The sequence below is a fragment of the Microcaecilia unicolor genome, chromosome 1 (assembly GCF_901765095.1).
Source record: "Microcaecilia unicolor chromosome 1, aMicUni1.1, whole genome shotgun sequence".
NCBI lineage: Eukaryota > Metazoa > Chordata > Amphibia > Gymnophiona > Siphonopidae > Microcaecilia > Microcaecilia unicolor.
In genome coordinates, this window is record NC_044031.1 from 377956417 (window position 1) to 378100595 (window position 144179).

At 44.2% G+C, this 144179-nt stretch overlaps 1 protein-coding gene across 1 annotated transcript; it reads right to left on the bottom strand.

Annotated features, from left to right (window-relative positions):
- Window positions 1–23004: 23004 nt before the first annotated feature.
- On the bottom strand, window positions 23005–72381 carry PVALB (parvalbumin). Its single transcript, XM_030210070.1, has 5 exons — window positions 72273–72381; window positions 57868–57935; window positions 44491–44623; window positions 25417–25526; window positions 23005–23220 (listed from the first exon to the last, which is right to left on the bottom strand). Exons 2-5 carry the CDS (start codon window positions 57926–57928, stop codon window positions 23192–23194), a joined length of 333 nt encoding a protein of 110 aa, XP_030065930.1. The 5' UTR covers window positions 57929–57935; window positions 72273–72381; the 3' UTR covers window positions 23005–23191.
- Between the last annotated feature and the right edge of the window lie 71798 nt (window positions 72382–144179).

Here is a 144179-nt window from a genome sequence, read left to right on the forward strand (position 1 = left end):
TCTGGTTATCGGACTGAATATCTCCACTAATCAAATAACTCGCAGTACAGCCCTAGAGCTATCATAGTAACAGTAAATGATGGCAAATAAAGACCTGTATGGTCCATCCAGTCTGCTCAACAAGGTAAACTCATTTTACATGGTATGCAATACTTTATATGTAAAATACAAGTTTGATTTGTCCTTGCCATTCTCAGGGCACAGACTGTAGAAGTCTTCCCAGCACGCTTCTTGTACTAAAACTTATGAAGCTAACGTCGAAGCCCCTTAAAATTTACACTCCAGCCCATCCATATCTATTCAGTCTCAATCAGATCGTAGACCGTAGAAGTCTGCCCAACACCAGTTTTGCTTCCCAATTATTGGCATCGCCACACAATCTTTGCTAAGATTCCATGGATCCATTCCTTCTAAACAGGATTCCTTTGTGTTTATCCTGCATGTTTGAATTCCATTACCGTTTTCATCACCACCTCCCGCGGGAGGGCATTCCATGTATCCACCACCCTCTCCGTGACAAAATACTTCCTGAGTCTGCCCCCCTTCAACCTCAATTCATGACCTCTAGTTCTACCACCTTCCCGTCTCCGGAAAAGGTTTGTTTATGGATCAATACCTTTCAAATATTTGAACGTCTGTATCTTGTCACCCCAGTTTCTCCTATTCTCCAAAGTATACGTGTTCAGGTTGGCAAGTCTCTCCTTGTACGCTTTGCAATGCAAATCCCATACCATTTTTATAGCTTTTCTTTACACTGCTTCCAGTTTTTTTTTTTGTTTTTTTTTACTTTAGCAGGATATGGCCTCCAAAATTGAATACAATACTCCAAGTGGGACCTGACCAATGACTTGTACAGGGGCATCAACATCTCCTTTCTTCTGCTGGTTATACCCCTCTCCATGCAGCCTAGCATCCTTCTGGCCATGGCCGCCGCCTTGTCACATTGTTTCTTCACCTTCAGATCCTTGGATACCATCACCCCAGGGTCTCTCTCCTGAGTTGAGCTTACTAATCTATCCAGTATCTCTCTTTTGGGTTTCTGCACTCTAAGTGCCTCACTGTGTACTGCTTGACATTAAATTTTAACTTCATCAAATACAGCACAATAAACAGTTTTAATTTGAAATCCATTAAAATTTATATGAAATAAACACTCTTCATTTAAACCACATTTCTTTGGTGGACTAAAATCATATTTCAATAGATAACACAGTGATTGGTATACACTACTTCCCCCCTCCCCCCCACACTAACAGATTATACCTACAGACTGACAAATAGTTCATAACTTCAGTCTTGCATCCATGTACCAAATGGTTCTCTTCTCTTAATCCTGTAGTATGAATGTTTTCATGAAAGTCCTCATTCAAGATGGAGACCAAACAAATGGTAAATAAATGTGACCAGTGCTGAAATTGTCACTAGTTCCTCCTTGGCAGTTGGAAACTTTCACCTCCAGGTTACTTAAATAAGCAACCAAAGAATTCTGTTCCCGATCAATGATACAGGTGCACTCATGTAGTCAATACAATTATCTCTCCATGGTGTAACCTTACATTTACATAGTCAAAGGTTTTATATTTTCTTTTAAGACCGCAAAATGAAATGTGGTTTAAATTTTATTTATTTATTTGTAGCATTTGTATCCCACATTTTCCCACCAATTTGCAGGCTCAATGTGGCTTACATTTGCCGTAATGGCGGTTGCTATTTCTGGGTAACAGAATTACAAATGGTATTGCGTAAAGGTGCATACATACATGGTAACATACATGGAACATAGCATATATGGAACGAATCATGGTATATATATATATATATATATATATATATATATATATATACAGTGGGGGAAATAAGTATTTGATCCCTTGCTGATTTTGTAAGTGTGCCCACTGACAAAGACATGAGCAGCCCATAATTGAAGGGTAGGTTATTGGTAACAGTGAGAGATAGCACATCACAAATTAAATCCGGAAAATCACATTGTGGAAAGTATATGAATTTATTTGCATTCTGCAGAGGGAAATAAGTATTTGATCCCCCACCAACCAGTAAGAGATCTGGCCCCTACAGACCAGGTAGATGCTCCAAATCAACTCGTTACCTGCATGACAGACAGCTGTCGGCAATGGTCACCTGTATGAAAGACACCTGTCCACAGACTCAGTGAATCAGTCAGACTCTAACCTCTACAAAATGGCCAAGAGCAAGGAGCTGTCTAAGGATGTCAGGGACAAGATCATACACCTGCACAAGGCTGGAATGGGCTACAAAACCATCAGTAAGACGCTGGGCGAGAAGGAGACAACTGTTGGTGCCATAGTAAGAAAATGGAAGAAGTACAAAATGACTGTCAATCGACAAAGATCTGGGGCTCCACGCAAAATCTCACCTCGTGGGGTATCCTTGATCATGAGGAAGGTTAGAAATCAGCCTACAACTACAAGGGGGGAACTTGTCAATGATCTCAAGGCAGCTGGGACCACTGTCACCACGAAAACCATTGGTAACACATTACGACATAACGGATTGCAATCCTGCAGTGCCCGCAAGGTCCCCCTGCTCCGGAAGGCACATGTGACGGCCCGTCTGAAGTTTGCCAGTGAACACCTGGATGATGCCGAGAGTGATTGGGAGAAGGTGCTGTGGTCAGATGAGACAAAAATTGAGCTCTTTGGCATGAACTCAACTCGCCGTGTTTGGAGGAAGAGAAATGCTGCCTATGACCCAAAGAACACCGTCCCCACTGTCAAGCATGGAGGTGGAAATGTTATGTTTTGGGGGTGTTTCTCTGCTAAGGGCACAGGACTACTTCACCGCATCAATGGGAGAATGGATGGGGCCATGTACCGTACAATTCTGAGTGACAACCTCCTTCCCTCCGCCAGGGCCTTAAAAATGGGTCGTGGCTGGGTCTTCCAGCACGACAATGACCCAAAACATACAGCCAAGGCAACAAAGGAGTGGCTCAGGAAGAAGCACATTAGGGTCATGGAGTGGCCTAGCCAGTCACCAGACCTTAATCCCATTGAAAACTTATGGAGGGAGCTGAAGCTGCGAGTTGCCAAGCGACAGCCCAGAACTCTTAATGATTTAGAGATGATCTGCAAAGAGGAGTGGACCAAAATTCCTCCTGACATGTGTGCAAACCTCATCATCAACTACAGAAGACGTCTGACCGCTGTGCTTGCCAACAAGGGTTTTGCCACCAAGTATTAGGTCTTGTTTGCCAGAGGGATCAAATACTTATTTCCCTCTGCAGAATGCAAATAAATTCATATACTTTCCACAATGTGATTTTCCGGATTTAATTTGTGATGTGCTATCTCTCACTGTTACCAATAACCTACCCTTCAATTATGGGCTGCTCATGTCTTTGTCAGTGGGCACACTTACAAAATCAGCAAGGGATCAAATACTTATTTCCCCCACTGTATATATACATACCATGTGCATACATACATGGTAAAGAAGAATAAATTATGGTATTGCATGAAGGTTCCTGAGTAATAAATTGAATTGTAACATATATTCTCCAAGGACAAGCAGGCTGGAGCTCACCACACGTGGGTCGTCGTCCGCGACGGCCCAGGAGCTCCGGAAAAATCAAAACGTTCTAGAAGGTGCGCGACGGGTGCGAGGACAACGCACCGCGCATGCGCGAGTGACTTCCCGCCCGCGACACCCGCGCGCTTCCCTCAGTTTCCTTTTCTCTGCGTTAGCGAAGAGAGGTGACTTTCAACTTCTCTGCGTGTTTTTTGGCCCAGGAGGTAGGTTTCGTTTTTTGACCTCGAGTTTACGCGCTCCGTTTTTCTTTTTGTGCTTTGTAAAAAAAAAAGAAGAAGAATTTTTCCTTTATTTCTAGTTTTTCGCTTTTAAGTTTTCTTTCGTTTTCGTTCGCGACCGCTTAGGTCGCTCGGCGAATTCTTTTTTCGTGCCTTTCAATTGGCACCATCGAGCCCTTTGATTTTTCGGCCGCTATTTTTCCTCTGATGTCAACGAAGACTCCCAGCTGCTTCAAACGCTGTTCCCGCTGCAATCGGACCATCTCATCGACCGATCCTCATGCTTGGTGTATTCAGTGTCTGAGTCCTGATCATTTACCAGCTGCTTGCAAGTTGTGTAAATTGATGAAAAAACGGACCCAGGTGTCTCGAGAAGCTCGGCGTGAGAGACTTTTTTTCGGATCGGTCCGAACCTTCGACGTCGGCATCGGTACCGAGGTCGACTGCACCGGCATCGGCGTCGAAGGAAGCAGCATCGAGAGTCCAGGTAATGGCTGCTGATAGTCCTGTTACAGCTGGGAGCAGCGAGGTATCGAGCGGGTCTCCACCTGTCTCGAGGCCTACTGCTATGCAGGCCCCCCGGGACCGCTCTGAGTTGGACCCGGCCCCAAAGAGGCGCGAGGATTCCGCGTCCTCTTCATCGGTAACGAGGAGTGTCGATGACAGGCGTCGAGCGAAGGCAAAGAAGCGCCGTCATCGGTCTCCTTCCCGTTACGGTACCGGGAGCTCCGGGGAGCCGAGGGAGTCGGCGCCCGGGAAGCGTCGGCACCGGGAGGATCGCTCACCCTCCATTCAGGAGGTGCCGATGCATCGGCCGTCTGGCAGCCAGGTACCGGCTCTCGAACCCCTGCAGACTCTAGCACCGGCTCCTGCACCGGCCCCACCGCTTGTTCCGATGGCAGCCCTCGATGAGTGTCTCCGGGCCATACTTCCAAGCCTTCTGGAAGGGATGATGCGTCCATCGGCATCGGTACCGCAGGTGCTTGCGCCTTTGGTACCCACTGTTGAGACTGCGTCTGGTCAATCTCCTGTGTGGACATCTCCGCTCTCAGTACTGCGTGCGGTGCCTGAGTCGGCTGACACCCGGGTGGACTCTCCCTCGACATCGGTGGAGGAAGCTTCACCGGAGTCCAGGCCTCGGTCCACTTCTCGGGCCCCCCCCCCCCCCCACGAGGACATTAGGCCTCGAAGTCGAGACAGGATCGGGTTCGGGCTGCTCTTCGGGAGCTATTGTCCGACACCGAGCAGGAGCACTCATGGAGTGAAGAAGAAGACCCCCGGTATTTTTCGGAGGAAGATTCTCAGGGGCTTCCATCTGATCCCACTCCTCCTATTGAGGTTAGACAATCTCCACCGGAGAGTCTCTCCTTTTCATCTTTTGTGCGGGAAATGTCTCGTGACATTCCTTTTCCCATAGAGGCTGTGGATGAGCCCAGGGCCGAGATGTTCGAGGTCCTGGACTATCCTTCTCCAGCAAAAGAGGTTGCAATGGCCCCCCTGCACAATACACTCCGGGAAGTGATGTTGCAGAATTGGTCTTGTCCTCTCTCTAATCCAGTGGTCAGCAAGAAGTCCGAATCCCAGTACAGAGTCCATGGTGAACCTGTGATGGTGAAGGCCTAGCTTCCTCATGACTCCATGGTGGTGGACTCTGCTCTCAGAAGATCCAGGAGTACTAGAGACTATGCCTCGGCGCCCCCAGGCAGAGAGTCTAGAACCTTGGATTCTTTTGGGAAGCGTATGTATCAGGCCGGAATGCTCGCGGCCAAAATCCAGACATACCCAGCTGTACACCAGCATCCACTTACGGAATTCGATAAAGCAACTGTCCAGCTTGGTTGAAGCTCTTCCCCCTGAGCTTGCTGAGCCTTTTCACCAGGTGGTCAGGCAGCAGAAGGCGGGCAGAAAATTCCTGGCCAGGGGAGCTTTTGATTCTTTTGATGTTGCATCCCGGGCGGCTGCTCAGGGTATCGTGATGCGCAGACTCTCATGGCTGCGTGTTTCGGACCTGGATCAGAAGACCCAGCACCGTATGGCGGATGTTCCTTGCCGAGGGGACAGTCTTTTTGGAAAGAAGGTTGAGGACATGGTTGATTCCCTCAAAAAGCATCATGATGCTATGGATTCTCTCACCCGCCGGATGCCTTCTGCTACTACCTCCTCATCTAGGAGGTTTTTTGGAGGAAGACGGAGTGCTCCCTACTCCTCTAGTAGGCGTAGGTACACTCCTGCTTCTCGGCAGCTGGTTCAGGCTCGGCCCCAGCATGCTCGCTCTCGTCAGCGGCGTGCGCCTCAGGGGACAATTGACTGGCTCCGGAGCAGCATACCCGATATCAAAGTGTCTGTGCCGGACGATCTTCCTGTCGGGGGGAGGCTTACATTTTTTCACCAAAGGTGGCCTCTTGTAACCTCTGACAGGTGGGTTTTGCAAATAGTCCGGTCCCGATACGCCCTCAATCTGGAATCCTTGCCTCCAAATTGTCCACCGGGAGTTCAATCCTTCAGCTCCCATCACAAGCAAGTACTTGCAGAGGAACTCTCCGCCCTTCTTAGCGCCAATGCGGTCGAGCCCATTCCACCAGGGCAGGAAGGGCTGGGATTCTATTCCAGGTACTTTCTTGTGGAAAAGAAAACAGGGGGGATGCGTCCCATCCTAGACCTAAGGGGCCTGAACAAATATCTGGTTCGCGAAAAGTTCAGGATGCTTTCCCTGGGCACTCTTCTTCCCATGATTCAGGAAAACGATTGGCAATGCTCTCTGGACTTAAAGGATGCTTATACTCACATCTCGGTGCTCCAAAGTCACAGGCAGTACCTTCGATTTCGTCTGGGAACTCAGCACTTTCAGTATTGCGTTCTGCAGTTTGGTCTCGCCTCTGCGTCCAGAGTGTTCACAAAATGTTTGGCAGTGGTCGCAGCATCGCTACGCAAACTGGGAGTACATGTGTTCCTTTATCTCGACGATTGGCTGGTGAAGAACACCTCGGAGGCAGGAGCTCTGAAATCCATGCGGATTACTATCCAGCTGCTCGAGCTACTGGGGTTTGTAATCAATTATCCCAAGTCCCATCTAGTTCCTGCTCAAAAATTGGACTTCATAGGAGCTCTGTTGAACACACAGACGTCTCGAGCCTACTTACCCCAGGCCAGGGCAGACAACCTTCTGTCTCTCGTCTCCTTGACTCGAACGTCTCAACAGATCACAGCTCGGCAGATGTTGAGACTTCTCAGTCATATGGCCTCCACAGTCCATGTGACTCCCATGGCACGTCTACACATGAGATCAGCTCAATGGACCTTAGCTTCCCAGTGGTGTCAGGCTACGGGGGATCTGGAGGATGTCATCCGTCTCTCCACCGAATTTCGCAATTCCCTTCATTGGTGGACCATTCGATCCAATCTGGTCTTGGGACGCCCATTTCAAATTCCTCAGCCACAGAAAATGTTGACGACGGATGCATCCCTTCTGGGGTGGGGGGCTCATGTGGATGGGCTCCACACTCAAGGAGTTTGGTCCGTCCAGGAAACACATCTTCAGATCAACCTCTTGGAATTACGAGCGATCTGGAATGCACTAAAGGCTTTCAGAGACTGGCTGTCCAATCACATTGTTCTAATTCAGACAGACAATCAGGTTGCCATGTATTACACGAACAAGCAGGGGGGCACCGGATCACGCCCTCTGTGTCAGGAAGCCGTCAGGATGTGGCTTTGGGCTCATCAGTATGGAATGATTCTCCAGGCCACATATCTGGCAGGTGTAAACAACAGTCTGGCCGACAGATTGAGCAGGATAATGCAACCTCATGAGTGGTCCCTGAACTTGGACGTTGTCCACAAGATCTTCCGAGCATGGGGCACCCCCTCGGTGGATCTTTTTGCCACTCAATACAATCACAAAGTGCCTCAGTTCTGTTCCAGACTTCAGGCTCACAACAGACTAGCGTCAGATGCTTTTCTCCTACATTGGGGGCCAGGCCTTCTGTATGCGTATCCTCCCATACCTCTAGTAGGGAAGACTTTGCTGAAACTCCAGCAAGACCGAGGAACCATGATCCTGATAGTACCCTTCTGACCTCGTCAGATTTGGTTCCCTCTTCTTCTGGACTTGTCTTCAGAAGAACCATGGAGATTGGAGTGCTTTCCGACCCTCATCACTCAGAATCAGGGGTCACTTCTGCATCCCAACCTCCGGTCTCTGGCTCTCACGGCCTGGATTTTGAGAGCTTAGAAGTTGCCTCCTTGGGTCTCTCTGAGGGTGTCTCCGTGGTCTTGCTTGCTTCCAGGAAAGATTCCATGAAAAAGAGTTACAGTTTTAAATGGAGGAGGTTTGCCGTCTGGTGTGACAGCAAGGCCCTAGATCCTTTCTCTTGTCCTACATGGACCCTGCTTGAATACCTTCTACACTTGTCAGAGTCTGGTCTTAAGACCAACTCCATAAGAGTTCACCTTAGTGCGATTAGTGCTTACTATCAACGTGTAGAAGGTCAGCCTATCTCTGGACAGCCTTTAGTTGTTCGATTCATGAGCGGTTTGCTTTTGTCAAAGCCCCCTGTCAAACCTCCTACAGTGTCATGGGATCTCAATGTCGTCCTCACCCAGCTAATGAAACCTCCTTTTGAGCCACTGAATTCCTGTCATCTGAAGTTCTTGACCTGGAAAGTCATTTTCTTGGTGACTGTTACTTCAGCTCGTAGGGTCAGTGAACTCCAAGCCCTGGTGGTTCATGCTCCTTTTCTCAAATTTCATCATAAAAGGGTAGTCCTCCACACTCATCCTAAGTTTTTGCCAAAGGTGGTGTCGGAGTTCCATCTGAACCAGTCAATTGTCTTGCCAACATTTTTTCCCCGACCACATTCCCGCCCTGGTGAGGACAAGTTGCATACCTTGGACTGTAAGAGAGCATTGGCCTTTTACGTGGAGCGGGCAAAGCCCTATCGACAGTCCGCCCAGTTGTTTGTTTCTTTTGATCCCAACAGGATGGGGGTTGCCATCGGAAAACGCACCATCTCAAATTGGCTAGCAGATTGCATTTCCTTCACTTATGCCCAAGCTGGGCTGACTTTGGAGGGTCATGTCCCGGCTCATAATGTCAGGGCCATGGCTGCGTCAGTGGCCCACTTGAAGTCAGCCTTCATTGAAGAGATTTGCAAAGCTGCGACGTGGTCATCAGTCCACACATTCACATCTCACTACTGCCTTCAGCGACAGTCGGTTTGGGCAGTCGGTGCTTCAAAATCTGTTTGGGGTTTAGAATCCAACTCCACCCGCCTAGGCCCATTTCTGTTCTGTTCCAGGCTGCACCCTCACTTATAGTGTTTGTTGTTAGGTCAATCTCAGTTATGTCCTCGCTGTTGCGAGGCCCAATTGACCAAAGTTTGTTGTTTTGAGTGAGCCTGGGTGCTAGGGATACCTCACGTGTGGTGAGCTCCAGCCTGCTTGTCCTCGGAGAAAGTGAAGATACATACCTGTGGCAGGTGTTCTCCGAGGACAGCAGGCTGGACATCACCACAACCCTCCCTCCTTCCCTTTGGCGTTGTAGTTTTTTCTTGTTTGCTTGTTAACTAAGTGAGGGAAGTGCGCGGGCGTCGCGGGCGGGAAGTCACTCGCGCATGCGTTGTCCCCGCGCCCATCACGCACCTTCTAGAACTTTTTGATTTTTCCAGAGCTCCTGGGCCGTCGCGGACGACGACCCACGTGTGGTGATGTCCAGCCTGCTGTCCTCGGAGAACACCTGCTACAGGTATGTATCTTCACTTTAGGTCAACGACTATAGAGAGACCCTATTCAACATAAGGTTAAAGTGGTAGTGCTTGATCATTATATCAAAGAGGTTAATCAGTCATGTGGTAAGAGTTCGGTTATGTATAGATCGTGTATAGTGTTATTATTTAGTATTTAAGATGGATGTTTATAGTATGCCTTCTTGAAAAGATCTGTTTTCAGTAGTCTACGGAAGATGGTTAGGTCTTGCGTTGTTTTTATGGCCTTCGGTAGTGCATTCCATAGCTGCGTGCAGATGTATCAGAAACTGGTCGCATATGTGGATTTATATTTTAGCCCTTTACAATTAGGATAATGGAGATTGATGAAGAGTGTTTATTTCATATAAGTTTTGATGGATTTCAAATTAAAACTGTGATTATTGTTCTGTATTTGATGAAGTTCACACATAGAGCACAAATAGGAGTGGCCTAATGGTTAGTGCAGCAGACTTTGATCCTAGCATCCTGCGTTCAATTCCCGCTGCAGCTCCTTGTGACCCTGGGCAAGTCACCTAACCCTCCATTGCCTCAGGTACAAAAATCAAGATTATGAGCTCTCTAGGGACAGAGATAGTACCTGCTTATAATTGGATTGTAAGCCACATTGAACCTAAACTCTGTTTGGAATAATGCAGGATACAAATGTCATAATAAAATAAATTATGTAATCTGGTTTCCAGTAGTAGTGTTCAGTTAATTAAATTTTAACTGTCAGACCCTTATTATTATTATTTCATCATATAAAGATTGATTATAGAGAGTTTCAGACGTTATTCATTATGAATAGTGCTACTAGCTTTTTTCAACAGTGGTTTTTTTTTCTCCGCTAGTGCTTTTGGAGTTATTTTTCCACCGTTGTTTTTGCTATAGTGCTGAAACCAATGATAGCAGCCTGTTTTGAGGTTTTTGTAACTAGCCATTTTGGGCTTCCCTTGGGGCTGTTGAGGCTTCCTTTAATTGTTTTATGCTCTTTGGTAGCAACAGTGGTTTTTGGGAACTCTCTGTTTCAATCTTTTGAGCAAAAAAATTTAATTTTATATTTAGACTATCAGCCCTAACAAATTGAAAACTGGCTATTTTGTGGGTGGTTCAGGGGCAGAGTCAGCACTTAAGCAATTAAGTGCAGATATTTAGCACTTGACTGGCTAAGTTAACCAGACAAATTGGAACGCATGAAACACAGTCGATCTGGTTTCACTTTAGGTAGTTGTTGAATATCTTGGTTAACTGGGCAAGAGATAGCCAGCCACATAAACCTGGATAGTCAATGCTGGTGCCTGGACATGCCCTGGCATTGAATCTAGTCATAAGGCTGGCATCAGACAAAAAACGCTGATTGCCCTGCTGAATATTTACCCCACTGTTTTTATGTTCACCAATTGGAGGAAATTGGATTTGTCTAATATGGAAAACCTTGAGATTCCATGGTCAGATATTAATCTATTGACAATTAAAATAATGGTGCTCATCAGGTCAGAGACTCATGGCTTGCTCATAGATTTTTTTTTAATGTGAGAAAAAGTTAAGCTAATGGACTTTTGTCTCTCAGTGTCAAATGGTAAAAGATGATTTTAAACTTTCTGATCCAACTGCCATGGTAGATCTCCTTCCCCATGTTTAAACTTGTACAGCGCTGTGTAACCCTGGCAGCGCTATAGAAATGCTAAGTAGTAGTAGTAGTAACTCCTTGTTGAGGGAGACGTTAGGTAACATTGCTCTAGTAGGAGAAGTTAGGGAATACATTCAGAGAGTCAGCTGCTTTGCATTCTTCAGATTTAGTGCAGGCTGAAAGGAAAGTAATAAGGGCAGTGTGCTAATGGAGAAAAAAATAATCTATTGCAATGAACAAGATGTATTGTAATTAATTGATTCACTATAGTATTACAGTTCATATAAAGATGAGTGTTTGCTTTGTTTTTTCCTACTAAAATTAGAATGCCTTATTAATTGTCCTAAAGCAGCAGTTCTCAACCGGTGCGTTGTAACACGCTAGTGTGTCATGGGGCTGGCCAGCAGAAACAACCATGGCTGGGACAGGAGAGCGCAGGCAACAGGAAATAGCCTGGCAGAGGAGACCTGGCTACACTAATTCTAGTACCCGCGGATCCTGCGCTTATAAGCTTTCGCTTCCATTGTAACATAAGCGTATTAGCTGACTGCACAGCCCAGGAAGGAGGCGCGACACTAGGATAAGTGTAGCCATGTCTCCTCTGCTGGGCAATTTCCTGCTGCCTGCTCTCTCCTCTCCCATCCACTGCCCTAAGAGCTGAGGCTGCACTTTTTTGGGGGGCGGGGGGAGGAATGGCACGGAGCTGCTGGGCTATAAGAGTTTGAGTGAGAGGGAAAAGTGAGTTGCTGGATATTAAGGGTGGAAGGGGAGTTTCTGGAGCATAAGGTGGCAGAAAGAGGGGACGGAAAGAGAGGGCAGGGAGTTGCTGGACTATAGGGGTGATGGGGAGGGGGGTATGAAGCTGCTGTACTATAGGGGTTTGGGGGATAGGGGACACAATTGCTGGATCATAAGTGGGAAAGGGGAGTTGCTGGGTCATAAGGTAGATGAGGGGAGAGGACAAGAAGTTGGTGTACTAAAGGGATGGTAGGGGGAGGGGGACATGGAGCTACTAGACTATAGGGGTGTGATGGAAGGGAGGTAGGTAGAGGGGGACATGAAACTGTAAGACAAGGGAGAGAGAGCAGGGAGTGTGTGTGTGTGTGTGTGTGGGGGGGGGGGGGTTGAAATGCATTTTGTCTCCAACAGATTTTGGTCAGTTTTGATCTCTGTGGTTCTGAGCATCCCAAACTATTAATGCTATTTTATTTTTAGGTCTTCTTTCCTGCATAGTCCAAGTTTATAGAAGGCTCAGAATACTATTGCCCAACTTTTATTTGGGTGTAGTATTAGGATCATATGACCGTGGTGCTTGAGACACTATATTGGCTTCCATTAAACAGTAGATTAAATTTAAAGTTTTCTATTTAGTTCTTAGGACTTCAGAGAAGTTCTTGTGCCATAGAGACTCTCTCAGGCTCAGTTGCCTTAACAGAAACATAAAATGATGGCAAATAAAGATCATATGGCTATTCAATCTGCCTATCCACATCAACTGATTTGTAATCAGCAAAATTACTTTGTCAGAATTAAGTTTAATGGTGTTGGAGAGGTCTCTATCAAAAAGGACACCAAGATACTTTATAGAAAATGGTAACCATTTACAAGGCAGCTCCGGAGTGGTGAAGGGAGTACAGATGTCATTTAAAGGCATCATTTCTGTTTTATACCAATTAACCTTATATCCGGAAATTTTTGAGAATCGAGATATGAGGTTACAGAGGGCTTTCAGAGATGACTGTGGGTTAGTGAGATATAACATGATATCATCCGCATATGCGGAGTGTTTGAACTCCTCCGAGCCTAGGCGGATACCAACAATATCATCTGATTTACGGATTGCCTCTAGGAGAGGTTCAAGAGCCATATTGAATAACAAGGGGGAGATGGGACAACCTTGCCTAGTGCCCCTGTGTAAATCAAATGAGTTAGAAATTTCCCCATTAGCTACTAAACGGGCCGAGGGCTGGGAGTATAGCAGCTGCACCATACGGATAAATGGATCAGGGAAACCAAATTGCTTAAGCACAAAAAACAAATATTTCCACTCAACCCGGTCAAAGGCTTTTTCCGCATCAAGGGAAACAGACAAGATGGGATAGCCCCTTGACCGAGCAAAGTGTATAACATGACAAAGCAATCTGTTGTTGTCACCACCAGTTCTGGACTTAACAAATCCAGCTTGATCCCTGTGTACGAGAAACTGCATAATGTTCTCAATCCTGCGGCACAAAATCTTTGCATATATTTTATAGTCAGTATTTAAGAGCGAAATGTGTCTGTAATTCTGTACAATGTCTCTGTTGGGCTTGGGCAGCACTATTATGTTGGCATCCAGAAAGTTCCCCAAAGAAGCAGACCCTAGCAGCTCGTGAAAATACTTCAGCAAGCGAACCGATATAATGGACAAGAAGGTCTTATAAAATTCTGCTGGTATGCCATCTGGACCTGGCGCTTTACCCAATGGCAGCTTATTGATTGCATAAATTATTTCATCAAGGGAAATAGGGTTGCTGAGCTGCCTGATGTGACTGTCCGAAACACGTGGTAATTGCAGTGGTGATAGAAAACGATGAACCTCAGTGTCTTGCAGGGGCGTATCTGAACTTCAACGGTAGGGGGGGCCAGAGCTGAGGTGAGGGGGCACATTTTAGCCCCCCCCCCCGGCGCCGCTGAAGACGACGACGACACCACTACCACCCGCCGCTGCCGCCAACACCTCCAACTACTTTAACCCCCCCCCCCCTCTCGCCGAAGATGACGACACCACCACCCGCCCGCCCAACGACGACACCACCACCACCTGGCTCCAACTACTTTGAACACCCCCCTCCCACCATCTGCCGTCGCGCCTCACCACCCTTTGCTAGAGGGGGACCCCAACCCCTGCCAGCCGAAGTCTCCTTCCTTCCTTCGTTTGGGTTTGGTTTCTGATGTTCTGTACGCACGTACAACATGCAGGATGTAAGACTGCGTGCAGGACGTCAGAAACCAAACCCAAACGAAGGAAGGAGACTTCGGCTGGCGGGGGTTGGGGTCCCCCGCCAGCAAAGGGAGGTTAGGCGCGACGGCGGAGTGACGGCAGGAGGAGTGGGGGGGGTTGGTCGTCGGTAGGGAGGTCCAGGGGCAAATCTACGGGGGCCAGGCCCCTGTGGCCCCGTAGCAGATACGCCCCTGGTATCTTGTATTACAGAGTCTTAAGAGTACAGTGACCTATAGAAGGATTCAAAAGCCGCCAGAATTTGAGGAGAGGAGGTTAAAGATACCCCCGAAGGGGACTTGACCAATGCAATCCTTTGACTTGTTCTCCTGCCCTTAAGATAGTTTGCCAGAAGTTTACCAGCTTTATTTGCTTGCAAATAATATACGGCACTCTGTTTAAAGGTGATCACAGTAGAAATTTTTGACAGCAGCGAGTTGTACTGCAGTTTAAGCGACTGAAGCTGTTGTAAAGAAAACTTGGAAGACGAGGTGTATTACGCTTCAAGTGTATGAATACTCTCTTCCAGATCAGCAAGTTTAGCACTATTAACTTTTTCGGGCATGAGATGAATAGCTGATTACTTCCCCCCTAAGCCAGGCTTTGTACGCCTCCCAAACTACAATAAAAGAGGGTACAGAGTTATTATTGTCAGCAAAAAATTCAGCTGTCTTCTGAGAGATATGCTGTTGAAATTGAGCCTCCGACAACAGAGTGACATTGAGCCTCCAGAGAAAGGAGCTAGGCTTGCTGGCTGCCCAAGAAAAGTCACAAGATATGGCCGCATGATCGGAAACTGAGATTTCATGTATTTTTGCAGCTGTCAGCATAGGAATCAAGTCCTTAGATCCCAAAAGGTAGTCTATTCTGGAGTAAGTGCAATGAGGTGCTGAGAAAAAAGTATAGTCCCTGGACTTTGCGTACAACAACCTCCAAAGATCGGCCCATCCATTAGCTTGCATGAGGGTATTGAGTGCGCCTCTAATCCTGAGCTTGGCAGGCCTGCAAGTGGAAGATCTATCCAAAAAAGGATCAAGTGGAAAGTTGAAGTCTCCCCCTATTATGGTGTAACAGGTAATTGCTTGTTGCCCTGATGTATTAATGGCATGGAAAAACTTGGGGTCATCAGCATTTGGGGCATAGACATTTACCAAAACAATGGGGACGCCCTCCAGAATGCCTTCTAGACGGAACCATCTACCATCACTATCGCTGGTATGAGAAAGTAGCTGAAAAGATAAGAATGTTTTGAGGAGAGTGAGGACATATTGCTTATGTTTGACTATTCTTATTGTACACCGCCTTAAGTAAATTCCTTGAAAAAGGCAGTAATAAATAAGTAATGTATGTATGTATGAAAGATGTTGAGGAATCATTTGCTTTGTCTTCAAAGCCTATCCTCAACAATGTCACTCTACCATCTGTTTTCCAATCTAACCCTGTCCAGTTTCTCTGTTTCCTGCTAGGTACAATTCCTGTAAGGAGTAACAGGGGTTACCTTCACTTCAGGTTAAAGCTGCATCCATGAAATAGCTACAGTTGGCATTGGCTATGTACATAAAAGTAGAGACATTGTTACAGAATGGGGATGGGGGAGGGGGAGAAGAAGAGGGTGTATGTTTATTTTGTTGGTTTAGTACCATCACATTTTATTGTTAGGAGATTGAATATTTTTATTGTCTTATGTGATGGCAATTTTGGGTTTGTATCTTTGATTCTCCAAGGACAAGCAGGCCGGGTTATTCCCACATGTGGGTGAAGTCATCCGACAGCGCCGTTGTGCAGACGCTGAATAGCTAGTACTATTGAAAGTCCTAGCAGTGTCTCACCGTGCATGCGTTGGTGCCTTTCCATCTGATGGTTGAGCGCGGGGTCCCTCGGTCTCTTTTTTTTCCACGGAGCTGAGAGGACCTGGTCTCTTCTCATGTTGTATTTTTTTGCTTTCACAAGTGCCTTCCTGTGCAGGTAATTCTTTTTTTAAATTTATATTTTTACTTTTCCTCGTAGTTCCTTAGTTTTTCTGCATTTCTTTGCTGTTTCCTTTATTTTTTTGCGGGTGCCTGTGCTGTTAGCCCACAGCCTTGACCTCAATTTGAACGTTTCCCCTTTTTGTTTAAGATTGAGCAGTTTGATTTAGCTGTGATTCTTTTTTTGATGTCTCAGATGACCCCCAGTGGCTTCAAATGGTGCACCAAATGTCACCGTGTTATTTCACTTACGGACCAGCACAACTGGTGCATTGGATGCCTTTGGCTAGATCATGATCCCTCCCTTTGTGATCTTTGTCTTAATATGCAGGCTAGAACACAGAGAGTGTGACTGGCTCAACAGGAGCAACTTTTTGGTTCTTCAAATTGTCTTTGGCACTGGCAGCATTGACCTCCATAGCTGCTCCAACTTTGGCATCCAGTGGAAGTGCACCGGCATTGAGTGGGTCTCAACCTGCCTTGACACTGGGCGCTGTTAGCAGGCCCCGGGAGCTGTCAGCATCGGACCGGACACCGAGACAGTGCTTGGATTTGGTGTCATCCTCTTCAGCACCAGGGGATCAAGACTCTTTGCATTGGGGGAAGCCCAAGAAGTATAAGCAATGGTCCTCCTGAACGCACGGTGCTGGGAGTACCGGGGTATCAGATACTCCGATACCTGAGAAGTGCCAGCATTGAGAGGAACGCTCTCCCTCTGTAGAACTGGTGCCAGTGCATCAGTCATCGAGTGACCAGGTCCCTGCCACTGGTTCAACACTGATGACTTTGCAGATTGCCTCTTCTCTGGCTCCTGTGCCTTTGCCAGTGCCCACCCTCAATGAGCAGTTCTGGAGCATGCTTCAAGAAGAGCTGGTGCAGTTGCAGGTTACCAGAGCTGAGGTCTGAGCAGGCAGTAACCCCGCTGACCTCAGGAGAGGAAGCTTCCCCGGAGTCTGAGGGAATGGCTGCACCTTGACGGTCCTCGGAGCATGGAAGCTGTTCCACTAAATCAAGGTCAGTGCAGACCCATTCTCCTGATCCTCAGGAGGAACAGGAGTCTGACTGAGACCTTCTTGAAGGAGGAATCATATGGAATACCACCTGATCCCTCACCTCCTCAAGAGAGATGAAAATCTCCTCCAGTGGCAACCTCTTTCACTGGTTTTGTCAGAGAGATGGCTGCAGCCATCCCATTTAAGTTGGAGATGGAGTAGGAGCCTAGGGCAGAGATGTTCTCTGTCTTGGGCTATAAGTCTCCTCCTAAGGAAGGGGGTCACTTTACCATTGCATCCTATCCTTAAGGATGCATTGATTAGGAATTGGGAGTCTCCCCTCTCAGTGCAGGTAGCGCCTAAGAAGGTAGATACACAGTACTGTATCCAGAAAGCTCTCAGCTTCGAGAGGGTCCAGCTGCCTCACCACTATTTGGTAGTTGAATCTGCTCTCAAACAAGCCAAGAGTTCTAAGTCTCATGCCTCGGCACCCCGGGGGCAAGAAGCCAAAACTTTGAACTCATTTGGAAGGAAACTTGTCAGGTCTTGATGCTTGTTGCCCACATCCAGTCCAACCAGCTCTACATGAGACTGTACTTGGAGTCTTTGGTTAATAGTACACTCAGTCTGGTGGATTCTCTTCCTGCTTAGCTGGCTGCTGAGCTTCGCCAGCTGGCCAACAAGCAGATGGAGTGTAGGCATTATTTGGCCAGAGGTGCTTATGACACCTTTGGTGTTGTATCCAGACTCTCTGGTATGGGTATAGGGATGTGCAGACTCTCGTGGCTGAATGTATTTGACCTTGAGCAAGCTGTTCAAGAGGGGTTAGTGGACATGCCATGCCAAGGGGACAACATATTTGGAGTGAAAGTGGAAGAGGTCGCTGACCTCATTAAGAAACATATGGACATGATCCATACTCTCTCTTGGCAACCTCCATCTGCATCTCCTGCCACAAGAAGATTTTCGACTGGGCAGTGATGCAGGTCCTACTACTCTCAAAGGCATGAGTACCAACCCTCAGCCCGGTCCACTCAGGCAACTCAGGGCAAGGGTTCCAGGCCTTGCCAGCCCCAACCTCAGAAGTCCTAGTCGGCTTCCCACTGAAAGCAGGGCATGGGCTTTTGATTGGCTCCAGCAGAGCAGAGCTGCCCAAAGAGTATCCATTCCGGTCGGTCTGCCAGTCAGAGGGAGGCTAACATTTTACCAACACAGATAGCCCTTTATAACCTCTGACCAGTGGGCTCTTCAAATAGTCTGTCGCAGGTACGCCCTGAATTGGCGTCACCGCTCTTCAAATTGCCTACCAATAGCAACTTACATCAGCTCTCAGCACAAACAACTACTTATGAAGGAAATCTCCACCCTTCTACAGTCCTGAGAAGTCGAATCTGTACCACCAGTGGAAGAAGGGTGAGGGTTCTATTCCAGGTACTAACTTGTGACCAAGAAAATGGGAGGGAGGGGGGATTCTGGCCCATCCTAGACCTAAGGCCCTGAACAAATTTCTGATAAAAAAAAGTTCAGGGTAGTTTCCCTAGGCACCCTACTTCCTCTCATTCAGAAAAATGATTGTATATGCTCTCTGAACATTCCAATACTTCCCAGTCACAGGAGGTATCTCAGATTTCGAGTAGAGAAATGCCACTTTCAGTACCACGTTCTGCCATTTGACCTAGCATCTGCCCCCAGAGTTTTCACCATGTGCCTGGTAGTAGTTACAGTGTATCTATGCAGACTGGCAGCGTATGTGTTTTCTTACCTGGACGATTGGCTGGTCAAGAACATAACTCAGGAGGGGGTAAATGAGTCAATGAGGATGACAGGGGCGTAGCTGCTATGGGGCCTGGACCCCCCTACCAATGACCCTCTCAATCCCCCCTCCCGCCGTCAACCCGCCATCACCGTCTGCTACCTTTGCTGGCGGGGGACCCCAACCCCTGCAGCCGAAGTCTTCTTCCTTCGTTTGGTTTTTGAGTCTGATGTCCTGCACGTTGTACGAAGGAAGAAGAAGACTTCAGCTGGCGGGGGTTGGGGTCCCCCGCCAGCAAAGGTAGGCGATGGCAGGTGGGGGGTCGAGAGGGTCATTGGCGGGGGGGGGTCAAAGTTGTTGGAGGTGGTGCTGGTGGCAGCAGGGGGGGGTCGGCAGTGCCGGGGGGGGGGGGGGGCTAAAATGTGCCCCCTCACCTCGGCTCTGGCCCCCCCTACCGCTGAAGTCTGGCTACGCCCATGGCTAGAACTATTGGGGTTTCTTATAAATTATCCCAAATTCCATCGTCACCCAGTCAAACATTTGGAGTACATAAGAGCTTTGCTAAGCATGGCATAGCCTCAGGCTTTCCTTCCTCTAGTGAGAGTGGATACTTTGATAGCTCTTGCCTCACAGGTCTGCAGCAGCCTGCAGGTTTCAACTCAGCAAATCTTAAGACTGATGGGCCACATGACCTCCACAATGCATGTCACTCCCATGGCATGGCTCCATTTGACAGCAGCCCAGTGGACCTTAGCTTCCCAGTGGTCTCAAGCCATGAATGTCATTTGCATCCCACCGGAGTTGGCCCACGCCCTTCTCTGGTGGACATTTTGGTCCAGTTTGACTCTTGGACTCCCATTTCAAATTCCACCACATCAAAAGGTGTTGCCAATGGATGCATCCAACCTGGGTTGGGGAGCTCATGTAGATGGGTAACCAGACAGATAACCAGGTTGCGATGTTCTGTGTCAATAAGCAGGGGGTATGGGCTTCTACCTCTTGTATCAGGAAGCGATAGGTATGTGGCAATGGGCTTTCCTTCATGGGATGAGCCTCCAAGCCATATACCTTCCTGACAACAATTGCCTGGCGGACAGACTATCACAACCACACAAGTGGTCTCTCAACAACAGTGTAGCCAAAAAGATCTTCCGAGAGTGGGACACCCCCTCATTGGATCTTTTCACCACTCACCTCAACAACAAGGTCCCTAAGTTGTGCTCCAGGCTTAGGTCACACAGCAGACTAGCATCAGATGCCTTTCTTCTGCCTTGGGGGAGAGGACTTCTGTATGCATATCATCCCATACTTCTCATAGAGAAAACCTTGCTGAACCTCAGACAAGATTGAGGCACCATGATTCTGATTGCTCCTTATTGGCCATGGCAGATGTAGTTCCCTCTTCTTCTTGAGATTGGACTGTTTTCCAACACTCACACAGAACGAGGGATCCCTTATGCATCCCAACCTCAAATAGTTTTAGGTTGATTGCAGTTTTAGTCTCAGGGCCAGCGTAACCCGGTAAGCACGGCAGGGAGCGCCAACCTCTGGAGGGTGCCACAAGCCATGCTTACCACCGCCACTGGGAGACTCACAGTTCCTGCAGTCAGCTCTCGGTCCTCACCTGCCCACCCTCAGCTTCCCACAGCAGTCCTCCTTTCCTTCCTGCCGCCCTGCGTTTAAAACTTTTATTTTACCTCAAGTCGCAGGGGCGGTGGTGGCAGTGAAAGCAGCAGGCTTGCCTCCAACTTTTCCTTCCCTCTCAGTGTCCCACCCTCGCAGAAACAGGAAATTACATCAGAGGAGGGCGGGACACTGAGAGGGAAGGGAAGATTGGAGGCGAGCCTACTGCTTTCACTGCCACCGCTGCAACTTGAGGTAAACATTTTAAATGCAGGGGAGCAGGAAGGAAAGGAGGACTGTTGTGGGAGAAGAGGGTGGGCCGGTGAGGGCTGGGGGTGGAACTGTAACTCAGGGGTTGAAAAGGGGGGCAGGTGGGGCTGGGGCGAGTCACTGGATATGGATAGGAGGGGAAGGCAGAGGAGAATCGCTGGTCATGAATGGGAAAGGAGGGGAGAGCGGAGAATTGCTGGATATGGATGGAAGAGAGGGCAGGGAAGAGAGGAGAGTTGCTGAACATGGATGGATGGAGGGGAGGGCAGGAGAAATGCTGGGCATGGATGGAGGAGAGGGAAGACAGGAAGGAGATGCACATGGATGGAGAGGAGGGGAGAGAGGAGAAATGCTGGACATAGATGGAGTGGAGGGCAGGGAAGAGAGGAGAAATGTTGGACAGGGATGGAGGGAAGGAAAGACAGAGAAAGGAGATGCATACGGATGAAGGGGAAGGGAGAGAGGAGAAATGCTGGACATGGAAGGAGGGGAGGGAAGACAAAGGAAGTAGATGCACATGGATGGAGGAGAGAGGAGAAATGCTGGACTTGGATTGAGGGGATAGAAGACAGAGGAGATGATGCACATGGGTGGTAGGGAGAGAGCAGAAATTGGACATGGAGGGGAGGCAAGACAAAGGAAGTAGATGCACATGGATGGAGGGGAGAGGAGAGAGGAGAAATGCTGGACATGGATGGAGGGGAGTGAAACAGAGGAGGAGATGCACATGTATGGAGGGGGGAAAGGAAAAATGCTGGACATAGATGAATGAGAGGGAAGAGAGGAAGGAGATGCATACTGAACGGAGATGAAGGAAAGGGAAAAGAGGAGAAAAACTACACGTGGATGGAGAAAATAGGCAAAAGTTGGATCCACTCTATACCTCCTCCAGTCAAGTCCGTGGAGGACCCAGCTTTTATCTATGGATGCAGGGCAGGAAATGAAGAAGGAAGGAAAGTAAAGAAATAAATGGAAAGGAAGCCCTGGAAACGGAGTTAAGAGAACAGATAGAGAGCATCAGAATCAGAGACTAGGACCAACATGATCAGAAAAACAGTCACCAGACAACAACGGTAGAAAAAATCATTTTATTTTCATGTTAGTGTTTGGAATATGTCCAATCTGAGAATTTACATCTGCTGTCTTATTTTGCAATGTATAGCAATGTGTTTCTTTCTGTTTTTCTGGTATTGTGCTGCATGCAGAGTCTAGCTTCTTAGGATTTTAGGTTAAAATTTGAAGAGGGGCTATCTCTGTTCTGCATGTGTGACTACAAGGTCAAGTGTCTGAATAGGGATCTGTTTGTTAGGTTCTGAGATTTTGATAACATATTGTTTCAGGTTTGGCAAGACTGTTCTCCTAATTCCTGGACTGTATGCTAATTTGGTTTGTGCCATTTTAGGTATACTGTAGCTGTAACAGTTTACAGAAATTATTTATAATGAAAAAAACAAGTTATTTTCCTTCTATACTGGTGTAATATTTTCAATGATGCCTGTTTATATTCGCCATGGCTGGTAAAATGGGTGTGGCTACTGTAGGGTGTGGCTACTGTTGGGATGGAGCCATAGTGACCCCACCCCTGGATGGGTAAGTGGCGCCGACAGATAGACTGCACCGACCCTGTTTAGTCTTGACGTTTCAGAACTCCTTTATCCTAGCTTTCTTGTTTTCGGTAAGCCTAGTAGCTAGGGATTCCCACATGTGGGAATAACACAGCCTGCTTGTCCTTGGAGAAAGCAAAAATACTTACCTGTAGCTGGTGTTCTCCGAGGACAGCATGCCGCTTATTCACACATACCTTCCCAACTCCCCCAGGACTTGTTTTTAGTTAAATTTTTTATGCTTTTCATCTGACTGAGGGACCCACGCTCAGCCGTCAGGCAGGAAAGCACAAATGCATGTGCGGTGGCACGCTGCTAGACCTTTCTAAAGTACTAGCTATTCAGCATCTGTACCAGGGCTCCGTTGGATGACGTCACCCACATGTGTGAATAAGTGTCCTGCTGTCCTCAGAGAACACCAGCTACATGTAAGTATCTTTGCTTTATTCATTGGATATGATTGGTTGGAATCTTTCAAAAATTCCAATAAAAATTTAATGTTTAAAAAAACCCTTAGTTCTCATCTATGTCTATATCCCTGGTCATAATTCTCATTTTGCAAGTGGAAGGAAGGTTATTGGGTTTGGGTGGGGTGAAGACCCTACATAACAAAATGAAACTGAGGAAGTGAGAGACCCTTAGACAATAAGAGCCCAGTTTGATTTGATCTTTATTGTTTGACTTTAGAGCATCTTCCAGCATGGAATTCCAGGGCCGTGGAGATCAGAGGTGGAGTATAAAACAGAATAAATAGAACACAAACCAAATAGGTCAGCAGGATGGAGATTGGAATAAAATGTAGAGGGAAGACTATAGAAGGTCCAGGGTGGTTACAGCCTTTCATGATTCGGCGACCATGGATGCAAATTCTGCCAAATAGAAGAAGAGGAGAGGTAAGTTAAGCTGTTGATGATTTTGCTTTTATATAATAATGTCTACAGTGTATTCTTTCAACAGCATTTATTTTCCTCCGCTATTTAATTTTATAAATGTTAACATCTGAAAGTGTGTCTCCTCTTTCTTGCTTCTGGTTAAAAACAAAAATCTGGATAAATGAAGACCTTTAAATTAATAGACAATATAGAGATCTTTTATAAAAGTTTACCAATGAAGTGGATAATTCTTCTATGCTTATAAGGGAACAGAAAACTGAGCAATAATTTTCTTATCTCTGGCTTTTTTTTCCATGACAGGTTGTTCAGAGCAAAATTAATGTTGACTTTTATGTGGCACTTTAAAGCACAAAGGTTATGTTTGGCATCAAAATGTCAGATTAGATATATAATACATTTTCATTTTCGCTTTATGGCATATAGGATTGTCATGTTCTTTTCATTTGCTGGCTCTAAACCACACCATTCAGAAATTACAGTAGTCATGAATTTGATTATTTGCGTTTCTTAACTGACCTCAAGGCAAGTTACGTTCTCATACACTTGATATTTCTCTGCCCAAGAAGGATTACAATCTGAGTAGCCTTTTTACTAAAGTGTGCAAAACAGTTAAGACTAGATTCTATATAGTGCACGGATAAAAACCACTCTTAGCACTATTCTATAACCTGCACCTAATGTTAGGCACAGTTTATAGAATACATGTAGCACCCGGTCCCGTGACTAAATTTAGGTGTGGCCATTTATGCCAACTAAAACCTAGTGTAAATGCCCACGCCTAACTTAGGCATGGATCAGCATATTCTATAACAGTGCACATAATTTTTAGGAATGCCCTTGACCCACCCATGCCCCTCCCGTGGCCACGCCCCCTTGTGAGATCCATGCTTTAGAATTTGGGTGCACCACTTTACAGAATACGCTTAGAAAGCTGTGTCTGTAAATTCCAATTAGTGCCAAATAGTGCTCATTGCTTGTTTTTGGCCAATTATAAGCGTTGATTGGCTTGTTAAACAATTAAGTTGTGTGTGCAATTTGGTCACACTGCCAAATTTGTGTGCACAACTTTAGTCGCCATGTATAGAATCTGGGGATTAGTGTATAAATTAGTGTGCATTAATTGTTATACATATGTGCTCGTTAACTCTTACCATGCTGGCATGACAGATGACGCATGCTAATTCATGCATTAAGGAGGTAATTCTGTAAGGAACCTGACTAGTTTTAAGCAGCAGGAAGATGTGTAAATATCCTCACATAGAGTGCCAACAGCAGAAATGTACACATCATGATTTGATAGCGCATACAATCATAGTAGGTGTGTGCGTGGGCTGAGTATAGGTGAAATTCTATCACTTATGTGCCTACATTGTAATGTCTACCTGTGGGCATTTATATACACCAGCTATAGGCCTGGTGTAAGTGGTCACTCCTAGGGTTGGCCCTGATTATAATATACTTTTTGCAATGAGAACAGTTCTTCCATTTATTTTTATTGTGAGGTAGTTGTGAAGTAAATTTGAGACTAGAATTCATTTTCAAAGCACTTAGACTTACAAAGTTCCATAGGTTGTTATATAACTTTGTAAGTCTTAAGTGCTTTGAAAATAAGCCTCATTGTGTCAACCTACGAATGTCCACATTGATATCTATTATCTGTAAACCGGTTCTCCTCCGTTGTTTGGATGCACCCAGCTGATCAAATTTTTAGATAACTGTAATGAACATATGCAGTGCCTCCACTGTATGGAAATCTATCTCATGCATATTCATTGTGGATATCCATGAAAATCTGAATGTAAATGGGTATGTCAGGATGATTGAGTATACCTAGGCACAGGCATCTGAATTCTGTCTCTCATCACCTTTTGTAACTAATGTCATGTTTTAAACATATCATTTCCCTTCGTTAGCAAATCTGATTCCTTTGCAAACTTAGGTTTGGCAAAGAAGCTTCTTCCGGCCTTTCAGAAGTATTTATATAGATCAGATGATGCATCAGCTTTTCCATTTTCTTCCCAACCTGAACATATCCTCTCTGTAGCATACCTACGATCCTGCAGACTACTAGCATCCATGGAGCCAGCCCATAGTATCTGTCTGTTGCATAGGATGTAAATTCTGACATGAATATGATTACTCAAGTCTTAATGATTACCCAAGGGCACCTACCTTCAATGCTAATTTTGCCATCACCATCCTTATCTCCAGCATCCATGAAATGCTTGGTTTCCTTGTCAGAGAGTGCTCTGCAATTAGGTTGAAATCCCGTCAGTATCAACCTATAGTGAAAGGGAGAAAGAGTGAGATGATGCTATTCAATACATGCAAAGACATTCTAGCATTACTCATGATATAGGCTACATCGGTTTGCAATGGTAATCCAGAGTATAAAGTTAACTTAGGGGCCCTTTTACTAAATGCCACGTAGTTCCACCCCCAGCTCGTGCCATTTCCAGCACTAGCGGAAATATTTTCACAGGGGGTTACCCAGCAGTAATCAGGCAGTGTCGCATGCTGCCTGGTTACTGCTGGGTTAGTGCGGGAGCCCTTATCACCACCTCAACGAGCAGCAGTAAGTGCTCCCCCTGAAATGGCCACGCCTCAAGTGTGACTTACCACACAGCCATTTCATTTTTGGTTATTTTCACCCGCTGCGGTAAAAGGGGCCCTGGCGTGTGGCAAAAACAGTTGCCACTATTAGTGCAGGGCCCTTTTTACTGCAGTTTAGTAAAAGGGCACCTTAGTTTTCAATTTATGCCTTCCCTCTGTATACTATAGCAAACATTCTCTGTTTGCACAATAAATTTTTATGCATGTCCTGCTACTCTGCACACTTGGTAGAAGAATCCAATGAAAAATCAAGTCACAATAAAAAAAAATTTTAAAGTCCCCCCCCCCCCGAAAAAAAAGGGGGGGGGGGTTAAGTTTAGGCTTAGGTTTATTCACCTTTAATCACAAATTAAATCAAGGCGATTCACAATATAAAATAAAACATACAGAAAAGAACTCCAGTGTAGTATAGAACAGAAATTATTCATCCAGAGAAACATACAAAAAAAACCCCAAATGGCTACAATACTATTCAGTGCTATCTGTGGAAGCAGTATTACTATGACTGTCTTAAAAAAAAAAACACCTGACTTTTGAAGACCAGTGTTCTGCAGTTTAAAGATTTCACAGTATTAGCATGAGTTAAACCAATATTGATGCATTTTTATTCTGATTTAGTGCATGTTAAGGCTGCAATAATGTTGACACAGAGTTAATGTGAAAAATTACCCTAGTCAAGAGAGTGAAAATATAGCCTTAAAGCCTTGTGAGGTGACCAACAGTAGGGGGTTTTCCTTCAAGAAGCACATACAGCATCTATATCTGCTAAATTAAAAGACAAATTTTAAACTAATAATGCAATGATGCATGACTCCTCCTAAGTTGCATAAAGTTAATAACCCGTACTCAGATTTTTGTTGTCGGGGCTGTGGTGGAATTGTGGAAAAGTGGAGGCGTTATGGAAAGAGGTGGAAGGTGAACTTTAAAGAGTCATGGGATAGGAGGCAAGGTTCTGGTGTGGATTAGGAACTGGTTATTAGATAGAAAACAGAGGGTAGGATTGAAAGGTCATTTCTCTCAATGGAAGAGGGTGAATAGTGGAGTTGCACAGGGGTCAGTACTGAGATTGGTGCTATTTAACATATTTATAAATAATATGGAAATTGGAATGATGAGTGAAATGATAAAATTTTCAGATGATACAAAACTTCAAGGTTGTTAAAACATGTGCGGACTGTGAAATATTACAGGAAGACCTTAGGAAATTGGAAGACTGGGCATCCAAATGACAGATGAAATTTTAATGTGGACAAATGCAAGGTGATGCACACTGGAAAAAATAATCCGACTAGGGTCCACCTTTGGGGTTAGCACTGAAGAAAAAGATCTAGGTGTTGTTGTAGGTAGTATGCTGAAATCTTCTGCTCAGTGTGCAGTAGCGGCCAAAAAAGCAAACAGGGTGGTAGGAATTATTAGGAAAGGGATGGTGAATAAGACCGAAAATACTATAATGCCTCTCTATCACTTAATGATGCAACCGCACCTTGAGTATTGCGTTCAGTTCTGGTCGCCGTATCTCAAAATAAGATATAGAATTAGAAAAGGTTCAACGAAGAGCAACCAAAATGATAAAGGGGATGGAACTCCTTCCGTATGAGGAAAGGCTAAAGAGGTTAGGGCTCTTCAGCTTGGAAAAGAGACGGATAAGGGGAGATATGATAGAGGTCTAGGAAATCCTGAGTTGTGTAGAATGAGTAGAAGTAAATTGATTTTTTACTCGTTCCAAAAGTACAAAGACTAGGGGACACTCAAGGAAATTACATGTAAATACTTTTAAAACAAATGGAAATATTTTTTCACTCAACGGATAATTAAGCTCTGGAACACTTTGCTGGAGGATGTAGTAACAGCAGTTAGCGTATCTGGGTTTTAAAAAGTTTTGGACAAGTTCCTGGAAGAAAATTCCATAGTTTGCTCTCTGAATTAGATAGAAAGGGACTCGTCTTTCCTGACACAGCAAGTATAACTTTCCTCGATCCTATATGGATTGCTATCCAACTTTATAGAAAAGAAGTTTTGATCTCTGAATATATCAGACCCCTGACGCAGGCGCTAGGCGCTGAAACACGGCCCGTGTCAGGTCTATTTTGGAATATCAACAGTTGTGAATAAAGAATTGTGTCCCATTTTCCTTAGGCTCTTGGTGAGGAGGAGGAGTGGCCTAGTGGTTAGTGCAGTGGACTTTGATCCTAGGTAACTGAGTTCAATTCCCACTGCAGCTCCCTGTGACCCTGGGCAAGTCACTTAACCCTCCATTGCCCCTGGTACAAAATAAGTACCTGAATATATGTAAACTGCCTTGAATGTAGTTGCAAAAACCTCTGAAAGGCAGTATATCAAGTCCCATTTCCCTTCTGTGACTTTTCATAGTTTGCTATTGACACAGACATGGGGAAGCAACTGCCAGGACTGGTAGCATGGAATGTTGCTACCAATTGGGTTTCTGCCAGGTAGTTGTGACCTAGCTTGCCCACTGTTTGGAAACAGGACACTGGGCTAGATGGACCATTGTTCTGACCCAGTATGGCTACTGTTACATTCATTTTAGGGACTCTATTATATTGTCTTCAGAATTGGGTCTATTGATTTTTGGTCTGCAGGAGTGGCTGTGAATCAAGAAGAGGAGTATGGCCTATTGTTTAATGGCTACATTATACCTCAAGTCCAAGACTGTCCCTAATATAAAATAATTAGAGAAATACTGAGCTATGTTTTGTTAACAGAAAAGCTGACAGCTTTTTTTTATTGGCTCTTTATTTTTGGTATCTGTTCTCTAGGATACACTTCTGTGTATATATAGAGGGGTGGTCTTTCTGTTTCACTCTATAGTATTTCAGTTTCTTTATCCATCTGTGTGTGTGGGGGGGGGGGGGGGGGGGGAGGAAAGGGGGTAAGTTGACATATAGGTGTAACCAGAAATTGCATCAGTTCAAAGATGATATGACAAAACAGTATATAAAGTATATAGAGTATATAGTATACAGTATATAGAGTTTATAACTTGCAATCTGCACGTATTGTACCAGGTTTGTTTTCTTGTTCTGTTTGTTATAAATTCCTGATCTTTAATAAACATAAAGTTGAAAAAATATTCAGGTCAATTTTCAAAATGATTTATGTGGATACTGGCTGCTGGCATTCGTATAAATCCTCTAGTTATAAATTTTCAAGAGTTATATGAATTGTATGAAGCTGAACATCTGACCAACCAGCCCCATTCTATCTGTGGAAAATGGTCTAGGGTGTAATGAGGACAGGAATAAAAAGTATCTAAATGTCAGACCTAAAGTAAAATCCATAGGTCATATGAATCGTAGCTGAACATCACGCTGTCCCCAGCAGTAAATATATCTATTCAGCACTGGTGAATATACATGTTTTAGAAGCTGCAGCTGTCATTTAAAAACATATGCTGACTTTACTGAAAATTGAACCAATCAATGTATTTATTTCATGTAAATTCATGTCAAACAGCTTGCTCTTGCTGCACATCTTGCTATATAGCAAGATACATAAACTCTCATAAATGTAGATAGCTTCATTTCTTCACTTCCAAATATTTATTACAAGACAAAAGCATAAACAGAGAACTTATTGTAAGATGAAAATTGAAACAGGAATACTGTACATTCTCTGGATTGTTAAGAGTTTTGGTTTGAATACTTTTAATTGAAGGTAATATACAAAGACAGTGCTTCTTTCTGGAGTCTCACAGAGAGAGAGAGAATGGGAGTCTTTTATTAAAGCATGCTATGTTTTTGCACTTAGTGCAGGTTAAAAGCAAAAATTAAAGTACACTAGAATCAAAGGGTTGGCGCTAGGCGTAAGAGTCCAAATGAAAATTCATCAGTGTCAGGTTCAGAGCCCGCGGGGCCAGGCTCTGAAGCAAACCTGAGCCCTTGGGCTGCTGCCAAGGAGCGACAGCAGCAGGCAAAACCCACCAACCAACACTGGGCAAGCACACCGGCAGGAACTGCAAGCACTGCCCAGTGAACTGGAACACATGGACTGGAATCCCCCGGACTGGAGGACACAGGAGTGGAACACTGGACTGCAATCCCCTGGACTGGAGGACACAGGACTGGAACACACACCGGACCGGAACACACTGGACTGGAGCGCACCAGACTGGACACACACCGGACCGGAATACACTGGACTGGAGCACACTGGACTGGTCCGTACAGCTTCACCTGCACTTGGCCACTACCCCCCCAAGGGTTGAGCCCTTGGGTTCGAGTGGCCGGCAGGACTTACCAGATACCGGATGACACAAGGACCAGGACTGGAAACAGAAGAGACAGCAGTGCTCCAAGGAACTGAACTAACCAGGGCACTTCTAGGCCTACACTAACAAAAGGACTTCTTAAGCCCTATACTAACAAGCTAAACACAAAACTAACAAGCTTCCTAAGCACTACTCTAGCAAGCTAGATACAAAACTAACAAGGTGCTTCCTAAGCACTACCCTAGCAAGCTAGACACAAAACTAACAAGGTGCTTCCTAAGCACTACCCTAGCAAGCTAGACACAAAACTAACAAGGTGCTTCCTAAGCCCTACTCTAGCAAGCTAGATACAAAACTAACAAGGTGCTTCCTAAGCCCTACTCTAGCAAGCTAGATACAAAACTAAGAAGGTGCTTCCTAAGCACTACTCTAGCAAGCTAGACACAAACTATCAAGGTGCTTCGTAAGCACTACCCTAGCAAGCTAGACACAAAACTATCAAGGTGCTTCCTAAGCACTACTCTAGCAAGCTAGATACAAAACTAACAAGGTGCTTCCAAACCCAAGAGGGAAAAGCAGGGGAACCACAAAGAAAAAGCAGGAAAGCTGTGCACACTGCACTACACTAACCTGGACCTTAGCAAAAGCAAGCAGGGAAACTAGACACAAAGTCAGAAGTGCACACTGCACCACCCTACCTAAAGCAAACACCACCATTGCAAAGGCTCTGAAGGAAAGAACACCACTTCCTTATCAAGGCCCTCCCTGATGATGTCACACTCCCTAGACCCAGGCAACAGCACACTGACCCAGAGAGCACACTGAAACCATGGCATGCACAACTGGGATAAGAATTTCCTTCTCGATGTAAGGAGAGAGGCAGCGTAGTTGTCGAAAATAATAGAAGCAGCTCTTGAAAGTTGTTTGGATTTGTGGAATCAGAGTAAGTGTTGACTCTAACTGTATTCCAAGGTTCCTGACTTGTGATTTGAGGGGGAGTTCATACTTCCCAACTGAGTGTCCATTGACCTAATCAACTTGGCTAGTGGCTTAAGGTAGATATTGAACAGAATAGGTGATTGACATGGATCTAGCCAATTTCTCTCATACCAATCATTGAGTTGAATACAGACTATTTGTTCTATAAGTTTCCCTTGAAATGGGATGTTGGATACTGGCTGGTAACTTTCAAGTTTTGTCATGGTCAAGGTTGTTTTTCTTTAGCAAAGGGTGAACCACTGTCCTTTTCAATGCTGTTGGTAGTTGCCCATTAGAAAGAAAGGAGTTCACAATTTTAGTGGCACCTTCTATGATGCCCATACTTGCCTTCACTATCTTTGATGGGCAGGGGTCAAGGGAGCAGGTAGTTGGCCGAAGGTGTCTTAGAATTTTGTGAAGGCCATTCTCTGTTATTGCGTTAAATGAGTCCCATATGTCTGTGTCAGGAGGGGGTGAGTATGTGCACTCTTGGTTAGCTGATTGGAGACTGGGTAGGACTGCCTGTAAATCCTGGCAGAGACTTTAATTTTGTTGGCAAAGTATGCAGCAAAATCATTGCAGTTCAGTTTTGACTGGACAGGATGGTTATGTTGTTGGAAATGCACAAAAGTTTGGTTTTCTTGTACTTTGTACTGTATCAATAATCACTCTGTTTACACTGCATTTAATCCACTGTTTGCACAGTATTCACATTGATAAATATTAGACATACTCATTTGGTTCCACAACCTACACTGTAGTAGTTTTCATTAAGGATTTGAGTACAATGTCACTTATCTAAGCAGATCATAAATTTAATATACAGTTCCACACTTTCTCACTCATATTATCTAGTGTCTCATTTATGTCACAAAGATTGTTTAACACAGCATTTCTGATATGTTTATAACAGTCTTTCTTTTTTCATTGCTATTTTTAGTTCCTATTGAACTTGTCTGTTTAAATACCCTTCAACAAGAAAATAAGCAGCCTAAACATTTCAGGTGCTCACCACAGATTCCCTTTACATTATATCGGGATTTATAGCCTGCTAACACCTCAACAGTTCTACAAGATAAAAGTTCGTACTGGACATAACCTAACCCTTCTTCCTTACAACTCCCAATATGCCTATCACACTTGATCATTACTCTTCCATAACCTCAATTTGTACTTGTTCATATGGTATTGGCGATCGCCTCTACGGTACTATGTAAGCCACAATGAGCCTGCAAATAGGTGGGAAAATGTGGGATACAAATGTAACAAATAAATAAATAAATGGGTTCCAATCAAAGAAGCCAGAACACACTTCTGGGAAACAGTTTAAATTAAGAACAATATCAGCCCTCTCCTGAAATCACTTCACTGGCTCCCTATCTGTTTCCGTATACAATTCAAGCTCCTCTTGTGGACCTATAAGTGCATTCACTCTGCAGCCCCTCACTACCTCTCCACCCTCATCTCTCCCTACACTCCTTCCCTAGAACTCCGTTCACTAGGCAAATCTCTCCTAATTGCACCCATCTCCTCCATCGCTAACTCCAGACTCCGCTCCTTCTATCTCGCCGCACCTTATGCCTGGAATAGGCTTCCTGAGCCATTACATCTAGCTCCATCCCTGGCTGCCTTCAAATCCAGGCTAAAGGCCTTCCTGTTTGATGCTGCTTTCGACTCCTGACTTGTAACTTTTATCTTATCCTTATGTGTCCGTCTGTCTGTCCTTCCCTTCTCCTTTTTGGTCCTGTCTGTTTGTCCTGATTTAGATTGTAAGCTCTTTTGAGCAGGGACTGTCTTCTTCATGTTCAATTGTAAAGCGCAGCGTACGACTGGTAGCGCTATAGAAGTGATTTATAGTAGTAGTAGTTTTAAAGACAAATACTGTTAGCATGAATTTTCTATGTAGCATTCTGTAGTAATTTGGCTTGTTTGGTTTTCTCAGTAGTGGAGGGGATATTTGTGAGGGGGAAGAGAGACGGGTTTCTTTCTTTTGTTTTGTTTTTTTTTATCCTTGTTCTGTATTGGTTGTGATTTATAAAATGACAGTTGTACAGAATATTGTTTCTTTTTATACTTGAACAAAATGATTTAAGTGTAAAATCCTAACTGTCTGAGGCTTCTGTGGATGGGATCAGACAGAGCTTGTGGGGACAGAGTCCACGGGGTCAGGGCAGGGATGGGGACAAAGTCTGTGAGGATTGGGCAGGGATAGGGACAGAGCTCACGGGGATAGGGACAAACTTTGTCCCTGCATTATTCTCTAGTGCCACTGATGAATTTTTTTATTTTACAGTTACTTATGCTTATTTATTTGTGTTTTATATGCCTGGTTGTTTATGTTCTATTATGTTTATGTTTTTATAAATTACCAGGGGTAGGAATTTTCCCTTAGTTTGACAGGATATAAATAAGTGTCAAATAAATAAATAAGAGATCAATTAGTGAAATTAGTGTAGAGCCAGTGGAGAAGGAGGAGGGGGAGATATGGAAAACACAGCCAGGGTGAAGCAAAGTGACTAGAGGTTGGAATCCCATGGTCTGTATGCAACTTCTGTTGGGAGGATTTTGGGAAGGAAGAAGGGGCTCCAGGGGGAAGACATGATTGGACAGAGGGAAAGTTGAAAGATTCTAGAGGACTTTGGGGGATGAAGAGGGGCTCCATGTGGCAAAGCCTCCTGCTGGGGAGAAATGTCTTTATATGGGCTTTTTCTTTGGGGGAAGGATTCTGGGAGCACATATTTACAAAAGTGGAAAAAGAGAAAACGGCAGCCAGCATGGTTAAAAGGTAAAGAGAAAGAGGCTATTAGAGCGAAAAGAATGCCCTTCAAAAATGGAAAATGGATCCAAATTAAGAAAATAAGAAGCAAAATAAGCACTGCCAAGCTAGATGCAAAGCATTGATAAGGAAGGCTAAAGAGAATATGAAGAGAAACTTGCCGCAGAGGCAAAAACCCACAGTAACAACTTTTTCAGGTATATCAGAAGCAGAAAGCTTGCGAGGGAATCCATCAGACTGTTAGATCATGAAGGAGCAAAAGGGGCACCTAGGGAGGACAAGGCCATAGTGGAAAAACTGAATGAATTCTTTGCTTCAGACTTTAAGGGAGAAGATGTAAGAGCTTTACCTGTACCGGAAATGGTTTTCAAGGGTGATGATGTGGAGGAACTGAAATAAATCTCGCTGAACCTGGAAGATGTACTGAGCCAAATCGACAAATTAAAGAGTAGTAAATCACCTGGGCCAGATGGCATACATTCAAGGATACTGAAAGAACTGAAATATGAAATTGCTGATCTGCTGTTAGTAATCTGTAACATATTGTTAAAGTGATAGTACCTGAAGATTGGAGGGTGGCCAATGTGATGCTGATTTTTAAAAAGGGTTCCAGGGGTGATCCGGGAAATTACAGATTGGTAAGCCTGACTTCAGTGTCAGGTAAAGTAGTGGAAACTATTATAAAGAATAAAATTACAGAACATATAAATAAACATGGTTTAATGGGACAGTGTCAGTATGGTTTCACCCAAGGGAAGTCTTGTCTCACCAATTTACTTCATTTCTTTGAAGAAGTGAATAAACGTGGATAAAGGTGAGCCGGTTGATGTAGTGTATCTAGATTTTCTGAAAGCTTTTAACAAGGTTCCTCATGAGAGACTCCTAAGAAAATTAAAGAATCATGGGATAGGAGACAATGTTCTGTTGTGGATTAGGAATTGGTTATTGGACACAAAGCAGAGGGTAGGGTTAAATTGTCAATTCTCTCAATGGAGAAGGATGAATAGTGGAGTGCCACAGGGATCTGCACTGGGACTGGTGCTTTTTAACATATTTTAAAAACCTGAAAATTGGACCAATGAGCGAGGTGATTAAATTTGCAGATAATACAAAACTATTCAAGGTTGCTAAAACACACGAGGACTATGAAAAATTGCAGGAAGACCTTAGGAAATTGGAAGACTGGGCATCCATATAGCAGATGAAATTTAATGTGGACAAATGCAAAGTGATGCACATTGGGAAGAATAATCTGAATCATAATCACCTGATGCTAGGGTCCACCTTGGGGGTTAGCACCCAAGAAAAAGCTCTAGGTGTTCTTGTAGACAGTATGCTGAAATCTTCTGCCCAGGGTGAGGGAGCGGCCAAAAAAGCTAACAGGATGCTAGGAATTATTAGTAAAGGGATGCAAAATAAGACCAAGAATATAATAATGTCTCTGTATTGTTTCATAGTACAGACTGACCTTGAGTATTCGTTCAATTGTGGTCACTGTATCTCAAAAAAGATATAGCGGAATTAGAAAAGGTTCATAGAAGATCGACCAAAATGGTAAAAGGGATGGAACTCCTCTCATATGCTAAAGAGGTTAGGGCTCTTCAGCTTGGAAAAGAGATGGCTGAGGGGAGATATGATTGAGGGCTACAAAATCCTGAGTGGTGTAGAACGAGTAGAAGTGAATCGATTTTTTACTCTTTCAAAAAGTACAAAGGCTATGGGACACACAATGAAGTTATATGGAAACACTTTTAAAACAAATAGGAGGAAATACGAATAGTTAAGCTCTGGAACTCTTTGTCGAATGACGTAGTAACAGCGGTTAGCGTATCTGGGTTTTAAAAAGGTTTGGATAAGTTCCTAGGGGAAAAGTCCATAGTCTGAAATTGAGACAGACGTGGGGAAGCCACTGCTTGCTCTGTGATTGGTAGTATGGAATGTTGCTATTTGGATTTCTGCCAGGTATTTGTGACCTGGATTGGTCTCCGTTGGAAGCAGGATACTGGGCTAGATGGACAATTTGATCTGACCCTGTATGGCTATTCTTATGTTCTTATAGTTTTAGGGATCAGAGCTTTCTTTTCAAAGGTGGTGTAAGGAATAGTGCTGGGATGGGGCTTCTTCCTTGGTTTAGAAGGAGGTGGGAGAGAGATTCTGAAGGGGTGGGGTTTTCAACCTTCAGGGGAAAGGAGTGAGGTGTTCTGATGGGGGTCCAGAGGCATTGTGGTCCATATCTGGCTTTGTATTAGTCCTTGCAAGCTAACATAGGTACTTTATTGGAGATGACTGTTCAGTGCATGATCACATTATCTCCCACATTTTTCTGGACTAATGCCCTTTAGTACATGTAGGGATGTAGTTATCAATGCAGATTATGGTTAAGACATGTTATTTTGGCACTAACTCGTGCTGTTTTAACATAGAGGGGCATAATCGAAAAGGATGCCCAAGTTTTCCTGGGGCCATCCTCACAGGATGGCTCCGTGAAGGGGCGGGGAAACCCGTATTATCGAAACAAGATGGGCGTCCATCTTTCATTTCGATAATACGGTCGGGGACGTCCAAATCAGCAAATTTAGGTAGACCTTAGAGATGGTCGTCCCCAGGACTTGGTCGTTTCTGATTTTCAGGGATAATGGAAAGCAAAGACGCCCATCTCAGAAACGGCCAAATCCAAGCCATTTGGTCGTGGGAGGAGCCAGCATTCGTAGTGCACTGGTCCCACTAACTGAACAGAAAAAGCCCTTCCCTTACTGATCCCTTAGCGATTCGGATAGGAATGGGCATGCATGAAGGAAATCGCATGCTAATGAGCTGCTCGCTGTTAGCTCATTTGCACATGATTTCCTTCCTAAGGAGGGGATACCAGTGCAGAGCAGCCACACATTATGCGTGGCTGCTCTGCGCATGCCAAAGACGGCTTCATACATGCAGACAAGCTGCATGTATAATAGCCGTCTACAACCTTAGAAAAACACAAGTCCAGGTGAAAACGTCCAAGTGCTTGTCAGGGACATCTTTTTTTTTTTCCAAAGAGTATGGATGAAGGACGTCCTTGTCCAAAATGTGGATGTTTCTGTGAGAAGGATGTCCATGCATTTGCTATGCCTCTGACACCCCCTTTATTTATTTGGATTTTGGATCACAAGTAGTGGTAGTGTGATTTGAACTGGCCACCTCTGGATTGCAAAACCAGTGCTCTAACCACTAGGCCACTCTGCCACTCCTCCATTTCACTCCACTCCCTTGAAATTTGGCAGTCCCTGTGGGGGGGGGGGCAGTTGAGGATGTCCAAAATGTTTGAAAGAAGGACGTCCACGCCTTCGTTATGCCTCCACTGACACACACACCTCCCCCCCCCCAGGGACCTGCATACTGCCCCCCCACCCCCCCCAGGGATGGCTAAATTTCAAGGAAGTGGAGTGGAGGAGTTGCAGAGTGGCCTAGTGGTTAGAGCACTGGTCTTGCAATCCAGAGATGGCCAGTCCAAATCCCACTGCTGCTACTTATAATCCAAATAAATAAAGGGGGTGTCAGAGGCATAGCAAAGGCATGGATGTCCTTCTCACAGAAACATCCACATTTTAGACGTCCTTAACTGCCGTTGCAGGGACGGAGGCATGGGAAGGACGTCCTTCACCCATACTCTTAAAAAAAAAAGACAAAAGTTTTTAAAGTTGTTTTTTTCGGGGTGGGAGGTGATTAGTGACCACTGGGGGAGTCAGGGGCGGTCATCTGGTCATTTAGGGCACATTTTTGTGTCTTGGTCGTAAAAAAAAGGGACCAAGTAAAGTCGGCCAAGTGTTCATCAGGGACGCCCTTCTTTTTTCCATTATCGCTCGAGGACACCCATCTGTTAGGCACACCCCAGTCGCTATGTCTCCAACACCCCCCCCCCCCCCCCCAGGAACTTTGGTCGTCCCCACGACGGGAAGCAGTTGGGGATGCCCAAAATCGGCTTTCGATTATGCCTATTTGGGCGACCCTGAGAGAAGGATGCCCATCTCCTGATTTGTGTCGAAAGATGGGTGCCCTTCTCTTTCGAAAATAAGCCTGATGGGCTCCATTTTATGCAATGAGATGTAATTACTAATAACTGGATTTCATAGTAAAGAGTCGTATTTTCAAAGCACTTAGATTTACAAAGTTACGTAGGGGCTCATTTTCAAAAGAGAAAAACATCTAAAAAAAAGACATAAAGTAACATTTGGACATATTTCTTCTCAAAACATTCAAATCACTATCTTTGAAACCAATTTTGCGGATGTTTATCTATGTAACATAGTAACATGGTAGATGACGGCAGAAAAAGACCTGCAAGGTCCATCCAGTCTGCCCAACAAGATAATTTCACGTGTGCTACTTTTTATGTATACCTTACCTTGATTTGTATCTGCCATTGTCAGGGCACAGACCGTATAAGTCTGCCCAGCACTAGCTCCGCCTCCCAACCACCAGCCCTGCCTCCCACCACCGGCTCTGGCACAGACCGTATAAGTCTGCCCAGCACTATCCCCGCCTCCCAACCACCAGCCCTGCCTCCCACCACCGGTTCTGGCACAGACCGTATAAGTCTGCTCAGCACTATCCCCGCCTCCCAACCACCAGCCCCGCCTCCCACCACCGGCTCTGCCACCCAATCTGCAGTGCATCCAAATCACAAGGGGGTGTATCGGGACGGGATTAGGGCATTCCTAACACCTGGACATTTTTCTGCTGTAATGGAACAAAACAAAAATGTCCAGAGATATAATTTCAACATTTTGGTCAAGACCTGTTTTTAGCATGACTGAGTCAGAAAAAGGTGCCCCAAATGACCAGATGACTACTGGGGGGATTTAGGCATGACCCCCCTTTACTCCCCCAGTGGTAACTGACTCTCCCTCCCACTCCCCAAAAATGTGAAAGAGAAAGTACATACTAGCCTCTGTGACAGCCTCAGATGTTATAGTCAATCCTATTGAAGCAGCAAGCTGGTCCCTGGAGTTGCCAACTGGTCGTTGCAGTGCACTCTAGAGAAGGGGACCCAGGCTCATATCATACTCTAACTGTTACACTTGTGGTGAAAAGTGTAAACTCTCCTAAGCTCACCAAAAATCTACTGTACCTATATACAGGTGACACCTGCAGCCATAAGGGCTTTTGTAGTGGTGTACAGTTGGGTACACTAGGTTTTTGGTGGGTTTTGGAGGGCTCATTATATAGTATGAGGGGGTAGCAGTGAGATGTGTACCTGGACCTAAAGTCCACTTGAGTGCCCCTTAGGGTGTCCCACTGCTCTGCTGGGATGTCTGTGTGGCCAATCTATGAAGAATGCTGGCTCCTCCTACATCTCATTGGCTTGTTTTTGTGCATTTTTCGAAAATGGAACAAAAAGATAGATGAACTGAGAACAAAAACATCTAGCACATGGTCATTCACCACTTGGATTCTGGACGTTTTGAGCAAAACGTCCAAAGTTGGACGTAGATGTAATATTGAAAATGCCTCTCCATATAACCTATAGAACTTTGGAAGTCTAAGTGCTTTGAAAGTGAGCCCCAAAATAACACATCTTAACAGTACCTATGTTGATAATTTTCCCCTTAGTATTTAATGCGGCCTTTCTATGAGATAATGAACACATTAAAAGCAGCCAATAACACATCTAACATAGTAACATAGAGGGGCATAATCGAACGAGGGCGACCATCTCTATGAGCGCCCATCTCCGGGGCCGGCCCCGGAAAGGGCGGAGTGTACCGTATAATCGACCAAGATGGGCAGCCATCTTTTGTTTCGATAATACGGTCCAGCCCGCCCAAATCCCAACATTTAGGTCGCTCTTAGAGATGGGCGAACTTGGTTTTCGGCGATAATGGAAACCGAGTGCGGCCATCTCAAAACCGCCCAAATCCAAGGCATTTGGTCGTGGGAGGGGCCAGCATTCATAGTGCACAGGACCCCCTGACATGCCAGGACACCAACCGGGCACCCTAGGAGGCACTGCAGTGGACTTCACAAATTGCTCCCAGCTGCATAGCTCCCTTACCTTTGGTGCTGAGACCTCCACCCCCCCCCCCCCCAAAAAAAACAACTTATTTCCCACAACTGTACACCACTACCATAGCCCTAAGGGGTGAAGGGGGCACCTACATGTGGGTACAGTGGGTTTGGGGGGGGGGGGGTGGAGGGCTCAACATTTACCACCACAAGTGTAAAAGGTAGAGGGGGGTGGGCCTGGGTCTGCCTGCCTGAAGTTCACTGCTGTACCACTACAAAGTGCTCCAGGGACCTGCATACTGCTGTGATGGACCTGAGTATGACATTTGATGCTGGCAGAAAAAGTTTTTAAAAATTGTTTTTTAGGGTGGGAAGGGGTTAGTGACCACTGGGGGAGTCAGGGGAGATGATCCCCGATTCTCTTTGGTGGTCATCTGGTCAGTTCGAGCATTTTTTTGAGGCTTGGTCCTAAAAATAAATGGACCAAATAAAAGCTGCCAAATGCTCGTCCGGAGCGCTCTTCATTTTTTCCATTATCGGCCGAGAGTGCCCATGTGTTAACTACGCCCTCGTCCCGCTTGTGGTACGCTGCCAACATGCCCCCCTGAACTTTGGCCGGCCTCGTGATGGAAAGCAGTGGAGATCGCCCAAAATTGGAATTCCATTATGCCAATTTGGGCGCACTGAGAGAAGGCCACCCATCTCCCGATTTGTGTCGGAAGATGGGCGCTCTTCTCTGTCGAAAATGAGCTGGCTAGTAACGTAGTAGATGACGGCAGAAAAAGACCTGCATGGTCCATCCAGTCTGCCCAACAAGATAAACTCATATGTGCTACTTTTTGTGTATACCTTACCTTGATTTGTATCTGCCATTTTCAGGGCACAGACCGTAGAAGTCTTGCCCAGCACTAGCCCCGCCTCCCAATCTCCAGCCCCGCCTCCCCCTACGTGCTCTGCCACCCAATCTCAGCTAAGCTTCTGAGGATCCATTCCTTCTGAACAGGATTCCTTTATGTTTATCCCACACATGTTTGAATTCCGTTACCGTTTTCATCTCCACCACCTCCCGCGGGAGGGCATTCCAAGTATCCACCACTCTCTCCGTGAAAAAATACTTCCTGACATTTTTCTTGAGTCTGCCCCCCTTCAATCTCGTTTCATGTCCTCTCGTTCTACCGCCTTCCCATCTCCAGAAAAGGTTCGTTTGCGGATTAATACCTTTCAAATATTTGAATGTCTGTATTTATTATTATTATTATTATTATTAGGATTTATTTGCTGCCTTTTTGAAGGAATTCACTCAAGGTGATGTACAGTAAGAATAAATTAAACAAACATAAGCAATAGACGATTATAGCAGTAAAAATATTCAAATAACAATACAAAGTATGGCATAGTATACTACTTACAACATCAACACAATATGTAATAGAACATTTTAATGGACAGCGTAAGGTTTAAGCAAAGACATATAGGTAGGTAAGAGAGTAAGAGGAGTTAGACAATAAGGTGACTAATTTAAAGAAAGGTGCACATGAGGTTAGAGAGATGGCTAGGAGGGAGTTCTATAAATGGTGCTCATCAGCACCAGAAAAAATTGGTACTATGCGCAATTCTGTAGAAGGTGCGCACGCTTTATAGAATTGCACTTACTGACGATTCCTGCGCCTAACGTTAGGTGTCAACATGTATGCCTGCTGAAACCTGGTGTAAATGCTGCCACCCAATTAGATGTGCTGAGGCCGTATTCTATAAAACCGTGCACAACGTTTTAGAACACCCTTACACGCCTATGGCATGCCCCTTTTTGAGTTATGCGTTAATAAAGTTAGGTGCCATGCCTTATAGAATAGTGCACAACCAGATGCCTGCGTAAATTTCAATGAGTTCCAATTAATTTCAGTAACTGGTTAACATCACAGAGATGTGGTTCACGGAGAACCATGGCTGGGATATAGTTCTACCTGGCTATAATCTATTCAGGAAGGACAGAGTAGGAAAAAAGGGTGAAGGAGTGGCATTATATGTTAAGAATAATTTTAAAGTAACAGAACTGCAGGACATATGGGGTAAGGAAGAAGCACTGTGGGTTAAACTGGTAAGAGGACAAGGAAAATATATTTACATTAGTGTAATATACAGGTCACCTTCACAGTCAGAAGAATTGGACAAAGACTTAATTGAAGACAGGGGAAGTACTATTGATAGGTGATTTTTATATGCCGGACGTCGATTGGAGTGTCCCTGCTGTGAGGTCATCTAGACGCAAAGAGTTCTTGGATTCTCTACAGGAAAAGTTGTTTCAGCAGTGGGTAATGGAACCAATGCAGGATGGAGCTATTCTAGTCCTGGTGCTTACAAACGGGGACAATGTTTCTGATGTTACGGTGGGAGATCATTTGGCATCTAGTGATAACCGAATGGTGTGGTTCAATATTAAGACAAAGGAGGAGAGGGTTTATTCAAGATTAAAGGTCCTAGAGTTCAAAAGAACTAACTTTGCCGAGATGGGGGAGTTTCTCAAGGAAGAGTTAATTGGATCAGAACAGCTGAAGGAAGTAGAACAGCACTGGGCTGAACTGAAAGGAGCCATTTTAAAGGTGACAAACTTTTATGTTAGAAAATTACATAAAACTAAGAGGAAAAGAAGACCACTCTGGTTCTCCAACGTAGTAGCTGAAAAGGGAAGGAAAGGAAGATTAGCCTTCATACATTACAAGAGGACTCAGAAAGAGGAACTTACCCTAATGAGCTGAGAAATCATTAGCAATTCAACTTAAGTTAAATTTCTGTCTGAAAATCTCACCACTGAGTGATTTCAGATGAAACCTAGCTCCACTTAGAAGTCACCATGGGATCTATTCATGTTAGGGGTGCAGGGTAGGAGTAATTTCCTAGAGGCTTCCTGCATGTGAAACTGGTTTTAAGTGCACAAAAGAACTTTTATTAAAAAGAAAAACTGCTGATACTTACACATAATGGGGGGATTCTAAATGTGGCGCATAAAAAAATCTGTATGGCAAACATTTCCGCCTAGGCGTATTCTATAAGAAATGCTTAGATTTACATGCAGTATATATAGAATATGCTTGGGCAGACCTGACTGCAACTAAAACTACGCAAAGCCACTTACACTAACGAAAACCTGGTGTAAATCCCTGCACGTAGATTTACGCACACTGGGCCATAATTCTATAGCAATGCGCATAAATTTTGGAACGCCCACGAAACACCCATTTCACCACCTATAACCATGCCCCTTTTTTTTAGGCGCACTGCATTACAGAATATGCGTAGGGATTTGTGCATCTACATTCTAATTAATGCCAATTAGTGCTTATAATCACTTGTTAAGTGCTGTTAAGAATGCTGATTGGCTTGTTAAGCCAAGTCGCGTTGTTATAGAATCCACCTGTATTTCCATGCGGAAATGTAGTCGTGCTGTATAGAATCTGGGGGAATATATATGTATGCACTCTGACACATGTTACACACAGGCATTCCTGAGGGTGTAGTTTGGGCAGTGTGGAGGCAAGGTTGCAATGTTTGCATGTATAAGCGAGTACACACAGACTGCATGCAGATTTTTGGAGCTGGTTCTGGCAACTTATTTATAAACACACATAGTTGTCTATGCTGCTTTTGTAAAATAAAACAATATTCAGAAAAGCATGAAGAATAATAATGTTAAATACCAGTCAAGTAAAACACCACACTCATATCACTCCTACTTTATTTGTCCAGAACTACTTATTAAAAAGTATTATAATTTATAATGGACTTTTATATGTGAGAAAGCTAGATAGCATATATTATGCCCACAGGATCTTCACTGTGCCTTTTTAATCATTGGTCCAAGTCCAATACCTCCATTTGAAAAATGGCTAAATAGGTATTTAAGCCTCCAATCAGCCTCCCCCATCTGTGGGGAAAAGTACCGGAGCTGACAATAGAACATGTACTTTTCCCCATGGGAGAAATAGGCAGAGCTGGGCAAGGCCTGCCAGCTGACGTGTGTGCAGGGATATTATTCTGAAATCCTGGTATATTCTTAACACTGCATACATTCCACGTTGCACTGCTCAGCAGATTTGTAAAGGGGAATTCTGTAGAAGGCTTCCCTTTAAAAATTTGCTTACAGGCCCAGTAGCCAGGGATCTGCAACCTCCCTATAGTCTAAAAATTGCCATCATGAAGGCAAAGCACAAAATCTTATATACATCCCTTTGCAGTGTTCAATCTTATTTTCATTTATTTTAATATTAGTTTACTTCTGATTTTATTCTACAAGCAGCATTTCAAAATAACTTGCTTAGCAGCCCTATAATATACTGTCACACAGATTTGATGTAGGCTAAAATTTTGAGTAAGCATTAAAATTTCCTTTTCATCTTCAAGGCAGAGTGTGATGTCTTGACGAGCATTCTGAATGAGTCTCATGTCTAAAATACAGAACAAGAAAACTAGAAATGTGAAAAAGTCTCACAGATATTCTTAAAAATCAGCATTCCAGGCATTACTAATGTTTTATTTATAAATAAATAAATTACTAATGTTTGTGTTTCAGAAAACCTGAACAATCGGAACCATTTTAAGAATTCTTTACACAGTTCTAGAGTCCCTAGTTATGAGACTTCTCTATTCCATTTCTGGAAAGGGCATTACTTACTGTACTTCAGGCTTTTCAAGGAATCCGCTCCGATCCTTATCCAGAATGTGGAACACTTTATTTACATCTGCTGGACTCTTCTTCTTCAGACCTACCAGATGAAAGAACTTCTTGTGGCAAAAGGACTCGGGGTCTGCGGTAAAGAAAGAAAAAAATCTCAGATCAATTTTGTTACCAAGACCTAATGTTCTGATGTTTTATACTGCTAAAGTTTTTATGTTATATGATGGTGTGTGGTTTTATTTTGTCATATGGAGTGGAGAAGTAGCCTAATGGTTAGGTCAGTGGGCTTTGATCCTGGCAACCTGGGTTTGATTCCTACTGCAGCTCTTTGTGACCTTGGACAAGTCACTTAGGGGCCCTTTTGCGAAGACACATAGGCGCCTATGCGTGTACAACGCACATCAAATTAGAACTACCACCCAGCTACCTTGTGCCCTGGGTGGTAATTCCAATTTCTACACATGTCCAAAACGCATGGCAGAAAATAATTTCTATTTTCTACCATGTGGTGCTAACTGGGTGGTAATTGGCAGTGTACGTGCGCTGATGATTACCACCCGGTTAACCCGTGACACCTTACCGCTAAGTCAATGGGTGGCGGTAAGGTCTCAGGCCCAAAATGGGCGCGCACTGATTTTTATTTTGCCGCACGTCCATTATCGGCAAAAAAAGGCCTTTTTTGCAGGCGCGCTGAACAATGGACCTGCGTGTGTCCAATACACACCTCTACTCCAGCACAGGCCATTTTCAGCGCAGCTTAGTAAATGAGCCCCTTAACTCTCCATTGCCCCAGGTGCAAAAACTTAGACTGTGAGCTCTGTGGGACAGAGAAAGCACCTGCATATAATGTGTACAGCACTGTGTATGTCTAGTAGCGCTATAGAAGTGATTAGTGGTAGTAATAGTAGATTGTCTATATGCAGGGTAAGTTTATAATGAGACGCTTAGGCTGTGAAGATACAGGTGCATACATTGTGTCTGAAATGCTTTGGACCAGAGCTTAATGAGAGCTCTGATGAAGAGCGATCAGATCGCTCAAAACATGATCGTTCTGGCGCTTCGGTGAGCTTCATTATGGCATTCTTGTGAGCTGATCAGGAAGATGCTGTCTGTGAATGTCACCCATTCATTGGACTTCATTGTTTAATATATATATTTACATTCACTTTATTTGGAAACTAGTAAAGGTGGAATTAAGTTGACAATTAAAAATAATTATTTTACGGTATTCACATATTCAGAATACCTTTCACTCACCATGGAGGACCTATAATTGAAGGATTTGGTTCCAATACCTACAAAGTCATGGGACAAAGTGCTTATTTTGTAGCTGCTCTGACTAGGCCTGTTATTAAAATGCAATTTCTGCCAAAACTTGCATAGTCCCAGTACAGGCTATGGATTAAAAATTGTTATTTGGCAATCCCTGCTAAGTTCTACTGCACAGTCAAGCTCATACAAAGAGGAAGAATCACACCATTTCCTGCTGGGCTCCTGCAGAGAAGAATGGTATCTTGCTGAGCCTAGAGTAGGATGATGGATTATCAGTGCTTTTGGGACTTAGGTGGAGTTGCCCATATTCTGCTGTACCACTGTACCACGTCAGCCACCACCTCGATTACAGAATGGTTTACTCCTGCATTCACCATATAATGAAAAATTCTAGATTGAAATCCACAATTGTTTTGAGGACCTCCAGAAGAAAATGGGCAAAACCCAAATGCACAGTTTTTGCCCCAAGACTGAGAAAAAGCAGCTACAGAAATGGATTTCAGACTCGTTGAGCTTGTAGAACTGAGGGATACTCTTAAACTTATGAATCCACTGAAAGCAAGAGAATTAATTAAATATATTCTAAAGCTAAAAAATGACAGGGAAGATTTTTGGAATAAAGTTGTTGCGGAACATGGAAACTGTTGCTGGAGGGGGTGATCAAAAACATCTTTTTTGATGCTAAAAACACTCATAGGTATGCACAGCTAGCTAGCTATGAATGTTCAAGGTGCATCAGGAAGAGATACCAAAACCATTGCTGAAGGACTGCAGTGCAGGAAGACTCACTTTGAATCATTTCTAAATTGTGACTCACAAACTATACTGGACTATGATGTAGAAAATGAGGAAGCAACCCCTGGTAATGCAAATGATGAGGGACCAACTAAAACTGAGATCACTCAAGTGAAACACAAAGCAGCTGAGCCAGATCAGGTCTGTGTGGAAGCCTTAAAAACAGGAGGCAGTATTGTTGTTGACAATCTATGATCTGCCGAATGGACTGAAGAATGTGCTCTCAGTGATTGGAAGCGTGTTGAAATAGTACTCATTCTTAAAAAAGAGCATTGAGACCAAATATGAATACTATAGGGGAATCAACCTCCTATCAGTTACTGGAAAAGTACTTGCTAAAATAATTAGAACCAGCCTAGAATCAATATGGGAAGTCAACATCTGAGAGAAGCAATGTAGCTGTAGTGCTGTAGAGATCAAATCTGTTCTATTTTAGGCACATATTTCAAGAGAGGAAAAAGAACCATCACAATTCATTGACTTCAAAAGTGCCTTCAATAGCGTCGATAAGAAATCTGTGTGGAAAGCTCTTGGGTGACTGAAATCCCACAGAAATTAGTCCAAATTATTTCAGCCTTCTATGATGGTACACCCTGCAGAGTAAAGGTGTATGATGAAAAATCCAACAGCGTCATTGTCTGTCTACACTGGTGAGGAGTCTGCTACACCCTGCTAAGCCCCACCCTTGGCATCTTGCAGGGCCAGTGGGTCCATAGAGTACTCTCCTGTGGCCTAGAAAAGGAAGAAATCATATGTTTGGAGCAGGGAAGCAAGGGTGAGGTTATGGAGCAGGGAAGCATACATGAGATTATGGTGCAGGGAAGAAAGATTTATATTTCTTAGGAACTTGGCAAAATTTCAGGAAAAAATAAGCCTTATTAAAAGGATGGACTCCACCTAAACCAGGATAAAACCAGGCTACTAGGGAACTGCTTTGGGTCTATCCTTATTGGAATTCATGATTTGATGTGACTGGTAATGTTGGTGAGGTCACAAAGGGGCCCTTTTACTAAGCTGCAGTAAAAGGGGCCCTGTGCTAGTGGCCACAGCTGTTTTTGCTGTGTTCCAGGCCCCCTTTTACTGCAGCAGGTTAAAATAGCCAAAATGAAATGGCTGTGTAATAAGTTCACACTTGCCGCATGGTAATTTTTTTTTTCGGGGGGGGGGGGGAGCACTTACCACCACCCATTGAGGTGGTGGTAAGGGCTCCCACACTAACCCAGTGGTAACCACGCTGCCCAATTACCGCTGGGTAACCCCCTGCAGAAATGTTTTTTCAATATTTCTGGTAGCGCCAGAAATGGCACGCGCTGGGGGAAGAACAAATGCCAGCATCTAGATTGGGCAGGCGGTAGTCCCGGGTTACTGCACAGATGGAAGCTCCTAATAAAAAAGATATTGTGTAATATTTAATTTTAATATGGAAGACTGCAATAAAATGAGGAAATTTGGGAAAAACTAAAAGGAGTAATAGGGTCAAAAGATTCCTCAGGCATGGACATTATCTGAAAACATGATTTTGAAAGGCCAAATTAAATATATTGTATAAATTAAAAAAAAACGTTGAAAGATGCATAAATGACTGCAAGCATAGAGTAATTTAATGGTGAGGTAAAAGAGGCAATTAAAGGCATGAGGGCATCTTTAGAAAATGGGAAAGTAGACCTTAAATCAGGAAAATAGGAATGAGCATAAGCACTACCATGTTAAACTTCAAAGAATAATAAGTCAAGCCAAGAGTTTGAAAAGAAGCTTGCCATAAAATAAAAACTAATGCTAAAAACTAAGTACATTCAAAGCAAAAAGACGGTGAAAAAGTCAACCAAGGCATAAAAGAAGTTTCCAAGGAGGTTAAGGTATTTGCAGAAAACTAAAAAAAAATTATTTGCCTTGGCTTTTACTGTGGAAGATTCTAGAGTCATAACACTGGAAATCTCCATTGATTGTGATGTTTTGGAGCAACAAAAGCAAGTCTTTGTAAATCTAGAATATATAATAGAACAAATTGGCCAGTGTAATGCCAATTTTTGAAATGTGCTCTAGGAAATTATAGACTGATAAGCCTGATATTGATTTAAGGCAAAAAGTTAGAAGCTATTAAAAAATAAATAAAAATACTAGTCCACACAATATACACAATGTCTGGAAAAAAATAGGACCCCTTACATAGTTTCAAAATACTTTGGAAAGCCATAGCAGAGAGACTAAATAAATTCTTTGCTTTGGTCTTCACTGAGGAAGATGTGGGGTGATACCAGTGCCAGAAATGGTATACAGTGTTGTTAAGTCAAAGAAACTGAAACAGATCTATGTAAACCTGGAAGATGTAATGGGGCAATCTAATAAATTAAAGAGTAGCAAATCCCTAGACCAGATGGTATACATCCCAGAGTAATGATAAAACTGAAAAATGAACTTGCAGTTATTGTTAGTAATATGTCATTTATCTTTAAAATCAAGCATGGTTCTGGAAGCTTGGAGGGTCGCCAATGTAATGCCAATTTTTCAAAAGGGTTCCATAGGTGATCTGGGAAATTATATATTTTTTATTTTTGTTACATTTGTACCGTGCTTTCCCACTCGTGGCAGGCTCAATGCGGCAGGCAATGGAGGGTTAAGTGACTTGCCCAGAGTCACAAGGAGCTGCCTGTGCCAGGAATCGAACTCAGTTCCTCAGTTCCCCAGGACCAAAGTCCACCACCCTAACCACTAGGCCACTCCTTCACTGAGTTTGATGTCGGTGCTGGGCAAAATGGTAGAGACTATTATAAAGAACAAAATTACTGAGCATATACGTAGGCATGGATTAATGAGACAAAGTCAACATGGATTTAGCAAGGGAAACATTGCCTCACCAATCCAATACATTTCTTTGAAGGGGTGAATAAACATGTGGATAAAGGTGAGCTGGTCGATATTATGCATCTGGATTTTCAAAGACATTTGGCAAAGAACTTCATGAATGACTCCAGAGGAAATTAGGAAGTCATGGAATAGGAGGTTGTGTCCTATTGTGGATTCAGAACTGGTTAAAAGCTAGAAAACAGAGAGTAAGGTTAAATTGTCAGTAGGATAGATAGTGGGGTTCCTCAGGGGTTTGTGCTGGGACTGCTGCTTTTTAACATATTTATAAATGATCTAGAGTTGGGAGTAACTAGTGAGGTAATTACATTTGCCGATGACACGAAGTTATTCAAGATTGTTAAATCGCAAGAGGATTGTGAAAAATTACAAGAGGACCTTATGAGGCTGGGAAACTGGGCATCCAAATAACAGATGATGTTTAATGTGAGCAAGTGCAAAGTAGGAAAGAGGAGCCCAAACTATAGCTAATGCAAGGTTCCAAACTAGGAGTCACCGCCCAGGAGAAAGATCTAGGTGTCATAGTTGATGATATGTTGAAACCCTCTGCTCAATGTGCAGCAGTAGCTAAGAAAGCAAATAGAATGTTAGCAATTATTAGGAAAGGAATGGAAAACAAAAATGAGAATATTATAATGCCTTTGTGTTGCTCCATGGTGTAACTGCACCTCGAATACTATTTGCAGTTCTGGTCACTGCATCTCAAAAAAAGATATTGCAGAATTAGAAAAGAGACATAGAAGGGTAATAAAAATGATAAAGGAGATGGGATGACTTCCCTATGAGGAAAGGCTAAAGAGGCTAGAGTTGGAGTTGAGAAAGCTGAGGGGAGATATGATAGAAGTCTATAAGGTACTGAGTAGAATGGAATGGATAGATGCGAATTGCTTGTTTACTCTTTCTAAAAATACAAGGACTAGGGAAATGCAATCAAGATAAAACAAATTGGAGAAAATATTTCATCACTCAATGTGTAATTAAACTCTGGAATTCATTGCCAGAGAATATGGTAAAAGCAGATAATTTCCTAAAAGAAAAGTCCATAAGCCATTATTAGAATGGACTTGGGAAAATCCACTGCTTATTTCTATGATAAGCAGCATAAAATCTGTTTTATTGTTTTGGGATCTTGCCAGGTACTTGTGACCTGGATTTGCCACTGTTGGAAACAAGATACTGGGCTTGACTGACCTTCAGTCTGTTCCAGTTTGGCATCATTTATGTTCTTAGTATGACCTTTGAAAATACATTAGTAAAACTTTTGTTAGGAAACTCTCAGCAAATGCTTTGCACCCTATGCCTTACTGTATCACAAAAATTTAATCACAATTTTATCGTCTTCGCTACATGCCATTTTGCTAAAATGGATCTTAATGGACACTTCCTGAATGACATCATTTTGAAAACAGGGGATCATCCTGTTTTTACAGTATCTTGCAGTAATACCTGTCAATTCTATTTATTAGAATTTATTTTCCACTTTTTTGAAGGAATTCACTCAAGGCAGTGTACAGCAAGAATAAGTCAAACATAAGCAATAGACAATTACAGCAGTAAAAATATTCAAACAACAATACAAAGTATGGCATAGTATGCTACATTACAATGCCAACACAACACAATAAAACATTTTAATAGCATAGGGTGTAAGAAAAGATGGAATATACAGATAGCTAAGATAAACAGGAGTAAGAAAATAAGGGACTAATTAAAGGGAGTTGCAAATGAGGTCAGAAAGTGAACTATGGGAAATAGATCTACTTTTTGGTCTCTGCTGGGTACTTGTGATCCTGTCGGGCCACTATCTGAGACAGGATGCTAGGGTTAAGGGACCGTGGTTAGCATAACTATAAAGTAAGGGAGCTGGGGACTGGGAGTTTGGTTGGTTCGCTCCCCTCCAACTGAAAAGGTGTTCCACTGTGCCTGAGTTAAAATCTGTCTGAAATACTCAAGCACTAACTTTCAGATAAAGCATAAAGACAAGGTGTTGTCTGCTTCCATGGCTTCATCTTCACAAATCAAAGTCCTGCTTACATTTGCAACATGAGAAGTATAAGGTGCACATTTTCCTCTAGAACAAGAGTTCTCAACCCAGTTCTCGAGACACACATAGCCAGTCGGGTTTTCAGGCTACCTACACTAAATATGCATAAGATAGATTTGCATACAATGCAGACAGTGCATGCAAATTTCTGTCATGCATATTCATTGTGGATATCTCAAAAACCTGACTGACTAGGTATGTCTCGATGACTGGGTTGGGAACCCCTGCTCTAGAGAAATCTAGAAACATGGACAATGTGAGCAGATAAGAACTATTCTAGCTACTATGGGGTCCTTTTACTAATCTGCAGTAAGCACTATCGTGTGCTTACCACAGTAAAAAAGTGCTTACCGTGGGTTGCACTCTGCACTTACTTCCCATGCGCTAAAAGATAAACATTAGTTTTTAACACTGGTGGGGGGGGGCATGGCGGGGTAGAGAGTAAGCACGTTCTGTGCTAATTGGTTAGTGCAGCTACATTGCCACATGCTAACCAATTAGTTCTGGGTTAGTGAGTGAGCCCTCTCCGCCTACAAAATAGATGATGACAGGGGCACATGCGCTAATGGAAAAATAGTGTATGACCATTAGTACAGAAAGGATTTTTGGCCATTTTGCTGCTGCAGTATAAATGGCATCAGCTTGCGGGGAAAGACCCGCGTAAGAGCGCATTGAGGCCATCTTTTACCACAGTTTGGTAAAAAGGCTCCTGTGTTGTCCTCTTTATGCTTGCCTAATATGCTGTCACATAGGACTGCCAAACTCTGTGGTCTTCTCTCCCCCCTGCCACCAAGGTCTCCTTATGTCCTATTCTGCCACTATTTTGGCACCTATATCTCCATGGGAAATTTGTTCCAGGTGCCCATCAGTGCTCCATGAATCCCTTAGTAAACTGTGTTTCATTTAGATTAAATTATTATTCAAATGCATGAGTTAATAATGTAGTAAGATAACAAAATCATTAGAAGCCTATTATATTCTGAATGAGGAAAGAAGCTTCCCCTCACCCGAACCAGAATGCCATAGCACCCTAATGAAAATCCAATTCTCCTTCTTATAGCAAACAATCTCTCTTTTAATGAAGTCTGCATTTTATTAGTAATGCTTCCAGTACTTTATCTCCTGGATTTGGGAGCTGAATGTTCACGAGGGGTGAGTAAATGGATGGTAACAAAAGCTGACACTTTATTAATGGCATTACTGTGGGTTTCAAGCTTTTGCTATCTCAACCATCTTGCGCTATGCAGTACCCAGTTGAAAATTAATTAATCTCACAAGGCAAGGGGGTGAGGGAGTTTCTGCTCAGCAGTAAGGCATCTGTGATCATAATGGGGTCAGTTCTCAGTAGTGGCAGTGAGTGGATTCAGTTAAAGACAAGTTCTGGCCTTTAAAGTAATACCTATGTTCAGCGCCACTGTACACGCAGTCAGTGATGCTGAAGAAGGTTATTCTCAAAAGGACTTCAAAAGTTAGGCACCAGGATAAAACGCACTAAGCGTGAATTTTACATCAACAATTTCATGCACAAATGCATTTATAGATCTTTCACAGAAAGACACGGGCTGATATTGAGACTATGGGAGGCAGACCGGCTAATTCCCATACTTGGCCACTTTACATTTGGCCAGTTTAAATATAACAGGTTAGCACTGGCCAGTTAAGTTCATAGTGGCCAAAGATAGGCCTGCTATTTGGGTGGCCTAATTTGGCTGCCAAGTATAGCTGGCAATGCGCTGAGTATTCGTGGCTAGCCAGCTATATCATGCAATAGCCAGTTAGCCGCTATGCGCTAACTGTGAATATTCACTGGGAGATAGCCGACTATCTCCTGCTGAATATTCATGGATAGACCATTAGCTACAATTTGTCTGGTTAAATAGCTCCAAATATCGGCCTGCGTTTTTTAAACTTTCCTAAAATGATATCTGTAAGCTGCATCTTTGACTTTAAAGAAATATTTTGTGGAGATATTAAGGATCCCAGAACAATCTTGCCCTCCATTATCTAAAGTTTATTGTGCTCCATTCTTTGCAAAAAGAGACACAGGACAGCAAGGAGTATTTGGCTCTGAAAGTTTTTCTGACTCTTTAAATGTGTCTCAACTTTTGGAAAGGAATGGTGAAGGAGCTATACCAGCTACATTAATTGCTAATTTTGTTTCAGAACCAGCTAGAGATTGAGTGCTAAAGGACCCCCCCCCCCCCCCCCCCCCCCCGCAATTGAGGATCCCTTTTCTAAACTGCAAGGTTCAAGTGTTTCCAGATGTTTCACATCAGATACAGAAGAGGAGGCAGCAGTTTCTTCTATTAAGACCTCATGTGATACATTTAGGTGCTTTATTTTGGTTGAATTTCCTCTGTGTGTCATTAAATATCAATCTGTAAAGTATATTTTTTTGATCCTGAACAATTGTCTACTGGAAAAATACATGTAAGAAATACCATCTTAAGCTCACGTTAAGTTGTCAACTTTTTTGACCTCCAAGAGTGGCGAGTCCCCTCTCATAACCTCTGAGCCAGCAAGAGCTTCCACTCTTTAGAAATATACATCAACAACCTACTTTCTGTAAGGTTTTTTAATTGTAAAAATAAATTCTTTATATTTTTCTGTGTCCCCTTTCTTACTTGTGGACTAAGTTGAGGGGGTAAACATATTGTGAGAGTGCAGGTGAAAGGGGATCCGGAAGGCACGAAGAAAGGGGGTACAGGGACCCGGGGAATCCCAACGGGGCAGATTTCATGTGCACAATACCCACATTCAGAAAGCTGGGCTACCGGAGGCAGAGAGGTTGGCTGGGTTAAGGAAGAAGGGGAGGAACTACCAGTCCCAGAATCCTTCTCTTCCCCACCCGGCTGTGCAAGAGAGTTAGGGGAGGAGATAGAAGATTGGGAAATGGTCTCTGAGGAAGGTGATGAGGGCCAGCTGGAGAGATTGGGGGCGGGGGAAGTTGAAGAGGAGGATAAAATGGAGATTACTGAAGGACTAGGGGAGGAACAGATGGAGATTGGAGCCCTGGCTCAAACCCAAAAAGCTGCTGTAAGAGGGTGGCTAGCTGTACCTTGGAGAGACTGGTGGAAGACCGGAGGAGAGAGGCTGAGGCACTGGGGGAAATCTCTACTAAAGAGGAAACAGGTGCAGCCTGTGGGAGAGAAAGAGAGCTGGGCACAATTGAAACCCCAGCTTGAACCAGGTGGGAATAAAGCTGTGTAACCGTGCTATAAGAAGGTGCAAGAAAGACTGTGTAAACTGTTTCATACTAAAAAGGTCTGGGCTGCAACCTACCAAGCTATTTGGTTTTTCCCTCTGATAATGTACTGTTCCCTAAGTGAAGTAATCTGAGCTAAAGTGAAGTGAAGTTATATGGACTGTTTTTGAACCTGAATTTGACTGTGTTGAACCTGAATTGTGCTCTGGGCTGCTAGCCTAAACAACCTGGAGTGAAGGGTGTTTTGTTGATTTGAAGCAAGAAAATAAAAGCTCTTACTTATAAACATTGGGCTTTGAATGTGCCTCTGTGAAAGGAACGGAGGGAGGAGGAAGTCCTGGGAGTTCACAGGGCCTGGAGCCAAGCCTCAGAGGAGCCAGATTGCTGTGGAGTGAAGGCCACATTTGTGTGGAGGAAGAGGCAGCTAACCAGGGTTGAGCCTGGCTGGGTCCTGGATGGGCGACCCAGTTACAATATAATGTTTTCTTTGATTAGTGGTTACCTAAATGTTTGAGTATTTCTCATTCTTTGGTACCTCTTCTTGTTTCTCTATCAAGATATTTAATCTTGAAAAAGGACATTTATATAAGCATATAAAAATAAATAAATAACAATTGCATTTATAGACTACTGGCATAAGTCTGCATTTGCATGTTTAACTTTAGGCGCTAGCTGAATGGCTCACGTAAATGCGTTAATTGTAGGCATTAGACGCGTAAATTGTAGTATTTTATAAATTGTGCATGCTACTGCTAGGCACTCCTCTGACCCGTCCATGCCCCTCTCAGGTCAACACCCCCTTGCAGTTGTGCACTATAGAATTTGAGTGTGCAATTTACAGAATACTGACTAATGGCAGTTATGCTTGTAGCTGCTAATTAGTGACAATTAGTGCAAATCAACACCAATTATTGCCGATAATTGATTAGTTTGCACACATGACCAACACTATTTTATAAGTTGTACATGCAACTTTACACACTCACCCCAGGATTCTATATATCGCACCTAACCTTCTGCGCTGAAATCCAAGCGTATTCTATAATAATGTGCGTAACTTAGAGGGGCATAATCGAACAGGGCCGGCCATCTATAGGGATGGCCCTGTCAAGCGGCGTACCCGACCGTATTATCGAAACAAGATGGCCGGCCATCTTTCGTTTCGATAATATGGCCGGGGCCATGGTCTGAACATTTGGGCTGGCCTTAGAGATTGCCGGCATTAGAGATGTCCGGCATTGGTTTTTGCCGATAATGGAAACTAATGCCGGCTATCTCAAATCCAGCCAAATCCAAGGCATTTGGTCATGGGAGGAGCCAGCATTTGTAGTGCACTGGTCCCCCTCACATGCCAGGAAACCAACCGGGCACTCTAGTGGGCACTGCAGTGGACTTCACAAATTGATCCCAGGTGCATAGCTCCCTTACCTTGGGTGCTGAGCCCCCCAACCCCCCCCAAAACCCACTACCCACAACTGTACAACACTACCATAGCCCTACCATAGCCCTAAGGGGTGAAGGGGGGCACCTAGATGTGGGTACAGTGGGTTTTGGGTGGGTTTTGGAGGGCTCCCATTTACCACCACAAGTGTAACAGGTAGGGGATGGGATGGGCCTGGGTCCGCCTGCCTGAAGTGCACTGCACCGACTAAAAACTGCTCCAGGGATCCGCATACTGCTGTCATGGAGCTGGGTATGACATTTGAGGCTGGCAAAAAAAATGTTTATCAATTTTTTTTTGGTGGGAGGGGGTTGGTGACCACTGGGGGAATAAGGGGAGGTGATCCCCAATTCCCTCCGGTGGTGATCTGGTCAATTTGGGCACCTTTTCGAGGCTTGGTCGTGAACAAAAAGGGACCAAGTAAAGTCGTCCAAATGCTCGTCAGAGCCAGCCTTCTTTTTTCCATTATCGGCTGAGGTTGGACATCTCTTAACCACGTCCCCGTCCCTCCTTCAGTACACTTCCGACACGCCCCCTTGAACTTTGGCTGGCCCTGTGACGGAAAGCAGTTGAAGCAGGCCAAAATTGGCTTTCGATTATACCGATTTGGCCAGCCTCAGGAGAAGGCCGGCCATCTCCCGATTTGTGTCGGAAGATGACCAGCCTTCTCCGAAAATAAGCAGGTTAATCAACTTAACAAGCCAATCAGCGTTTTTAACAGCACTTAACAAGCAATAATGAGCACTAATTGGCAATAATTAGAATTTACGCATATAACTCACTAAGGGGCTCATTTTCAAAAGAGAAAAACGTCAAAAAAGTGATCCCTGCCAGTCACATCATAGGTGTGCTGCTACTGGGTGGGCCTGGGCCCACCCTTGGCTGCACCACTGCATCCTTGAACTCTATAACAAAGCAGAGATTTAGCATTGCTGAACTTAGATGGGAGGGCAGTGGTGGGTGACAGGAAGTGTTGGAGGAGAAAGACTAGAGGATTTAACAAAGTTACTTGGTTTAAGCTCTTTTAGTTCGATTGTGTACAGTGGTAGCATGCAAGTAATACATCTGACTTGTGCTAACTTTTCCTAGTATAGAACATCTATATCGTGCTGTGTATCCTCTGTGGCACCCTCATTCAGTTTTGTATCATTGACTGTTCTTGAATGTCTAGCTCTCACTCTCCTTTCCTAGAGATTGATAAGTATTCCAGTCAAATCTCTGAGTGCACCCCATCACTGCCCTAGAATTCTTTGCCTTGTAAAAATACAGTGGAAAGGATATATGTCCAGCATTTTCCCAATACTCTCGTCATAGGTAGCAAAATGTCATGGGTCACTGGGGCCATAGTCCAACCAAGATTTTGCCTGACACAGTATCAACAATTAGAAAGACTGCGGGCAGACCCTGCAGATTGATTTGCTTGACTCCTCCAAGGAAAGCAGTCTTCCACTGCCCTGACTAACTCCTCCCACCAGGCTTCTTGTGTTTCCCCATTCCAAGCCCTGCAACAGAGCTTTCAATTCATCTTTTTAGCAATATAGCCCTCAGAATTAACAAGGCATCTTTTTTCTTCCACTTTCCTAAGACAACTTTTTGCAACAGCAAGATTCAGTGCTCCATATGTGACAGGCTCTATTTATTTATTAATGTAATTTATGGGGTTTTTTGTCAATCCATCTGACACCCTGTTTCCCTAATAGTTTTAGTACTCCCCCACATCATCTGAATTTCAAGAATAACTACTTTATCACTCACCGTGAAAAGCTTCAGCAGCCTTGGTGATATCTGCAGCATTCAGCACGTCGGTCATGGACATCTTGAAACTGGATAAGGAGGAAAGAAAGGGAGGAAGAGAAGAGAAAGCTGAAAATGAAAAGTGCTTCCCTCATCATTCTTATTCATCTGACTTAACTGCAGTGAGGTGCACACAGATGGCAGACAGCCAAAATAAGGCTGGAGCTGAGCCAGAGAGCTCCCCTTGGTACTGTGACTGTGCCTACCACAATCCACTGTATGTACCTTGAATATCCCACACCAAGGAAAATTTCATTAAAGCCAGTGAGTCCCCCCCCCCCCTCCCCTCCCCTTAAAATATTACTTATTGCTCCCTCACAGACAATTATGCAGAGTTTTGGTCTGAGCTTTTACTGGGACAGACTGGGAATGAGACGAATGGAAGACCAGGATTTAGGAGGGCTGCAGGGTTACTATTACTTGATGAAATCATATGGGATGATGAAGGTGGAGTTAGAGGTTAATTTATAACTGCATGGATGCCTCAATAGTACATGCGTGGGTAACGGCATATTTTCAGAATGAAAATATGTGCTAACATCTGCTCTGAAAACTACCCCCCAAAATTTATGCACCAATACCTTCTGCTGATTGGCAGGTACAACATTCTTGGTTGAATTTACATGCATACACATTTTATAAAGTATACCGATCAACATTAATCTCTTCCCAGCCCTGCACAGGGAGCACCTCTGTTCTGTCTGCCATACAGGCTGCACAATATCAGTGTCTCTGGCAACATTCAATGACATATACACACAAACCAGGACTTGTAGCCACCAACTCAAAGAGAGTGCTTGAAACAGTTCACACCAGTATAATATAATAGAAATTTTTTATGTATGTAGAGTACCCTCAGATATTTACCACTATTACTGCAGTCAATAATGCTGCTACAAGGTGGCATAGCACTTCTTTCATCGGGTAACTCTAACAAATTTTTTGGGAGGAGCAACATATGCTCATTTTTTCATGCTTCCCAATCACCTCAGTGCTATAAAATCGCTTATCACTTTTAAAAATGTATATACTAGGTGAAAACTGTGCACTTATCTTAACAAATTCTTGCCTCCCTGGCAGAACTATCTTGCCCTGCTGAAACATTCATCAATTGCCTTCCCCTGAAACCGCCCGACTCCACGGGGTTTCAATCACTTTCCTCAGGGACAAGGGTTAAGGCTGCATAATTCTTTTCTTCCTCATTCTTTTTTCTCTCAAATTTTGCAAATTACTGGAGTGGCCATGGGTACAGCAGCAGCTCCTAGCATCGCTAACCTATATGTCAGTAATTTCGAGGAAATGAACTTATACAATTCTCAGTGGATTACCCACATCAAATATTGGGGTAGATTTATAGATGACATTTTTTTCATTTGGTCATCTACAGAAAATCATTTATATCAGTTTTTTGATTGGCTGAACAGCAGAGATGTTCATTTGAAATTCACCATGAACAAAAATAGCCAACATGCTGTATTTCTGGACACGGAAATTTATAAAAATAATGGCAGTTTATATACCACAGTCCATCATAAGCCTACGGACAGAAACACTTTATTGCAGTTCAGCAGTCACCATCCTCATAGGCTAAAGTGGTCATTACCGGTGGGACAGTTTTTAAGATTACGGAGAATCTGTACCACTGACATATCTTTTAAACAACAAGCTGCCTTATTAATGGATAAATTACGGATACGCGGGTACCCTGAGAATTGTATTCGACAATCGTACAAACAAGCATGGTTCGCGCAAAGGTCGCTATTACTGACAGATAAGCCTAAGGAATCATTAAATAGGATGGTGTGCGTGCTAGGTTTCTCTACCATGGCCCCCCAAATTGCCCAAATTATTAATAGACACTGGCAGGTTTTAACTTTCCACACTATTTTTTCAGAGCAGCCTTGTATTGCGTATACGCGGGGGCAGAACCTCAGGGACCGGTTGGTGCAAACTTCTACTGGATATAACAATCAAAGTAGAGAAGATGGCATACATCAACCTTGTGGCACTTGCCAATTCTGCAGTCAAACCTACAGTATGACACAGTGGACTCATCAAAAAACGTCACGGACATTTAAATTGAGATATAACACTATGTGCACTACATCTTTTGTTGTCTATATTATTGAATGCCCTTGCCGTTTGTATTATGTAGGGCGTACTACAAGGCACATGAAGGTGAGGTTAACAGAACATAAAAGCAGATTATCTACAAAAACTATGACATTTGCAGATTTACGTTGGTTTATCATTGATCATGTCCCTGTTTGGATGAAAAGCATGGATCGGGCTACTGCATTAGCCAGAGGTGAGCAGTGGTGGATCTTTACTTTACAGACAGTGAACCCTCAGGGGCTCAATGAAAATGTGGAATGGAACACTATAATTTGACCTGGAGTGGTCTGCAGAGATGTTTGCAGCTCGATCTTCTGACTGTCTTTAAGTAGTTTGTATAAAGCTAGTTGTGATTATGACGTCATTTCAGACCTTGCATGGATGGGGATGCCTTATAAGCCACAGGGGATAAGCAGGCTTTAGGTCTTGCTTTGTCTTGTTGATTGCTTGAGAGAAAAAAGAATGAGGAAGAAAAGAATTATGCAGCCTTAACCCTTGTCCCTGGTGGCTACAAGTCCTGGTTTGTGTGTATACTGTATGTCATACAGGCTGCACACGCATAAATTTACCTGCATATCCTGAGGGAACTCTTAGAAAAACCTATTTCTGCAGGCAAAACAGTTTTACCCATGGAAATGTATTTTAAAATTACCTTAGTAGAACAGAAACCTGCAGAAAATGGAAGAAGGAACCGTCTGAAAATAACAAGAAGCAGCATAAGGAGTGTCAAAGCAAATGCAAGGCACAGATAAAGAAGGCCAAGAGGGATTATGAAGAAAAGATAGCATTAGAGGCAAAAAACATAGCAAATTTTTTTTCGGTATATTAAAAGCAGAAAGCCGGCAAAAGAATCGGTTGGGCCGCTGGATGACCGAGGGGGTAAAAGGGGCGATCAAGAAAGATAAAGACATAGCGGAGAGATTGAATTAATTCTTTGCTTCGGTCTTCACCGAAGAAGATTTGGGTGGGATACCGGTGTCGGAAATGGTATTTCAAGCGGAGTTAGAGAAACTTACTGACTTCACAGTAAACCTGGAGGACATAATGGGGCAGTTCAGCAAACTGAAGAGTAGCAAATCTCCTGGACCGGATGGTATTCATCCTAGAGTACTGATAGAACTGAAAAATGAGCTTGCAGAGCTACTGTTAGTGATATGCAATTTATCCTTAAAATCGAACGTGGTACCGGAAGATTGGAGGGTGGCCAATGTAACGCCCATTTTTAAAAAAGGTTCCAGGGGAGATCCAGGAAATTATAGACCGGTGAGTCTGACGTCAGTGCCGGGGAAAATGGTAGAGGCTATTATCAAAAACAAAATTACAGAGCACATCCAAGGGCATGGATTACTGAGACCAAGTCAGCACGGCTTTTGTGTGGGGAAATCTTGCCTGACCAATTTACATCAATTCTTTGAAGGAGTAAACAAACGTGTGGACAAAGGGGAGCCAGTTGATATTGTGTATCTGGATTTTCAAAAGGCGTTTGACAAGGTACCTCATGAAAGGCTACAGAGGAAATTGGAGGGTCATGGGATAGGAGGAAATGTCCTATTGTGGATTAAAACTGGTTGAAGGATAGGAAACAGAGAGTGGGGTTAAATGGGCAGTATTCACAATGGAGAAGGGTAGTTAGTGGGATTCCTCAGGGGTCTGTGCTAGGACTGCTGCTTTTTAATATATTTATAAATAATTTAGAGACGGGAGTAACTAACGAGGTAATTAAATTTGCTGATGACACAACGTTATTCAAAGTCATTAACTCGCGAAAGGATTGTGAAAAATTACAGAAGGACCTTACGAGACTGGGCGGCTAAATGGCTTAATGTGAGCAAGTGCAAGGTGATGCATGTGGGAAAAAAGAACCCGAATTATAGCTACGCCATGCAAGGTTCCACGTTAGGAGTTACGGACCAAGAAAGGGATCTGGGTGTTGTCGTCGATAATACACTGAAACCTTCTGCTCAGTGTGCTGCTGCGGCTAGGAAAGCGAATAGAATGTTGGGTATTATTAGGAAAGGTATGGAAAACAGGTGTGAGGATGTTATAATGCCATTATATCGCTCTGTGGTGCGACCGCACCTTGAGTATTGTGTTCAATTCTGGTCGCTGCATCTCAAGAAAGATATATTAGAATTGGAAAGGGTGCAGCGAAGGGCGACTAAAATGATAGCGGGGATGGGACGACTTCTCTATGAAGAAAGACTAAGGAGGCTAGGGCTTCTAGTGCTGGGCAGACTTATACGGTCTGTGCCGGGGCTGGTGGTTGGGAGGCAGGGATAGTGCTGGGCAGACTTATACGGTCTGTGCCAGAGCTGGTGGTGGGAGGCGGGACTGGTAGTTGGGAGGCGGGGATAGTGCTGGGCAGACTTATAGAGTCTGTGCCAGAGCTGGTGGTTGGGAGGCGGGGATAGGGCTGGCCAGACTTATACGGTCTGTGCACTGAAGAGGACAGTACAAATAAAAAAGTAGCACATATGAATTTATCTTCTTGGGCAGACTGGATGGACCGTGCAGGTCTTTTTCTGCCATCATCTACTATGTTTACTATGTTTCAGCTTGGAGAAGAGACGGCTGAGGGGAGACATGATAGAGGTATATAAAATAATGAGTGGAGTGGAACAGGTGGATGTGAAGCATCTGTTCACACTTTCCAAAAATACTAGGACTAAGGGGCATGTGATGAAACTACAGTGTAGTAAATTTAAAACAAATTGGAGAAAAATTTTCTTCACCCAACGCATGATTAAACTCTGGAATTTATTGCTGGAAAACGTGGTGAAGGCAGTTAGCCTGGCAGAGTTTAAAAAGGGGTTAGACGGTTTCCTAAAGGACAAGTCCATAAACCACTACTAAGTGGACTTGGGAAAAATCCACAATTCCAGGAATAACATGTATAGAATGTTTGTACGTTTGGGAAGCTTGCCAGGTGCCCTTGGCCTGGATTGGCCGCTGTCGTGGACAGGATGCTGGGCTTGATGGACCCTTGGTCTTTTCCCAGTGTGGCATTACTTATGTACTTATGTACAGGGGTAGGAACTGAAGTGGGAGTGGAACCTTTAACACAGTTAAGTTCTCAGAGTGCAGCGTCTCCTCAATCTTGTGCTCATAGACCACCGTAAGTCACTCGTTCCTCTCCTCTGCTGCATATGTAACTAATATCTGTTAGCTACTTTAACACAAGGGTTCTCAACTTAATCCTCGGGACACATCTGGCCAGTCAGGTTTTTTAGGATACCCACAATGAATATGCAAGAGATAAATTTACATGCACTACCTCGACTGTATGGAAACCTGAGAAGTAAGATCATTGCTGCATTCTTACTTGCAGGTTGAGATACCCTTTGTAGGCTATCATGAAAATTATACAGAATATATATAAGTACATAAGTAGTGCCATACTGGGAAAGACCAAAGGTCCATCTAGCCCAGCATCCTGTCACCGACAGTGGCCAATCCAGGTCAAGGGCACCTGGCACGCTCCCCAAACGTAAAAACATTCCAGACAAGTTATACCTAAAATGCGGAATTTTTCCAAGTCCATTTAATAGCGGTCTATGGACTTGTCCTTTAGGAATCTATCTAACCCCTTTTTAAACTCCGTCAAGCTAACCGCCCGTACCACGTTCTCCGGCAACGAATTCCAGAGTCTAATTACACGTTGGGTGAAGAAAAATTTTCTCCGATTCGTTTTAAATTTACCACACTGTAGCTTCAACTCATGCCCTCTAGTCCTAGTATTTTTGGATAGCGTGAACAGTCGCTTCACATCCACCCGATCCATTCCACTCATTATTTTATACACTTCTATCATATCTCCCCTCAGCCGTCTCTTCTCCAAGCTAAAAAGCCCTAGCCTTCTCAGCCTCTCTTCATAGGAAAGTCGTCCCATCCCCACTATCATTTTCGTCGCCCTTCGCTGTACCTTTTCCAATTCTACTATATCTTTTTTGAGATACGGAGACCAGTACTGAACACAATACTCCAGGTGCGGTCGCACCATGGAGCGATACAACGGCATTATAACATCCGCACACCTGGACTCCATACCCTTCCTAATAACACCCAACATTCTATTCGCTTTCCTAGCCGCAGCAGCACACTGAGCAGAAGGTTTCAGCGTATCATCGACGACGACACCCAGATCCCTTTCTTGATCCGTAACTCCTAACGCGGAACCTTGCAAGACATAGCTATAATTCGGGTTCCTCTTACCCACATGCATCACTTTGCACTTGTCAACATTGAACTTCATCTGCCACTTGCACGCCCAATCTCCCAGTCTCGCAAGGTCCTCCTGTAATCGTTCACATTCCTCCTGCGACTTGACGACCCTGAATAATTTTGTGTCATCGGCGAATTTAATTACCTCACTAGTTATTCCCATCTCTAGGTCATTTATAAATACATTAAAAAGCAACGGACCCAGCACAGACCCCTGCGGGACCCCACTAACTACCCTCCTCCACTGAGAATACTGTCCACGCAATCCTACTCTCTGCTTCCTATCTTTCAACCAGTTCTTAATCCATAATAATACCCTACCTCCGATTCCATGACTCTGCAATTTCTTCAGGAGTCTTTCGTGCGGCACTTTGTCAAACGCCTTCTGAAAATCCAGATATACAATATCAACCGGCTCCCCATTGTCCACATGTTTGCTTACCCCCTCAAAAAAATGCATTAGATTGGTGAGGCAAGACTTCCCTTCACTAAATCCGTGCTGACTTTGTCTCATCAGTCCATGTTTTTGTATATGCTCTGCAATTTTATTCTTAATAATAGCCTCCACCATCTTGCCCGGCACCGACGTCAGACTCACCGGTCTATAATTTCCCTGATCTCCTCTGGAACCCTTCTTAAAAATCGGAGTAACATTGGCTACCCTCCAGTCTTCCGGTACTACACTCGATTTTAGGGACAGATTGCATATTTCTAACAGTAGCTCCGCAAGTTCATTTTTTAGTTCTATTAATACTCTGGGATGAATACCATCAGGTCCCGGTGATTTACTACTCTTCAGCTTGCTGAACTGACCCATTACATCCTCCAAGGTTACAGAGAATTCGTTTAGTTTCTCCGACTCCCCCGCTTCAAATATTCTTTCCGGCACCGGTGTCCCCCCCAAATCCTCCTCGGTGAAGACCGAAGCAAAGAATTCATTTAATTTCTCCGCTACGGCTTTGTCCTCCCTGATCGCCCCTTTAACACCATTTTCGTCCAGTGGCCCAACCGACTCTTTGGCCGGTTTCCTGCTTTTAATGTATCTAAAAAAATTTTTACTATGTATTTTTGCTTCCAACGCTAATTTCTTCTCAAAGTCCTTTTTTGCCCTCCTTATCTCCGCTTTGCATTTGGCTTGGCATTCCTTATGATCTATCCTGTTACTTTCAGTTGGTTCTCTTCTCCACTTTCTGAAGGATTGTTTTTTGGCTCTAATGACTTCCTTTATCTTACTGTTTAGCCACGCCGGCTGACGTTTAGTCTTTTTTCCCTTTTTTCTAATACGTGGAATATATTTGTCCTGAACCTGAGCTTTGGACACTAACATGAGCTTTGGACACTATCAGGCTTATTTTCGAAAGAGAATGGTGCCCATCTTTTGACACAAATCGGGAGATGGGCATCCTTCTCCCGGGGTCGCCCAAATTGGCATAATCGAAAGCCGATTTTGGGTGTCCTCAACTGCTTTCCATTGCGGGGATGACCAATGTTCACGGGGGCGTGTCGGAAGCATAGCGAAGGCGGGACTGGGGCGTGTTTAACACATGGGCATCCTTGGCCAATAGTGGAAAAAGAAGGGTGTCCCTGACGAGCACTTGGCCGACTTGGTCCATTTTTTCTTGCGACCAAGCCTCAAAAAGGTACCCGAACTGACCAGATGACCACCGGATGGAATCAGGGATGACCTCCCCTTACTCCCCAGTGGTCACTAACCCCCTCCCACCCTAAACAAAACCTCTATGCCAACCCCAAATGCCATACTCAGCTCCCTGACAGCAGTATGCAGGTCCCTGGAGCAGTTTTAGTGGGTGCAGTGCACTTCAGGCAGGCGGACCCAGGCCCATCCCCCCCTACCTGTTACACTTGTGGTGCTAAATGTGAGCCCTTCAAAACCCACCACAAACCCACTGTACCCACATGTAGGTGCCCCCCTTCACCCCTTAGGGCTATGGTAGTGTTGTACAGTTGTGGGGAGTGGGTTTTGGGGGGCTTAGCACCCAAGGTAGGGGAGCTATGTACCTGGCAGCAATTTATGAAGTCCACTTCAGTGCCCCCTAGGGTGCCCAGTTGGTGTCCTGGCATGTGAGGGGGACCAGTGCACTACGAATGCTAGTTCCTCCCACGATCAAATGGCTTGGATTTGGTCGTTTCTGAGATGGGCGTCCTTGGTTTCCATCATTGCTGAAAACCGGGGATGACAATTTCTGAGGACGACCATCTCTAAGGTCGACCTAAATGTTGAGATTTGGGTGTCCCTGACCGTATTATCGAAACGAAAGATGGATGCCCATCTTGTTTTGATAATATGGGTTTCTCTGCCCCTTCACGGGGACGTCCTGTGAGGATGTCCTCAGGAAAACTTGGGCACCCCGTTCGATTATGCCCCTCTATGTAGCTCATTTTCAAAGCACTTAGACTGGAAAGTTCCATAAGTTACTATGGAGCTCATTTTTAAAAGAGAAAAACGTCCGAAAAGTGGCATAAATCTGCATTTGGACGTTTTTCTCACAAAAATGTCCAAATTGGTATTTTCAAAACCAATTTTAAGACGTTTTTCTATGAAGTCCATCAGAATTGCATTCAAATCACAAGGGGGTGTATCAGGGCATGTTAAGGGCGGGATCTGGGCATTCCTAACACTTGGATGTTTTTCAGCCATAATGGAACAAAACCATCCAGGACTAAAACTAAGACGTTTTGAGCAAAACCTGTTTTTCTAACAAACAAGGCACAAAAAGGTGCCCTAAATGACCACTGGTAGGAATCAGGAATGACCTCCCCTTACTCCCCCAGTGGTCACTAACCCCCTCCTATCCCCTAAAATGTATTTCAAAACATTACTTGCCAGCCTCAGATGTTATACTAAGGTCCATTAGAACAGTATGCATTAGAACATTAGAACCCTCATCTCCCTTTACGTTCCCGCCCGTAACCTCCGTTCACAGGACAAATCCCTCCTCTCTGTACCCTTCTCCACCACCGCCAACTCCAAGCTCCACTCATTCTGCCTCGCCTCACCCTTTGCTTGGAACAACCTTCCTGAGCCCTTACGCCAAGCCCCCTCCCTGCCCATCTTCAAGTCTTTGCTTAAAACCCACCTCTTCAATGCTGCATTTGGCACCTTACTCTTACCGTTCAGTAAATCCAGACTGCCCCAATTTGACCGCCCCTATCGGACTGACCGTTCACTTGTCTCTTAGATTGTAAGCTCTTTGAGCAGGGACCGTCCTTCTATGTTAAATTGTACAGCGCTGCGTAACCCTAGTAGCGCTTTAGAAATGTTAAGTAGTAGTAGTATGCAGTAGTCTAATGGTGGGTGGAGTTCACTGTAGACAGGTGGACCCAGGCCCATACCTCCCCCTACCTGTTACACTTGTGGAGGAAACTGTGAGCCCTCCAAAACTCACCAGAAACCCACTGTACCCACATATAGGTGTCCCCTTCACCCGTAAGGGCTCTGGTAGTGGTGTACATTTGAGGGTAGTGGGTTTTTTTTTTGGGGGGGGGGGCTCCGCAGACAAAATAAGGGAGATGTGTACCTGGGAACAGTTTATGAAGTCCACTGCTGTGCCTCCTATGGTGCCCTATTGTTTTCCTGGGATGTCAGGGGGACCAGCCTACTGAAAATGCTGGCTCCTCCGACATCCCAATGATTTGATTTTGTGCATTTTGTATTTGGACGGGTTTTTTTTATTTTGAAAATGGACAAAAAAAACAAAATATCCAAATTACAACGCCTTGTTCAAAACAGTATTTTGGGGGGGGGGGGGGGGGGGGGAAACGGACATTTTTCTTTTTTGAAAATGACCTTCTTTCCTATTCAAATTTTGGACCTTTTTTTGCAAAATGTCCTAAATCGGACTTAGATTTCATATCGAAAATGCCCCTCCAAGTAACTTTGTAAGTCTAAGTGCTTTGAAAATATGCCTTCACATAAATCCCTTCTTCACCTCTTTTGTGGCCTGCAACACAGTTGAGCCAGCTTTAAGAAATGAGATATGTTGCAGTTTCTCTCTCTTTGTCCCTTTGATGATCAGCCATGTTTAAAAAATAAGCTTCCCATAATCTTTCACTGCCTTCAGTACCTTGAAGGGCTGAGCATCTTTCTTTCAACAGAATCCTCAAAGTCTTGAGAGACCAACCTTCTGTTAGGTGCTTTGGGGCTAATCAAGAATCTCACCTCAGGTGTTCTTCCTACTCAACTGACTATTGACACTTCTAGAAGGTGCAAGGCGACTCTTGATTATCTAAGAGATGGCTCTGTGTTAGCATTGAGATAGAATGTAAGGAGGTAGGGTGGGGTGGTTTACCTGCCTTTCTCTTCATATGAAACACTCAACCTTTTTGTAGCTTAATATATATTTCTAATCATTTCTGAGAGGTGTGCTTCCTTTATCTGATCAGTGCAGAATGTAAATTCTTCAAGCTCCATGCAGTATATTCTGTTTCTTCCATTGTGTAACTGGGCTGGTGTCATGATTATGGCACATAGGAATCTAGAACTCAACGACTTCCATTTTCCTGCCTGACGCTGTTGGACTTTGAATGAACCAGAGGCACCCATCTGTAACTTCATTTTTCTCTTATGCTCTCTCTTTCTACATTTCATTTGTTCTCTCTTTGAATTTCTCTGTTCTTTTCCTGTTTCTATTTCTTGAATTTCTTCTTTTTCATGTTGTTTTCCCTCTCTTTCTCTTCCTCTCCCTTTGCTCCTATTTTTTTCTGTTTTCCCTTTATTTTTCTTTCTCTGTTTCCCTTTTTCCCCTGTCTGTCTCTTTCATTTTAAGAATTTATAAAGATCTCAGATACAGTTCTTTCTATAATCTGGGCAGCTATTCTACTCACTGCTGCCAAATGTTTCTATCCAGCAGCAACTCGCTGACAGAGCAAGGCTCAGAGAACATATCTTCTGGCAACCCCATGAGTAACCCAAGACCCCACAGGCACATCAGATACTTAAGCAAAGTGTGCAGATATAGCTGACATGAATCATCCCTAAAGTGACTCCCATCACACCAGGCTGATAACTACTGTCATGCAATGGGTGAAAATCTTTTTTTTTTAATTCCAGTCTTTTAATGGTCATAGTTCTCAAGGGAGAGGCTGACAGTACTAGTAAATGAAGGGTATCTATAACAAGTATGATGTTTGAATTTAGCAAAAATCTGAAAAGTGAGGTCAGTAGCATCATCACCATCAAAGATCCAGTTCTTATTATTGTACATCTAACTCACAAATGAAATGGTTAAGACAGTGAAAAAAACTTCTGGTTATTACAGAAACTGTTTAAAGTGACTATATACCTAGGAGCTCTCGCAACGCCTTAACCACTGTGTTTGTGCAAATTGGATGCGGGAACTCACCACATGAGAGGTGAATGAAATGACAATTTTCAAGTCTGAAATCTCAACATTCAAAATGGCTGCTTGCATGTTTCAGGCTTGGCCTAATTCAACCATCTTTCCGTGTCCTATTATTGGCCCATTGTACTCTTTGTAATTTTCTTTTTTTATCTTTAACATCGATTTTTATATAAAGCTTATAAGAAATAAAAGCATAAAATCAAAGAGAGAGAGAGAGTAGTTATCTACCCATATTTCCACAGTTACAGAAACACTAATTAGTCACATATGTAACTCAAACCAAAACAATTGTGTGCTTCAGTATTTTACTGAATAGCTATAGAAGAGAAGCAACAGTGCAAGACTCCTCCACTTGCTACCTTACCTCAAAACATTTAAAAAAAAATCTTTAGAGAGGAAGTTCCAGTTCCATCCTGATTCTACCCTTTGCTTCTTTTCAGTGACTTGTCAACTTAGGTATTAATTATGAAGTGGTCTGTCCACTGGAAAGTAGATTATCACTAAAACTTACTTTCCATATGTCATCCTTATGTATAAAAGTGTGTAATGATTTATACAAATGCCTATTCAGCTTCTGGGTTACCTCTGTGTGGGAGGCAACTGTGGGATGATCAGTACAAGCTTTGGGATAATCAGTTCAATGCCCACATCTGGATGATGAAAAAGAATTTCCAAACACATCTGGATAAGTTGTCTGTACATGTCACATCTTACAAACTCCAGAGGGAAGCTGTCTTTGGCACAATGCAAGTTCTATAGCAAGTGTTAGCAGTAAATTTGAGAGACTGAGATCATACTCCATATACCCTGGCTAATGCACATATGCACAAAACTACCCCATCTGGAGAAATCGCTCCTGAGAGAAACAAGTCTGTGTAGTGAAATCTTAAGGGAAAGAGAAAGATCTTACAGCCTGATATTGTGCTGCTGCGGTTGTGGTGGCAAATGAAAATTCTAGTAACTGCCAGTTTCACACATGCTCTCCCATGTACTACCCTGGTATTGTTTGGCTAGTCTCAGGGTAGTCAGTAATGATTTTCAGTGGCACTATGTGACTAGTGCTGCTTAAAATAATCATACAGCCCTTGCCAGCGACATGTATCTGGATAGTAGGTATTACAATCCAGCTAAGCACTTCCAATTAGTTTATTTTCTAACACACCTGTTGGAGCGTAAACCATTTTTCCCCAAGTCAGTCCTGAAGTACCCCCTTGCCAGGTTTTCAGGATATCCACAATGAATGTGCATGAAATTAATTTGCATACACTGCCTCCATTATATGCAAATCTCTTTCATTCGTATTCATTGTGGATATCCTGAAAACCTGACTGGCATGGAGGTACTCCAGGACCAACTTGGGAAACACTGGTTTAAACCATGACCAAATTCACAATTTCAACTTCCTAACCATCTAGTGAAGTAACAGGGAACCGGTATCATAAGAAGCAATTTGAATGCCTAGGAATTGAGAGCTGCAAACCAAGGCCTTGAAATCAAACTCTATTTCTATGATGAGTGGGAATGTACCAGCAAGTGCTAAGAGATGCAGCCTATGCTCTATGCTTTGCCGTCTTGTAGAAGAAAAAACTAATTTTCTTGGGTAATACCTCCATTGATTATCTGGTTGACCTCTGTTTCTCTATGAGAATGCCCATAGACCCAGAGAAACTGATGAATCTGCCTGATTCCAACATAAAAACTGAATGTTTGTTTTATTGAAGCTGATTAATTTTTTTTTGTTTTCATTAATAAATCAGATCTAGAGCAAATATTGCCCTGGAATATAGCGTTGCTGAATCCATCCCTGAGATTTGCTGGAGATGATGAGGAGAGGGAATCCATCTGATAAAAAACCATTTTCTTTTCTAGAGTAAATCTAAGCTTATCAGTTGTATTCTCATCTTCTATATTATTGTTACTTCTGATATTTCTGAGGACTCTATTCAATAGGAAATGCTCTAAGTACAAAATTAGGAGGGGGCTTAAGTTTGCTTTGCACTTCTAGTTATATTGCTAAACCAATTTATTTTTTTCACTTTCCATTTCCTATTTTGTTTTCTCTTGTATTTCTATTTTTACCTTCAGTTTCTCACTCTCGTTTGTTTCTCTTCCTCATTTCTATGTTATCAGTGTCCTTGACTTCTCTCTCTATCCCCTTCCCTGTTTCACAATTTTCCTTTAATTTCTTAGCGGAGATTGGGTGGCAGTACCAGTGGTTGGGAGGCGGGGCAAGTGCTAGGCAGACCTCTACGGTCTATACCCCAAAAATGGCAAGGATAAATCAAGGTCAGGTATAAATATAAAGTAGCACATATGAGTTTATCTTGGGCAGACTGGATGGGCCATACAGGTCTTTATCTGCCCGTCATCTACTATGTTATGGTTTTCAACATCTTCCTTTTTTTGCTGTTTGTATGCCTTTTTTTTTTCATTCCTCTGCAGGAGCTGAACTGCTCTCTCTCTCTCTCTCTCTTTCTTTTTTTGTGCTTCTTCTCTTCTGCTATTTAATCTCTTAATTTATTTCTCCATGTCTTTCAAGTTGTCTCCTTTCTTTGCATCACTGTCTTCATGCAAGAATATTTGTGGATTTTTTTTCAAATTCCTTAACATATCTAACTTTTTTTTTTCAATTGGGCAGCCTTAAGCCATGTGACATGTGGTACTCACCGTTTATGAGGATGGAGCGCACTGGAAAGGCTGTTAGTTCACGAGTTGGTCATAAAGCAAGAGGTAAGAATCCTCTGAGGGATCTCCACTTATATATTCTCTTAGGCTCCTCTATTTTAGGAAAGTGATAGACATCTCCACCCCCTTCTTCAGCAGTATTCTCATACTCACAGATGATGAAGCTGTATCACATATACCATCCCCAAACTAATGAAATAGCACTATTAATACTCCTGGCAAGGAAAACATACCAACAGCCCTTAGAACTTGTTACACAGGCAGACTGGGGTCGAGGAATTCCTGAGCATCTCAGCTTTCACTGTAGCTCCTTAGACACAGATAGGAGGAGAAAGGTTCAAGTTGTTGGAGAACAACAACAAAAAAATGATATAAAGGGCCAGATTCTATATTTGGCACAGAAAAAAATGGCACGGATGGAAAATGCGAGTATGCTTCTATAAACCGCACCTAAAGTTAGACATGGTCTATAAAATATGCATAGCGCCATCCACATGACTAAAATTTACAACAAAGAAAGCCTGGTGTAAATGCCCATGCCTAACTTTAGGCACAGAGCGGGTTACTGTACAACACTGCATATAAATTTTAGGAATGCCCATGACTCACCCATGCTGCTCCCATGGCCACACCCTCTTTTGAGATCCACACTGTAGAATTTTCGCAGACTACTATATAGAATATAATTGGCGAGTAGTGCGTGTAAATTCTAATTAATGCCGATAATTTCTTGTTAACATCCAATTATCGGTGCTGATTAGCTTATTAACCAATTGAGTTGTGTGTGCAAGTCAGAATATGCTCAGATTTGTGTGCACAATTTAAGTCACACTATATAGAATTGGGGGGGAGGGGGAGTGGGCGATTCTATTACTTGGTTCTTCCATTTAGTTGTCCCAAGGTCACATACTAGGAGCCTGTTCTATCAGGAAAACTAAGCACCTAGGTTCTGTTATAGAATATGAAGGTAACCTGGGTTTGACATGCATAACAATTAAGTGCTCACACTTATACCACCATAAGCATCTAAACGCAGCAGCTACCCATATAACTTACAGCATTCTGTAGATTTTGCTCCTATGTGTGAGCCCTGCCATTGTCCCATCCAGGCTCCGCCCATCTATATGCCACATCAGAAATACATGCTATGTAAGGTAAGTGGGTATTTGCAGAACAACGCTTTGGTGGCTGTCATGCCTCACCTGCCCATGAGTGCAGACCAAGCGTCCGTGAAGACTTGTTAATTGTCACCCACTTGGTGGTGTGGGCTGAGTGTTCTTGAAGACTCCTCATGAGACTTCAGGCTCCTGTTAGCACAGAAATCTCTGTCATCCAAATCAACAGTTAGGTCCTTGCCCTTATATGGTTAGCCTCACTTAAACTCTATTGACACATCTCCAGCAAAGTTATCCAGAGGTGCCTTGGCCCATCCCCAGCGTCTTCTCCCTCTATGGAGTTGATCACAAAGGTTCCAAAGGTTTAAGCAACAGTTCCGTATATGTAAACAAAAATAACCAGGAAATTGTCCTTTACTTCATACTTAATTATGGCACACAAAAATAATCCAAAACAAATCTCATATATTTGGGGTCAGGCCCTTCCCTGGCCTGCCCGTCTGCCACTACCTGCATAGCTCTGCTTGCAGCTTTACCTACCTGCTGGCAGGAAAATATTGCCATTTACGCTTATTCAAAATATGCTTAAAAGGGATAGCCTATGAGGACCCCCCTCCCCAAACACTCCAACAAAACAAACCCCACAGGTAAAAAGTGAACAAGAAATTCCCATATTCCCATACCTTCTCTCAAATGTTACAGGGTTCAGACTTGACACCAGCATCCTTTACCGCAGCCTCCCCACAGGAATACTGAACTGTGCTCCTAACTTTCACCTCTTATAGGGCACTAGATTCATTTTTAATTTTCATTTCATTTTTTTTCATTTATTAATATTTATATTCTGCCCTTACCCAGGGCAGATTACAAATAACCACACATAATCATAATACATATAAAACAAATTACACCATAGACAACTAGAATAACCTGTCAACGGTCACTTACAACCACACAGATTCAATTATCGCAATCAATACAGAGAGTGGTCAGTCACTGTATCCAGGGGCAATAGGCTGTATACGCCAACAAATATTTCTCTTGCAAATTTTTAAATGCTTTATAGTTCTTCTGTTTCCTGAGGAGAAGAGGTATTTTTTTGTCATTTGACAGGACCTGCTACAGAGAAAATCCTCCTTCTGGTGCATTCAAGTTGAAAAAGCCTAAAATCCAGTACTTCCAATATGCAAGAAACTTCCAAGCGAAGTGCTCATCTTGGTTTATATCAATGTAAACATCACTCAAATATTCTGATGACTCCTGCTATAAGCTCTGGTGAATTAAAGTCAACAGCTTGACCCTAATCCTATCTACTACAGGCAACCACTGCAATTTTCTATGGAAGAAAGTGACCTAATCATGCTTACCCAACCCAAATAATATGCGAACAGCGGAATTCTCCGAGGACAAGCAGGCTGCTTGTTCTCACAATTGGGTTGACGCCCGTGGCGGCCCAGGAGACTGGGAAATATTTCCAAGCAAAAATCAAAAATGTCTCTGAAGAACGCTCTGTCACGTGGGCAGAGCGCACTGCGCCTGCGAGAACGACTTCCCACCCGCGGGACGAGTTTGACTCCCTCAGTTTCGTTTTTTCCGCGACTGAGGTGACACGCAGTTTTTTTCTTCACTGTTACCTTTGGCCCAGGAGATTTTTGACGAGACCGCTTTCTCTTTTTCAATTTCTTTTCAAAATTATTATTTTCATTGAGTACTTTTGTATTATCTTTATCTTAGGTTTTAGTCACTGAGTTTGTTTTCTTTATTTTCGTCACGGCCCTCTTTTAGGCCATGCGGTCAGGCTTTCTAGTCCCTTTTTGTGCCTTTTTTCTTTGGCAAAATCGAGTCATTTAATTTCGCAGCCGCTGTTTTCCCGTCCATGTCATCGAAGACACCCAGCGGCTTCAAGCGTTGTACTCGGTTAAACCGGACCATCTTGGGTACCGACCCCCACGTGTGGTGTCTCCAGTTCCTTGGGCCCAATCATCTACCAGCTGCTTGTAAGCTGTGTCCTTTAATGAAAAAACGGACCCAAGTGTCTCGGGAGGCTCAACGGGAAAAATGTTTTGTGGATCGGTCCGGTCTTTCGACATCGGCATCGACATCGGTACCGAGGTCGGCGGCATCAACATTGACATCGAGGGAAGCATCGACTTCAAGAGCGCAGGTAATGGCTGCCGAACAACCACATCATGCTGGGAACAGCAAGGCATCGAGTGGGTCTCTACTTATCTCGAGGCCTACTGCTATGCAGGCCCCCCAGGACCGACCTTCTTCGGACCCGGCCCCCCAAGGAAGCATGAGGATTCCACGTCCTCCTCTTCGGTACCGAGGAGTCTTGATGACGGGTCTCAAGCGAAGGCTAAGAAGCACTGTCATCGTTCTCCTTCCATGCGTGGTACCGAGAGCTCTGGGGAGCCAAGGGATTCGGCACCCGAGGTGCCGATGCATCGGTCTTCTGGCAGCCTGGTACTGGCTCTCGAGCCCCCTCAGATTCTGCCACCAGCTCCTGCACCGGCCCCCCAGCCTTTTCCAATGGAAGCTCTCGACGAGCGTATCAGCGCCTTTCTGCCAGAGCTTCTGGAGGGACTTCTGCGCCAGTCTACTTTGGTGCCAGGGGTGCTTGCGCCATCTGCATCGACTGTGGAAGTGGCATCTGGAACTTCGCCTGTGATGAGGTCCCCATCCTCGGTGGCGCTTGGGGCATCAGCCGCCACCCGGGTCAATTCTTCAACATCGGCGGAGGAAGCTTCGCCGCAGTCCAGGCAGGGGTCGACTTCTTGACATCCCCCTTGAGGTCGTCGTTCCTCGACGTCGACAGGCTCGGGTTCGGGCTGCTCTTAGAGAACTTTTGTCCGATACCGATGATGAGCGCTCATGGGAGGAAGAGGAAGATCCTATATACTTTTCTGAAGAAGAGTCTTATGGGGTCCCCTCTGATCCTACTCCGCCAATTGAAAGAAGGTTGTCTCCTCCTGAGAGTCTTTCTTTTTCCTCCTTTGTTCGGGAAATGTCTAAGGACATTCCCTTCCCTATGGAGTTTGTGGATGAGCCCAGGGCCGACATGCTCGAGGTCTTGGATTATCCTTCTCCACCTACAGAGGTTGCAACAGCTCCCTTGCATAACACACTCAGGGAAGTTCTTATGCGAAACTGGTCGTTCCCTCTTTCTAATCCAGTGGTCCCTAAGAAAGCTGAGTTCCAGCACAGAGTCCATGGAGAGCCGGTAATGGTGAAGTCTCAACTGTCAGCTATCGTTGTCTAGGGTTGGTCCCGGGGTCCAGTTCACAGAGGCAGTGGGTTCCCAAAGAATACGCAAAGGGGAGGGGGGAGAGTTTATCAGAGGTCAGAAGCTGGTTTAATATTGTCAAGCTGGTTTCATATTAATATAAGTATGTCCAGCAATAATTTTGACCTCCTGCAATCCTGACATCAACTACCTCACGATTCCATGGTGATGGATTCTGCTCTCAGAAGAGCCAAAAGTACTAGGGACTATGTTTGGTGCCCCCAGGCAGAGAGTCTAGGACCTTGGATTCTTTTGGGAGAAAGACTTATCAGGCCGCTATGCTCGCAGCCAAGATTCAAACATACCAGCTCTACACGAACAACCACTTGCGGAACTCGGTGAGGCAACTGTCCAGTTTGGTTGAAGCACTTCCTCTGGAGCTCGCCGAACCTTTTCACCAGGTGGTCAGGCAGCAGAAGGCGTGTCATAAATTCCTGGCCAGGGGTACTTACGACACTTTTGATGTGGCATCCCGAGTAGCTGCTCAAAGTATAGTGATGCACAGACTCTCATGGCTGCGTGTCTCTGACCTGGATCATAAGACCCAGCAGCGAATGGCGGATGTTCCTTGCCGGAGGGATAACCTTTTTGGCGAAAAAGTAGAGGACATGGTCGATCAGATCAAGAAGCACCATGATTCTATGGATTCTCTCTCCTGCCTGGCATCTTCTGCTACCACCTCCTCATCTAGGAAGTTTTTTTGAGAGAAGAGGAGTGCTCCCTATTCCTACAATAGGCGTAGGTACATTCCTGCTTCTCGGCAGCCTGTCCAGGCTCAGTCCCAGCGTGCTCATTCCCGTCAATGGTGTGCGCCTAAGGCCCCTGCGGCTCCCCAGCAAAAGCAAGGGATGGGTTTTTGACTGGCTCTAGTGTAGCATAGCCTCAGAAAAAGTGTCCGTGCCGGACGACTTGCCGGTCGGAGGGAGGTTGATATTTTTTCTCCAAAGGTGGCCTTTCTTAACCTCCGATCGGTGGGTTCTTCAAATAGTCCAGTCAGGATACACCCTCAATCTGGAATCCAAACCTCCAAATTGCCCACCAGGAGCTCATTCTTACAGCTCCCAGCACAAGCGGGTACTTGCAGAGGAACTCTCCGCCCTTCTAAAGGCCAATGTGGTCAAACCCATTACACCAGGGGAAGAAGGGCTGGGATTCTATTCCAGGTACTTCCTTGTACAAAAGAAAACAGGGAGGATGCGTCCCATCCTAGACCTAAGGGCCCTGAACAAATTCCTAGTCCGAAAAAAGTTCAGGATGGTTTCCCTCAGCACCCTTCTTCCCATGATTCAGGAAAACGATTGGCTATGCTCTCTGGACTTAAAGGGATGCCTATAACCACATCTCGATACTCCCAGCTCACAGGAAGTATCTTCGATTTCGGTTGGGAACTCGGCACTTTCAGTACTCTGTACTGCCCTTTGGCCTCGTGTCTGCACCCAGGGTTTTCACAAAGTGCCTGGCAGTTGTCGCAGCATCGCTACGCAGACTGGGAGTCCATGTGTTCCCTTATCTTGGCGATTGGCTGGTGAAGAGCACCTCGGAGGCAGGCGCTCTACAGTCCATTCGGATGACTATTCGGGTGCTAGAACTACTGGGGTTCGTGATCAATTATCCCAAGTCCCATCTTGTCCCGGTTCAAAAATTGGAGTTCATTGGAGCTGTGTTGGACACACTGATGTCTCAAGCTTATCTTCCCCAGGCAAGGGCAAACAATCTCCTGGACCTAGTGGCCATGGCTCGAGCGTCTCAACAGATCACAGCTCAGCAGACGTTGAGACCCTTAGGACACATGGCTTCCACAGTTCATGTAACTCCCATGGCACGCCTACATATGAGATTAGCTCAATGGACTCTAGCTTGCCAGTGGTGCCAGGCCACAGGGGATCTAGAGGATGTGATCCATCTCTCCACTGACTTTTGCAGTTCCCTTCAGTGGTAGACCGTTTGATCCAATTTGACCTTGGGATGTCCATTCCAAATTCCTTAACCAAAAAAAGTGTTGATGACGGATGCATCCCTCCTGGGGTGGGGAGCTCATGTAGATGGACTTCACACTCAAGGAGCCTGGTCCTTTCAGGAAAAGGGTCTTCAGATCAACCTCCTGGAATTACGAGCGATCTGGAATGCTCTAAAGGCTTTCAGAGACCGGCTGTCCAACCAAATCATTCTGATTCAGACAATCAGGTTGCTATGTATTACACCAACAAGCAGGGGGGTACTGGATCTCGCCCTCTGTGTCAGGAAGCCGTCCGGATATGGCTTTGGGCACACCGTCCCGGCATGTTTCTCCAAGCCACTTATCTGGCAGGTGTAAACAGTCTGGCCGACAGGTTGAGCAGAATCATGTGGGCATTGTCCACAAGATCTTCCGAGCGTGGGGCACCCCCTCGGTGGATCTTTTTGCCACTCAGATCAATCACAAAGTTCCTCAATTCTGTTCCAGACTTCAGGCCCACGACAGACTGGCATCAGATGCTTTTCTCCTGCATTGGGGGACAGTCCTTCTGTATACGTATCCTCCCATACCTCTAGTAGGGAAGACTTTGCTGAAACTCAAGCAAGACCGCGGAACTATAATCCTGATTGCTCCTCTTTGGCCTCGTCAGATCTGGTTCCCTCTTCTTCTGGAGTTGTTCTCCGAAGAACTGTGGAGATTGGAGCGTTTTCCGACCCTCATCACCTAGAGCGAGAGGTTGCTTCTACATCCCAACCTCCAGTCTCTGGCTCTCACGGCCTGGATGTTGAGAGCTTAGAAATTGCCTCCTTGGGTCTTTCGGAAGGTGTCTCCCGAGTCTTGCTTACTTCCAGGAAAGATTCCACAAAAAGGTGTTATTCTTTCAAATGGAGGAGGTTTGCTGTCTGATGTGACAGCAAGGCCCTAGATCCCTTTTCTTGTCCTACACGGACCCTGCTTGAATACCTTCTACACTTATCAGAGTCTGGTCTCAAGACCAACTCCATAAGAGTTCACCTTAGTGCAATTAGTGCTTATCATCAACGTGTACAGGGTAAGCCTATCTCTGGACAGCCTTTAGTAGTTCGTTTTAAGACAGGTTTGCTTTTGTCAAAGCCCCCTGTCAAACCTCCACCAGTGTCATGGGATCTCAACGTCATTCTCACCCAACTGATGAAGTACATAAGTAATGCCACACTGGAAAAAGACCAAGGGTCCATCGAGCCCAGCATCCTGTCCACAACAGTGGCCAATCCAGGCCAAGGGCGCCTGGCGAGCTTCCCAAACGTACAAACATTCTATACATGTTATTCCTGGAATTGTGGATTTTTCCCAAGTCCATTCAGTAGTGGTTTATGGACTTGTCCTTTAGGAAACCATCTAACCCCTTTATAAACTCTGCTAAGCTAACTGCCTTCACCACGTTCTCCGTCAACGAATTCCAGAGTTTAATTATGCATTGGGTGAAGAAAACTTTTTCTCCGATTTGTTTTAAATTTACTACACTGTAGTTTCATCACATGCCCCCTAGTCCTAGTATTTTTGGAAAGCGTGAACAGACGCTTCACATCCACCTGTTCCACTCCACTCATTATTTTATATACCTCTATCATGTCTCCCCTCAGCCGTCTCTTCTCCAAGCTGAAAAGCCCTAGCCTCCTTAGTCTTTCTTCATAGGGAAGTCGTCCCATCCCCGCTATCATTTTAGTCATTTGAGCCACTGAATTCCTGCCATCTGAAGTACTTGACCTGGAAGGTCATTTTCTTGGTGGCTGTTACTTCAGCTTGTAGAGTCAGTGAGCTCCAAGCCTTGGTAGTGCATGCACCTTATATCAAGTTTCATCATAACAGAGTAGTCCTCTGCACGCACCCTAAGTTCTTGCCGAAGGTGGTGTCGGAGTTCCATCTGAACCAGTCAATTGTCTTGCCAACATTCTTTCCCCATCCTCATACCCGCCCTGCTGAACGTCAGTTGCATACATTGGACTGCAAGAGAGCATTGGCCTTCTATGTGGAGCGGACAAGCCCCTTCAGACAGTCCGCCCAAATGTTTTCCCCTTCCACACACCCACCCTGGTAAGAACAAGTTGCACACTTTGGACTGTAAGAGAGCACTGGCCTTTTACGTGGAGCGGACAAAGCCCTAAAGACAGTCCGCCCAGTTGTTTGTTTCTTTTGACTCTAACAGGAAGGGAGTCGCCGTTGGAAAACACACAATCTCTAATTGGCTAGCAGATTGCATTTCCTTCACTTATGCCCAAGCTGGGCTGACTCTGGAGGGCCATGTCACGGCTCATAATGTTAGAGCCATGGCTGCGTCGATGGCTTACTTAAAATCAGCCTCCATTGAAGAGATTTGCAAGGCTGCAACGTGATCATCAGTCCACACATTCACATCTCACTACTGCCTTCAGCAGGATACCCAACGCGGCAGTCGGTTTGGGCAGTCGGTGCTGCACAATCTGTTCGGGGTTTAGAATCCAACTCCACCCTCCTAGGCCCTTTTCTGTTCTGTTCCAGGCTGCACTCTCATTTAGTTGTGTTTCTTTTCAGGCCAATCTCTGTTATGTCCTCATCATTGTGAGGCCCAATTGAACAATGTTCTTTGTTTTGAGTGAGCCTGGGGGCTAGGGATACCCCAGTCCTGAGAACAAACAGCCTGCTTGTCCTCGGAGAAAGTGAAGATGCATACCTGTAGCAGGTATTCTCCGAGGACAGCAAGCTGATTGTTCTCACAAACCCACCCTCCTCTCCTTTGGAGTTGTTCCAGTTCTCTATTTTGCTTTTTATTAAACTGAGTAGGGCATGCTCACGTCGTGGGCGGGAAGCCGTTTGCGCATGCGTGGTGTTCGGCCCGCACAGCGGAGTGTTCTGGAGAGTTCTTTGTTTTTGCTGTAAAAAATTTTGACGGTCTCCTGGGCCGTCGCGGACGACGACCCAATCGTGAGAACAATCAGCCTGATGTCCTTGGAGAATTCCTGCTACAGGTATGTATCTTCACTTTTTCAGCACGCGCTAAAAACACTATTGCACCTTAGTAAACAGTGTCCTAAATGGCTTAGTGCCCTTTTATCTTTGTGAACAGGTTAGTGTACTTCATATTAATTCCTTTTACGGTATTCGTAATTTAATGCTTTTGCATTTTCCGTCTGTTAGACAATTGAAATATAGGTCCATATTTAATTCTTCCCTTTACTGTCAATCGGTGGTATCTTGGAATTCTCTACCCTTGGGAAATCGCACAAATTCTAACCATTTGATATTTCGGAAAAACTCTAAAAACTTGGTTAATTGAAAAGAATTTTCAACCCATTTAAGCAATTTTAATTATTGTGCAATATGTAATTCCTGACCTATCTTTGTCAGCATCTTGGTATTGTAACCCACATTGAACTGTTCAGACATATGTGGGCTAGAAGCAATGCATAACATAACATAACATAACATAACATAACATAACATAACATAACAATAAAGTTGCCATGATATGAGAAGTATATCTACAATTGTAGGCAAAGGTTTAGAATACTTCTGGGCACCAAACATCTATGTAACTGACCAGAACACCGTCATATTTGCACATATGTATGCACATATGCACTTGAATGCTCCGGCAGTAATTGGTACTTGGTGTGCGCCGACCACATTTAGCACGTGAGCTTTTACCGCTAGATCAATGGGTGGCATTAAGGGGTCAGACCGGTTTTGGGCACGCACTGGGTTCATTTTTACCGCAGGCCCTTTTCCCGTCCCATTTTTAAAAAAGCCCTTTTTTGTAGATGCGGTAAAAACTGGCCCTGCGTGCGCCCAATACACGTGCCTACATTACCGCAGACCACTTTTTACCGTGGCTTAGTAAAGGGCCCCTAAATGCAATGACATGTATTTTACAGGTGGGCGTTCACATGGGTGAGACTGCAGCATCGGCAGGGCTCACACACATGTAAATTATAGAATACTTTGCTTTATTTTTTTGGATCGCAACATACCTAACAGAGTTCAGTGTGATTTAGATAGCAAAAAAGCTGGACATACCAGGAATTACAATTTGAAAGACAATGAGAAAAGAAAAAATGCCTCTTCTTCAGATTTAGCCTACAACATCTCTCTCAAATAAATACATGTTCAATACTTCATGAAACATAACAGGAAATAGTCCTTATTTGGATTGGTATAACATTTCATCATTTAGCTTGCAAATATGGTAGAGTAGCAACATGTAACATCTTATATCTAGCCCCTCTTAAAGAAGGGAATGTCAGAGCCAAATACTTTCCTACTAACCTTCTATAGTCCTAAAATTAGGAAGTAAAATCCAGCTAATCAGATGTTCAGATATTGCTCTATGCAATAACAAGTAAACCAAAGTACATAAGTTATGCATATATCTCCAAAATCTAGGTCTGAATATTAACACCAGCTCTATGGCTGGCATGCGTTTTCATGCCTAAACCTATATGTGTGTACTGGTTATGCTAGTATTCTATAAAGGAAAGAATGCACCTACATTCCTATACTGAATAGGTTTCAAATAGGTACATTGTAGGTGCACCTTTAAAGAACTGCCCTTTTAGTGACTATGAGGGGGTCTACAGAACCATGTCCCTCTCCCTTAAAAAAAGGCCCTCCGATAGCCTGGGTCACCTTAAGAGCACGACCTGCCCCGGGAGGAGGTGAGCTGGGAGGGGCGGAGCCCATTCCTAGGAAGTTTAAAAGACAGGGCCAGGCTGAGGGTAGAAGAGGCCCAGGGAAGGAAGAAGTGAAGCCCCAGTCTATGCCCTGATTGAATACGTCTAGTTGCTGTGATCTGGCTGAGGTAAGCCAACCTTGTGCTCTTGTTAAGACTCGCAAGCTTTGCTTTGGTCTGACTGGAGCCAGACCCGGACCTCTGAGGGAAAACAAGAATTATAGGCTGTGTTTGGGGCATGGCAACCCCGGCAGTTACAACTTGTGTTAGGACTGCTGCTAGAGGCCTGCTTAATAACTGGGTTCCCTAAACTGCAGAGGTTTATCCACACAATGTCTCGGGCCCTGTGAAGGAACAGGCCAGAGGAGTTCTATAAATAAATACTTATTTGGTGTTCATACCTTTTGTCCAGCTTGGGGGTAAGTAATTAAACTTAAAAGGAACTGTTGATATCAAGACAAGACCTAGAACTGCCCAAGAAGCTTGTCAAATCTGCAAAAGAGAACCCACAGATCACTGCAAATAACCTACTGAAAGGTTTTAGCTCAATAACTTTATTAAATTTCACAATCATTGAGTGTCACTTATCCTTTTGAGAATGTAATTTTATTTTCTCCTTTTTCCTTTGATTAATGTATAAAATCTGTTTGGTATTGACACTTTTCCAACACAAGATGTTTCTTGTATATATTGTATAAACTAATAAATATAAAAAAAAAAATAAAAAAAAATTTCACAATCATTACAAAAAATAACATAATAGGAAGTACAAATAGAGTTCTACATGTAATGTAGAAATAAACAGAATGAACAAGAGGGGAAGACTAAACTTGCTAATTCGAGACAGTTCAACTGCTTAGTGACCAAGATGCTTCAGGCAGAAGGGCCATGAAGGGACAAATATATTTCAGTGGACTTCTGCATCTTATGGATTTGACCAAAATTGCTAGTCTTTAGCAGTTTCCATTTCGTATCTGTAAAGTATGCAAAATAACCTGCTGAAAAATTCAGCTGACATTGGAGTGGTCATCTACAGGGACACCAATACAGTTTTGCTTGCACAACAAATATTTATATGGGAGAATTGTCAGAAGGAAAATTTTCATTGACCTCATCACAAAAGTCATTGTCTAAAGTATGCGAAACAAAACCTTGATAAGCCTGAAACTTTTTGAAACAAAGCTCTTTGGTATGATGAAATGAAATTTGAACTCTTTGGCCACAGCCATACAAGATACATTTTAATGAGTATCTTAACTTTTGCCCCACTTTGAACTGCAGATAGCGCAGATCAGAAATAGTTTATTATTGAATAAAAACACATCCTCCTGAATGATTATTAATAACCCTTTTCTCATGCGTTCTTGTTCACCATCCCTTCCCTTTTCTCTCTCCCCATGGTGTGTGGAGGAGAGAGAATGGAAAACAGTTACGTGGTGAAGGCGGTTAGCTTGGCAGATTTTAAAAAGGGGTTAGACGGATTCCTAAAGAACAAGTCCATAAACCGCTACTAAATGGACTTGGGAAAAATCCACAATTCCAGGAATAACATGTATAGAATGTTTGTACGTTTGGGAAGCTTGCCAGGTGCCCTTGGCCTGGATTGGCCACTGTCGTGGACAGGATGCTGGGCTCGATGGACCCTTGGTCTTTTCCCAGTGTGGCATTACTTATGTACTTATGTTACATTGTTGGGTTGCTATGTTTATTTATTTATTTATTTGGTTCACTTGTATCCCACATTTTCCCAGCTTCTGTGGGCTCAATGTGGCTAACAAAGTTACTAGAAAATTACATAATACAACAGGATAAAATTGTTCCAGAAAAAAGTGTCAAATACAAGTACAGAAGCAGCTGAAATAAGAGAATACGGATGGGAATTCAGGAGCGACAAAGGGAAGCAGAAAGAAGGTAAAAAGCGGGAAAACAAAACGGAAAAAAAGGGGTTTAAAGAGCATTGTGGACTGCGGGGTAGGCTTTATTGAACAAATAAGTTTTTAGTAATTTTTTAAATATTTGATGATCCAGTGTCTCTTTCAGGAGTCTCGGCAAAGCATTCCCGGTTCGCGGGCTGATGAACGAAAAGGAAGATGCGTATATCGTCTTGTATTTTAGATTCCTACAGGAAGGATAGTGCAGATAAAGATAAGTTCGAGATGATGCCAATGAATTTCTAGGAGGTGAATCAAGCAAATCACACATGTAAACTGGTGCTTCTCCGTAAATGATCTTATGAGTTAAGGCGCAGATCTTGAATTCAATTCGGTCTTTAATGGGAAGCCAGTGAAGATTCTCACGGAGAGGCTGTGCACTGTCGAAACGAGATTTTCCAAAGAATAGTCTGGCTGCGGTGTTTTGAACTGTCTGAAGCTTCTTCAGAATATAAAATGTACAACCAGCGTAAATTACACTGCAGTAATCGATGTGGCTGAGGACCATGGAATGTATCAGGGTTCGAAATATATCTTTTGGCAGGAGTTGTTTGATGCGTTTAAGCTTCCACAAAGATAAGAACATTTTTTTCGTAATCTGCTTTACATGACTATCAAGTGACAGATGGCTGTCCAGCATGACCCCAAGAATGTTCAAATTGTTCGAGATTGGGAGGGTATAATCAGGAGTAACCAGAGCTTTGGGAATAGACTTGTTATGTTGTGAAGAAAAAAACAATACATTTGAGTTTTATCCTTATTGAGTTTAAATTGAACACATTAGCCCAGGATTCCATAATGGAAAAACTGGCTTGGATTGTGCCAGAAATTTCAGTCATTGTGGACTTAAAAGGGATGGATATGGTTACATCATCTGCATAATTGAAAGGATTGAGGCCATGTTTGGATAATGCATTAGCGAACGGAATCATCATAATGTTGAAGAGCATCGGAGATAGAGAACCTTGCGGAACTCCACAGATGGGTTTCTAAGAGGGTGAAATAGTGGAGTTCACTTTGACTTGATAAGACCTAGATGATAGGAAACCCTTGAACCAATTGAACACATTGCCACCGATACCGAATTTATCTAATATGCTGAGAAGGATAGTATGGTCAACCATGTCGAACGCACTGGACAAATCAAATTGCAGCAGAAGTATATTTCTGCCCACAGAGATTTCTCTTTTAAAGTTGGACAACAGAGTAATCAGAACTGTTTCAGTGCTATGTTGGGTGCGTAAACCGGATTGAGATTCATGAAGAATATTGAATTTGTTCAAGTAACATGTAAGCTGAGTAGTGACCATACTTTCCATTAGTTTTACTAGTAGCGGGATAGAAGCAACTGGACAATAGTTAGTAATGAGATTTACCTTTTTCTTCGGGTCCATTGGAATTGGGGTAAGAATACTACCATGGTCCTTTGGGAAATGACCTTCCTGTAGCATAAAATTGAGGTGAGACGTGAGATCAGTAATAAAACATGAAGGAGGAGAAGACAATAGGTAATTAGGGCAAATATCTAGTGTACAAAAAGGTTTTGAAAACCTTGTAAGTGCTTGCGCTACAGTCTCCGAAGTCAAGGGTGTGAAGTTGATCCAAAAGCGATCTGCAGGGCAATGAACAGATGAGTAATCAATGTCATTAAGAAAGTTGCCAAAGTCTGTGGGGAAGAGGCACAGTGATTTGCGCAGGGTTAAAATTTTCTCATTGAAATATTTTGCGAGCTGATCTGCAGTTGGAAGGTCAACTTGTTGTGATATAATTGCAGTAGTGTCAAGAAGTGAGTTTATGAGTTGGTAAAGTTTCTTAGGGTCTTTACTAGATTGAGTAATTTGTTTCCTATAATAAAGTCTCTTAGCTTGTTTAATTGCAGGTTTATATTTTCGTCGCTGTATTTTCCAAGCATTAAGTGCAATTTCATTTTTTGATTTGGACCATGCACGTTCGTACCTCCTAGTTTGAGTTTTTACTATTTTTAAGTCCTGATTAAACCATGGAGTTGAAGTACGCTTAAAAGAGGTTTTAAATTGCAAAGGGGCCATGCCGAAAGGAAATCCACGGAATCTGGGTGAACTAACCAGTCAGTATGATATAACAATTGCCAAAATGATTTAGGGTCAACAACTCCTCTTGAATAGTAGGGTTCTCTTTTGATAGATAAACGCGATTTCAACCAGTGCAATGTGAGATTTAATTTATAGCAATCAGACCAGGGCACCTCAGACCACTTGATATCAGACAAAAAGAAACTCTTTTCATTGAGGAACTTGTAGGATATGAAGTCCAAGGTGTGACCTTTTATATGCATTGGATGCATTCTGAGCCAAATAAAATCCCATAGTTTAAGTTCAAACATTGGCAGGCATTACTTGAATTTGTAACTTCAAGGTAAAGGTTTAAATCACCAAGTATTAAAATATTAGAGTTATTGGTGCAGGTATCGGAGATGAAATCCATGAGGTAAGATTGACTGTCGTTCCAGTTGGAAGGAGGTCTATAGAACAAAACACAAGTCAGGCAATCTCGAAGAGTATTACGGTGTATCTTTATAGACAAAATTTCAAGGCATGGCGAGATTGATTCGGCTAATGTTTCAACAGAAAATATAGAGCGATGGATTAACGCTATACCACCACCTCTCTTAGCCGATCTGGTCCAATGTGTAATCTTGTAGGCTGCGGGGCACAGGTCTAACAAAATAGGATCTTTAGAGCTGTGGATCCAAGTTGCAGAGACAAAGAGAAGGTCCAAGTTTTCATTTGTAATCCAGTCAGTTATAAGTTCAGCCTTATTAACAACAGATCTAGCGTTAATATAGCCCACACCTGCTTGTTGATATTGAGCAGCAGTGAACTTGGAGGTGTTAATGACTTTGAGGCATCTAATCCTAGGAGATTGTAAATTAGAAGAATTCCTTATGGGATTCTGTATAGAGAAGATGTGGAAAACATTTGTGCCAAGTCGAGGACCAACATGGAGGTGCGAGGAATACTTGGGCAATCTTCTATTATAAATGATTGGAGGAATAAAGGTGTTCTCAGATAAAAGAGTGGTAAGCAAAACATGTATCAAAATGGTGAGATACAAAATAAGAAGAAGGTTTGAGGATATCATAGTTTAGCTGTGTGAACTGTGTCCTGTATTGAAAATGTTGAATAAAACAATAACAATAATTAATAATTTTGTGAGAAAAAGCTTAGCAACTGGTAAACATGTGAGTAGATCTATTATGCTTTAGAGTTGTGTGGCAGCATAACAAACAACCCTGCAACCTGGAACAAGAAGGTTAGATCCCTACTAAAGGTGTGGGGGGGGGGGGGGGCACTTTTAAGAGGAACACCACTGACAAACCTGTTTTGCCGCTTCTGCTGCTCATCTAGAAATTCAGCAGTAGTGACTTGGGTTGCAGCGGGAGGAAGGTGTGAGAAATATACTGCGACACTCCTGCGAGTTTGCTGCATCGTCCTGAGGTACTGTAGCCTACAGTTTGGGAACCTGCTATTTTAGACTATGGCAGCAATTTGTGGATCTGGGACATCACTTATGCAGTGAAAAAGTTTTAAGCTGAGACTTTGCTCGATCCTGTACCTATACAGTATTTTTTCTTCGCATTGCCTGTTGTACAGTTACTGTGCTATACTGTATACTGCTCTGTATTTGTGCTCAAATTACCTGCTGTACAATTTTTTTTATTATTTGTTGCTGATTAGTGTTAATACACAATATTTTTAAATTAAAGATACTCTATGCCTGTTTCATGCATAAAGTATATTTTCTGTGCATTGTGAGAGGTTACCATTGTTTACCATATTATCTAACTTTTCACTTATCCGACATGGGGCCTTTCTGGTTATGTCGGCTAATCGAGACTCTAATGTATATCAAAATCATATAAACATAAATAGCATCAGTGGAAAAACATTTAACTCATGAAACCAATTATATAAAACATCCAATTTGTATAATCATATATATGTGGAGAAAACATCTAGCACAAGGTTGAAACACATCCAAGAAGTCAATTTTATAAAACATCAGCATTGAATGAATATATACATACATGCAGAAAAGAACATCTAATATAAAAAAGCCAGTTACATAGAACATCAAAAGCCAATTGCATAAGACATCAAATACGTCTGCCAACTCAACCAAGCAGCTGTTCAGTATAGTAAACAGCCTACTGTCCCAATTAAAGTGTAATGTAACATGCAAAGGCCTAGCAGGCAACGAGGACTTACTGAACTGAGCCTCCAGGGATTCTTCACCTCGCCACTCCTGTGACCTCATAATTGTTTGCAAATCGCCTCTGGAATCTCAAGCCACTCCCAATTGAGTGGTTGGACTCAGCAGTAAATTGCCTTGGTCTGACCCTGCATCCGGGGACAGCAGTCTGTCTTCGGAAGGCGGCTCACCAGAACCAGCCTCCAGCTGTAGTACTCGCATTGTTGGCAGAGATTTCAAAACAGGACTAAGGATGATGTCAGCTTCAAGCAGGTAGGATGGTTCACCTGCTGCCATCATTGCTTTCTTCACTGTTTGGGCATCGAAAGGAGTAAGAAAAATTATATAATCCCCAAAAATGTTAAGGAGGGCATGAGCATCTAAGCGATGCTTCCTTCATGATATCACCTTGCATCTCTCCTGCCTCCGCTGTTTTGTTCCTATTTTCCACACCAAGCCTAATGTAGCTTGCATTCATCTGACAGGCTTTTCTTAATATATATTATATTATATATATATATATATATATATATATATATAATACATATTTTCTCAGATTCTTCCAGACAGGGCCGGTCTTAGCAAGTGCGGGGCCCTGTGCAGACCAATTTGGTGGGGCCCCATCCTAGCCCCGCCCCCACCCTAGCTCCGCCCCACCCTAGCTCCACCCATTGAAAAGATTATTCCATTTTTAGAAATTTTTTTTATTTATAAAATTTAAAATAAAGACAAATGAAGCTAAACTTGTACAAAAAAACTGATTGAAATAATAAGCACAATGCTATCATCATGAAACCACCCCTCCCCAGAAATTATTCAGTTCAAGTCCACTACAATTAGTAGTTCCAATTCTCATAACAAAGGAGAAAATAAGGACAAATATTAAGAAAAGATCCAGCACAGTGCTACAGTGTACAAGGTATGCCAGGAATGCTTTATTTGCCTATGGTTGGAGAGAGGTTGAGTGACTCGATGCGGTCCCGGTCGGAGCAGAGGCACGAGGCAGAGTTGAGGCACGCTGAGCGGGGCCCCCTTATGCGCGGGGCCCTATGCGGCCGCCTTGGTCGCCTCTGCCTAAGACCGGCCCTGCTTCCAGACACTTTTTTTCTAAGGAGATTCTACTGGAATAGGACTGAGTAAAAGAAAAGAAGATGGCCCAGTAGTGCTATCATATATTTCAGTTTAGACATGCCCCTCTTGAGACCACAGGTAAAGAATATCTATTTAGGATGATTTGTACAAACAGCAGGATGAATTCAACTAACTTACATAGTAACATAGTAACATAGTAGATGATGGCAGAAAAAGACCTGCACGGTCCATCCAGTCTGCCCAACAAGACAACTCATGTGTGCTACTTTTTGTGTATACCCTACTTTGATTTGTACCTATGCTCTTCAGGGCACAGACTGTATAAGTCTGTCCAGCACTATCCCCGCCTCCCAACCACCAGCCCCGCCTCCCAACCACCAGCTCTGACACAGACCGTATAAGTCTGCCCAGCACTAAACCCCACCTCCCACCACCGGCTCTGGCACAGACCGTATAAGTCTGCCCAGCACTATCCCTGCCTCCCAACCTCCAGTCCCGCCTCCCACCACTGGCTCTGGCACAGACCGTATAAGTCTGCCCTGCACTATCCCCACCTCCCAACCTCCAGCCCCGCCTCCCACTACCGGCTCTGCTATCCAATCTCGGTTAAGCTTCTGAGGATCCATTCCTTCTGAACAGGATTCCTTTATGTTTATCTCACGCATGTTTGAATTCTGTTACCGTTTTCATCTCTACCACCTCCCGCGGGAGGGCATTCCAAGCATCCACCACTCTCTCCGTGAAGAAATACTTCCTGACATTTTTCTTGAGTCTGCCCCCCTTCAATCTCATTTCATGTCCTCTCGTTCTACCGCCTTCGTATCTCCCGAAAAGGTTCGTTTGCGGATTAATACCTTTCAAATATTTGAACGTCTGTATCATATCACCCCTGTTTCTCCTTTCCTCCAGGATGTACATGTTCAGGTCAGCAAGTCTCTCCTCATACGTCTTGTTACGTAAATCCCATACCATTCTCGTAGCTTTTCTTTGCACTGCTTCGATTCTTTTTACATCCTTAGCAAGATACAGCCTCCAAAACTGAACACAATACTCCAGATGGGGCCTCACCAACGACTTATACAGGGGTATCAACACTCCCTTTCTTCTGCTGGTCACACCTCTCTCTATACAGCCCAACAACCTTCTAGATACAGCCACCGCCTTGTCACACTGTTTCGTCGCCTTCAAATCCTCAGATACTATCACCCCAAGATCCCTCTCCCCGTCTGTACCTATCAGACTATCGCCACCTAACACATACGTCTCCCGTGGATTTCTATTCCCTAAGTGCATCACTTTGCATTTCTTGGCATTGAATTTTAATTAATAAATGTAACAGAAACCTTCAAAACTAATTTAAACAAAAATTATCACTCTCATTATTCATATATATATAATTATTTTTCTGGAATAGAATCCAATAAATTATAAAAACATTTTTTTTTTTTTTTTTATATATGTGTTGTGCTCAGTTTTTGGTGTATTGCTGTGGACTGATAATCCAAGCTTAGCAGGAACACCACCCTTACATCATAGCACATCCTACCTCCATCCTATTAATATTGTTCAATTGCCAGACCTTAGACCATTGTTCTAGCTTCTTCAGATCCTTTTTCATGTTTTCCACTCCCTCCGGGGTGTCCACTCTGTTACAGATCTTAATATCATCCGCAAATAGGCAAACTTTACCTTCTAACCCTTCGGCAAGGTCACTCACAAATATATTGAACAGAATCGGCCCCAGCACCGATCCTTGAGGCACTCCACTACTCACCTTTCCCTCCTCCGAGCTAACTCCATTCACCACCAACCTCTGGCGTCTGTCCGTCAACCAGTTCCTAATCCAGTTCACCACTTTAGGTCCTATCTTCAGTCCATCCAGTTTATTTAAAAGCCTCCTGTGGGGAACCGTGTCAAAAGCTTTGCTGAAATCTAAGTAGATTACGTCCATAGCTCGTCCCTGATTCAATTCTCCTGTCACCCAATCAAAAAACTCAATGAGATTCGTTTGGCACGATTTCCCTTTGGTAAAACCATGTTGTCTGGGATCTTGCAACTTATTGGCTTCCAGGAAATTCACTATCCTTTCTTTCAGCATCGCTTCCATTACTTTTCCAATAACCGAAGTGAGGCTTACCGGCCTGTAGTTTCCAGCTACTTCCCTATCACCACTTTTGTGAAGAGGGACCACCTCCGTCATTCTCCAATCCCTCGGAACCTCTCCCGTCTCCAAGGATTTATTAAACAAATCTTTAAGAGGACCCGCCAGAACCTCTCTGAGCTCCCTTAATATCCTGGGGTGGATCCCGTCCGGTCCCATGGCTTTGTCCACCTTTAGCTTTACAAGTTGTTCATACACACTCTCTTCTGTAAATGATGCTGTATCCACTCCATTTTCATTTTGTACTTTTTCCAGTCTATTGCGGTCCTGCTCCAGGATTTTCTTCTGTGAAAACAGAACAAAAGTATCTATTTAGCAAATTTGCTTTTTGTTCATCACTATCTACATAGCGGTTCACAGTATCTTTTAGTCTCCCTTTTTAGTCATTCTCCTTTCACTAATATACCTGAAGAAATTTTTGTCACCCCTCCTTACATTTCTAGCCATTTGTTCTTCCGCTTGCGCTTTCGCCAGACGTATCTCTCTCTTGGCTTCTTTCAGTTTCCTCCGGTATTCCTTCCTGTGTTCCTGTTCTTGAGTTTTTATGTATTTCTGGAACGCCAACTCTTTAGCCTTTATTTTCTCAGCCACTTGTTTGGAGAACCATATCGGTTTCCTTTTTCTCTTGCTTTTATTTACTTTCCTTACATAAAGGTTTGTGGCCCTATTTATAGCTTCTTTCAGCCTGGACCACTGTCCTTCCACTTCTTGTACTTCCTCCCAGCCCATCAGCTCCTTCCTCAGGTATTCCCCCATTTTAGTTAAGTCATCATGCTTGAAATCCAGGACTTTGAGTTTTGAGTGGCTGCCCTCCACTACAGCAGTCATATCAAACCAAACCGTTTGATGGTCACTGCTGCCCAGGTGGGCACCCACTCGGACATTTGACACGCTATACCCATTTGTAAGCACCAGATCCAGCGTCGCTCCCTCCCTCGTGGGTTCCTTCACCATTTGTCTGAGCAGAGCACTTTGGAAAGCATCCACGATCTGTCTACTTCTCTCCGATTCCGCCAATGGAACCTTCCAATCTACATCTGGCAGATTGAAATCTCCCAGCAACAGCACCTCCCTTTTCTTTCCTAACTTTTGAATATCCGCGATCAGATCCCTATCTAGTTCCTCCAGTTGTGTCGGGGGTCTGTAGACAACACCCACGTGGACTGAGGTTCTATCATCTCTTTTTAAGGTGATCCATATCGCTTCTTCTTTTCCCCAGGTCCCTGTCATTTCAGTCGCCGTGATATCATTTCTCACATACAGAGCTACTCCTCCACCTTTACGACCCTCTCTATCCTTCCTAAATAGATTATAGCTTGGTAAGTTTGCATCCCATTCATGGGAACCATTTAGCCATGTCTCTGTGATTGCAACAATGTCTAAGTCTGCCTCCACCATCAGGGCTTGAAGGTCATGAACTTTATTGCTTAGACTGCGAGCATTTGTGGTCATCGCATTCCATCTACATTTCCTGGTATGTGTTTTAACATTAGTGGTTTGGGGGTGTCTTAACCCTTTGGGTACCTTCCTATCTTTTTGTTCCACCTTCATTCCTTTTTCTTCTGCATCCGTTCTATTTTCAGGAATATCACAGTGCTGTAATGGCGCAAAAGAATTCTGTAGGGGCAACACTTGTGAGGGCGGATGCTTGTGTGTCACATAACGAACTCTGCCTGAGCCTACTGTGAACCATCTATTTTTAGGTGGTTTTATCCTTTGAGGCAGTGGTGTGAATTTGGTTTGATTCTGAGCAGTATGATTTTGTGGAGTCTTTGAATCTGCTTTAAGTGCATCTAATTCCTCCTTTAGTTTACTAAGCTCCTGTTTTAAACTAGCGAGCTGATGACATATAGGACAAGCTTTTAGTGTCCAGATGATTGGCCTTGAAACTAAAGCACCACAATTATTACAGAGAATAAGAGTCATCCTGATTTATTTGGTATGAATAGGTATGCTATGATGGGGTTAAGAGTATGCAAGATTTACTTTACTCTTAAGCCACACAGGCAGAGAGATTTGTATTTGGGTGGAGTTAATTTGTGATAAGTAGTGTATTTAGGAAAGCTATTTAGGAAGTGGAAGTCTTGGGGTGGGTGGGATGAGGGGCAGTGTGGGGGGGTTAAAATTTAAAAGGTGTGTAATGTGTTTGTTGTAAAACCTATCTCTAGAATTGTATTAAGCCACTGGTTAGGATAAGGGGAAGACAAGGTTACAAAATGCACCAGAAATGTCCAAAAGCACAGTTTTAGAGTAGGAAAACTTATGTGCCTTGGCTGACCTGCCATCATAGTAACATACATAGAGGGGCATTTTTGATATGACGTCTAAGTACGACTAAAATCTGAATAGGAAAGAATGTAATTTTCAAAAAAGAAAAACGTCTTATCTTTTTTTTTTTTAATACTGTTTTTGATCAAGGTCTTTTGGTTTGGATTTTTTGTTTTTTGGTCCACTTTTGAAAAAAAGAAAAAGAAGAAAAAGTGCAAAATGTAGAGGAGCCAGCATTTTTAGCAGGCTGGTCCCCCAGCGAGAGCAATGGGGCACCCTAGAGGGCACTTCTGTGCACTTCATAAAAATGCTCCCAGGTACACATTTCACCTTTGCTCCCTTATCTTGTCCCCTGAGCTCTCCGAAACCCACCTAAAACCTACTGCCCCCCACTGTACAGCACTAAGCCCTTATGGATGAAGGGGGCACCTACATATGTGTACAATAGGGTTTTGGTGTCTTTGGGAGGGGTCACAGTTTCTACCACACGTGTGAAAGGTAGAAGGAGATAGGAACCTGGGTCCCCCACTCCATAGTGCACTGGACCGACCACTACACTACTCCAGGGACCTGCATGCTGTTCTAATAGACTTGGCTATAACATTTGAGGCTGTCATAGAGGCTGGTAAGTCATATTTGTATTCATATTTTTGGGATGTGGGAGGGGGTCAGTGACCACTGGGGGGTATTTGGAGGTCACCCTTGATTCCATTCAGTGGTCATGTGGTCACTTAGGGACCTTTTTGTGCTTATTCATTATAAAAACAGGTGTAGCTCAAAACATCTTAGTTTTGGTTTTGTTTTGTTCCATTATGGCTGAAAAACATTTAAGTCTTAGGAATGGCCAAATCCCATCCTTAACATGCCCCCAACATGCTCCCTTGAGATTTGGATGTACTACAGATGAACAGCATAGAAAAACATCTGAAAACTCGGTTTTGAAAATACTGATTTGGACATTTTTGCGAGAATCCTTCCACCAGCACGAGATGCCCTTCTTGGGTTATATTATATCTGGTCAGGGGCTACGGATGGATCCGGCTAAGCTCCTAGCCATTCGCAACTGGCCGGTACCCCAGGGACTCCGGGCTCTACAAAGGTTCCTGGGGTTTGCAAATTACTACCGACAGTTTATTATGAATTATTCCCTGATCACTGCACCCTTAACCACCCTCACCAAGAAGGGAGCGGATGTGAGGAATTGGTCTCAAGAGGCCTTGACCGCTTTCTCCATGCTGAAGGAGGCTTTTCTTGTTGCTACCATACTCCGGAGCCCTGATCTGGCTAAGCCTTTTCTGGTGGAGGTGGACACCTCTTCCCTGGGGGCCAGGGCGGTGCTGTCCCAGGCTGGGGAATCAGGAAAGAGGCATCCGTGTTTTTTTTTCTCGTAAGTTCTCCTCGGCTGAGAGGACCTATACTATAGGAGATCGGGAATTGCTCGCGCTCAAGTGGGCCCTCCAGGAATGGCGATGCCTGTTAGAGGGGGCCGCACATCCTGTCACCATCATGACGGACCACAAGAATTTATTGTACCTACAGGACGCGAAGAGATTGAATCCACGCCAGGCTCGATGGTCTCTCTTCTTCACACGTTTTGATTTCCACCTGGTGTTTCGATCAGTGGAGAAAAATGTTCAGGCGGATGCCCTTTCCCGGGTATTTGAGGCACCTGGAGATTCAGAGGAGTCTTACACTATGCTTAACCCAGCTTGCATTCCAACCGCCCTGGGGGTTTCCACCTCACACCAGACCACAGAACCTTCTCAGCTTCGGAGGAAGGTACTCCAATGGGGGATTCCTCAAAGTTCGCCGGTCACTTTGGGTTTTAGAAGACTTACCATCTGATCTCCCGTTCTTACTGGTGGCCCCGAATGGCACAGGACATTCGTCATTTTGTCTCCACCTGTCCCATTTGTGCTCGGAGTAAGGCATCCCATGAAAGTCCTTGGGGGCAATTACAACCCTTACCTGTTCCCCAGCAGCCCTGGCAAGAGATTTCGATGGACTTCATCACTGACCTGCCATCTTCCCAGGGGAACACGGTCATCTGGGTGGTTATCGACTGGTTCTCTCGGATGGCTCATTTTGTTCCCATGAAAGCCCTACCCATGGCCTACACCCTTGCTACCAGTTTCATCAGCCACATCTTTCGTCTGCATGGAGTACCTCAGCGAATTGTCAGCGATAGAGGTTCCCAGTTTACATCCCGGTTTTGGAGAGCACTCTGCACTACTTTTGGTATCACTACGCTATTCTCTTCAGCATATCATCCACAAACTAATGGGATGGCTGAAAGGGTGAATCAGACCCTCAAAGCCTTTCTACGAGCCTACACTAATCATCACCAAGATGACTGGGCTTCTCTATTGCCCTGGGCTGAGTTCACCAACAATAATAGTGTTCATTGCGCCTCCCAGACATCTCCATTTTTTGTTGTGTTTGGTTGCCTTCTCCCATTCCGGTTACTCAGATGCTTCCGCAGCTACAGCCCACTCTCACTACTTTCCAGGATACGTGGAGGGAGGTCCAGGAACATCTTCTGCAAGCAGCGGTTCAGGCAAAACGGTCTTTTGACCAGCGGAGACGAGCGACTCCTGTTTTTCAGCCAGGGGGAAAAGGTATGGCTCAGCACCAAACATCTGAGGCTGCGGTTGCCATCTTTTAAGTTTGCTCCCAAATTCATTGGGCCATTCCTGATTTTATCCCATGTAGGGGCCATCACCTACCACCTCCGGTTACCTCGAAACCTTAGAATACACAATGCCTTTCATGTGTCTCTTTTAAAACCCTTCCTCATCTCCAGGTGGCATCTGGAGCCTTTTAAGGGGGCTATTCCTGAAGCAGAGGCCGATCCTGAGTACGAGGTGGAGGAGATACTTGATTCTAAAGATCGTGGGAGACACCTGCTGTATCTAATCTCCTGGAAGCACTACGGGCCAGAGGACAATTCTTGGGAGCCAGCTAAGAACGTCCATGCTCCTGAGCTGGTGAAAGAATTCCATGCCTGATATCCTGCTAAACCCGGGCCGAGCCGGTGAGGAAGGGGTTACACTCCTACCTGGCGGCAGCCATATTGAGAGGTTCATCTGAGGGGCGGCCATTTTGAGAGGCTCATCGATATCAGTTCCTGAAGGTCAGCCTTCTTGAGAAGAGCATCTGCATCGGTTCCTGAGGGGCAGTCATCTTGAGAGGCTTAATCCTATGGGTGTGCCCAATGAGGTTCCTCGCCTGTCAGCTGTGGCAGGGATCTCCTGATGAAAGGCCTATTTAAGAACAGAACACTGTCATCAGTTTGCTTCGGCTTCTACTTTGGTGGAGTTCGTGGTGTTTCCTGTTGTTTTGCGGATTTGATCATTGCCTGAATCCTGACCACTTCTTTGTTTGCTGCCTGCCTTGACCATTGCCTGAATCCTGACCACCTCTTTGTTTGCTGCCTGCCTCGACTCTTGCCTGTCGTCTGACCACTCCCGGTTGGAGTTCGGAAGTCTCAACCCCCGGGGGAAGGGGTCGCTCCAGGTGAAGTCTTGGGATTGTTCGGCCGTCCTACAGAGCTCAGGTCCCAGCTTGTCTCATCTGTGCTTCGCTGGGCATAGGGACTCACAGCATAACAGTCTGTGCCATTTTCAGGGCATAGACTGTAGAAGGCTTCCCAGCACTGTCCTTGTTCTAAAACTTCTGAACTTAACGTTGAACCCCTGAAAAGCTACACTCCAGCCCATCCAAATCTATTCAGCCACTATCAGTGCACAGACCTTAGAAGTCTGTCCAGCACTGGCTTTGCTTCCCAATTACCAGTGTTGCCACCTAATCTCCGCTAAGCTTCTGTGGATCCATTCTTTCTAAACAGGATTCCTTTGTGTCTATCCCACGCATTTTTGAATTCCTTTACCGTTTTCATCTTCACCACCTCCCATGCATGGGCACAACAGCTATCTACCACCCTTTCCTTGAGAAATAGTTCCTGACATTATTCCTGAGTCTGCCCCCTTTCAACCTTAATTCATGTCCTCTAGTTCTACCACCTAATTAGATTAGAATTAGATGGTGGTTCTGGTGATATTCTATTTGAGATTTGGAATAATGAGCTAGCCACAGCAATTGATGTAATTTGTCCAGAATACAAATGTGACCTATTTTCACAATTAAACCTTCCCCTGGATTACTGAGGAGCTATATGAGATGACGCATATAGGTTACCATTTAGATAAATGCTGGCAGAAATATCTAAGCAAGATAAATTATAGTGCAGGGCCCATCTAAAGGCTTATAATTTAGCAATTATAACAGCAAAGCGAAGTTACCCCTTCACCTTTATCTATATTGAATAGAATCACCCTAAAAGATTATTTCAAATGGTTAAGTTTATTGCATCAATCTCCATCCTCCTTTTCTATTGCTAAGTACTTGAATGTAGACTGTGATAATTTTGCCAGATTTGTTTCAGATAAGACGTTTTGATCCATGATGATATTGATGCCTCAAATTTAGTTACCCCCCCAGTTACCACATGACCCGTGTGGTAATTTCAATTTTGGAGCGCGTCCGCTATGTGCATCTTAAAAATATTTTTTATTTTCTGGCGCATGGCAACTACCCATGTCAAGTGGCATTTGACGGGCGTAGACCATTACTGCCCAGTTACTGTGTGAGACCTTACCGCTAGGTCAATGCTTTGCGGTAAGGTCTCAGACCCAAATAGATTAACGGCAATTTTCATTTTGCCGCACATCCGTTTTCGGCATTAAAAAAGGCATTTTTTGTAGGGTCACTAAAAAATAATTCTGTGCGCGCCCAAAACACACGTCTACACTACCGCGGGTCAATTTTCAGTGCGCCTTAGTAAAAAGACCTCTTAGGTTGCTACTGATAATGTGATCATTGTAATATTAATGGTTTTTTTGCTAGTACCGCAAAGCTGCCAGTAGAGCTTGCAGCAGCCATTTTGTTCATGGAGCCGCGACGGGCAGGAGTGAGTGAGCATTGCTCCTGCCTGTAGGCCCCAACTAGACTACCAGTGATTAAAAAGGTAGGCCTGGTGTGCCTACAGGGGTGGGAAGGAGGGAGAGAAGGGGAGCCTGGTCTGTGGTTTACTGCCCTTGAAGGGCAGGGGAGTGGTCGAGATCAGCATTGGTTGGAGTGAGGGAAGTAATTTGTAATTATGCAGATATCAGATAATATTCAGCCAATATCAACCAAGACTAACATAAAATTTGTTTGAATTAGTCTCAGATATTCAATACTGGTGCTGCAGGCTGAATATTGACTGACATGTTTTTACTTTAAATTTTAGATTATGCCAATTTATATGTTAGTAATTTAATACAGTTGTATTTTCATGTATTGTGTTGTGTTTTTTTGTTTCAAATAATTTTATTTATTTTACGTTTTTTACTCAGTTATGTATGTAAATTGCAATCATCCTTTTGATCAGATTTAGTAGCGTAGGCATACAGACTTCCCCACTGCAGAGTTTAATCAGGTTGTGTCTAGCTCCTGCTCTCTTACACAACTCATTTAGCATAAGAAGGCAATGATATATACACCAGAAATGAGTTCTGCACACACAAAGCCTAATGGTTAGTGTAGTGGACTAAGAACCAGGGGAACTGGGTTTGATTCCCACAGTGGTTCTTTGTGACCCTGGGCAAGTTGCTTAACCCTCCATTGTCCAGGTACAAAAGATTGTGAGCCCACTGGGAACAAAGTATCTATATATAATAAGTAAACCACTTTGCTTGCACCACAACAAGGCAGTATATCAAATGCATTATACATTCAGTGATGTATTCTAGATTGGATAATCTACTATCAGGCTCATTTTCGAAAGAGAAGGACGCCCATCTTTCGACACAAATAGGAAGATGGGCGCCCTTCTCCCAGGGTCGTCCAAATCAGTATAATCAAAAGCTGAATTTGGATGTCCCCAACTGCTTTCCATTGCAGGGACAGCCAAAGTTCAAGAGGGCGTATCGGAGGCGTAGCAAAGGCGGGACTTGGGCATACCTAACTATCTGCCTTGCCTCACCCTATGCCTGGAACAATCTTCCTCAACCCCTACGCCAAGTCCCCTCCCTACCCATCTTCAAATCTCTGCTTAAAACTCACCTCTTCAATGCTGCTTTCGGCACCTTACCTTTCGAGAAATATAGTATGCCCTATCAGATCGACTCTACACTTGTCTTTTAGATTGTACACTTGTCTCTAGATTTACACCTGTCTTTTAGATTGTACACTTGTCTTTAGATTATAAGCTCCTTGAGCAGGGACTGTCCTTCCATGTTATATTGTACAGCGCTGCGTAACCCTAGTAGCGCTTTAGAAATGTTAAGTAGTATACCTAACACATAGACGTCCTCGACCCATAATGGGAAAAAAAGGGCTTCCCTGACAAGCACTTTGGCGACTTTACCTGGTCCTGTTTTTCTTACAACCAAGGCACAAAAAGGTGGCCGAAATGACCAGATGACAACCGGAGAGAATCGGGGATGACCTCCCCTTTCTCCCCCCAGTGGCCACTAACTCCCTCCCACCCTCAAAAAACATCCTTAAAAATATTGATTGCCAGCTTCTATGGCAGCCTTAGATGTCATACTCGGGTCCATCACAGCAGTATGCAGGTACCTGGAGCAGTTTTAGTAGGTGCAGTGCACTTCAGGCAGGCGGACTCAGGCCCATCCCTCCCCCCACCTGTTACGCTTGTGGAGGAAACAGCGAGCCCTCCAAAACCCACCACAAACCCACTGTATCCACATCTAGGTGCCCCCTTCACTCATAAGGGCTATTGAAGTGGTGTACAGTTGTGGGTAGTGGTTTTTTTTTTGGGGGGGGGGGGCTCAGCACACAAGGTAAGGGAGCTATGTACCTGGGAGCAATTTATGAAGTGTACTGCAGTGCCCGCTAGGGTGCCCGGTTGGTGTCCTGGCATGTCAGGGCAGGGCCGGTCCAACCCAGTAAGCAAGGTAAGCATGGCAGGAGGGCGCCGACCTCTGGAGGGCGCCACTATGCCATGTTTACCCTCGCCGCTTACCTCAGATCCCGGACCTCGACAGCAGCCCTGCCTTCGGTTTCCTGCTCCGGTACCTGCGCCACCCAGGGGCATTTAAATCTTGTATTTAAATTTTCCTCCGATGTCGCAGCAGCTGCGCAGCGTCAGTGAAAGCGCTGCTGCCCGACGTCTCTAGCTTTCCCTTCGCTCGTTCGTTCCCTCTCAGTGTCCCGCCCTCACAAGGAAATGACGTCAGAAGAAGGTGGGACTTTGAGGGAACGAGCGAAGGGAAGGCTGGGAGACGTTGGCAGCAGCACTTTCACTGATGCTGCGCAGCTGCTGCGATGTCATAGGTAAATTTAAACACAAGATTTAAACCAGAGAAGAGGGTGGGCAGGTGGACATGGGAGCGGGAGGGCAGGGGAGAGAGGAGCATTAATCGATGGACATGGATGGGAGGGCAGGGCCCAGGGAGAAAGGAGAAATTGCTGGACATGGAGGGGAGGGAGGAGAATTGCTGGATATGGATGGATGGAGGAGGGAAGGGGAGAGAGGAGCATCAATGGACAAGGATGGACATGGATGGGAGGACAGGGCCCAGGGAGAGAGGAGAAATTGCTGGACGTGGAAGGGAGGGAGGAGAATTGCTGGACATGGATGGATGGAGGAGGGAAGGGGAGAGAGGAGCATCGATGGATAAGGATGGACATGGATGGGAAAGCAGGGCCCAGGGAGAGAGGAGAAATTGCTGGACATGGAGGGGAGGGCAGGGGAGAGAGAGGAGAATTGCTGGATATGGATGGATGGTGGGGGGCAGCTGGGGAGAGGAGAATTGCTGGATATGGATGAATAGATGGATGGAGGACAGGGGAGTTGCTGGACATGGGTGGATGGAGGGGAGGGCAGGGAGAGAATTGTTGGGACATGGATGGAGGGAAGGGAAGACAGGTGTAATATTTTCAATGATGCCACAGCTAGTAAAAGGGGTGTGACTACTGTAGGGGCAGAGCCTTAGTGATCCCGCCCCTGGATGGGTAGGGGCGCTGACTAATAGGCTGCAGGAGGGCACCAGAAACCCTAGGACCAGCCCTGTGTCAGGGGGACCAGTGCTCTACAAATGCTGACTCCTCCCACGACCAAATGGCTTGCATTTGGTCATTTCTGAGATGGACGTCCTTGGTTTCCATTATCACGGAAAATCAGAAACTACCAAGTCTAGAGACGACCATCTCTAAGGCCGACCAAATTTCAGGATTTGGGCGTCCCTGACCGTATTATCGAAACAAAAGATGGACGTCCATCTTGTTTCGATAATATGGGTTTCCCCGCCCCTCTATCGGGATGTTTTGCGAGGACGTCCTCAACAAAACTTGGATGTCCCTTTTGATTATGCCCCTCCACTACTAACTATGAAGAAAAATGTGTATGGGTAAGAACCCACACTGCATTCTAATTCTCCACTCTGCAATTACTTCTATGTGTCTTTATGATTAAAATCATCGCTTTCCTGGATCGGACTATAACAGTCTTTGCTCCAGTGGTAAAAGCTAAGTGACAGGTTTTTTTTCATATATGCATGTGGTGCATCCAAACTTTAATTACTGATATATTTTTCCAGGTTTTTGAAATATATGGTTATGGATAGGGGACTTTTCTATTAAATAGATTCCTCCGTTTTTTTTTTGTCACAGTGTCTTCTCTCCATTAAGGAGTTTTTTACACTGTGGTTAGTTTCGGAGGTTGGTAAGAAACCTATGATGATACGCCCGTTAAAGGGTAGACCATCTCTTTAGGCACCCTGGATTCTTGAGGTTTCATTTATTTAAATTGAATCTAATGTTTGGAAAGTCCTTGATCCATTATGATATAATGAGAGCATCCTTAAATGTGTAGTTTCTATTATTTTATACTCTCTAGCTCCACATTTTTAATCATAGTATACTACTTACAATGTCAACACAATACATAATGGAACATTTTAATTGATAGTGAAGGGTAAAGCAAAGATGTAACACATAGATAGGTAAGAGAGTAAGTATTCTATAACTTCCGTTATAGAATACAGCCTAAACCTAACTGTAGGCCTCAATACTTAAAATGCTTGTGCTTAACTGTAGGCAGTTAGGCAAGTAACTGCTAGTATACAATAACCTGTGCACGTACGTGCTAGGCATGCCACTGACCTGCTAATGTCCTCTCAGGTCTATACCCCTTTGTAGGTGTGTGCTATGGATTTTGAGCACACTTTTTCTAGAATACCGACTAATGACAACTCCATGCGTAATTGCTAATTAGTGAAAATTATAACCAGTTAACAGCAATTCTAGTCATGATTGCTCATTAACAGCTCATTATTACATTAAGTTAAATGCAGCACTGCCACTATTTATAATTTGACCACACAACTTTTGCATACAGTTGTGTGCACAACTTTAGAAAATTGGGGAGACAATATCCAGGAAGGGACTGAGCAGCCTGAGAGGCAGTCAGCGAGACAGGGTAACTTCTTACCTGGCCAGCGTCAAGTGAAGTCCTGGGTGTTCAATGGGTAGTCAATAGCTGCCGGGAGACCATCAGGCTCATTTTCGAAAGAGATGGATGTCCATCTTTCGACATAAATCGGAACATGGCTGTCCATCTCATAGAGACGTCCAAATCGGTATAATCGAAACCCGATTTTGGACGTCTCTAATTGAAGTCCATTGCAAGGATGTCCAAATTTCAAGGGGGCGTGTCTGAAGTATAGTGAAGGCGGGACTCAGGCGTGCCTAACACTTGGATGTCTTTGAGCCATAATCGAAAAAAGCAGGGACGTCCTAAAGTAAAACTTGGACGTTTTCACCCGGATATGTTTTTTTTTACGAATAAGGCACAAAAAGGTGCCCAAAATGACCAGATGACCACCTGAGGGAATCGAGGAAGACCTCCCATTACTCCCCCAGTGGTCACTAGCCCCCTCCCACCCTCAAAAAACATCTTTAAAAATATTTGTTGCCAGCCTCAGATGTCATACTCAGGTCTATGACAGCGCATGCAGGTCCCTGGAGCAGTTTTAGTGGGTGCAGTGCACTTCAGACAGGCAGACCCAGGCCCATACCCCCCTACCTGTTACGTTTGTGGAGGAAACAGCGAGCCCTTCAAAACCCACCACAAATCCATTGTACCCACATTTAGGTGCCCCCCTTCATCCTTGGTATTTTCAAAATGAAAGATGGACGTCCATCTTTTTTCAAAAATACGGTTTTCCGTGCCCCCGGATTTGGACGTTTTACAAAGACGTCCAAATCCCAACTTGGACATTTCTTTCGAAAATGTTCCTTTATCTCATGCTTCCTTTCGCAGCAGGTCCTCTTCCTCCTTGTCATCTTCTTCTGCCACCTCACTGTGGTGGTGTGGTGAATTAGGGCAGAAACACTCTAATCCCTCAGATGAAGTTGTGTTTTGCTGCCTGGAGATCCCTGGCTGTGGTCCCGCTGTAGACAGTCCAAATAGAGGAATGCCATAAGGCTCAATATTGCACACACCAAACATAACATGTAAAAATTGGCTATGATTATTAGAATAGATAACATCACAGTACAGGAGTGCCACCTTACATGCCCTCTCCTACTAGGCTGTGATGGCAATAGAAGCTCAGATGTAAGCAGTGGTCCAAGACTATGTGTATCACATCCCACTCTCATATATGTCCCTAGGGTTGAACATAACACATGGATTCCTGCGCTACACAACTAGCTGGTATGCTAACACTATAGTACATGGCAATACATTCATGGGATACACAGAACTGCATACCAGCAAGATTCCTCCAGGAGGTATCCTACACTTCTTGTCGTCTCCCTCTCCTCTGATATTTCCACATGTGTGGCATAGTTAGACAGCTAGCTCATAAATAGATAAGGCCCCTCTCTCCCAGCATTACATAAAGACTACTCACATTACACTGTCACACATTCATCCAGGGAGGTAATCTGTTTTGCTCTCTTTCAGAAATGCACCCTAAAAGACCACAATCAGACAGCAGTACTTGCTATTAACTAAGATAAGTATCTTTGTGCTGTGATTGCTCTTGTCAATTAAACTGGGAGGTATTGTATGCCAAAGATGATATGGTTATTCATGCCCCAGAGATATATGAATACTGATGCTTTGAGTCACCCTGAGACTTTTCCTCCCAGTATATATTGAAATTATATGCTTCAAATGTGGTCTGTAATATTAGGATATGAACAGTTTAGGATTAAGGACTCTAGGTGCTTATTGAAGTACAGTTTGCATTTAGAACTACAGCATATCCGCTTTACTGCTACCCAAGGATAACACATATCTAGTCTAATCTGATACTTCTATTCTGCTAAATTACCACTAAGGATCCAAAGCAGTTTATAAGAGAAGTAAAAAATGACCAAATACAATATATCATTAAAAGAAACATAAAGTAAATATTCAATTAAAAGAAAATATGGTTAACCTAATTTAACAAGCATATATTGGTTAAACAAAATAGTTTTAAGGTTTTTGTGAAAATATACATAAGAATTCTCAAGTCTTAAATCAATAGGAATGGATTTCCAGTAAAAAGCAGCTTGATAGGAATAAATCTTTCATAATTTCTTTTAGACATAAGGCAACAGCTTGGTGGAAGAAAAAGAATATTATTATTTTTCAGCTTTAATGTTAATTGTGATGAAGAATGATTATTTTTGGTACTTGATATACTGCAACTGATCCCTGAGGTGACTATCAGGTTCATTTTCGAAAGAGAAGGACATCCATTTTTCGACACAAATCGGAAGATGGACGTCTTTCTCATAGAAACGTCCAAATCGGTATAATCAAAACCCGATTTTGGACGTCTCCAACTGCAGTCCATCGCAAAGACATCCAAATTTCAATGGGGCATGTCGGAGGCGTAGCGAAGGCGGGACTTGAGCGTGCCTAACACTTGGACGTCCCTGACGAACACAAGGACGTTTTCACCCGGACGTGCTTTTTTTTTACGAATATGGCATAAAAAGGTGCCCGAAATGACCAGATGACCACCAGAGGGAATCGGGGATGACCCCCCGGTTACTCCCCCAGTGGTCTCTAACTCCCTCCTATCATCAAAAAACATCTTTAAAAATATGTCGGCCAGCCTCAGATGTCATACTCAGATCGATGACAGTGCATGCAGGTCCCAGGACCAGTTTTAGTGGGTATTGCAGTGCACTTCAGACAGGCGGACCCAGGCCCATACCCCCCCTACCTGTTACATTTGGGGAGGAAACAGCGAGCTCTCCAAAACCCACCACAAACCCACTGTACCCATATCTAGGTGCCCCCCTTCACCCGTAAGGGCTATGGTAGTGGTGTACAGTTGTGGGTAGTGGGTTTTGGGGGGCTCTGCACACAAGGTAAGGGAGCTATGTCCCTTGGATCATTTTATGAAGTCCACTGCAGTGCTCCCTAGGGTGCCCAGTTGGTGTCCTGGCATGTCATGAGGACCAGTGCACTACAAATGCTGGGTCCTCCCACAAACAAATGGCTTGCATTTGGATGTTTTTGACATGGATGTCTTTGGTTTTTGAAAATTGCCGAAAGTCAGAAACGTCCATGTCTAGGGACGTCCAAATTTAAGGATTTGGATCTCTCTGATGGTATTTTCGAAACGAAAGATGGATGTCCATCTTGTTTTGAAAATGCGGGCTTTGTCCGCCTCTGGATTTCGCCGTTTTGCAAGGACGTCCAAATCGCAACTTGGACGTTTATTTCGAAAATGCCCCTCCACATAATCTTAAGGTTCTTTATATTAATCTAATATCCCTAGTACTTTAAGAAGTTTAAACAAAGGTGGGAGAGTTAGAGTATATAGCACTAAATGATGAGGTAGATATAATAGGTATGTCAGAGATGGTGGAAAGAGGACAATCAAAGGGACACTGTGATAACAGGGTACAAACTGTATCACAATGATAGAGGGGATCAAACCGGAGGAGGGGTTGTGCTGTATGTTAAGAGGGAATTGAGTCAAACAAAATAAACATTCTACATAAAACAGATAACAGTGTAGAATCTTTATGGATAGAAATAGAAATGTGTGAAGGCAAGGAGTATTATTGTAAGGCTGAACTACTGACCGCCAGGACAGAACGAACAGACAGGTGAAAAAATATTTACAGAAATTAGGAAAGCTGTAAAACTGGGCAACAATTTCAATTACCCCAGTATTGATGGGATAAATGGTACATCAGGGAGCACCAGGGAGATAAAATTCCAAGATGTAATAAGCGACTGCTTCTTGGAGCAACTGGTACAGGAGCTGATAAGAGGGGGAGTCATTTTAAATCTAGTCCTTGGTGGAGTGTAAGACATAATATGAGTGGTAACTGTGTTGGGTCCCCTGGGAAACAGTGATCACAACATTATCAAGTTTGAGCTACAATCTAGATGAAGCCACAAAGGAAATCTACTGTAGCATCATTTAATTTTCAAAAGGTGACTATAATAAATTGAGGAAAATGGTTAAAAAGAAGATAAAAGAATAAGTTGTAAAGGTTAGGACACTAAGATCAGGCATGTTGTTTAAAAATATCACATTGGAAGCCCGAACTAGATGCACCCCACGTATTTACAAAGATGGAAACAAGAGAAAGCGACAGTCAGAATGGTTAAAAGGTGAAGTGAAAGAGGCTATTACAGACAAAGAATAGCCTTCAAAGAATGGAAAAAGGACCCAAATCAAGAAAATAACAAGAAACATAAGCACTGGCAAGTCAGATGGAAAGCATTGATAAAGAAGACTGAAGGAGAATATGAAGAGAAATTTGCCGCAGAGGATAAAATTCACAGTAACAACGTTTTCAGGTACATCAGAAAGCTTGTGAGGGAATTTGTAGGACCGTTAGATCATGAAGGAGCAAAGGGGGCACTCAGGGAGGACAAGGCCATAGCAGAGAAACTGAAGTCTTTATGGAAGAAGATGTAAGAGATGAACCTGTACTGGAAATGGTTTTCAAGGGTGATGATGTGGAAGAACTGAAAGAAATCTTGGTAAACCTGGAAGACGTACTGAGCCAAATCGACCAATTAAAGAGTAGTAAATCATATGGACTGGATGGCATACATCTAAGAGTACTAAAAACTCAATCATGAAATTGCTGATCTGCTGTTAGTTACATGTAACCTGACATTAAAATCATCTGTAGCACATGAAGATTGGAGGGTGGCCAATGTAACGCTGATTTTTAAAAAGGGTTCCTGGGGTGATCAAGGAAATTACAGACTGCCAAGCCTGATGTCAGTACTGGGTAAAATAGTAGAAACTATTATAAAGAATAAAATTACAGAACACATAAATAAACATGGTTTAATGGGACAGAGTCAGCATGAGCAAGCCAAATCTTGCTTCACCAATTTGCTTCATTTCTTTGAAGACGTGAATAAACATGTGGATAAAGATGAGTTGGTTGGTGTAGTGCATCTAGATTTTCAGAAAGCTTTTGACAAAGTTCCTTATGAGAGACTCCTGAGAAAATTAGAGTCGTGGGATAGGAGGCAATGTTCTGTTGTGGATTAGGAATTGGTTATTGGACAGAAAATAGAAGGTAGGGTTTAATGGTCATTTCTCTTAATGGAGGAAGATGAATAATGGAGTGCCTCAGGATTCTGTACTGGGACTGGTGCTATTTAACATATTTATAAATGATCTGGAAAACAGAATAACAAGTGGAGTTATTAAATTTGCAGGTAACACAAAACTATTCAAAGTTCTTAAAACACATATGTATTGTGAAAAATTGCAGGAAGACCTTAGGAAACTGGAAGACTGGGCATCCAAATGACATGAAATTTAATGTGGACAAATGCAAAGTGATGCACATTGGGAAGAATAATCTGAATCATAGTTAAACTAGGTGTCGTTATAGACCAGTGATGGCGAACCTTTCAGAGACCGAGTGCCCAAACAGCAACCCAAAATCTAATTATTTATCGCGAAGTGCCGGTACTCATTATGGGCGGGGTCACCACATATGACTCCACCCCCATGATAGCCACACCCCTTACACCAGCCATGGCGCATATAAACAGACATCATTGAAAATATTATACTAGTATAGGAGAAAAAACATAACATGATTTTCTTTCATTATAAATCATTTCTGTAAGTGGTTACAGCTCCAGTATACCCAATGCAAAATAAGACAGCAGATGTAAATTCTCAAATTGGACATATTCCAAACACTAAAATGAAAATAAAATGATTTTTTCTACCTTTGTTGTCTGGTGATTTTGTTTTTCTATCCATATTGGTCCTAGTTGCTGATTCTGCTGCTCTCTATCTGTTCTCTTAACTCCATTTCCAGGACTTCCTTTCCATTTATTTCTTTACTTTCCTCCTTTCTTCTTCATTTCTTGCCCTCCATCCATGTCCAGCAACCCTCCTCTCCCCTCTAGCCACAAATGTCCAGCCACCCTCCTCTCTCTCCTGCCCTCCCCTACAGCCACCAATGTCCAGTCACCCTCCTCTCCCCCCTGCCCTCCCAACAGCAGGCCTCCCTCCCACCCAGCACCAGGCAGGCAGGCCTCCCTCCCACCCAGCACCAGGCCACCCAGCACCAAGCCTCCCTCCCAGCATCAGGCACCAGGCCACCCACCCAAGCACCAGGCAGGCCTCCCTGCCACCCACCCAAGGACCAGGCAGGCCTCTCTCCCTGTTGGAATAATGTATTGTGTTTTACATGCATTGTCTGTCAGCAATGGTTTTCTTTTTTTCTCTGTGATTACTCTGTGACCTCTGATGTGAATTACCTAGAGAGGTCACACCCATGCAACTTCCTGTGGGGGTTAGGAACAGCAAGCACATGGAGCTCATGGTCTCTCCTAAGCTGAGGATCTATGGTGTGAGCATCCATTACCATCTAAGCACATGGAAAGAGCTGATAATCCAAATGTATAGTATTATGTATATATAAGCCTGTCTGAATATAATCTAACTACAAACTGTGAGTAAACAGATGTTTTGTTACTTCAACTTTAAAGTGACTCAGCAGTGAATTATTCTGGGGTGTATGTGAGAGAGATGAAGATTAGAAATTAACATTTCTAAAGCTGAAGCTGTGTGTATAAAAATCTGCTAATTATTTACTACAAATAATCCAACACTCCCTCCCTCCCAAGCACCAGGCAGGCCTCCCTCCCACCCACACAAGCACCAGGCAGGCCACCCACCCAAGGACCAGGCAGGCCTCCCTCCCACCCACCCACCCAGCACTCCCACCCAAGCACCAGGCCTCGCTCCCTCCCTCCCACCCACCCAGCATGCACCAGGGCACCCTCCCTCCCACCCGGCATCAAGCATTCCTCCCTCCCTCCCACCCGGCACCAGCCCGCCATCCCTCCCTCCCTCCGAACCCGAAGAAATTTAAAAGTCTTCCCTTGTCCGAATAGGCGGCGTCAGCATCAGCAGTAGCAGCGAAAAGCGTGCTGCTGGTTCGGCGCGTTTTCAACCTTCCATCTCTCAAGCTCTCTGGCCCCGCCCTAACAGGAAATGAGGGCGGGACCAGAGAGCTTGAGAGACGCAAGGCTGAAGACGCACCGAACCAGCAGCACGCTTTTCGCTGCTACTGCTGATGCTGACGCCGCCTACTCAGACAAGGGAAGACTTTTAAATTTCTTCGGGTTCGGAGGGAGGGATGGAGGCCGGGAGGGCTGGTGCCGGGTGGGAGGGAGGGAGGAATGCTTGTCGCCGGGTGGGTGGGAGGGCTGAAAGTCTCGGGTGAGGTGACCGGCAGCGCGCGTTCCCTCTCTGGCATGCGTGCCATAGGTTCGCCATCACCGTTATAGACAATACGCTGAAATCTTCTGCCCAGTGTGTGGTTGTGGCCAAAAAAGCAAACAGGATGCTAGGAATGATTAGGAAAGGGATGCAAAATAAGACCAAGAATATTATAATGCCTCTGTATTGCTCCATGGTGTGACCTCATTTTGAGTATTGCATTCAATTCTGGTTGCCATATCTGAAAAAAGATATAGCGGAATTAGAAAAGGTTCAAAGAAGAGCGACCAAAATGATAAAGGGGATGGAACTCCTCCTGTATGAGGAAAGGCTAAAAAGGTTAGATCTCTTCAGCTTGGAAAAGAGACGCCTGAGGGGGGATATGACAGAGGTTTATAAAATCTGGGAATATGATTTAGGTCTATAAAATTGAGGTGTTGAACGGGTAAAAGTGAATTGATTTTCACTCTTTCAAAAAGTACAAAGACCAGGGGATACTCAATGAAATTACATGGAACTTGCTGCCGGAAGATGTAGCAACAGCAGTTAGCGTATCTGGGTTTTAAAAAGATTTGGACAAGTTCCTGGAGGAACAGTCCATAGTCTGTTATTGAGATGGACATGGGGGAAGCCACTGTTTGCCCCGGAATTGGTAACATGGAGTGTTGCTACTAATTGGGTTTCTGCCAGGTACTTGTGATCTGCATTGGCCACCATTAGAAGCAGGATACTGGGCTAGATGGATCATTGGTCTGACCAAGTATGGCTATTATATTATTTTAGAGTCCCAAGCTACACAATTAAACTGCTACAATTTATGCTGCAAATAAACAGCTAGGAAAAGTGTTTATTGCTATTTTATATTATATAGCCTGGAAATATATTGCTTTTCCATTTTCCTAGGGGCAACCACATGGCCGGTGTTCTGAGAGGAAAGCCTTCCCCCCCAATTTTGGATGCTTTGGTTGTTTGGAGGGATTTCAAGTTGATCCCTCACCTCAGGCAGCAGGTTACCTTGAGCTGCCTCTGCTGAGAGGTAAACAATTGTTCTTTCAAATGATATTCAAAAACTGAATGGGAACACCATATCCATTTAGTGACCAACATTCAATTGTAGATGTTTGGCATGGCAGTTATACTGATTTTCAATGGCACTGTTTTACGTCAATTATGCGTGTGCATATGTAGACAGATATCTGGGTGTTTTCAAACATTATTTGGATGTGTTTCCTGGTTTGATAATCCAGCCTTGGTTTTACGCAGTTGATTTTATCTGGATAAGATGCTGCACACTAGATTTTAAATATGGATTCCTCTGACTTTGTACCCTTAAAGGACTCCTAATTAGCAAGAAAATTAACATATAAATTTGCAGATGTCAATATTCAGTGAACCTTATCCAGGCAGAAGATGCTCCTACTCAGATTAGTCCTTCTTAAGAATATAAGAACATAAGCATTGCCATATTGGGACAGACTGAAGGTCCATCAAGCCAACTTTTCTGTTTCCAGCAGTAGCCAATTCAGGTCACAAGTACCTGGCAAGATCCCAGAACAGTAAACAGATTTTATGCTGCTTATCCTAGAAATAAGCAGTGGATTTTCCCAAGTCCATCCAAAAAATGGCTTATGGATTTTTCTTTTAGGAAATTAGCCAAACCTTTTTTAAACCCTGCTAAGCTAACTGTTGTTACTACATCTCTGGCAGTGAATTCCAGGGTTTAATTACACTGACCAGGCTATATCTGGATTTTCAGTGGCAGTTACTTGGACAGTGCCACTAAATATCCAGGCAGACTACTGTGGCACTATCTGAAGAGGGTCTGGAGGCAGAATCAAGGCAGATCCAGGAATTACCTGGGCACCACCAATATTCAGTGCCGTTACCTGGATAATGAACTGGGAATGTTGGACCACATAAATTGCTGAATATCGGCCATACTTGGTTAACTTCTGGGCGCCACCAAAGATCCAGAAATATGCATGTGAAACAGATTTTCAGTGGCACTATGTAGATAGTAGCAGCACGGAGAGGGTTCAAATGCACAAACCAAAATGCAAAACACAGAAAAGTACCAAGAGTCTTCAAATAATGAGACAAGTCCTTTAATTCATAGCATAGATCAATGGCATAATCTTGTACAACATAGATCAATGGCACAATTTTGTACATCAGTGGACTTTTGAAATCAGATGACCACTGATGCTGGCATTGTACGCTGAAATACAGCCCATGTCAGGTCATTGATGAAAATGATTGTGCCATTGAACTACATTGTACAAGGTTATGCCATTGATCTATGCTGTGAATTAAAGGACTTGTCCCATTTTTTGAAAGAACTATCTAGATAGTGCCAGTGTAGCCCGGGGGTGGAGACACAAGTTATCTGGATAGCAGCAATTTTCAGCACAACTGTCTGGATAACTTAGGATAGCAAAAAAGCTGTCACAAGTGCTGTCCGGATAGAGGCTGAATATCATTGCTATCCAGTACCTCATTGCTCTAGCCAAACATTCAGCAGCTACCACTATCTGGATACTGCCGCTGAATATCTGGATTTTTTGGCCCACGGCACTTTAAAAAAACATTGACCACTGTGGGCTCAATATTGGGAGGATAGAATGTAGCAATGGGTTGAGAAGCAAGAAAGCCAGGGCTCAATCCCCGCTTCTGCCACTGACACTGTTTGTGATCTTTGGGCAAGTCACTTTGGGGCTCTTCTACTAAAAGACATTAAGCCCTTCACGCATGATTAGAGCAGGCTACTGCAGAACCTATTAAAGTATTTTGCAGTATTTTGCCTTTGTGTGCACTAACTTGTATGTTATCCATTAAAAAAAAATTTCAGAGGGGGCGTGTCATGGGCAGAGAGTGGCCCTTCCTGCATTATCTGACTAGTACATTATGATTAGAGCACATTAATTGGATAATGCAAGCTTAACGTGGCAGCACTGAGAACGTTGATGCATGACCTGCAAATAGAAATAAAGCCCTACAAAAGTGCTGCTCGCAAGAAAGTCTCATGTTAAAATGTGTTAAGCACAGATTTTACTGCACTTTAGTAGAAGGGTCCCTTTATCTCCCATAGGTACCCCTTTTAGATTGTAAGTTCTGTTAGGTATGGACATGTATAGGGGCATTTTTGATATGACATCTAAATTCGACTTTGTATGTTTTGTGGAAAACGTCCAAAAATCCAATAGTGAACATGGCCATTTGCAAAACAGAAAAATGTCTATCTTTTTGTTTCAAAAATAGCCATTTGCTAGACATTGTTGTGCTCAGGGCATCTATCTTTTTGGACCATTTTCAGAAAAAGAATGACCAAGCCATTGGAACGTAGGAAGAGCCAGCATTCTTAGCAGGCTGGCCACACAGACATCCCAGCAGAGTAGTGTGGGGGAGGGGGGGCGGGTTGCTGCAGTGGACTTCACATAAAATGTCCCAGGTACACATCTTATGTTTGCCTCCTTATATTGTATGGGGAGCCCTCCAAAATCTACCAAACAACTACTGTACTCACCTGTACACCACTACAATAACCCTTATGCCTGCAGGTGTCATCTATATGTGGGTACAGTGGGTTTTTGGGGGCTTACACTTTCCACCACAAGTGTAACAGAGTGGAATATGAGCCTAGGTCCCCTTCTCCACAGTGCACCACACCGACCACTAGGCTACTCAAGGGACCTTCTTGCTGCTCTAATAGGACTAGCCATAACATCTGACGCTGTCATAAAGGCTGATATGTACTGTTTCTTTCACATCTTTGGGGGGTGAGAGGGGGTAAGTGACCACTGGGGGATGACCACTGGGGTACTAAGGGGGGGGGGGGGTCACACCTTAATCCCTCCAGTGATCAGCTAGCCATTTAAGACACTTTTTTATGACTTATGGGCTAATTTTTGAAAGAGAAGGGTGTCCATCTTTCGACATAAATTGGAAGAAGGACGTCCTCCCAGGGATGTCCAAATTGGTATAATCGAAACCCAATGTAGGATGTTCCAAAATGTACTCCGTCGTAAGGACGGCCAAAGTTCAAGGGGGCGTGTTGGAGGCATAGCGAAGGTGGGACTTGGGCGTACCTAACACTTGGATGTCCTTGACCCATAATTGAAAAAAACAAGGACGTCCCTGACGAACACTTGGACGTTTTCACCAGGACCTGTTTTTCTTACGACTAAGGCACAAAAAGGTGCCCAAAATGACCAGGTGACCACCAGAGGGAATCGGGGATGACCTCCCCTTACTCCCCCAGTGGTCACCAACCCCCTCCCACCCTCAAAAACATTTTTAAAATATTTTGTGCCAGCCTCTATGCCAGCCTCAGATGTTATACTCAGGTCCATGACAGCAGTATTCATGTCCCTGGAGCAGTTTTAGTGGGTGCAGTGCACTTCAGACAGGCGGACCCAGCTCCACCCCCCACCTGTTACATTTGGGGAGGAAACAGCAAGACTTCCAAAACTCACACAAACCCACTGTACCCACATCTAGGTGCCCCCCCTTCACCCGGAAGGGCTATGGTAGTGGTGTACAGTTGTGGGTAGTGGGTTTGGGATTTTTTTTGAGGGGCTCAGCACAAAAGGTAAGGGAGCTATGTTCCTGGGAGCAATTTATGAAGTCCAGTACCCCCTAGGGTGCCCGGTTGGTGTCCTGGCATGTCAGGGGGACCAGTGCACTACAAATGCTGGCTCCTCCCACATCCAAATGGCTTGCATTTGGTCATTTTTGACAGGGACATCTTTGGTTTCGAAAATCTGCGAAAATCAGAAACGTCCATGTCTAGGGATGTCTAAACCTAGGACAGCAAAATTTAAGGATTTGGACGTCCCTGATGGTATTTTCAAAATGAAAGATGGGCGTCCATCTTGCTTCAAAAATACAGGTTTCCCCGCCCCTGGATTTGGATGTTTTGCAAGGATGTCTAAATCGCAACTTGGACATCCCTTTCGAAAATGCCCCTCCACGTCATGATAAATTAAGTTGTAGACCAAATTGTCTACATTGAAGCCTTGGACATTCCCCCCCCCCCTCCCCCCCATTATGGCAGAAAAACATCCAGGTTTTCAGAATTTCCAAATCCCACCCCCAACATGCCCCGGACACACTCCCTTGTAATTTGGATGCAATGTAGATGAACTAAAAAAAATAGGGATTTGGATATTTTGGCAATTAAAACATCCAAGTGCTACTTTATGCTGCGTTTTGGACATTTTCCTTAGTGGATTCTATGAAGTACCTTGGGGTGACTCTTGACTCACAACTTTCCTTCAGCCCCTACACTTCTTCAGTTGTGCATACCTGCTTGCTTCCTTCCCACCACCACCACATTCGCTCTCTACATCACTATTTTTACAGTGCTTCTTGTGCTACACTCCTTTACTCTGTTAAAGCATTGTGCCTTGATTACTGCAACATTGTCTATTTGGTTCTTCCAGCATCATCCCTTATGCAACTACAAACAGTACAGAGCACTTCCATAACAATTCTTTCCTGTGCCCATCGACATGACCAAGTCACTCTCTTTTGGCTCACTATCACTGGCAGCATAAAACCTTAATTCTGGCACACGGGATATTACACTTCTGAACTCCTTCCTATCTCTCCTCTCATTACCCCTTATACCCCTTCGTGCCCTCCTCATCTATCCATCTGTCCATACCCTCCGTTTACTGCTATAGACTTGAATTCACCTGCCACTCAGCTTTCTTCTGCTGTGCTCCTTCTCTCTGGAACTCACTTCCTACTGCAGTTCAGTTTGAGCAATCTTAACGTAAATTTAGTTCTGCTTTGAAATCGTACTTTTTCTGATTGGCTTTTCCTCCAGGAGCCTAGCATAGACATGGCCATCTGCATGCAGCACACTGTTCCCTTGATCTGATTTCCCCGTTTTCCTTCTCCTATCTCTGTTTCTCAATGATATTGTGGTTCCTTTCTTTTTCAATTGTATTTTTGATTATTAACTGTTTTGATTGTTAAGTGAAAGGTGGTATATCAAATGCCATTAAACATGAATAGTTATGAGCATTGTATGTATATCCAGTAGCACTATAAAATGGTAAGTATCATTAATAGACTATTAGAATGATAAAACATAACAAAAAAGACAATTTAATCAGCTTTATCTCTGTACACAATAGTCTCTCAAAGGTTCACTCTGCTAGCTTCTCATAAGAGGTTTTCTCAGCTCAAGCAAAGGGCTCTCACTGGGTTATTTGATTTGATCAAGGGGTAATAAAAAAGATTCCTAGTTCAATGATAATGATGTTATACATGTTATATTTCTGATTGATAATGGTAGTGATACATGCTTTATCTGTTTTCAAACTTTCGCAGTCCTAGCACCCCACGTGACCATGATTTTCTTGGCAAATTACTGCAGTAGTTTGCCATTTGCAGCCCACAGCACTGCACTGTTGAAAAACAAAAATCAGTGAAGCAACCTGTCACTTCATCTGCAGTGTAACACTGTGCATGTATGTGCCATTGAAAATCAATGCAAATGCCTGTATTTTATAAAGTATACATCCTATGTCTCCTCACTGATTCCCCATATATTCCTTCTCATTCATTGCATTCTTTATCTGTACATCATCTCACTACCCCAGCTGTTCATTGTTCATGATTGGAATCAACTCATCATTCATCATTTTTATCTATTGCCCCATCTCTCTGGAATTCCTTTCCTTCAGTGATTCATTCAGAACAATCTTACCCCCAAATTTAGATCTTTAGTGGACTCACCTCTTCACACAAGCATTCCCTGAGGAGGCTGGGACTTGACTGGACAGACAGGATAATATGTGTGTTTTCTTCTTGTTCTTTTTTTTTTTTTTTTAGGAAATGTGTTTTTATTTTTTCTGTTCCATTTCTGTTGAATATTGTAGTTCATTTCTTATTGTTGAAGAGTTTTAAATTGTGAACTGTTTTAATTTTTAACTGAAAGACGGTATATCAAGTTTTTATTAAACATAGAGTGGATACCCCAGATGGCGTGGAAAACATGAAAAAGGAACTGCGGAAGTTAGAAGAATGGTCTATTTGGCAATTAAAATTCAATGCAAAGATGTGCAGGAGTAGAAATCCAAGGGAGAAATAGGTGTTAGGCGGTGAGAGACTGATATGCACAGACAGGAAGAGGGACCTTGGGTGATATTATCTGAAGATCTGAAGGTGATGAAACAGTGTGACAAGGCGATGGCTGTAGCCAGAAGGATGCTAGGCTGTATAGAAAGAGGCATAACCAGCAGAAGAAAGGAGGTGTTGATGCTCCTGTACAAGTTGTTGGTGAGGCCCCATCTGGAGAATTGTGTTCAATTTTGGAGGCCATATCTTGCTAAAGATGCAAGAAGACTTGAAGCAGTCTAGATGAAGGCAACAAAAATGATACAGGGCTTGCACCAAAATGCATATGAAAAGAGAACTTAAGAACAGGGCTGGGTGGACTTCTTCGGTCTATGTCCCAGAAATGGCAAAGAAAAACAATGATCAAGTATTTTATATCACATTCATTGCTGGTCTAATCATGACTTGATAATAAGTGTGAATGTTGGGTGGACTGGATGGCCTGTTCAGGCCTTTTTATCTGTCATCATTTACTATGTTACTATGAGGTATGTGTGTGCCATGTTAATGCTGCAGCCCCCTGCTGGAATGGCTGTAATTGTTCTATCTGCCCTTATGTAAGTTAGAGATTCCCATAAAGTGACTGGTAGTGGTGGGAGATTTTTTGTGTCATGGACTGTGTGGATTAGTTGAAACAAAATAGTGTGTGTTGAAGGCTCAGACTTTGGGTCTAGTTGGTGAATGTCTAATAGAGGCAGTAGCATGGCTTTTACTGAATGGGCCCCAGTCCTAAAAAATGAGATGGGTCCCCTATAACACCATCTCTCCTAAGGTGGTGGGGAGCAGGGGAGCGTCCTTTCAGAGCTCCAGTAAACAAACCCTACAAAAAGCAAACCTTTTATGGCACTGGACATTGAAATGCAATTTCCCAAAGCTGACATATTACAACTAATAAATTCAGAAACACATTTTTTTTCTATCTTTGCTGTCTGAGCATTGGTTTGGCCCCAGTGTCTCCTACTTTCCTCTGCAGTGAGTAGTCAGGTTCCAAACAGAAGTCAGGTCAAGTCAGGCAGTAAGCAATAGACAACGTCTCCCAGTAGCATAGGCAACTCTACCAAAGTAGAAACCAAAGCAAAGTTCATGGGGATTCGGGCAAGGCTTGCTCCTTAAATAGCCCCCTCCTTCAGAGAGACAAGCTATAGCTGGCAAGCGGCAGGAGTCAGCTGGCAAAGGAGAACCTGATTGGCCAGCCAGCAAGAGGAGGCGGAGCTTGAACGGGAGCAGCCAATCCTGGCATCAGGAGCAAGGTTGCCAGGTGGGCGGTTTTACCGCCCAATTGGGCGGGTTTTCGCCAGTGGCGGCGGGAAAATTTCACCGGCTGCGGGATGCGGTTTTTTGGGCGGTTTTCCCATCGCCGCTGTGCGAGTTCGGCAGTTTTTTCCGGGGCTTCTATTGGTCCAATTCGGTCCAATAGAAGCTTTTCCGGGGCTTCTATTGGTCCAATTTGGTCCAATAGAAACTTTTCCGGGGCTTCTATTGGTCCAAATTGGACCAATAGAAGCCTTTCAGGGGCAGGGCTGACGTCAGGGATGATGTAGGAGGCGGGGTTAGTGATGTGGGAGGCGGGGTTAGTGATGTGGGAGGCAGGGTTAGTGACACAGGGGCGGGGTTAGGTGATGCGGGGCGGGGTTCGTGACGTGGGGGCGGGGTTTGGTGACACGGAGGACGGGGATTGGCTACGGGCGGTTTTTGGTGGGTTTACGAGGCGGGGCCGAGAAGCGTGCAGGAGGTGAGGCGCGCTCAGCAGGTGAGGAGCGCAACAGTAAAGCTTGGATTGTGGAAACGTGAATTGCAATCTAAGGGTCTGGAATAGCAAGGATAGGGTTTAAGGTATGACCACCCATTTCAGTGGGGCCAGCTATATATGGGAGGACGTCTAGGTCTGACTAGGGAGAGAGAAAAAAATGCTAGACATGGATGGCGGGAAGTCAGGAAGGAGATGCACATGGATGGAGGGGAGGGAAGAGAGGAGAAAAACTGCACATGGGTGGAGAAAATAGGTGAAATTGAAATCTGGGTCCATTCTATATCTCCTCTAGTCAAGTCTGCAGAGGACCCATCTTGTATTTATGGATGTAGGGCAAGAAATGAAGAAGAAAGAAGGAAAGCATAGAAAAAAATGGAAAAGAAGCCCTGGAAATGGAGTTAAGAGAACAGATAGAGAACAGCAGAATCAGAGAGGGGTATGGCTACTGTAGGGACAGAGCCATAGTGATCCCACCCCTAAGGTTACCCATGATGAGTAGCAGTACCATTTTTCCTACAAAAAAAGCACTGGGAGCAGGTGGTGGACGAGTTTGTGTTTGCTCTCACTGAGGGGAGTGAAGAGAGAAGATGCTAGATGGGGGAGGGGAGGGATTAGGAGGAGATAGGAGAGAGAGGAGATGCTGGGTAGGTAGGGAGCACCGACTAATCAGCTTCAGGGGGTGCCAGAAACTCTAGCACTGACCCTGCCCCTCCCCTCTACCAATGCGCATTTTCTTCTCCCCTCCATCCATGCCCAGCCTTTCTCCTCTTTCCCCTCCCCTCCATCCATGTGCATCTCCATCCTCTGACTTCCCTCCCCTCCATCCATGTTTAGCATTTCTCCTCTCTCCCCTGCCTTCCATCCATGTGCATTTCCATCCTCTGTCTTTCCTCTCATCCATCCATGTCAAGCATTTTTCCTCTCTCCCCTCCCTTCCATCCATGTGCATCTCCTTTTTCTGTCTTCCCTCTCCTGCATGCATGTCCAGCATTTCTCCTCTCTCCCCTCCATCCATGTGCATCTCCTTCCTCTGTCTTTCCTCTCCTCCATCAATGTACAGCAGTTCTCCTCTCTCCCCTGCCCTCCCATCCATGTCCAGCATGATTCTCCTCTCTCCCATGCCCTCCCATCCGTCCAGAGATTCTCCTCTCTCCCCTGCCCTCCCCTCCCATCCATGTCCAGCGATTCTCCTTTGCCCCCTATCCTCTCCTCTCATCCATGTCCAGAGACAGGGCCGTGCTTAGGGTCTCCGGCGCCCCCCTGCAGTTGGCCCCGCCGGCGCGCCCCCCCCCCCCCCCCCCCGAAAACGATCGCTACACTACCCGCCCTCTTCTCCCCAGATCCTTTTCCTTTTTGTTTAAATTTACCTCTCCGGCGCGCGGCAGCGTAGCGTTAGTGAGAAGGAGGCGGCGCTCCCCTGCCCTGACATGTCTTCTTCTCTTCGCTCAGTGTCCCGCCTTCTTCTGACGTCATTTCTGACGTCAGAAGAAGGCGGAACCGAGCGAAGGGAAGAGACTGACACGTCGGGGCGGTGGAGCGCCACCTCCTCACTAACGTTACGCTGCCACGCGCCGGAGAGGTAAATTTAAACAAAAAAAAAGGACAAGGATCTGGGGAGAAGAGGGCGAGGTAAGCATGGTGCGGCGGGGCGCCCCCCAGAGGATGGTGCCCTCCTGCCATGCTTACCTCGCTTACCGTGTTTGCACGGCCCTGTCCAGAGATTCACCCCAGCCCCCACCTGCTCCACTTTTCAGCCCCCGAATTCCAGCCTTAGCCCCCTTCTCAGTTGCTGCTACTGCTGCTAATTCTAGTTCCAACCCCAGGCCCCCCACCTGCCTGCCCTCTTCTCCCACAACATCCCCCTTTTGTTCCTGCCGCAATGTGTTTAAATCTGTTTTATCTCAAAGTCAAAGCGGCAGTGGCAGTGAAAGAAGTAGGCTCACCTCGGGCCTTCCCTTCCCTCACAGTGTCTTGCTCGCGTGGAAACAGGAAATTACATCAGAGGAAGGCAGGACACTGAGTGGGAAGGGAAGGCCCGACGCGAGTCTGCTTCTTTCACTGCCTCTGTCGCTTTGATTTTGAGGTAAAACAGATTTAAACACAAGGCAACAGGAATAAAAAGGGGGCTGTCTGTCCAGGGAGCTGAGAGCGGGCAGGTAAGGACAGGGGGCTACGGCTGGAACTGTGAGCTGCGGTGGCAGTAAGCAAGGCTTGTGGCGCCCTCCAGAGGTTGGGGCCCCCTGCCATGTTTACTACGCTTACTGGGTTGCGCCAGCCCTGCTTGGCCTCACATATGTGGTTTGAAAGCATAGATCTGACATGTTCCTGCTCATATAAGCACACATTCCAACATCCTCCAGGTCTGACATGTACTCTCAAACCCAGTACTGTCCATCTTGCGTAGCCGCATTACAGTACAGTTAGAAAGCAGGGCCAGTCACACACACACATACTAGGAGGACATGCACATTACCCAGGACTGTGAAGGTTGCAGTAGTACACAATTGAATAAAGAGATTTGTGTATGAGTTGTGACAAACCCAGGACTTTAGTGGCTAGAGATGACTCAGAGAGTGACAGAACATATATAATTGGAGTCACATAGCTTGTGTGAACGTTTGCAAAGTATGTGGAACCTTTATATCCGTCCTAACGTTGGCCACCCAGCTTGAGACATGTACATACATGAAGGTAGTGGCACCAGGATGGGGAACATGTATTTTCTATATAGGAATTGAAGCAAATGAATAAGAAGTAATCAAATCTTTTTACACTATGATGGAAGACAAATGTCATGCTACGATTCTCTCTAAAGTACTGTATTTACAGGAATAACAGGTTTTGGATAGGTTGTTCATTACAGGGCCCAGTGGGTCACAGCAGGTGGCAGAGGATATGTCCCTGGTCTCAGACATGGGAGAGGAATTCTGGCTCAGGCTGTCTCCAGAGATGGGGGAGGAGTTCTTGCTGAAGCTATCTCCAGAGGTGGAGGAGGAGCAGAAGTGGAAGGGCCTGAGGAGGTACAGCTACCCACAAAGCACATAATCCAGCAGCCACAAGAACTGGCTCCCACCACCTGTGTGATACAATGCATGAGTCCAGATGCAGAGAGGCTGGCAGAACTACACAGCTTACAAAGCAGTCACTTTCAGCGGCTCGAGGGCCATTATGGAGGACTCCGGGAGGATGTACAAAGCCTTTGAAGGAGCCTCAGGCTAGAAGTACGGGAGAGGTTTTCCCTGGTAGCCCAATCGATAGACCACCTCAGGGCTGCTATACTCCAGCAGCAACAGCTCAGCAAGGTGCTGCTCCTGCACAACAGCCCAATGTTGGTCAAGAGGGGTCAGTCCATCACCACAGAAGACGACCCAGGAAAGAAAATGGTGGGCACTAACTGGTTAGCACACAGATAACACTGGAGCTCTTACCGTGTATAAAACGGGTGGTGGACAATGCTCACATTGTAATTTTAAAAAATGGCCTTGTGCTAATGGCAACATAAGTGTAAGACAATTATAAAAACAAAGCTGAAGGAAGCCATTTTTATGGCAGCAGTAACAATGACCTTAGAGTGTAGGAAAGACCCTTATTAGAGTGTGCTGAAGCCACTTTTTACTTCAACTTAATAAAAGAACTTCAAAATTCCTGACCATGAAGATAGCCGTGGTTTATTGGTCAAAGCCAACATGAATTTAGTAAAGGGACATCTTGCCTCGCCTATCTGCTACATTAAAAAAAAAATTAAGGCGTGAACAAGTGTAGATCACAGTGAGCCAGGTGATGTGATAATGTATCTGGATTTTTAGAAAACATTTGACAAAGTCTCTCATGAGAGAACTAAAGAAATTAGAAAGCGGCTCTACAGAAGAAATTGTAACCTTATTGTTTATCTTTCTTTTCTTCCAGGATAAAGATGCTTTGTTTTATTTCTACTTTAGATCTACTGATTTACCTTTCTTGAATGGAGCAATGTCTATATTTTCTGATATTTCACAATGTACACAAAGTACAGTAGAGGGAAAAATGTCTTATTGTCAAAATGTGTTATCAATAGGAACTAAGGTATGTGTGTGTGGTGGTGGGGGTGGAGGAGTCATCAAGCTGGGTTAAGAGTTTTAAATCACATTATTCACCTCTTAATGTGACTTAAAGGACCCTAATGCAGCCCAACTTTATTTCCCACAGTGATATTTAAGTTGCCATGTGGCAACTTAAATATCACTATGGGAAATTTAAGTTTTACATATGTTTTGCATCCCATTACTATGCAAATACCTGTGGTGATAAACTGCAAGTCACATTAGGTTCAAAAAAATCACGTTTTTTTTTTAAACTTTATTAATTTTAAAACAATATAGTATTTATGAAAACATACAACAGACAACTCAATGGAATATTTGAAGCATACCTATACTACTATAGCTTCTATTACATTTTGTGTGATCTCTTTATTCCGCCGGTGGTCTGACTCTTGGTACACCCCTGAATTATGACAGCACAAATGACAACTCTGTCAGGCAGAGAGGAGATGGTTACAACCTTCTTCATCTCTCTCCCTTAATAAGAGTACTGCCTCCTTCTATAAAAAGGCGCTCCTCAGGGCAAAACAGACTTATTACACTGCTGAGATCCCCACGGCACTGATCATGCGGTTAACTAAATAAATCGCAGCAAAACCCTCACTACTTTTCAAATTCCCCCTAGCAAAACAGACAGTGCCCCCCCCCCCCCCCCAACACACAAACACAACTATTGGCAGCACATTTTGAGAACAAAGTCATTGTATTATGTAATTCCCTAAATCCTTTGATCAAAACCCACATTAGCCCTTCTCCATCCTCCTCTGTACCTGGTCCATTCAACTCATAACCACCCCAGGGCCATCTCCCTTTGTATCTGTTCCATGCAGTACTCTCTCCAGATTCCACCTACTGTCTTCAACCGATCTTGCCAGGATTGTAAAAAGCATGAGACTTAACTACAGCCCCCCATGATACTCTCCTCTTGGCATTAGTGAAGAAATCTCTACCTGCATTCCTCTCTTATCTCCAGTCTGTGATCACCTTAAGTCAGGACACGTTACACTCACGTGGAAATCTGCCACTAGTTACCCAAGATTAAAGACAGAACACTCCCTGTTTCCGATCCCGCAAATGTACCATACATACATACTCATAACTGAGAAATAAGACTGTCAATAACTTAGCAAGCTGCAGTGAAGGAAGAGCTGCTGGCATGCAATGTCAGCAAGTGTCAAAACATAATACACCTGTTACCATTTACACATTCTTTATTCTTCACCCTTCATTCACAGTTGTCCTCTCCACGCAGAGACAACATTCACAGGATTCTGGCCAAACATACCTTGGCCTAATACACACAACCAAATCCTCAGCTCATCCATTGATTTCATAGTCTCTCTATCCCCAAATTCCCTTCCACATGTCAACATAAGGATGATAAGTCAAAGACATGGGACACAGGATCCTCATTTGCCAGTCTATCTCTGCATCACATGCCATGAATTCTCAGAATAATGAAGAGGTTATAGATTTCATACAAAACATTTCTGCCATTGCCCTCTTACCTTCTATACCACGTTCATCATGAATATTGAGGAAAAGTCCTCTATGATTAGATGCACTCCAAACATTTTGTTCTCAAAAGAAGGATGAATGCCAATAGAAAAAAAAAAACAAATAGGCATTTCTGTAGCTGAAAAGTGATTGCTGGGATTCGCTCAAAAGGTCACTGCTTATTGTGATAGAAAAGGACAGGATGCCTTTCTGCTGTGCCTAGACAGCACAAACAGGCATGGTTCCTTTAAAAGCTGAGAAGGTGCTGTCTTAGTGGTGGCATTGGACCCAGTATAAACATTCAGGAATCCTTTTACTAAGCTGCGGTAAAAGGGGGCCTGCACTAATGTCAATACATGTGTTAGACATGCGCTGAGGTCCCATTTTACTGCAGTGGGTAAAAGGTTGTCTTTTTTTCTAGAAAAGAAATGGTCATGCAGTTAGTGAACCACATGCTGCGTGGCCATTTCAAGGGAGAACACTTACCGCCACCCATTGAGGTGATGGTAAGGGCTTCCGTGCTATCCTGACAGTAACCAGGCAGCACACTGTGCTGTCCAATTACTGCTGGGTAAGCACCAGCGCTACAATAATAGAAAATATTTTATAGCACCGGAAATGGCATGCTCCTGCGGCAGTTCCAAATTGGCACTTGGCAACGCCAACCCTTTAGTAAAAGGACCCCTCAGGGAGCAATTATGTAACTGGCTGCCATATATTAGATGCCCCAATGGCACGCACTGAGCACCATTCTATGTCACAGATTCCATTATAGAATCCAGGCATAAGCCTGCAAGTTGTATACAAAGATAGGTGCCTTTATTTACTCCAAGTCAAAGGCAGGTGTAAACGGGTAGAGGAGATGCAAGGTTCATGAATATTTTTCTGTAAATATTTGTTAGGGATGTTCATTCATAGGTGTGCATTAAAAACTCAGGGGCCCTTTTACAAAGGTGCAGGAGGTATAGCGCTCGCCAATCGGCACTACTGCCTGGCTAGCACATAAACTGGGTAGTAATTCTGAATTTTGCGTGCACTGAATCCCGTGGTAGAAAATTGTTTTCTATTTTCTACCACGGGCTGCTTACCCAGCGGTAAACAGCAGTTGGCGCATGCTGCATACTGCATGCTTACTGGGCAGGGGCGTAGCCAGACTTCAGTGGGAGGGGGGTCCAGAGCTGCACTTTTTGTCCTTTAGATTGTAAGCTCCTTTGAGCAGGGACTGTCCTTGTTAATTGTACAGTGCTGCACAACCCTGGTAGCGCTTTAGAAATGTTAAATAGTAGAAGTAGTAGTACCCAAGGTGAGGGGGCACATTTTAGCCCCCCCCCCCAGTGCCACCAACCCGCCCCCCGCCATTGCCAACCCCCCCCACCACCACCAACACCAACTTTGCCCCCCCCCCCCCGCCGCCGACCCTCTCGAGCCCCCCCTTCTGCCACCAGCCCTCCCCCGCTGCCGCCTACCTTTGCTGGCGGGGGACCCCAACCCCCGCCAGCTGAGGTCCTCTTCTTCTGGCGCAAGGCTTCATTCTGTTTCTGTGAGTCTGACGTCGGATGTCAGACTCACAGAAACAGAACGAAGCCTTGTGACGGAAGAAGAGGACCTCGGCTGGCGGGGGTTGGGGTCCCCCGCCAGCAAAGGTAGGCTACGGCAGCGGCAGGAGGGGAGGTGAGAGGGTCGTCGGCAGAGAGGTCCAGGGCCAAATCTATGGGGGCCCAGGCCCCCATGGCCCCACATAGCTATGTCACTGTTACCGGGTAGTGTGTGAGATCTTACTACTAGGTCAATGGGTGGCGGTAAGGTCTGAGGCCAAAAATGAGCACACACTGGGTTCAATTTTAGCACATGTCCATTTTCCAGCCCCTTAAAAAAGGCCATTTGTCCTAGATGCGGTAAAAAATAGCCCAGAGCACGCCCAAAAGACAGGCTTGCAATACCGCCGGTCACTTTTCACCACAGCTTAGTAAAAGGACCCCTTATTTATTTAAACCATTTATATCCTGGCCTTTCACAGTCTAAGTGGCTTACAAAAATTGCACACATAATTAAAATTGCAATAAAATATATACAATTATGCAAATAGTTTAAAATTAAAAAATATAAAAGGACCAGTTTGCACCCGTACTAGCTCAGCCCACCCACAAAGCACATACAGTTATTGCCTTCAGACAAAACTTGAACTTGGCACCAAAACTATAACCATAGAAAGGGGATGGGATTTGATAAGCCACCTTTTTGTGGTTACGATCAAAGCTGTTTACATATAATATACAGGTACTTATTTTGTACCTGGGGCAATGGAGGGTTAAGGGCCTCTTTTACAAAGCTGCGCTAGCAATTCCTGTGCGGTAACTGAGATTAAGCCCTTTCAATTCCTATGGGCTTCCTCTCATTTGCCACATGGGAATTGCTAGCGCGGTTTTGTAAAAGAAGCCCTAAGGGCCCCTTTTACAAAGCAGCGGTAAGCCCAATACGGGTTTACCACTTGCTAAAAAGGAAGTACCGCCAGGCTACCGAAGCATCCTGGCGATAGTTCCCACCCCCAGCATGCCGTCATATCTGGCGCTACAAAAATATATTTATTTTTGTAGTTCTGGTGTGTACCCGGCGGTAATCGGGCACACACTGCCTGGTTACTGCCGGGTTAGTGTGGGAGCCCTTACTGCCACCTCAATTTGTTTGCCTACTCGTTTCTAAAGGGCAACCCCCCCCCCCCCCATAAAATTAAATGGATAATTTATTATCTTTTCAAGCAGCAACATTGGACATAGAAGTTATACATTTTTTATTTTTTGCTGCAGATCATGGTGATTTTAGAAGTTTGATAAAAAAAATGTATTTGTTTTGTAAATTATTATTATTATTATGCCAGTTTTTGTATTCCACCTATAACTATTCAAAGTCTGATTACAGTAATCAAGAGCTGGACCAATCTATCCAGGAGCTACAATAATTAGAACAAGCTAATATCACATATTAAACAGTAGACCCGTCTTACAAACTAGAAAAGTTTTAAAATGTTTTCTAAACTGAAAATAGTGAGTGCAAGATCTCAAAGACAATGGAAGCTGGTTCCACAGATTAGCCAGCTGATATTGAATAGACAGTGAATAATGTTTGACTTATTTTCAGTTCTTATACATTGGAAATCTTAATTGAAAAAGATTATGAGTTTTGTAACTAATAGAGGACTCTTAACAGTGATGCTAAAATCAACGTGTACTCTGGAATTTCATCAGTAAGGATTTTGAAAGTGGTAACACCTAATTTGAACTGAATTCTCTCAGCAACAGGTAACCAGTCAAGTTTAGCATAGAAAGGTTGAAGTGATTCAACTTGGGCTAGCACAAAAATTAATCTAACTGTGGAATTCTGGACCAATTACAGATAATGGATAAGTGATTTAGAACAGTTGGCTAACATAAGGTTACAATATCCAATCGGGAAAGAATTAAAGATTGAACCAAATTTCTGAAGACCTTTGAATGAAATATTTTCTAAATATCCTCAAATTTCTCAGTATTATAAAGGATTGTCTAATAGTAGACTGTATGTGACACTGCATAGACAATAAATGGTGCAGTCCCCCCCCCCCCCCCCCAATATTTTTGAATGAAAATCCAGAGAAAACTGATTACCATCCAGAGATGTGGAGGGGCATTTTCAATATGATGTCTAAGTCCGACTTTGGACGTTTTGTGAAAAACATCCCAAATCAGAATAGGAAAGAGAGTCATTTTCGAAAGAGAACATTTATATCTTTTGTTTTCGAAAATTCGGTTGCGAACAATGTTTTGTGATTTAGACGTTTTATTTTTTGGTCCATTTTTGAAAAAAAAAAACAATCAAGTGCAAAACGCACAAAATCAAGCTATTGGGATGTAGGAGGAGCCAGCATTTTTAGTAGACTGGTCCCCCTGACATCCCAGGACAGCAGTAGGGCACCCTAGGGGGCACTGCAGTGGACTTCATAACATGCTCCCAGGTACACATCTCACCATTGCTCTTTACCTTGTGTGCTGAGCCCCCTAAAACCCACTGCCCCAACCTGTACACCACTACCATAGCCCTTACTGGTGAAGTGGGCACCTATATGTGGGTACAGTGGGTTTCTGGTGAGTTTTGGAGGGTTCACAGTTTCTTCCACAAGTGTAACAGGTAGGGGGAGGTAGGAGCCTGGGTCCACCTGTCAGCAGTGCACTGCACCCAGCACTAGACTACTCCAGGGACCTGCATTCAGTTCTAATGGACCTGTGTATAACATCTGAGGATGGCAATTAATATTTTTCACCACATTTTTGGGGAGGGGGTTAGTGACCACTAGGGGAATAAGGGGAGGTCATCCCTGATTCCCTGCAGTGGTCATCTGGTTATTTAGGGCACCTTTTTGTGCATTATTTGTTCCAAAAACAGGTCTAGCGCAAAACATCTTAGTTTTAGTCCTGGACGTTTTTGTTTTGTTTGATTATGGCTGAAAAATGTCTAAGTCTTAGGAATGCCCATGTCCCTGCCTGAACATGCCCCTTATATGCCCCCTTGAGATTTGGACCTACTTCTGACTGACTTCATATAAAAATGTCTAGAAATGGGTTTTGAAAATACTGATTTGGATGTGTTTGTGAGAAAAATGTCCAAATGCTGCTTTATGCCACTTTTTAGACATTTTTCTGTTTCAAAAATGTGCCCACTAGTCTCACCTAAAAGACTGAAGATGTTTATCATAATTTTCTTGACTGCATTATCTTTTTAATGATTAATGATATAAGTTCTAGTTTATTTTATTATATGTGTTTGATATTGTAGTTCCTGGTCATGTCCAGAATATTTATTGTTCTCTGTATAGAACCACAAGGTCAATAGTGGATATGAACATAAGAATAGCCATACTGGGTCAGACCAATGGTCCATCTAGACCAGTATCCTGCTTTTAACAGTGGCCAATCCAGGTCACAAGTACCTGGAAGAAGCCCAATTAGTAGTAGCATTCCAGGCTTCCAATCCTGGAGCAAGCAGTGGCTTCCCCATGTCCATCTCAATCTTAATAACAATAAAAGACTATGGACTTTTCCTCCAGGAACTTGTCCAAACCTTTTTTAAACTCAGATACACTAACTGCTGTTACCACATCCTCTGGCAACGAGTTCCAGAGCTTCACTATTCTTTGAGTGAAAAAATAATTCTTCCTATTTGTTTTAAAAATATTCACATGTAATTTAATTGAGTGTCCCCTGGTCTTTGTACTTTATCCATTCTACATCACTCAGAGGGTCTTTTACTAAGGCGCGCTCACGTTAGAGATGCCAATGCATTCCTATGGGCATCTATAATGTTTAGCGAGCCCCCAGTTTTAGGGCGGGCCAAAAACGTGAACGCGCCTTAGTAAAAGACGCTCTCAGGATTTCATAGACCTCAAATCATATTCCCCCTCAGCTGTCTCTCTTCCAAGCTGAAGAGCCCTAACCTCTTTAACCTTTCCTCATATGGGAGGAGTTCTATTCCCTTTACCATTTTGATCACTTTTCTTTGAACCTTTTCTAATTCCACTATATGAGATACAGTGACCAGAACTGAACGCAGTGCTCAAGGTGAGGTCGCCCCATGGAGCGATATAGAGATGATATAATATTCTTGGTCTTATTTTGCATTCCTTTCCTAATAATGCCTAGCATCCTGTTTGCTTTTTTGGCCACCACCACACACTGGGCAGCGTATGACACCTTTTCCTTGAGTGCTGACTGCTAAGGTGAACCTAGTATCAGTTAACTATGATTCGGATTATTCTTCCCATTGTGCATCACTTTGCATTTGTCCACATTAAATTTCATCTGCCTTTTGGAAGCCCGGTCTTCCTGCAGTTTTTCACAATCTGCATGTGTTTTGACAACTTTGAATAGTTTTGTGTCATCTGCAAATTTGATTACCACACTCATTATTCCAATTTCCAGATCATTTATAAATATGTTAAACAGCACCAGTCTCAATACAGATCCCTACCTCACTCCACTATTTACCCTCCTTCAAAGAGAAAACTATTGTTTTCTGTCCAAAAATGAATTCCTAATCCACAGAAGGACATTGCCTCCTATCATGTGACTTTTTAATTTTCTCAGGATTCCCTCATGAAGAACTTTGTCAAAAGCTTTCTAAAAATCTAGATACACTACATCAACCGGCTCACTTTTATCCATATGTTTATTTACACCTTCAAAAAAATAAAGCAAATTGGTGAGGCAAGACTTCTCTTGGCTGAACCCAAGCTGACTCTGTCCCATTAAACCATGTTTGTTTATGTGTTCCATAATTTTATTCTTTACAATAGTTTCCACTATTTTGCCCAGCACTGAAGTCAGGCTTACCGGTCTGTAATTTCCTGGATCACCCCTAGAACCCTTTTTAAAAATCAGTGTTACATTGGCCACCCTCTAATCTTCAGGTACTATGGATGATTTTAGTGACTACAGATCACTAACATCAGATCAGCAATTTCATGTTTGAGTTCTTTCAGTATCCTGGGGTTTATACCATCCAGTCCATGCGATTTATCACTCTTTAACTTGTTGGTTTGGCTCAGTACATATTCCAGGTTCACTGAGACTTTTTGCCGCTCCGCCACGTGGTCACCCTTGAAAACCATTTTCTGTATAGGTAGATCTCTTACATCTTCAGTAAAGACCGAAGGAAAAAAATTCATTCAATCTCTCCACTATGGCCTTAGTGCCCCTATTACTCCTTCATGATCTAACAGTCCCACTGATTCCCTCACAGACTTTCTGCTTCTGGTGTACCCGAAGAAGGTGTTACTGTAAGTTTTTGTCTCAGTGGCAAGTTTTTCTTCATATTCTCTTTTAGCCTTCTTTATCAATGCTTTGCATCTAGCTTGACAGTGCTTATGTTGCTGCTTATTTTCTTCATTTGGATCATTTTTCTGTTTGTTAAAGGGTGTTCTTTTGGCTCTAATAGCCTCTTTTACTTCAACTTTCAACCATGGCATTTGTCGTTTGTTCTTTTCACTTTTGTTGCTACATGGAATACATCTGGTCTGGGCTTCCACGATGGTATTTTTAAACTACGTCCAAGCCTGATTTAAAGTCCTAATCTTTGCAGCCGATCCTCTTAGGTTCTTTTTAACCATTTTCCTCATTTTGTCATAGTAACTCTTTCAAAAATTAAATGCTGATACCGTAGATTTCCTTAGTGACTTCACACCAGATATCAGCTCAGATCTGATCATGTTATGATCACTGTTTCCCAGCGGATCCAACACCATTACCTCTCATACCATGCCCTGCATTCCACCAAGGATTAGATTTAAAATAGCTCCTCCTCTTGTTGGATTATAAAATATATTGTCATGTTATGCTATGCTATGCTATGAGAAAACATGTGCAAATGGTGAGCTGTCAATTGCTTTTTTAAAAAGCAACATTTTAGACATCATTCTTAAGAACAGAGGAAGATGGTTCCACTCAGCAGGGTCTGCCAGTGATGACACTGCACCTGGTTTCTGCAAAATGTTTTTTCCTTATATATAGAATCAAAAGTAAATGCATGGTAACCTATGAAGGAGTATAGTTAAATAAATCAGTATGCATTAAAAAGTTTTAATTGAATTAAACTTTTGAATGCGTTACATACTGAAAAAAAACAACAACTCTGAAAACTGGGGGGAAAATGGCCAAAAGAACCAAAATAACAGCTAAAGGGTTGATATTCAAAGCGAATTAACTGGCCAGAAATGGCTTCTGGCAGGTTAAATCATTTGATCAAGGCTAACCATTCATTTTCTGGGGCACGTAACCAGTCAGTGCTGCTGAAAATGCCCAGTTGCAAAGTTGCAGCCCGATGCTCCGAGGCCTGCAGATCTGGGTCCCTTCCACCACAGGGGCTACCTTTAAAAATCATTGGTTGTCTTTGGGGGCCAAGTGGTCCACAGGGAGTCATCCTGGGGTCTGAGGGGTCTTCAGACAGGAGCAATACCCAGTCCCTCTTGCCCAGTCCATGCACCAGCTTCAAAAATTACACCCCTAGTGGTAGTCTCACGAGACTACTGTTAGAGGTCATATTTCCATTTTGCTGAATCCTGCAGGGCAGTAAAGGGCGAACGTTTACCACACCTTAATGAATTCCCCCTTAAATGCACTTACCTGGCCATGGTTTTGCCAGCTCCTTAAACCCAGAAATTCAATACCGGAGCCTGGATATGGCTTGGCATTAAATTTCCAGGCATAATGCTGGTAGTGGTTAGCGAAATGCAGAGCGTTGCTGGCTGAATATCGACTCCCCTCCCCCCCCAAAAAAAACCTTTTGACCTGTACACATCCCCAGTATTTGCCAATGGCCAGCATCTGTCCTGCTTGCATTATATTTGCTGTGTTTTTCATGTCTTTTTGTTTTTGTTCTTGTTCCATTTTTTCCACAGTACATGCTATCTCCTTCTATCCTACTTTAGTTTGCATGTGTGTGTGTGATTGTTGGTCCTGTTTTATTTCAATGTTTTGCATGTGCTCCTGTGCTGCATGCAATAGTAAGAAACATTACTACTACTACTACTATTTAGCATTTCTATAGCGCTACAAGGCATACGCAGCGCTGCACAAACATGCCTTTTCTGTATAACCTGTGTAGAATCTGTCATGTTTCTTATCTCTGTATTTCTTGGTTTCACTACATCTGTTTCTATTTCATATATTCTGACTTTCCATTCTTTTCTCACACTGATTAATATATCTTTGAACTCTCCTTCTAACTATCTTTCTATATCTCTGTTTACTAGCCTATTCTCTGTTTAGAGCATACAGAAGCATGTATTCATTGGGGGATTTTTCCCGGAGAGGAACAGATAGTCTTTTCTGGATGCATAGTGGTATGTGTTCTTTTCTTTCCTGCTTTGCACTTGCTACTTTCTTTCTTTTTTGTTTTCTGTGAGGCATCATGATTGATTGTTCTATTTTTCTGTTTTCATTTCATCCAGACATGCTGCTTCTGCAGCTGCGTCTACTTATGCACCTACCTAGAAATTATTCTTGGTTCTCAACTTCCATTCTCCTAAAACTGAAGAATGTATATATGGCAAGGGGGCATGGTCTGGGCATGTTTTGGGTGGGACTAGAGTGAGCCCAAAAATAGACATTTGTTTCCCATTTCAGAGGAGGAATGAATGCCTATTATATGAACGTTGGGGCTTAGACCTGCTATTCGGGATGTCCAAGTTTCAGAAAAGTGCTTCTATTGAACAGCGATCCACTGGAGGGATTAGGGGAGGTTACCTCCTTCACCCCCAGTAGTTGGTGTCATCCCATAAGTTAAACTGGAGAGGAATACTGGGATTTGTGATAGCTTCAGGAGAAATAAGTATTTGTGTTATTAAAATAGCTGATCAACAGGCTTATTTTCGAAAGAGAAAGACGCCCATATTTCGACCCAAATCGGGAGATGGGCGCCTTTCTCTCATGGGCACCCAAATCAGTATAATCGAAAGCCGATTTTGGGCGCCACCAACTGCAGTCTGTCACGGGAATGAACAAAGTTGATGGGGGGTGTGTCGGAGGCGTGGTGAAGGCGGGACTGGGGCATGTTTTATCAGCCGAGGAGAGATGGGCGCGCTCAGCCAATAATGGAAAAAATAAGGGCGCCAGAAGCGAGAATTTGGGTCACTTTTTCTGGACCCTTTTTTTTCACGAACAAGTTCCCAAAAAGTGCCCCAACTGCCCAGATGACCACCGGAGGGAATCGGGGATGACCTCCCCTGACTCCCCGAGTGGTCACTAACCCCCTCCCACCTAAAAAAAGAACTTAAAAAATTTTTTTTGCCAACCTGTATGCCAGCCTCAAATGTCATACCAAGCTCCATCACAGCAGTATGCAGGTCCCTGGAGCAGTTGTTAGTGGGTGCAGTGGACTTCAGGCAGGTGGACCCAGGCCCATCCCCCCCTACCTCTTACACTTGTGCTGGTAAATGGGAGCCCTCCAAACCACCCCCAAAACCCACTGTACCCACATCTAGGTGCCCCCCTTCAGCCATAAGTGCTATGGTAATGGTGTAGAGTTCTGGGGAGTGAGTTTGGGGGGGGGGGATTTGGGGGGGCTCAGCACCCAAGGTAAAGGAGCTATGGACTTGGGAGGTATTTTAATTTTTTTTTAATTGTTACAAGTGCCCCCTAGGGTGCCCAGTTGGTGTCCTGGCATGTGAGGGGGACCAGTGCACTACGAATCCTGGCCCCTCCCACGACCAAATGCCTTGGATTTGTTCGTTTTTGAGCTGGGCGCCTTCGGTTTCCATTATCGCTGAAAACCGATACCGCCCAGCTCAAATCCTCCCAAATCCGATGCATTTGCCCGGCACCAACCGTATTATCGAAACAAAAGATGGATGCCCATCTTTTTCGAAAATACTGTCTGGCATGCCCCTTCGTGGACCCGTCCTCGGAGATAGACGCCCATGGAGATGGGCATTCGCGTTCGATTATGCCCCTCATAACCATCTATGTTCCAGCATATAAAGGTTTATGTTGTCATTTCATAACATAGATGTTCATATGCTGCCACAATGAAGTTTATGTTCCTGCATTGTCTCATTGGTATTTTAGATATTTGTTTTTCTAAAATGGATATTCCTGATGCATGAAGTCAGTGCATGATATCCATTTCTCCGTGCATTTTAGAACAGAGTTTATATTGACAAATCCTGTTCTAAGATACTAGCGGAACTTGTTACATCCTGACTTGGACGTCTCAGTTCCAATTTGCGCATCCTGTCTAAAATGCCACTCCACATTTCTAGCATACACATTTGGACCATACACTCCAGGTTATACCTAGATTTTTCCACTCAGCCCTCATCTTTCTTCTTTTGCTTGTTTCGTTTTTGTATCTTGTTTCTTTTGTCTTCCTTTTTCAAACATGAACTTCATCCCATTTTTAAATACCCCCATAAGATAATATGTAACATCTTTACCATGACACCTACAAAAAATAAATAAGGGAATGGTATTAGACAGTGGCAGTGGTAAAGACTAGAAACAATACCCAAGACAGGAAAAATAATATAGTTCAGAATTACAGTCAAAATATGAACACTGGAACTCTACATATCCCAGCTTATAAATAAAGGAAAATTAAACATTGCAAGATTTTGATGATCATCTGTTTGTTCACAGCAACTGGTTGAATGAAACCTTTGCCCCTTATAACAAAAGTACATGGAAAGCATCCTGATCTGTACCTCCTCCCCCTCCCCAAATTAAATTCAAAAAAACATAGAAACATGACAGCAGAAAAAGGCCACATGGGCTATCCAATCTGCCCACCCATGCCATCTTCTCTCCCTTCCTCTTCTTAAGAGATCCCATGTGTTTGTCCCACGCTTTCTTTAATTCAGATACAGTCTTATTTCTCACCATCTCCACCATAAAGCCATTCTATGCATCCACCACCCTTCCTGTAAAAAAACTATTGTATACAACTCTGGTGAGGCCCCATTTGGAGTATCATGTACTATTCTGGAGACCGCACCTTCAGAAAAATATAACCTTCTTTTTCCTGCTGGCCATTCCTCTCCCTATGCACAGAAAAGGAGATGAAAGTGCCCCGAATTACAGCATTTTGCCACTAATAATATGGTAGAATTTAGCTACATGGACATACAGCAGGTACTGACAGTGAGCATGCAGCTTGTGCCCCACTCGAGACCTTTTGGAATAGCTTGATATGTGATGTGCCGTGTGTAGATCTGAGTGCATGCTAATTAATCAGGTTACTCTAAAGGTTATCATCAGAGGTTATAAAAAGAGTCATGAGTGAGTTCTAAAACACTTGTCCCCACCCTTTCTATATGATGAGAAGAGATGGTGGTATTATTAACATTGTGAAGGGTAAAAAGCAGCAGAGACATTTCATCAGGGCTTTTTTTGAGAGGGTACTTGGGGGTATTGAGTACCGGCACCTTTTCCATTGGCTGCTAAAATTGACCCATGGTCCCCAAGTTTTAATGAAAGAGCTCAGGCTCTACACCAGGGGCGTATCTGAACTGCGGCGGTAGGGGGGGCCAGGGCCAGAGAGGGGGGGCACATTATAGCCCCCCCCCCCCCGCCGCCGCCGCCGCCATTGCCGATCCCCCTCCCCCCAGCCGCTGCCATTGCTAACCCTCCCCCTCCGTTGCTCGCCTACCTTCGCTGGCGGGGGACCCCAACCCCCGCCAGCCGAGGTCCGCGTCCTCCTGCCGCTGCCGGCTGCCTTTGGTCCTTTCATTCTTCCATTGAAGCTGGCGCCGACGAAAAAGTTTCTTTTGAATCTGACGTCGCTGCACGTTGCACGTTGTACGTGCAGGACGTCAGACTCAAAAGAAACTTTCGTCGGCGCCAGCTTCAATGGAAGAATTAAAGGACCAAAGGCAGCCGGCAGCGGCAGGAGGACGCGGACCTCGGCTGGCGGGGGTTGGGGTCCCCCGCCAGCGAAGGTAGGCGAGCAACGGAGGGGGAGGGTTGGCAGCGGTAGGGGGGTCCAGGGCGAAATCTGCGGGGGCCCAGGCCCCTGAGGCCCCACGCAGATACGCCCCTGCTCTACACACCAATTCTTCCTTGTCATAGGTTCTGTGACTGGTTGCAGGGGGCCTGGCTATTGTGGGGAGGGTCCCTCAGTGATTACCCCCACCCCTGAAGGGTGGCCTAGCATTTGAGTACCGGCACCTTTTTCACTAGAAAAAGTGCACTGCATTTCATTGATAAAAATTGTTGTTGTAAGGTAAGTGACCATTTCATAAACGATTCAGAATACACTTTTCAATATTATTAGTTATATTAAAATTGATGTCCTAATCAAATTATAATTGTTTGTTTCTTAGACCCTTGTTCTTCTGGTTTTCCTATTGTTTCTCATGAAGCTGGGGTGTGCGAGTGGTTCAGAGGAGATATAAATGAGGTAGCGTGGCGACTGAAGTCTGGGCCAGCATTTTTAGCTTTTTACCTTTAGTTTGCACCATCGTACCATAAGTACATATGTGTTTGACGTACCCTATTGCAGATATTTGGTGATAATGAGGTTCATGCAGTGAGACCCCAGAAATGTACTACATTCAAACGAACAAAGAGCAGTCTAGAAACATGTGGTTAATTGAATTAGGTTAGTTCATCCTTATGAGGGTTTTCAGTCAACATTTGCAAAAGCAGAATACAAATATTTTATAATTATTGGCTGGAAATATTGAACTCATAAGAGATCAGTCAAAATGCAGATTTCTCAAGACCCCCCTTGCTTCACTATCCAGATACCTTTTGGTATGAGTACAGGTTAAATATTGGCAATGTTCTTGGCATTCCAATTAAAACTTAGTTGTGTTCAGGGCTTCTCTAACCAATAGGCAAGACTAGGCAGTTGCCTATGGCAGCAGAGGGGAGAGGGGGGAGAGCAAAGAGCACCTGCAGTCAACAGAGAACAGTAGACCCCAATAAGCACACAGACTCAAATAATCAATGCATACTTTTACCTGAAGCAAGGCTGAAAGATTTTCAAATAGCCTATTTTCTTGGGTAAGTAACTGTGTGTTGTGTGTATTTAATATTTAAAATCATGATGTCAAAGGGGAATTAGGGGCCTGAAAGTTAATGGGGGAGCGGCATACAACTGAAGGTTCACCTAAGGTGCTCAGTTCCTTTGCACCAGCCCTGACTGTGTCCTTCGCTGAGACATGCTGCGGTTGCTGAGGGCTTTGCTGAGATCAGCCTTGAAAGGGCATGCTGGGCTCAGTTAACACCAGTGTCCAAAAGTGCTGACTTTATATATACTGTTGTAAATGTATCTGGCTTTCTCACTAGAATTAGCCTGTTAGAGCTAGATTAAGCTATATGGCTAGAAGGGTGAAGGAAAACAAAATGTACTTGAATCTGCGTTTTAGTCGCTGAATTTCTGGGTATAATTTTAAACACGTTTTAAAGCAAAACCAACCACAGAGTTTAAATATCAGGGAGGTTGCTTTTTGTTTCCATTTTGTAGGCAGTCTAGAAATGTCCCACTAGCGCCCTGATATTCTACCAAGCAATATGCTGGCTTAGCACTTTGTTTCCATGCTGTACCACCATATCACCAGTATGTGAAAGATATATAATAATCTTTCTAAATCAAAAAAGAGAAACTCATAAGTACAGTGCAATCTGCTTAAGTGCAAGGGTCTGGGACCAAAGAAATGCATGCAGTTAACTGGAGCGTGCACTTAACCATTGTGACCCAAAGAAGTTTGACATTGATAATAATGAACCTAACTGGGCTTTCTCTCTGAACCAAAGTTCTGAGGGCCTGACTGAAGCTAATAGCTAAATACTAAAAGCATCACCTCTGTGTGACCCAGAGATTGTATTCTGTGACAAGCTGGTTCTGCAGCTCTGCAAGAGACTTTGCAGCTTTGCAGAAAAGAGGAACTTAGTTGGAAGCAAAAGGTTCCAGCTAGAGGCGTAAAGACAGAATGTGTATAGGAGCTTCTTGCATTTTATCTGGATATGCAGGTGATGGAAACATGAGATATCAGGTTGCTGGACAAATGGACTGTGAAGCAATATAATAAACTTATCAGTCTTATGTTTCTGTGGACCCTCCTAAATAATCTTGATTAGTTTTTGTAGAAAAAGGGAATTTAAAAGGGGGTAGGTCTAATTATATGCAGCTCATATACACAATGTTAACTTTTGCATATAAAAGGGAATGTATATCCTATACAGCATGAACATCTTAACCTCTTGGGCCAACGCCTTTATGATGGAAATGAATAAAGAGAAAACGCAATGCCTTATTCCTTGTCATCAAGCAGATGAAGCCATTACGTATGGGTTGTGTCCATCAGCCAGCAGGGGGAGATAGAGAGCACTCAAATTTCACAGTGCCACATGGTCAGCTAGCTCCACTGCCTCTTCAGTATTCTCTATCTCCCCAGGCAGGGTGGTTGCAGCTTGATTAAGCTCCTTAAAAAATCTGCCTGGGGGTGGCTCCTGGCTTGCCAGTTGTTAGCCAGGGCGTTAGAGGCTATAGCAGCTTCACTTTAAAGGCACATAGGTTAGCCCTTTCTCTGCCTTACCCATCCCCCCAGTGGATGTGAGCACATTAGTTTCACTTTTCCCTGCTCTTTCCCACTCTATATTTGGTGGATGCAGGCACATTGGTTCGCCTTTCCCTGCCTTTCCCACTGTTCTGTACCTCTGGAGTTGATTTGATTGCCACTTTTGCTGTTTTCTCTACTTTCCTCACAGCGTTAAAAAAAAAAAAAAGCAAGAGGTTTTCTTCAGTTTCTACAGTGTGACCGGAGCTTGTATACTCGCTCGAGTGAGCTAAGAGTGTTTTCTGACTCCTCTGGAGAGGGCCCGCGATCGGGACGTTTTTGGCGCGAAGCCGCCATTTTGAATTTTCCGCCGTTTTTCGGCGATGACTGCAGAGAGTGTTAAGCGCTGTTCCAAGTGTGGCAAGTGCAGATCAGCAGCGGGGCTCTGTAAAACGTGCTGTTCAGGCGTAAGAGCCGGCCCAAGCATGGCGAGCGATGATTCTTCCCGCTCGGTGGAGCTGGCAGCGGGCGCCATTTTGAAAGCACCACATGGTGCGACCCCCGCTGAGGCGGACGGTCTGGAGACCGGAGGGGTCCCTCGAATTGAGGCTGGCCAAAGAGCTACTAGCCCTGGACTGGAAACGGGTGCCCAGGGCGAGTTTTTCTCCCCTGACTTTGTATTATTGCTTCATAATGCATATATGCTTAAAAGAGCTCAGCCACAGGGGTTTTCTTCAGCCCCCCTTACTGCTCCTCCGGTGGATGCAGGCCTGGGATTGCCCTCTGAGGCGTTTTTCTCTGATAGCTGGCCGCAAGAGAAGCGCAAAAGGGTAAATTCCCCTTCAGAGAGTGGTGCACCCCCCTTTCCCCCCCCCCCCCCCCCCCCCCGTGGTCGGGATGTGGTGACTCTGAGGGATCTGGCAGGCCCTCGTGGCCAGAGGAAACAGAGGAAGGTGCAGAAGGGCCACTGGACCCAGATGATCCGTCCGCGGTGAGGATTTTCCACCGCGAGGAGCTGCCAGCGCTTATTTCAGATTGTCTTACAGGTCCTCTCTATTGAAGATCCTGGGAGTGGCGAGGCCTCCTCTGGAAATCCGAGAATGGCAAGTACCAAAAAGCCTGCTTGAGCCTTTCCTTTGCATGACTCCATCCAAGAGCTTATTTCAGCTCAATGGGCTGACCCCGAAGGACCTTTGAAAGTTTCCAGGGCTATGGGGCAATTATTCCCTCTGAGTGAGGAGCATTTGGCTCGCTTTGCAATGCCTAAGGTGGATGCCCTAGTCACAGCTGTGACAAAGAGAACTACCCTCCCGGTTGAAGGAGGTGTTACCCTGAAGGACATGCAAGACCGTAGACTGGAATCAGCACTTAAACGGTCCTTTGAAATTGCTGGTCTTACTATTCGGGCGTCTGCATGCAGTTGTTATGCTGCTGGAGCCTGCCTGGCATGGTTGCAACAGGCAGTGGAACAGCCCGGTGATGGAGCGGAGCCCTTGTCTGAAGTGGCTCCGCGAATGGAGTCGGCCTTGTCCATTTTGGCTGACGCCCTTTATGATATTGTCAGAGCTTCGGCTAAACAGATGGCTGTAGCAGTGGCGGCTCGCCGTCTTCTGTGGCTACGGCATTGGGCGGCGGACATGGCCTCTAAGCAAAGGTTGGTGAAGTTGCCCTTTCAAGGCCTTCTCCTGTTGGGTGAGGAGTTGGAGAAAATTGTGAAAGGCCTGGGAGATGCTAAACCCCAGCGCTTACCCAAGGATAGGCCGCAGCCTCCCTCCAAGGGTCAGGTGGTTCACTCCTCTTATAGACCTCGCTTCCGTGAAGCTAGAAGGTACCACCCAGGGCATTCTACTGGGTCCACTTCTCATGGCCGGTTTTCAGCAGAGGAACTCCTTTCGCTCGGACAAACGTTCCGCAGCAGCAGGCTCAAGACCTGGAGTTCAAGGGCGACCCTCTCAATGAGGGTGCGCCGGCCCCCTCCTCGGTTCCTGTTATAGGAGGACGTCTTTCCCTCTTTCTCGAGGAGTGGGCCAAGATTACCTCAGATCAGTGGGTCTTGGACCTGATCAGAGAAGGATACCGAATAGAATTCAATGCCCCGATAAGAGACGTGTTTGTGGAGTCCCGATGTGGTTCTGCTGCCAAACGGGCGGCGGTAGAGGAGACCTTACAAGGCTTGATTCACATTGGGGCGGTTTCCCCCGGTGCCTCCCGCCGATTTCGGCTGCGGCTGCTACTCCATTTACTTTGTGGTGCCGCGAAAAGGTGGGTCTTTTCGCCCTATTCTGGACTTAAAAGAATTAAACAAGTCCCTAAGAGTGCGGCATTTTCACATGGAAACCCTGCGCTCCGTCAGTGCGGCGGTAAAGCCAGGAGAGTTTCTCACGTCTCTGGACCTGAAAGAAGCTTACTTGTACATTCCAATTTGGCCCCCGCACCAGAAGTTTCTGCGGTTTGTGGTGATGGTAAAACATTTCCAGTTTCAGGCCTTGCCACAGCTCCCCGAACCTTTTCCAAGGTAATGGTGGTAGTAGCTGCTTTTCTCAGGCGAGAAGGTATCCGGGTTCACCCGTACCTAGACGACTGGCTCATCAGAGCGGACTCCGCAACAGAGAGCCATCAAGCTACAGCCAGAGTGGTCTCAGTACTGCAATCTCTGGGCTGGGTCGTCAATGTAGCCAAAAGTCACCTGACCCCCTCGCAATCTCTAGAATAATTGGGGGCACGGTTCGACACAGACTCGGGATATGTATTCCTTCCCGAGCAAAGGCAGTGCAAGCTTCAGAATCAGGTCCGTCTGCTCCTTAGGATGCCCCGCCCGCGAGCTTGGGACATGGTCCAGCTGTTGGGATCGATGATGGCCACCTTGGATTTGGTTCCCTGGGCGAGAGCGCACCTGAGACCTCTGCAGTATTCCCTGCTTCAACGATGGTCTCCAGTATCTCAGGAT

Excerpts from the sequence above, each read along its gene's own strand:
- PVALB (XM_030210070.1), bottom strand. The coding sequence starts at position 57,928 with ATGTCCATGACCGACGTGCTGAATGCTGCAGATATCACCAAGGCTGCT. Across the intron at positions 44,624-57,867 it reads GGCTGCTGAAGCTTTTCACG|ACCCCGAGTCCTTTTGCCAC; the intron begins GTGAGTGATAAA and ends TCTTTACCGCAG. Across the intron at positions 25,527-44,490 it reads CTTGAAAAGCCTGAAGTACA|GTTGATACTGACGGGATTTC; the intron begins GTAAGTAATGCC and ends CTTTCACTATAG.